General features: G+C 35.1%; 3 protein-coding genes across 3 annotated transcripts in view; 1 reads left to right on the forward strand and 2 right to left on the reverse strand.

Annotated features, from left to right (window-relative positions):
• Positions 1-28,220: 28,220 nt before the first annotated feature.
• Positions 28,221-83,073, reverse strand: LOC123555003 (trafficking protein particle complex subunit 14-like). Its single transcript, XM_045345507.2, has 11 exons — positions 82,711-83,073; positions 52,575-52,788; positions 51,009-51,095; positions 45,919-46,030; positions 42,868-43,009; positions 39,338-39,426; positions 37,826-37,906; positions 36,629-36,708; positions 31,992-32,061; positions 31,405-31,501; positions 28,221-28,272 (listed from the first exon to the last, which is right to left on the reverse strand). The coding sequence occupies exons 1-10, from the start codon at positions 82,951-82,953 to the stop codon at positions 31,486-31,488; spliced, it is 1,134 nt and encodes a 377-aa protein (XP_045201442.2). The 5' UTR covers positions 82,954-83,073; the 3' UTR covers positions 28,221-28,272; positions 31,405-31,485.
• A 10,394-nt stretch (positions 83,074-93,467) lies between these two features.
• On the forward strand, positions 93,468-115,112 carry LOC123555004 (arginine and glutamate-rich protein 1-like). The gene is made up of 5 exons (XM_045345508.2): positions 93,468-93,724; positions 99,005-99,115; positions 100,145-100,370; positions 104,228-104,311; positions 111,182-115,112. Exons 1-5 carry the CDS (start codon positions 93,552-93,554, stop codon positions 111,341-111,343), a joined length of 756 nt encoding a protein of 251 aa, XP_045201443.2. The 5' UTR covers positions 93,468-93,551; the 3' UTR covers positions 111,344-115,112.
• Positions 115,113-143,341: 28,229 nt separating this feature from the next.
• Positions 143,342-144,179, reverse strand: part of LOC123555009 (CAP-Gly domain-containing linker protein 2-like) — an 8,878-nt gene continuing 8,040 nt past the window's right edge. The window contains exon 5 of the mRNA XM_053547495.1: positions 143,342-144,179. This exon is cut by the window's right edge and continues 1,608 nt beyond it. The gene's annotated coding sequence lies outside the window, so the exon portion shown is untranslated.

A 144,179-nucleotide genomic window follows, 5' to 3' on the forward strand; every position in this document is an offset into this window, starting at 1 on the left:
GACGCCGACGCCGTGGTGAGTTGGATAGCTCTACTTATTCTTCGAATAGTCGAGCTAAAAAAGAAAAAAAAAAGGTTTTATAAATACACTAGAAAAACACGGTTTTAAGTATACACTGTCGCACTGCAACTTTTTGATTCGTTTTTACGAATTTGCAAGCGGTCATAACAACATTTTAAAATGTGCTTTATCCACTGATTATATTTGCAAAAATTTCGCAACCATTAAAAAAGCATTCCAAGAATTAAAATGGTAAATCAATACAAACAAGCTCAACGAATAAAGTACAGTGTTTGTATTGATTTACATGTATCCAAGTAGCACACGACACCTTGAGATCACACTAGTTTTCCAATAGTTGCTTTATCTGTGCGTTAGTTGTAAAAATCACTAAACCGTATGCTTATGGCATAAGCACACGCTTGATTGAACATCATAATAATGAGAGTTGATAGTCTTATATAAGAACAATTAACTTTTATTATTGAAATAATATTTTATTGTTTGTTCATTATGTTTTACATTGTTTACTCTCAGTGTTTTATACAATAAATCATGAATAATTATGCCATCTTGTATCATTTTTAGGAAAAATAAACAATAGTAACCACAGAGCGTACTTGTTTTGTCTTGATATTGTATGTTGTTATACTTGACTCCGGGTATATATTCAGTTACCTCCTTCGGTGGAGGAAGTCCAAATGGATCAAAGTACATAGTATTTAAGTAACAAACCCAACGTGTTCCAGGTCCAACAGAGTCGTCCAAATTTATAATTCCACATTCATTATTCAACTTTGTTTTTGGTAAATTATTTCTAATAAATACACCCCTAAAATTTTTAATTTTCAATTTTTTTAACCCATTGTTCAATTTCAAAGTTAGAAATTGGTTTGTTTATAAATTTTATTTTTTTTTACTATAGGAATTCGTCTGTACGACCTCCGTTGGGAATCAATCTGTAATCCTTTCCCACTTAACAAAGATGTAATCAAAGGTATCCCTAGACTAGCAGCCAGCATACCCAGGAACCCACCATTTTGTTTCTGTTTTTGTGTTAATTTAATCACTCCAGATCCTACTAGTTGCTTTCTTTGATTAGGTGTAAGATATGGTGATATTATGTTTCTCTATCATTAGCTACTGAAATAATACCATTCCCAAGTAACTTACTAACACCGGTACTGGCCAGCCCAGAGAGGGCCCCGATGCCCAGAGGAGCTAATATTTTTGGAGCTATTTTTGCTGCTATTGGAAGAATTGTTTTTCCTAACAAACCACTCAAAGCTCCTAAAAATCCACCATTTTGACCTTGACTGGACATCTGTTTTTTTTGAAATTGTAATTTCTAATCCCTTCTTATTTGCAACAGCTTTTTCAATTTGATTAATTTGTGTTTTTGTTAAAAGTAAAGGGAAGTTTCCACGCAATTGTTCATGTTTTAATCTAAAAGTATATGGAATTTTATTATTATAAGCATAGGCTAAAAAAAATTTCTGTCCATCTGTTAGGTTAACTTTATATTCAATATAATTTGATGTCATTATATACTTTATATTTATTTTAATTTTTACTTTATTTCAATTTTATTTTATTTAAACAATAACAAGTTCATTTCCAATAGTATTTATTTCAACTGTTTCATCATACAATACAATTGCGTAAACACGAATATTAGCTGCTGGTGCAGCATTTAACTTAGCTGTTAATGTAATATGCTTAGGATCTTCTGTTATTACTTCCTTTTTATATTCCAAATTAAAATGAACAAATCCAAATAAACTATAAAAGATTGATCTATTTAACAGACGTACAGTAGTATTATCATTTTGTTTATAATGATGATTAATTACATCATCATATATTCTTGATATACTTGTGTATTCTGTTTCTGGATAAAAAACACCATTACCAACTTCAAGACGATAGGAGCTTAAAGTGCAATCATTATTATTAGCATTTACCTTAAATGTATCTTATAAATGCGGGTTATGTTGTTGTGAATTACTTTTGTTAGGTCGTTGTAAATAAACAAATACATGTTGTGGTTTTGTTATACCAGCTGTTATTCTAAAGGTTATATTATTTTGTCGTGTGTCAGTCGATTGTGTCACCATTTCCCGAAGGTATGGCCGTCTTGCTTTTGTAAATCTTTCAGCAACTAGATTAAGCCCAAATTCATTGAAAATTAAACGTGGAACCCATAGAATTAATTTTGTTACAATTACTCGACCTGGATCAACACCAGCAGTTCTAAAAAATTAATTCATCATCATCCGTCAGCTGCAGTGTTATCTGAATTTGAATTGGAGGTAAAATATTAGTTTCTAAACCCTGAAAAAATGAATAATTATTTAACGGAATTTTAGCATTTACCTCTTTACCATCTTCGATTAATTTCTTTCTAATAGCAAACCCCGAATTATAATCGTTATTATCTTTCCTATCTTCAGCAACACCAGTAGTATCTAAAAAGATAAATTCATTTGTTCCAGTTGTTTCTGCATAATACTTAGATAATTCAACCAAATTCTTTACATTTACTACCTTGTATAAATTATTACAATCATTTACAATTTTTCCATTTTGTTTAACCACTAACTGATCAATTATTGAAGCTGCATTATTAAATAAAGCAACATGATCTCCATCAGCATAATTAGCACCATCAGCAAACTTACTAACTTTAAAACTTAATTCAAAATAGCCATTAAACCAATCATAATATTAACTTCTATCTAATTGTAAAATGATATCCACTTTTTTGTTGTTTAACATTATTTCCCAAGACGTGTGTTTTATTCTAAAAATGTATATTTTTCTTTTTATTTTTTTTTATTTTTTATAAATTAATCTGTTAATACGTCGCCTTCCAGAACGAGCATTAAACCCATAGGGAGCTAAAGCTCCAGATCCTAACAATATTTTATTTATTCTTATATTAATATCCTCCTCATTATTTGAATTTGTTTTTTCTAATTCCTTAGCAATTAAACTATCAATAGCAGGTTTTTTTAACGCCAGTACGAGTCTGATACTCACAGGTAGCCAAAGCTCCGGGTTTTTTTTTAACTTTTATTTTTTTCTGTTATTTTATTAGCAGCTAAATTCCCGACTTCCGTTCCAATCTTTTATGTTCCACTTTCAAGCGCAGTTTTTCCTGCAGTTTCCAGAGCTTTTTTTCCAGCACTACCAACTGAAGATGCAACAGAAGATGAAAACAATTTTGTTAAAGTGTCAAAGATACCTGAACCATTTTGAGCATGAAGCTCATAAGGAACTGACGTTCCAGACCAAGGATCAACATAAATAAATATTCCAATATATTATTTTTGTCATAGACTTTTTTTGTACATTATATATTTATATTTCTTTTAAAATTAGTGTAAAACTTGTTTCAACTCCATTAAAATTATTCTACCAAATACATCTGTAATACATATTCTAATTGATTCTATAACATTTTTTATTAATTTCAGAATATCCGACTCTGTTTGGCTCTTTTGTAAATGGATAAGCTCTTGTTAAATCTGCAGTACTTAAAGCATAGATAATATCACTAAAATTACCATCAACAAGTGAATTATCAATGAGATCACAATGAATAAAAATTGTATCCACAGAGTAAGTTATATTTGGTGTCATAGTTATCCATTCAGTTTTGTTTAAATTTACAGAAGATGAACAATCATGAAAATGCTGGCCGTAAAAACTTTCCTGACGTCTTCAGTAATACCGCCACGGAAGTCTATGAGTTTAGTATGTTAAATATACAGAATTTGTAATCAAAACAGTCTTCGTCGAGTTACAAAAACTTTACAATTTCATTGTTAAGAATTAGTAAAAAATTATTTTTTGGTTAGATTTAACGTCTCACCGACACATGATAGATCATATGGCGACTTTCAAGCTTTAATGGTGGAGGAAGACCCCAGGTGCCTCCTGTGCATTATTTCATCACGAGCGGGCGCCTTTGTAGAACCACCGACCTTCCGTAAGCCAGCTGGACGGCTTCCTCACATGAAGAATTCAACGTCCCAAGTGAGGCTCGAACCCACATCGATGAGGGGCAAGTGATTTGAAGTCAGCGACCTTAACCACTCGGCCAACGAGGCCCCTAGAAAAAATCATTTGCATGTTATTCGTGCCTTAAGAAACAAGTAAATATCTCAGGGAAGGTTTTCTGTAAAGTTGCATATCTTTTGTACATATAAAATGAAGTCTTCTGTACAGTTCAATGAAAATTAATATTTAGCTACACACAAAATAGTTTTTACCTATTATGTAATAAATGTAAATTAATCAATAATGCTATGTTTGCAGTTACAAAAGAGTAATATTTAAGTATTTAATTATTGGTACTTTTAATGTAAAACATAATGTTAAAACTTGGTGAATAATGGGATTAAAAGTAATTTAACTTATGTTCTAATGTTCATTATATTTTGAGACTGAAGTAGAACCTATCTTGAAATAAAAGTATTATAATTTTTGAAAATTGCGCGTAAACCGTTTGTGAATACTTGTCCACATGTTATTGGAAAACATAGGAAAATTCATCAACTTGCTACGCATTCTAATGGAAAACAATTTAGACTGTACTTTGACAAAGTATTAAGTTTACTCAGTGAACATGTACTCAGACCTGCTGAAAACGAAAACATTCCCACCAATTGGACAAACAATAATTCGGAAAGTGCAAATCATATCTTTGAAGTCGGCAACAAAATGGAAAGAACAAAAATTACCAAAATTTATCGAAACGATGTAAAATATAGCAGAAGGTGAAACATGAAATATGCATCATCTAGTCGACAATGATCACTAGACCCGATAAAAGAACAGGAAGACAGACGGATAAATAAGTTTTTGAAGGACACTGGGAACTCCAGTCATTATTGTATATGACCTCTGACCGCTTAGTGTAACCTTGACCTTAGACCTCGGGACCTGGTTATTGTGCATGACAATTAGTCTCAAGACGGTGAATGTCTGTGCCAAGTTACATCAAAATCCCACAAAATTTCTGTACACTGCCTGCTCTAGACCAGTGGCGTTCCCATAATACGTCTAGTCTTTCAGACGCGCAAAAAATAATGTTGTATTCACGGAAAGCATGAACGCCTACAGACCAACATACTGACTGACATGCTTCCTTCTATTCTAGCCCCACCCCCCACACCCCAACCCCAAACTCCCAAACTTCGTTTTGTGTGGGTATAATAAGTTTCAAAGTTATATTCTTTAAACATGTTAAAATTAGTGTCATAGCTACATGTACTTGCATGCAAAACTTCTAACCAAGGTGTGATGCAAACGCCGACGCCAGGGTAAGATTTTCATTAAAAGTTATAAAACTCAAATGTGCAATGATAAAACTTCCTGTTTTATTCTTACAGGTATTTCTTAACTCCACTGGAAATTCTACAGACTCAAGACAAGAACGCTTCATGGAGAAGTCGCATGTAAAACTGTTAACCAGTGTGTTTCTGGATGTTTATATGATTTGCGAATTATTGCTATAGAAAATAATATATACCAGAGCCGGTTCTCTTCTTCGACTATTGAAGTCTGGATCGATAGATCTGTAAATGGAGAAATTAATAAACCTACAATACAGACTGCAAACAATTTCAGCTTCCAGCACGGTCATTACAGCGCTGAAACACACCTAACCCATGTAGGAGTTCTTAGACAACGGATATCAACTTGGAAACGGAAAGAGAAAAGTTTGGAAACAGCACAGGTTCTTGAATATGATCTAGCTAGTTCTCTGTATTTCTACAAATATCTTAAATGTGTATGACTGGCTACATTTTGCAAGGTTTCAAATGTAAACATTGTGTAAATGATCGTGCAGTTGAATTTAAGTATCTGTCTATGACAGGAGTGTTAATGTGACTGTATAAGTTTATTGCAATGTCAGTTGCTAGAATGAGCAGTGTAACTCGAAGGTCTTTTCATCCCAAGCCACCAAAAGACACAGCAAAACACCCCAAGACAAAAGAAAATATTCATTTAATGTCTCATAAATATTAACTAGAATGTGTCCGTTGGACATAGGGTGTGCCCCGACTGGTACAATTTATCACAAATACGGGACAATAATTCAAATGTTTTGAGGTAGTATAACCTCAATAAACCATTAACATAAAGGATACATGATTATTCTAGGCCATATACTTTTTGAGTTATGAGCATCACAATCAAACAATTCAGTACCGGTATTTTGGCTATTTCAGGGGCCGTAACTCTGTTACTCTAAATATTGAACTACATTGTACTTTATGGTAAGTAAGTTGGAAAATTATGAGTCAAGAAATATTGAAGTACTTCACTGTAAATGAGTTTGGGAATTATGTCAAGGAATAGTGAACTTCTTTACTGTAAATGAGTTTGGAAATTACGAGTTAAGGAATTGAACTATTTTAATGTAAATGTGTTGGGAAATTCTGATTCAAGATATATTGAACTACTTTACTGCAAATGTGTTGGGAAACTAGAGATGCTTTTGAGAAAAGCGCATGTCTCTCACAACTGCCTTGTCTGGAAGGGCTAGACGAATGGATCCAATCATGGAGTAAACAATTGGATCAAATCAGTAATTAAAGGGCCATAATTCAGAAGTCCACGGGCGGATTTGGCTAGTTATCGAACTTGGCCAAGGTCTTATGGACACAAAGACAGAGAGGAGTACATCAGTTTGTCTCCCACACCACTGTGTGGTGGACTACATAATCGTGAGTCAATGAATAGTGAACTAATTTAGTGTAAATCTGTTGGAAATAAAGAGTCAAGGAATACTGAACTACTTTATTGTAAATGTGTTGGAAAACTAGAGGTGCATTTGAGAAAAGTGCACGTCTCCCACAACTGCCTAATTATCTGAATAGAAAGCATTTCTTTATATACTGTTTAAGTGTTGGAGAAAGCGGCCGGTTGGTAATTCACATCTTGGAGTAACCGGCCTATGGTAATTATGTTCAAGGTCTATAATTCAAAATTGTCTGGGCTGGTCTGCTAGTTATCGAACTTGGCCGAGGACTTACTGGCAAACATTTAGTTGAAGTTTGGTGAAAATCAGATGAGAAATGCTTGACTTAGACTGCGGACAAGATTTGTGACAGACAGATAGAGACACGGAGGCACAGACAGGAGTAAATTAATATGTCTCCCACACCACCGTGTGTTGGGAGACATAACTACAAGAGGAATGAAGACAAATAAAGCATTTTCACATCTCCACTCCAAGGGAGTTGGTTGATATTTCATTTCTATTATACCCGACAGGTAAGGACAGACTCCTGTCAAAATAAAGGCACATGTATAGAGGGGGCAGACAATTACACATGTATCTGCACTTCTGGTTTAAAGACACTAACTGTAAAGATATTTGTAATTTAAAATATTAACATTTACATGCTCAACTGGATATTTAATATTCTTATTAAAACTATTTCTAGTATCTTCATAAACAAGAGCTGTCGAATGACAGCGCGCTCGACTATTCGAAGAATTGATTGAAGAATGGGGTCAAAATATTTCCATAGATTTTCAGACAAAAGAAAAAATGGACTAAACAAAAAATGTTCCTGTATTTGTGGATTTCGATTAGTCTTGCAGTAAATGGCAATGTGTGATCATGATGGCAAATATGTTAAGTTATATGTTAGGCAAAATATGAACTTGTATAAAAAATTTAACTAATTTCCAAGTCCAAAAAGGGTCATAATTCAGTCAAAATAGTTGACAGAGTTATGTACACTTGCCTACAGATGGAAATCATGTTGATATACTAGTGTTAAAAGTTTCAAAGCCGCAGTTCAAATAGTTTTGACAAAAATTTCAAAGCCCAAAAAGGGCCATAATTCAGCCAAAATAGTCATCAGAGTTATGTACTCTTGCCTACAGATGGAAATCATAATGATAAACAAGTGTTTAAAGTTTAAAAGCCATAATTATGTCAAATAGTCTTGACAAAACATGGACATACACGAAAACAGAACCAATTTCCAAGTTCAAAAAGGGCCATAATTCAGCCAAAAAAGATGACAGAGTTATGTACTCTTGCCTACTGATAGAGACTATAATACTGAACAAGATATAAAAGTTTCAAAGCCATATGTCAAACACTTTACACAAAATATAAACTGGTACTAAAAACTTAACTCAGATTTCTAAGTCAGAAGGGCCATAATTCAGTCAAAATGCTTGATGGAGTTATGTACTCTTGCCTACAACTGGACATTGTGATGGTAAACAAGTGTTGAAAGTTTCAAAGCTTTATCTCGAAAGACTTTGTCAAAATGTAGACTGGTACGAAAAACTTAACCAAGATTTCTAAGTCAAAAAGGGGCAATAATTCAACCAAAATATTTGATGGAGTTATGTACTCTTGCCTACAACTGGACATGGTGATGGTAAACAAGTGTTGAAAGTTTCAAAGCTTTATCTCAAAAGACTTTGTCAAAATGTGGACTGGTACGAAAAACTTAACCAGGGTGTGACGCCGAGGCCAACACCGACGCCGACACCGATGCCGACGCCGTGGTGAGTAGGATAGCTCTACTTATTCTTCGAATAGTCGAGCTAAAAAGAACACAGTGACAGACAGACAGACAGACAGACAGACAGACAGGAGTAAATGACTGTCTCCCACACCGTCACGATATACTTCTATCATATATACTTTTGCACACAGCACTAAGTTTTTTGCTTGTTTGTTTGTTTTGGGCTTAACGCCGTTTTTCAACAGCATTTCAGTCATGTTACGGCGGGCAGTTAACCTAACCAGTGTTCCTGGATTCTGTACCAGTACAAACCTGTTCTCCGCAAGTAACTGCCAACTTCCCCAAATGACCAAAGCTCTCCCTACTGAGCTAAGCGGGCAGGCTAAGTCTTATGCAGGCGAAATTTGAAGACAAAATCTATGACCACCAACCCCCGAAGAAAGGGTCTCTTCAAAACAAACTTTAGGACAAATAACATCTAAACATTCACAGTTAAATTAGATCTAGCTTAAAAAGGAAATAATACAATTAGTTTCAATGTCCATTAATACAGCAGTAATACCAAACACTTCCCATGAACATTAAATGATTCAGAGAAAAAACAAGAGCGCCCTTGAGGAACTGTATCCCTCACCTGAAGAAAGTAGGTCAGCAGGTCACATTCATGGTCGCTGAAGTCAGTTTTAAGATCAGTGTGCAAAACTGTACATGTCATCCAAATTTCAAGGCTGTATCTTCAACAAGAGCTGTCAGTGGACAGCGGGCTCAACTTTTCTCAGTGCTTGATAATATAACATAAGCAATGAGTAAAACTTTAACACTACAATAAGCATATTCTAAGTAGAAAAGGGGCCATAATTCAGTCAAAATGCTTGATAGAGTTGCCTCCTCCTTTCACAGACTGGGGTCATGATGGTAAACAAGTATGCAAAATATGAAAGCAATATCTCGACGGGCTTTGAAAATATTTGGGGTGGTACGCAAACTTTAACATTTATTCTAAGTCGAAAAGGGGCCATAATTCAGTCAAAATACTTGATAGAGTTGCTTCCTCCTTTTTACAGACTGGGGTCATGATGGTAAACAAGTATGCAAAATATGAAAGCAATATCTCAATGGACTTTGAAAATATTTGGGGTGGTACGCAAATTTTAACATTTACTTTAAGTTGAAAAGGGGCCAAAATTCAGTCAAAATGCTTGATAGAGATGCCTCCTCCTTTTTACAGACTGGGGTCATGATGGTAAACAAGTATGCAAAATATGAAAGCAATATCTCAATGGACTTGGAAAATATTTCGGGTGGTACGCAAACTTTAACATTTATTCTAAGTTGAAAAGGCGCCATAATTCAGTCATAATGCTTGATAGAGTTACCTCCTCATGTTTACAGACTGGGGCCATGATGGTTAACAAGTATGCAAAATATGAAAGCAATATCTCAATGGACTTTGAAAATATTTGGGGTGGTACACAAACTTTAACATTCATTCTAATTCGAAAAGGGGCCACAATTCAGTCAAAATGCGTGATAGAGTTGCCTTCTCCTTTTAACAGACTGGTGTCATGATGGTTAACAAGTATGCAAAATATGAAAGCAATATCTCAATAGACTTTGAAAATATTTCGGGTGGTATGCAAACTTTAACATTTATTCTAAGTCGAAAAGGGGCCATTATTCAGTCAAAATGATTGATAGAGTTGCATCCTCCTTTTTACAGACTAGGGTCATGATGGTAAACAAGTACAGGCCTCATAGCAGGCCTGAACAAAAATAAAGGTTTTTATTAAGGCTCCAATCTATGGAAATAAAGGCCTTTTAGTGTAAAATATTAAACAAGAGGACCATGATGGTCCTGAATCGCTCACTTCTTCCCACATGACCCAGTTTTGAGTATGACGCCGTTTTTTCTATTATTTGACATAATGACCTAGTTTTTGAGCTCATATGACCCAGTTTTGAACTTGACCTAGATATTATCAAGATAAAAATTCTGACCAATTTTCATGAAGATCCGTTGATAAATATGGTCTCTAGAGGTCACAAGGTTTTTCTATTATTTGACCTATTGACCTAGTTTTCGAAGGTACGTGACCCTGTTTTGAACTTTACCTAGATATCATCAAGGTGAACATTCTCACTAATTTTCATGAAGATCTCATGAAAAATATGGCCTCTAGAGAGGTCACAAGGTTTTTCTATTTTTATACCTACTGGCCTAATTTTTGATCGCACGTGACCCAGTTTCGAAACTGACCTAGATATCATCAAGGTGAACACTCAGATCAATTTTCATGAAGATCCATTGAAAAATATGGCCTCTAGAGAGGTCACAATGTTTTTCTATTATTTGGCTTACTGACCTAGTTTTTGAAGGCACCTGACCCACTTTCGAACTTGATCTAGATATCATCAAGATGAACATTCAGACCAACTTTCATACAGATCCATTGAAAAATATGGTCTCTAGAGAGGTCACAAGGTTTTTCTATTATTTGACCTACTGACCTAGTTTTTGATTGCATGTGACTCACTTTCGAACTTTACCTAGATATCATCAAGGTGAACATTCTGACCAATTTTCATGAAGATCTCTTGAAATATATGGCCTCTAGGGAGGTCACAAGGTTTTTCTATTTTTAGACCTACTGACCTAGCTTTTGACCGCACGTGACCCAGTTTCGAACTTGACCTAGATATCATCAAGGTGAACGTTCTGACCAATTTTCATGAAGATCTTGTGAAATATATGGCCTCTAGAGAGGTCACAAGGTTTTTCTATTTTTAGACCTACTGACCTAGTTTTTGAAGGCATGTGACCCAGTTTCAAACTTGACCTAGATATCATCAAGGTGAACATTCTGACCAATTTTCATGAAGATCTTGTGAAATATATGGCCTCTAGAGAGGTCACAAGGTTTTTCTATTTTAGACCTACTGACCTAGTTTTTGATGGCACGTGACCCAGTTTCGAACTTGACCTAGATATCATCAAGATGAAACATTCTGACCAACTTTCATAAAGATCCACAAAAATGTGACCTCTAGAGTGGTCACAAGCAAAAGTTTACGACGGACAGGACGCTGCATGATCACAAAAGCTCACCTTGTCACTATGTGACAGGTGAGCTAAAATAAGAGTAAATAAAGGCTATTTGTCGGAATTCTCGTTGAAAACAATAATATATAGGTATTTACTACATTATGTGGTCTGGTGAACACAACGCATTCTGAAACTTAGTTGAAAGATACACAAGCAGTATCCTAATAACAACACTTAAAAGGGGGGAAGAAAAACAGTAGTATAACCATTACTTGCTTTAAACTGGCACGGCAAGCAGTCTGAACAAAAACATAGGTTTTGAGTGAAAATTACAGGCTATTTGGCCGTTTTAAAGGTTTTTTTCAGAAGATTTAAAGGTTTTAAAGGTTTGCTCTGAAATTAAAGGTTTTTAAAGGTTTTAAAGTTTTAACTAGGAGGCCTGCAAGTATGCAAAATATGAAAGCAATATCTCAATGGACTTTGAAAATATTTGGGGTGGTACCCAAACTTTAACATTTATTCTAACTCAATAAGGGGCCATAACTCCGTCAAAATGCTTGATAGAGTTGCCTCCTCCTTTTTACAGGCTGGGGTCATGATGGTAAACAAGTATGCAAAATATGAAAGCAATATCTCAATGGATTTTGAAAATATTTCAGGTGGTACGCAAACTTTTTACAGACTGGGGTCATGATGGTAAACAAGTATGCAAAATATGAAAGCAATATCTCAATGGACTTTGAAAATATTTCAGGTGGTACGCAAACTTTAACATTTATTCTAAGTCGAAAAGGCACCATAATTCAGTCATAATGCTCGATAGAGTTGCCTCCTCCTTTTTACAGACTGGGGTCATGATGGTAAACAAGTATGCAAAATATGAAAGCAAGATCTCAATGGACTTTGAAAATATTTCGGGTGGTACGCAAACTTTAACATTTATTCTAAGTCAAAAAGGGGCCATAATTCAGTCAAAATGTGTGATAGAGTTGCCTCCTCCTTTTTACAGACTGGGGTCATGATGGTAAACAAGTATGCAAAATATGAAAGCAATATCTCAATAAACTTTGGAAACATTTCGGGTGGTACGCAAACTTTAACATTTATTCTAAGTCGAAAAGGGGCCATAATTCAGTCAAAATGCTTGATAGAGTTGCCTCCTCCTTTTTACAGACTAGGGTCATGATGGTAAACAAGTATGCAAAATATGAAAGCAATATCTCAATGGACTTTGAAAATATTTCGGGTGGTACGCAAACTTTAACATTTATTCCAAGTCGAAAAGGGGCCATAATTCAGTCAAAATGCTTGATAGAGTTGCCTCCTCCTTTTTACAGGCTGGGGTCATGATGGTAAACAAGTATGCAAAATATGAAAGCAATATCTCAATGGACTTTGAAAATATTTGGGGAGGTACGCAAACTTTAACATTTGTGTGACGCTCATGCTAACGCTAACGCTCACGCCGACGCCGGGGCGAGTAGGATAGCTCCCCTATTCTTCAAATAGTCGAGCTAAAAATAAAAGGTAGGTCAGTAGATCACAATCCACATGAACCAGATTCGAACTTGATCTAAAGATCATAAAGGTTACCATTCTGATCAAGTTTCATTAAAAATAGTCATAAATGTGGTCTCTAGAGTGTTAATAAGATTTACCTTTGATCTGACCTGGTGACCTATTTTCTGAATCCAACTGACCTAGATTTGAACTTGCTTTAACTAGCTTTTCCTTTGATTTGACCTGGTGACCTAGGTTTTTACCTTGCCTGATCAAGATTCGAACTTGACCTGAAGATCATCAAGATTAAAATTCTGACCAAGTTTCATGAAGATACAGCCATAAATGTGAGCTCTAGTGTTTTTCTTCAATTTAATCTGGTGACCTAGTTTTTGACCCCAGATGACCCAATATCGAACTCGTCCAAGATTTTATTGGGAGTAACATTCTGACCAAGTATCACTAAGATTGGGCCAAAATTGTGACCACTAAGAGAGTTAACTGTCAAATTGTTGACGACGACGGACGGACAACGGACACAGGGCGATCATAAAAGCTCACCTTTCAGCACTTCGTGCTTAGGTGAGCTAAAAAAAAACATGAAACAGCTTCTGAAACAGGAACAGTACATACCCAGTGATAATGTCTCGTCCGTCTAATTCAGTTATTTTATGTTTGCTCATTTTCCAGCTTCAAAATTATGTAGTGAGTTTCTTTGTCATGATAACGTGTTTACAAATGAAGTATATTGTACCAGATTGTGGAAACTTGATCATACCAAAAGTTTTCATAATTATACTGTAGATACTTTCAAGTAACTTAAACATTTATTTCATTCACTTTAGAGTTATCTTTAGCATTAAATATGAATTAATGTACCATACATTTCCAACTAGATCGTTTATATAGGGATTTGTGGCTTCCCATACCGGTCTCATTTAAGGACATTGTTAAAGGCGTGGGTCAGGCACCAGCAGGTCACCAAATAGGAACGAAGGGAGTCACCTCATTCTGTGACCCTCAGTTCTTCCCCTTGTTAATGGGGGTGGAGGATCTGATGAACCGGGAGATTTATACTACAGTGGAGGTACATCCCAAATCAGTACCCTCAATGACAAGGCATGAGTGGGAACTAATGTTCCAACTCTTGGATTCCCGCCGCCTTGTGGGCTTTGGGGAGTTGGGTCTTGACCGGACCACTCACCCTTATGAGTTGGTGCTTCAGGAGGATTTCTTCCTGGAATTGCTGCGGTGGGTACCTCCTGTGGGAGTTCTGGTCCTCCATGCCCCGGGATAGACTTAACATGGAACCGACTTTGAGGCTCCTGACAATGTGTCAGGCAACAGGAATTCCCCCGAGACGCAGTATATTCAACTGCATCGTTTCCAGAGGTCAACTGGTGGAGGGAAGTCTTCAAAAATACCTTTGTTAGTGTTAATGACGGGATGGGAAACAAGAGGGCCATGATGGCCCTATATCGCTCACCTGGTTAAAAGGTTGCTATGGAGATTTGCATTTAAGCTTGACCCCGTGGTCATGATTTGAACAAACTTGGTAGAGGTCCTCTAGGCAATGCTACATGTCAAATATCTAAGCTCTAGGCCTTCTGGTTTATTTTTAGAAATGTTTTGAAGATTTTCTGATGTTCAATTACGTTACTGCTGAGGCGGGGTCAATTTTACCCCGGGGAGTCATGATTTGAACAAAGTTTGTAGAAGTCTACTAGGCAATGCTACATGTCAAATAGCTAAGGTCTAGGGCTTCTGATTTTTGAGAAGATTTTTTAAGATTTTCCTATGTAAAATCATATGACCCCGATGTCATGACTTGAACAAACTTGGTAGAGGTCCAATAGGCAGTGCTTTACACCAAATATCTAAGCTCTAGGGCTTCTGGTTTTTGAGAAGAAATTTTTTTAAGTTTTTCCTTTCGGTTGCCATGGCAACCAGAGTTCTGCATGGAATTCAATTCGTTGAACAACTTTTGTAGAGCTTCACCCAAGGAACATTCCTGTGAAGTTTGAATGAAATTGGCCTAGCGGTTTATGAGGAGATGTCGTTAAAAGTAAAGTTTACGGACGGACGACGGACAACTGACGCCAGACGGTGAGTGATCACAAAAGCTAACCCTGAGCCTTTGGCTCAGGTGAGCTAAAAATAGGGGCGGTAGACCGGCAAATGCGACAAGAGTGGACAAAATTTGTGACAGACACATAGACAGACACACACACACACACAGACAGGAGTAAATCAATGTGTCTCTCACACCACTTAAGGTCAAATGTTTAAACGGAAATCCCAAGCATAACAAGAAGGCTTGGGATGAAAATAAGAGGAAGGCATTTAGAAGTGAGTGAATGCGTTCTACAAGACAGTTTAATGTGTCTATTAGCCTTGAATAGGAAATTACCAAACTAAATCAATAAATGAATATTGAAAATGGATTGCTGCAGTAGACAAAATCACATTATGGTAGCCTCTTGCAAATACTAGAATTTCGATCTGCTAAGATCTTAAAAAATAAAACATTTTTCTGAAGTTATGTGTCAATATAATATGCAAATCTGTTTTTGTAAAAAGTGGCTTCCCTAGATGCATTGAAATTTTAATAAAAAAAATGGTTGTAAAAACTGCAAATGTATTTATTCAACTTATGCAACAGATAAAATGACAAAAATACCTGATGTAATTACATATTTCATCTTCAACCTTTACCCAGCCACCACATCCCGAGCGAGTCAAAGGAGTGGGACGATATTAGTATAAGAAAATTCTTAACAAGGAAATATCTTACTGACAGACTTTTAGATTAATCATGAAGTAATATTATAACAATTGAATTTAAAATCTTTATAAATGTTTGTGGTCTTTTTGCTGAGAAATAATGGAGTCTTACAATTATTTGCAGTACTGTAAATACTATATGCTTTTATGATCTTGATGAATTTCCACCTATCACCATTATCACAAAAACATATTATTTATATAATTCTAATTACCAGTAAACACCATCATAACTTATTTATAGAACATGTATATATGAAGGAATATTCTAACACAGTAGTACGGAATACTAGTACCAGTTGAGAGTTATGAATGTAATTTAACTAGAACTAAAAGGAATTCCACTAGCTTTAGGGTAGGGGTGACATCAGAATTCCACTGGTATTGAGATGGAATTCTACTGGAATATTGATGGTATAGCACTGGTATTTTGGTGGAATTCCACTGTAAAATAATTGCTATTCCAATCACTTTAATCTAGTATCTTTCTACAACATTTCAAGGACTGTGTATGCTGCTAGACGGAGTAGTAGAACATTACAGTTCTCGAATGTGCCCTTGAATAAAGTATCCGTCTTATATAATGACATTTCTAGGAGTGTTTTAAAACGTGTCCTTTTCTGGGACTATATACTATTACAGTGAATATCAACTTCTAGACAGAGGAGTGGAACATTACAGTTCTTAAATATGACATTTTCAAATTCATATTCAGTTTCATTCATAGCAATATTCAACATTTTATAACACTTTCTTTGTGAAGTCAAAATTAGAAAAAAAGGTTTGCAAGAAAAATTGCCTACCAGCATACTCAATTTCAAGGGATTATCAACAAAAAGAGTGTTAGATAAAAATGGAAAATTAAAAATTTTTTTCTTTGGCTGGCTTTGAGTTTTCATACATCACTATCTGACATAGTGTGATAACCATGAAAGATTTCTGTGATCAAATCTTTTCCACAAACATTTTCAGCATTATCTTGATAATGGTCATCATAATAGTTTGTTTTTTACTCAGTTAGGTAACAAATATTTGTCATAACATGCATATCATCAGAACTGTCAGGGATAAATGATTTGGAGACTGCCAGATGATTCTCTGTTAAGGAATGTTAACATTATATAATATTTGATATTTTTTCATGTGAAACTATGCATCCACCTGGTAGGTCACACCCATGAAGACATGAACCAAATTCGCTCTAGAATAAAGACCTGTATGTGACATGTTCATGCCTCCATCTTGCCTGCTCAGTTAATGACATCAATCAAAATACAGGCCTACAGGCCTCACAAATCAAGAGTACATATGGATAAAAGTTGTTTCTTGAAGATGTTAGCTGCACAACTGATGGTATTTCTGGACCACAACATTTTATGCTGAAAGAAAAGAATGGAAAGGTGATACTCCATTACAAGGACTGGCCAACCGACTCTCGCCTTCCATGGCAAATAGCAGATGAATGTGATAGAGGCTGCATGGAAGGTGCGTCTCCAAAAATGATCAATAGTCAAGAGTGGATGAGAAGGAATTTACTACTTTGAACAATCATTTTGCAACTCCGGAGGTTAATAATAAGACAAAAGGAAAATGTAGACATTGAACAATCATTTTGCAACTCGGGAGGCTAACAATAAGACAAAAGGAAAATGTAGACTTTGAACAATCATTTTGCAACTCGGGAGGCTAACAATAAGACAAAAGGAAAATGTAGACTTTGAACAATCATTTTGCAACTCGGGAGGCTAACAATAAGGCAAAAGGAAAATGTAGACTTTGAACAATCATTTTGCAACTCCAGAGGCTAACAATAAGACAAAAGGAAAATGTTGACTTTGAACAATCATTTTGCAACTCCAGAGGCTGACAATAAAAGGAAAGGAAATACTGACTTTGAACAATCATTTTGCAACTCCGGAGGCTAACAATAAAAAGAAAGGAAAATGTACACTTTGAACAATCATTTTGCAACTCCAGAGGCTAACAATAAAACGAAAGGAAAACGCAGACTTTGAACAATCATTTTGCAACCCAGCAGGCTAATAAGACGAAAGGAAAACGTAGACTTTGAACAATCATTTTACAACCCAGCAGGCCAGCAATAAGACGAATTTAAAAACAAGAGCTGTCCATAAGACAGCCAAGCTCGACTATTCGAAATATTGTCACAGAAGCAGGAAATTATTACCCAAAATGTTAAATATCGAAAGAGTTTTAAGTTCGAAACGGGACCTAATTTGACCAAAATGCATATCAGAGTTATGGGACTTGATGCTATCAACTAGTTTAATAACCCCGAAGAAACATGTTAAGTTTCAATTCCATATCTGCATTAGTTTTGGAGATAGTAACTTGCATGTAAAACTTTAACCAGAATTTTCTAAGTCCAAAAGGGGGCATAATTTGCTCAAAATACATGTTAAGAGTTATGGAACTTGACCCAGTGAGGTTGGTAACTGACCTAGGAAAAGAATAAATAAGTTTCAAAGCTATATGCCTTTTGGTAATAGCTGTATGTACTTGCACGCAAAACTTGAACCAGGATTTTCTAAGTCCAAAAGGGGGCATAATTTGCCCAAAATACATGTCAGAGTTATGGGACTTGATTCTATCAACTAGTTTTATAACTCCGAAGACACATGTGAAGTTTCAATTTAATATCTGCATTAGTTTTGGAGATAGTAACTTGCATGTAAAACTTTAACCAGAATTTTCTAAGTCCAAAAGGGGGCATAATTTGCTCAAAATACATGTCAGAGTTATGGGACTTGACCCAGTGAGGTAGGTAATTGATCTAGAAAAAGAAAAAAATAAGTTTCAAATCAATATGCCTTTTAGTAATAGCTGTATGTACTTGCACGCAAAACTTTAACCAGGATTTTCTAAGTCCAAAAGGGGGCATAATTTGCTCAAAATACATGTCAGAGTTATGGGACTTGACCCAATGAGGTAGGTAATTTATCTAGAAAAAGAAAAAATAAGTTTCAAATCAATATGCCTTTTAGTAATAGCTGTATGTACTTGCACGCAAAACTTTAACCAGAATTTTCTAAGTCCAAAAGGGGGCATAATTTGGCCAAAATACATGTCAGAGTTATGGGACTTGACCCAGTGAGGTAGGTAATTGATCTAGAAAAAGAAAAAATAAGTTTCAAATCTATATGCCTTTTAGTAATAGCTGTATGTACTTGCACGTAAAACTTTAACCAAAATTTTCTAAGTACAAAAGGGGGCATAATTTGGCCAAAATGAAGGTCAGAGTTATGGGACTTGGTGCTATCAACTAGTTTTATAACCCCGAAGACACATGTGTTTGGAGATAGTAACTTGCATGTAAAACTTCAACCAGAATTTTTTTAAGTCCAAAAGGGGGCATAATTTGCTCAAAATACATGTTAGAGTTATGGAACTTGACCCAGTGAGGTTGGTAATTGACCTAGAAAAAGAATAAATAAGTTTCAAAGCTATATGCCTTTAAATGATAGCTGTATGTACTTGCATGCAAAAACTTAACCAAGGTGTGACGCCGACGCCGACACCGACGCCGACGCCAGGGTGAGTAGAATAGCTAGACTATTCTTCGAATAGTCAAGCTAACAATTCAGAGATGAAATTTAAAACTTGACTATGACAGCAAGAATGTAAAAGACAATGTGCCTTTGATTTTGATGGTTTTCACGATGACTATAAGAATGATGATGATGATGATGATGATGATGATATAGTATGCTTAAAAATCACACAAAGTTATATTTTGTGTTATCCTAGTAATAAAATTAAATAAAGACATTGGTAGTTATTTACTGTGTAAAATTCAAGTTATCTGGCATGTGCCCATTTTCCAACCCCACTCCACATTTCAGCTTTCAGGAGAAAATTAATCATTCCTCAATAATCTTCAAGACTATGGTAGTCCAAAGACAATGAGAACAATGATACTATAATTGATTCAAAAGAAGGAAGAATGGTTCTTTAGAAAGGCTACTCTAAAATCTGTTTAATCTTTTGGGACTGGCATTACTCGAGTACAAATAAAACAGACAAACCCAGCACCCTCCTGCCCCTACAACTCTACCGGCACCGACAACATACCGGCCTTATTGAAATTGATACTGCCATACGGCACTTCCAGTTCCATTCTAAAAGTAATCTAACACTGGCGACATGGCTAAAGATAAACCGATAAAAAACAGCCGCCTGCACCCAGCCAGCAACAAGGGTATCCCATATAGCCTAACAACCTGAGCAGCCTAACAACAGCTCCAACACTGGCACTGGCACCAGTGAGTATATAAACTGCCTGCAAAAATATGCTGCATCACAGGCAAACCAAACTTGCCTAATTATTATGAAAAAGTTTGCAATAGTACAATGGAACAGTGAGGCAACATACAATGTACCTAAATAATAACTACATATCATATAATTCATGGTAAACTAATGTCTTGAAATCTATAATACTAGTAGGTGAATGCTTTCAAAAGATATTTCAAAATCCCTTCATTAATGGCAGAGTTACTGACTGGACAGGAAGTGTGACAAAAGAAAGGATATAAATGACGAAAAAATGTTACATGAAAATTAAGATAACAAGAGGACCATGATGGTCCTGAATCGCTTACCTCTTCCCACATGACCCAGTTTTTGAGTATGACGTCGTTTTTTCTATTATTTGACATAGTGACCTAGTTTTTGAGCTCATGTGACCCAGTTTTGAACTTGACCTAGATATCATCAAGATAAAAATTCTGACCAATTTTCAAGAAGATCCATTGAAAAAAATGGTCTCTAGAGAGGTCACAAGGTTACCTATTAGGGGTGGGCGATATACCGCGGCAGACCGGTTATTGCGATGTTTTTTCCGACGATACGATATTGCAATATGATTTTCGAATACCGGTTATTTTATAACATTAAGTAACACTAATGTAAACCAAGAAGATTCACAATAAAAATTATTTTCTTGCCAGCACGATTCAACTTTGTTTTCATTTTTCTCCTTTCATTTCCGGTGCAGGTAGCAGACTGGTTTACAGCTATTTTACGGACCCAATTCCACATAATAAAACCAATAAGAAATTTAGATAAATATAATTTCGCATTTGTCAACGACTCATTAGTAATTTTTCTATCAACTAGAATTTATTATTCATACAACAGCTATACCACTTTCCTCGTTTAAAATTGGTGAATTGAGCAACCTGTGTTATATGATTGTATCCGTAAACCAAATGTAGTGCCGCACAATAAACTAAAGAATATTTTGACGCAGTCTACTTTCGCTTTTGAATATCCGGTAATCGGCATCATAGCATGATAGCAACATGTCGGACTTCGAGATTGTTGAAAATAAAGGCAAAATCATCAACAGTTAATAGTATTTGTGTATGACAATTTGACAATACTCCCTATAATCTAGTCAAAACTTTTTTTTTTTTTTTTTTTGTTTACTGGTATTTTTATTTATTGAGAAGGTCGAGCAAACACTCTTGTTGTTGATACTAGTCATTTTACTCATTTTTAATTGAATAAATTTGAAAAGAACAGTATGATTCGTCATGTTTTTGTTCATTAAATAACTAGTACAATATATCCCAGTATATTGCAATATCCACATACAATATTGCAATATATCGCAATACCAATTTTCGTGGCAATACCCATCCCTATTACCTATTGACCTAGTTTTCAAAGGTACGTGACCCTGTTTTGAATTTTACCTAGATATCATCAAGGTGAACATTCTCACTAATTTTCATGAAGATCCCATGAAAAATATGGCCTCTAGAGAGGTCAAAAGGTTTTTCTATTTTTATACCTACTGGCCTAGTTTTTGACCGCAAGTGACCCAGTTTCGAAACTGACCTAGGTATCATCAAGGTGAACATTCAGATCAATTTTCATGAAGACCATGAAAATTGGCCTCTAGAGAGGTCAAAAGATTTTATTTTGAAGAGCTACTGAACCTAGTTTTGAACGCAGTTAACCCAGTTTCAAACTTGACCTAGATATCATCAGATGAACATTCTCAGACCAACTTTCATACAGATCCCATGAAAAGTATGGCCTCTAGAGAGGTCACAAGGTTTTTTTATTATTTGCCCTACTGACCTAGTTTTTTAAGGCACGTGACCCAGTTTCAAACTTGACCTAGATATCATCAAGGTGAACATTCTGACCAATTTTTATGGAGATCCATTCACAAGTATGGCCTCTAGAGAGGTCACAAGGTTTTTCTATTTTTAGACCTACTGACCTAGTTTTTGACCGCATATGACCCTGTTTCAAACTTGACCTAGATATCATCAAGATGAACATTCAGACCAACTTTCATACAGATCCCATGAAAAATATGGCCTTTAGAGAGGTCACAAGGTTTTTCTATTATTTGACCTACTGACCTAGTTTTTGAAGGCACGTGACCCACTTTCGAAATTGACCTAGACATCATCAAGATGATCATTCAGACCAACTTTCATATATATCCCATGAAAAATATGGCCTCTAGAGAAGTCACAAGGTTTTTCTATTATTTGACCTACTGACCTAGTTTTCGATGGCACGTGACCCACTTTCCAACTTGACCTAGATATCATCAAGGTGAACATTCTGACCAATTTTCATGAAGATCTCATGAAATATATGGCCTCTAGAGAGGTCACAAGGTTTTTCTATTTTTAGACCTACTGACTTAGTTTTTGACCGCACGTGACCCAGTTTCGAACTTGACCTAGATATCATCAAGATGAACATTCAGACCAACTTTCATACAGATCCCATGAAAAATGTGGCCTTTACAGAGGTCACAAGGTTTTTCTATTATTTGACCTACTGACCTAGTTTTTGACGGCACGTGACCCAGTTTCAAACTTGACCTAGATATCATCAAAATGAACGTTCTGACCAATTTTCATGAAGATCTTGTGAAATATATGGCCTCTAGAGAGGTCACAAGGTTTTTCTATATTTAGACCTACTGACCTAGTTTTTGATGGCACGTGACCCAGTTTCGAACTTGACCTAGATATCATCAAGGTGAACATTCTGACCAATTTTCATGAAGATCTTTTGAAATATATGGCCTCTAGAGAGGTCACAAGGTTTTTCTATTTTTAGACCTACTGACCTAGTTTTTGAAGGCATGTGACCCAGTTTCGTACTTGACCTAGATATCATCAAGATGAACATTCTGACCAATTTTCATAAAGATCCCATGAAAAATGTGACCTCTAGAGTGGTCCAAGCAAAAGTTTACGGACGAACGTACGCACGGACGGACACCGCGCGATCACAAAAGCTCACCTTGTCACTTTGTGACAGGTGAGCTAAAAATGTTTGTGATGGCAGTGGTCTCTACCACATGGGTAGATCTGGATCATTTTCAACTCAAATTTACAACTGTTACAAAAAAAATACTGTACTGCTGTGAAATTGTGTTGCTCCGTATGTAATCCTTACACATGCACAAAAATTTAAAAGGTGTCCCTACAACTTAACTATCTTTGTAAACTATATCCAGGAGTGGCAACATACCCAGCTTCTCCCAGAGCCCATTTGGATCAGTAGAAATTCATAATAATTTTCTAAATACTGTGAAATGATTTTTATTCGTGTAGGGTGAATTTTCGCGTATTTCACGCTAGGTCCTATGTGCAAATTTAAAACCGCGCTATTATATCTTTTAATTTTATTTTTTCATTTCTAAAATTGAAAATGCGCAAATTAAAACCCGCGTGAAACAGTCCTTTTTCACGTTTTCATGCCAGCGAATTTATATGATCTCACAGTAACTATTAAACAGGCAAGAAGACAAGAGGGCAATGATGGCCTATATCGCTCACCTGAGTTCAGTTGCTTGCTAGAACTACTAAATAAATACAAACAGGTAATGTGTATGTGTATGTGTGTGTGTGTGTGGTGTGGTGGTGGGGGGGGGGGGGGGGGGTCTGATATGACATTCACAAACATGAAGATTTTTAAAGTTTTCTCTGGTAAATAAGGGGTAAACTGACCAATCCTTCTAGCAGCCAGGTTTTTGAGGAACTGGAATAAGCTGACCAACCTTGACCATTTATAGAAAATTATTTCGAAATTGAACTAGAGGTCTAAGATGTTGTTGGAAGATTTTTTTATGTGCAACAAAGCGGAACAATTTGAACAACTTTGAAAGAGGACCACCAAAGGAACATCCTGGCCAAGTTCCATCAACGTCAACCCAATGGTTTCAGGGAATCTGATATTGTTTGAAGAAGTGTGGATGGATGGACGCCAGACGTTGAGCGATCACAATTGTCCACCCTGAGCACTTTGTGCTCAGATGGGACAAAAATAGCTTTTGTCAAAACTGACAAGTCAACATCAGTTTTTGCCTTCCCTGATCTCTTTTGTATATCTATTGTGTAAACCTTCATAGTGGCTACCAATTTTGTCAACGAAGATATATATTATAAAATTGGTAATTATCAACACAAATATTGCTAATAAATGGCGTAATTTACCATACACCCCCCCCCCATAAAATACCCTTAGTGTGTGTTATTACTTTTAGTTTATTTACTTCCTGCTTAGTAGGAGCCAAAAAAAACACCATCTACATAAATATTTTCACTTATTTTCAGGGACATCATTTGCGCCACACTACCAGATACTCATACTTTCAGCTTTGGTTATACCTCTTAAAGGGAATAGCTTCAAAATTTATGTATAAATGTTTTGAAGAGAAAGGAAGTGTTTGCACTTGTTAGTAATTATAACAGATGTTTAAAGGAGTTCTACAGAAATTTTACTTTTACCAAAATAAGTAAGCAATCTGTAAAACGTTAAGAAAATCTCTCAGATGTCTAAGCTAAGTAGTAAACATGAGCGTTATTGATTTCTAGTTTTCTGTACTCATTGTACTTTTTTCATAACATACCGTAAAAGCACATCTTTTCACCGTGTCAAAATTCCGAGAATTTGAAAATTTGAGTATGTTCGGAAGGTTTAATATTCGCGAAATTGTAAAATTTGTATCCTACTTGAATTTGAATTATACGCTAAAGGTGAATATTTACCCAAGGATTAATTTTCGCGAGATGCAAGGCTTCGCAAATATTGCAAAAAATCAAACCCTCGTGAAAATTTCTGCTTTTACTGTATATTATATATGAAATATAATGATGTTTTGCTGTTAATATAGAGGCAAGTCCCTTTTAGAGCGGACGCTGTGGTCCAGTGGTAACACTGTCTGACTATGAAACCAGGGGTCTTGAGTTCGAGCCCCTGCTTCTCCAACTTAAAATTACTAACCACTGGGATGAGTCCCGTGTATGGGTGCTTTACACCTTGCAAGCTGAAGAAACAGGGAAGAGCGTCTTCTGTATCTTGCACTATCCTCCCACAAGGATTACTAACAGTCTTCTGGAGGTGTCACCCATATGGGTTACCGGTGGCAACTTTAAATAAACTTATATACAAACAAACTAATAAATCTAAACTCCTACCTCACTTGTTGCTGTAAAGGTTAAAGTTCAAGTTATATATGTTAACCATAAAAGCCAACATACATTCATGTAACTTATACTACACTTCTTCCACATTATGAACAGTCAAGATTTTGAACACTGATTATGCTGAGGTGTGTACAATATTCACTTGACTGAAACAACACAGTAGTTGTTGATGAAGTCCCATGGTGTTAAAGAAGTGTATAGAATTCATTCCACTTGAATCACTCCGCTGTTTTAGATAAAGTTCCCTGGTGCTGATGCATCTGTATAATTCATTCGTCTCAAACCACACAGCTGTTTTTCATGAAGTTCCTTGGTGTTAGAATGCATAATGAATTCTCAAACAGCAAACTATTTTTAAGTTCTGTGCGAGTCACATTTACTCTACTCGAACAACACAACTGTTTTTGATAAAGTTCCCAGGACTCAGAAGCATCTGTTCATATTTTGATGGACACACATTCAATTTGGGGTCACGTCTTGGTAATACTGGAGACTTATCTGACCTGAAATACAAACAAGAGGACCATGATGGTCCTGAATCGCTCACCTATCCCCCATGACCCATGTTGAACTGAGTATGACATCGTTTTTTCTATTATTTGACATAGTGACCTAGTTTTTTTGAGCACATGTGACCTAGATATCATCAAGATAAAAAATTCTGACCAATTTTCATGAAGATCCATTGAAAAATATGACCTCTAGAGAGGTCAAAAAGGTTTTTCTATTTTTTGACCTAATGACCTAGTTCTGAAGGCTTGGACCCACTTTTGAACTTGACCTAGATATCATCAAGGTGAACATTTTCACCAATTTTCCGAAGATCTCATGAAAAATATGGCCTCTAGAGAGGTCACAAGGTTTTTCTATTTTTCGACCTAATGACCTAGTTTTTGACCCCACATGACCGTTAAGAACTTGACCTAGGTATCATCAAGGTGAACATTCTGAACCAATTTTCATGAAGATCCCTTGAGAAATATGGCCTCTAGAGAGGTCACAAGGTTTTTCTATTTTTAGACCTACTGACCTAGTTTTTGACCGCACGTGACCCAAATATTGAACTTGACCTAGATATCATCAGGGGAAAAATTCTGACCAATTTTCATGAAGATCTCTTGAAAAATATGGCCTCTAGAGAGGTCAAAGGTTTTTCTATTTTAGATCTACTGACCTAGTTATTGACCGCACGTGAACCAGTTTCGAACTTGACCTAAATATCACAAGGTGACATTCTGACTAATTTTCATAAAGATCCCATGAAAATATGGCCTCTAGAGAGGTCACAAAGTTTTTCTATTTTTAGACCTACTGACCTAGTTTTTTTACCGCACGTGACCCAGTTTCAAACTTCACCTAGATTCATCAAGGTGAACATTCTGACCAATTTTCAAGAAGATCTCTTGAGAAATATGGCCTCTAGAGAGGTCAAAAGGTTTTTCTATTTTTAGACCTACTGACCTAGTTTTTGACCCCACGTGACCAAGTTTCGAACTTGACCTAGATATCATCAAGGTGAACATTCTGACCAATTTTCATGAAAATCCATTGAGAAAGATGGCCTCTAAAGAGGTCACAAGGTTTTTCTATTTTCAGACCTACTGACCTAGTTTTTGACCGCACGTGACCCAGTTTCAAACTTCACCTAGATATCATCAAGGTGAACATTCTGACCAATTTTCAGAAGATCTCTTAGAAATATGGCCTCTAGAGAGGTCACAAGTTTTTCTTATTTTTAGACCTACTGACCTAGTTTTTGACCCCACGTGACCCAGTTTCGAACTTGACCTAGATATCATCAAGGGACATTCTGACCAATTTTCATGAAAATCCATTGAGAAATATGGCCTCTAGAGAGGTCACAAGGTTTTTCTATTTTTAGACCTCCTGACCTAGTTTTTGACCCCACGTAACCCAGTTTCGAACTTGACCTAGATATCATCAAGGTGACATTCTGACCAATTTTTCATGAAGATCTCATGAAAAATATGGCCTCTAGAGAGCACAAGGTTTTTCTATTTTAAGACCTACTGACCTAGTTTTGACTGCACGTGACCCAGTTTCGAACTTTGACCTAGATATCATCAAGATGACATTCTGACCAACTTTCATAAAGATCCCATGAAAAATGTGACCTCTAGAGTGGTCACAAGCAAAAGTTTACGCACGCACGAACGGATGCACGGACGGACGATGGACGACGGACGCCACGCGATCACAAAAGCTCACCTTGTCACTTTGTGACAGGTGAGCTAAAAATACAGCTCTTTCCATGCTCATTTTCACAAGTCAGTTTCTTCTATCTCACTAGATTTATAAGTAATTACCCTTAATCAAATTTAAGACAGGCAACATACAAAAATGTGGTCTTGGCATTATCTGTAGCTGAACCTGGCTAAGCAGTCACCTGTATTAAGCAACCACTTGCCTTTTCCCTTACCCTGTAAATTTCTATAATGGACTTGTCTATTTTTCAATTTGGAGAGTGCCATTAACTGCTAAAAGGGGTGCATACAAAAAACATACTGAATGAATGGCGGACAGTGCAGATCATGATCAGACTGCACAGATGTGCAGGCTGATCATGATCTACACTTGTGGCAAAGGCAGAATCAATCGTATTATCAGACCACGCTAAAACCACTTGACTACAAACTATACAAACTGACTTGTTTTTTCAACTTTTCTTAGGCAGCTACCTCCCTTATACAGTGACAGTGTATCACTGTCTTGGCTGGCTGATTTATACATGTTTGACTGTACCTTGGTTTCTTAAAAAGCTCTGTGTCCTGTGCATTATCTGGACCTATATCTCCAAAAGAGTAGGATTTACTGGCCGAGGACATTCTCCTGTCTTCTAGTAGCGGGCGTGAGAAGCCGAATGATGAGCCACTCCCACTTCGGGTCCGCCACAACTGGTCAGGTACCACACCCAAGTGATCATCTGAAGAAAAGAACCAAAGCATTTTATTATTCACAATAAAGCTTTAATTGAAAGAAACAAAAAGACTTAAGTAAGTTATTCTCAATTCTGAATCCTTTGTAAAAATTGCACATGATTTACAGTCAAACTTGCATGAGAGACCACTCCTGTTTAAGACACAACTAGCATTAAGAGACCACCTTTTCCAGTTCCTTTTTGTGTTGCTGGTCCATTTCAAAATTCAGCTCACAAACAACCAATCACATGCTGGAATTTTGAGATATGTCTCAGAACTCTGTTTCATAACCTTAAACCATGTTGTCTGATAAACATGCATAATCAAGACCACACTGAAGTCCAAACCTGCAAAACTTTGGATGACAAAAACTCTATCCATCATACTAATGCCTGTTTAATAGCATTCAGGCAGACAATTCAAATAAAGTCTGTCTTCTGTCCAACACAAAATTCAATATTATTTGAAACTTTGTAGCAGCTGTCGACTATGACTAAGATTCCTCCTACCTGGGTTCTATTTTCAATTTCGTAACAGCTGTCAAGTATAATAAACATTTCCTACTCCCAGCTTTCTGACAAACATGGTAAAATAACAAATCAAGATGAACAAATCAACGTGAGAGTACAGTAAAAGCAGAAATTTTCGCGAGGGTTTAATTTTCGCTATATTCGCGAAACCCTACATCTCGCTGAAATTAATTCTCGTGTTGATACCGGTATTCACCATAAGTATAATTCTAATTCAAGCAAGATACCATTTTTACAATTTCGCAAATATTTAACCTTGCGGACATACTAAATTTTCAAATTTGTGAAAGTCTGACCCAAAGAAAATATGTGCGTTTACAGTACATGCCCTGGATACAATGAGCAAAACATACACAGAGCTATGCCAACAAACAGAAAACAATAGAACATTAATATTTTACGAAAATTATCATGTCAGAAATGCTAGTCATTTGCCTAAAAAATATAATAGTGAAGCTTAAAACATTGGCTATTGTGGTCGAATGGTGAACCATGTTTACTTTTGACACAAAATATTTCTTAAGCAGTTTTCAACCACATTTGATACTCCCAAATTTGATCAATACTTCATACACTTGTTTAGCAGCCAATCAAAACAAGCTCTCCAGAGCTTATGCTATTTGTAAAATGTCTTGTCGACTCAAAATAAATCTTATCTCCTCTCAAGCGGCAGAAAATTTACCTAGTTCACTTTGTATTTTCAGACCCCAGGTATATAACTGGAACAAACCAACAGACAAATACTTGGCTAGAGCTAAGATATAGTCACATCGGAACTTACACCTTTGTTGAAATCTAACATAAAACAAGAGGACCATGATGGTCCTGAATCGCTCACCTATCCCCACATGACCCAGTGTTGAACTGAGTATGACGTCGTTATTTCTATTATTTGACATAGTGACCTAGTTTTTGAGCACAAGTGACCTAGATATCATCAAGATAAAAAATTCTGACCAATTTTCATGAAGATCCATTGAAAAATATGGCCTCTAGAGAGGTTACAAGGTTTTTCTATTATTTGACCTAATGACCTAGTTTTTGGAGGCACGTGACCCACTTTTAAATTTGACCTAGATATCATCAAGCTGAACATTCATACCAATTTTCATGAAGATCTCGTGAAAAATATGGCCTCTAGAGAGGTCACAAGGTTTTTCTATTTTTTCGACCTACTGACCTAGTTTTTGACTGCACATGACCCAGTTACGAACCTGACCTAGATATCATCAAGCTGAACATTCTCACCAGTTTTCATGAAGATCCATTGAGAAATATGGCCTCTAGAGAGGTCACAAGGTTTTTCTATTTTCAGACCTACTGACCTAGTTTTTGACCCCACGTGACCCAGTTTCGAACCTGACCTAGATATCATCAAGGTGAACATTCTGACCAATATTCATGAAGATCTCATGAAAAAATATGGCCTCTAGAGAGGTCACAAGGTTTTTTCTATTTTAGATCTACTGACCTATTTCTTAACCCAATGTGACCCCCGTTTCGAACTTGATCTAGATATCATCAAGGTAAACATTCTGACCAATTTTCCTGAAGATCCATTGAAAAATATGGCCTCTAGAGAGGTCACAAGTTTTTCTATTTTTAGACCTACTGACCTAGTTTTTTGACCGTACATGACCCAGTTTCGACTTGACCTAGATATCATCAAGCTGAACATTCTGACCAATTTTCATGAAGATCCATGAGAAATATGGCCTCTAGAGAGGTCACAAGGTTTTTCTATTTTTAGACCTACTGACCTAGTTTTTGACCGCACGTGACCCAGTTTCGAACTTGACCTAGATATCATCAAGTTGAACATTCTGACCAATTTTCATGAAGATCCATTGAGAAATATGGCCTCTAGAGAGGTCACAAGGTTTTTCTATTTTTAGACCTAATGACCTAGTTTTTGACCGCACGTGACCCAGTTTCGAACTTCACCTAGATATCATCAAGGTGAACATTCTGACCTATGTTCATGAAGATCTCATGAAAAATATGGCCTCTAGAGAGGTCACAAGGTTTTTCTATTTTTAGACCTACTGACCTAGTTTTTGAACCCACGTGACCCAGTTTCGAACTTGACCTAGATATCATCAAGGTGAACATTCTGACCAATTTTCATGAAGATCTTGTGAAATATATTGCCTCTAGAGAGGTCACAAGGTTTTTCTATTTTTAGACCTAATGACCTAGTTTTTGATGGCACATAACCCAGTTTCGAACTTGACCTAGATATCATCAAGGTGAACATTCTGACCAACTTTCATAAAGATCCCATGAAAAATGTGACCTCTAGAGTGGTCACAAGCAAAAGTTTACGGACGGACGGACGCACGCACGCACGCACGGACGGACGATGGACGACGGACGCCGCGCGATCACAAAAGCTCACCTTGTCACTTTGTGACAGGTGAACTAAAAAAATCCACCTGGTTTATTTTGTGACCCATATTCACTAATTACCAATAACTGTCAACAGCTGAAGGAAGAGCCGACTTCTCCCAAAATATTTCGGACCAAGCTTGCCCCTTGAATCAAACTTAACTCATAACACAACCCTGGACCTGTGAGATATATAGTGCATTAGTACTATTTACACACCTGATACAGCTGAACTTTGGCTTGTTGGACTGGCCAAGGAATTATTGTCTGATCCTGGTATAAGATACCTCAGATTAATCTTCATATGTTTACACACCTGAAAATAAGGTTAAAAGGTTAAGATCTTTATACTAAACTGCCGTTAATCCTTATCCAGCTAAATTTCTATTATAAACTTGTCCATCTTGCAATTTCGACAGTACCATTGACTGTTCAAACGGCTGCATACCAAAAAGATACTGATAGCGCAGGAAATGGTGCAAATCATGATCAGACTGTGTGCAACACAAAATGGAAACCAAACAGCTCAGAACTATGTGTGACATAAAGCTAGAAAGACCCAGCTCAGAACTATAGGAATGTTACACAAAAAGGGAGCCACTCAGCTCAGAACTATAGGAATGTGACACAAAAAACAGACAGCTCAGAACTTAATAAATGTGATGCGAAGAGGAAATCACAAAGCCGAAAACTAAGGAACTGTGCTACACTGTGAACCACTGAGCCCAGAATTATGTAATTGTGACACATAGAGTGCTCAGAACTAGAGAAATGTGACACAAACAGTACAACAAAACCCCACTCACCTCATAAAGGCCTTTGGATATGGCGTAAAATGAGACTTTAGCTTGGATAGTGTCCCCATACTGGCATGACCTAAAAAATAAATTTCTGATAAGTTAAACAGCTTACAGTTCAGAGTTTAAATGTTTTAAGTTGTTAATTTTGAGTTCAGTGACCAGTTTAAGAATTCAGCCTTCCCATTGGTCAGTAATAGATATGGGTTCAAAATCAACCAATCAGAAGCTGGAGTTCTAAAACTGGTCTCTAAGCTTTGTTTAATAACAAGATCAGATCATTATAATGGTGAACATGTATAAATTTTCCTTCTCTGTGTTTGCAAATCTTCTTTCCCTGAATTTAGAGTATTTCATCCTTGACCTTAAAGTACTCTTTCTCCTGAATTCAGTCTTTAATTCCAAAATTCAGGTCTATAACTTGAAATGCCAGAAATTAAACATCTTCTTCTAAACCAAAATGAATGAAGAAAAAAGTTTTCTTTAGAAAAATATCTGTTGTCTGAGTCAGTCTGTTTCTAGCATACAACAATCCAAATTAGAATACTGAGATTCTACAACAACAAAGACAAGAAGTTGCATTCAATAAACGCTTGATGCCCCCAGTGGCATCCTTGCCGATACAAAGCAGCCTAAGCCCAAAACGAGGTAAAGTTCAAGGTCAAACTGAGGTCAGGTGATGTCTAAAGATGAGGAATGGTCACAGGTTACATCTGCATTAGTATCAAATCATTCTAGTAAAGGGTATTGATGCTAGACGAACGGTCCCATTTGGTTAACCTCCTACGGATGGACGGACGAACGAACGGATGGACGGACAGGACAATCACTATATGCCTCCTGCATCAGTAGATGCCGGGGGCATAAAAATGTAAAACTGGCAAGGCATAAGGCATGCAGATGTTTGAACTTTCAAAAATCATCAAAACAGCTAAACCACAAACAAAGGAGAACTGAAACAAGGGAACGGAGGTGTACTGGATCACCTGCAGGTCTCAGGTCTGTCCCCTGCTTAAAGCCTGCTTGACACTTGGGACTGAACAGCACTTGGGTCATAACCAGCCTTGTTGCTGATTTTTCAAAAGATACAGACTAAGCACATCCTCCATAAATTGCTTATCAAATTAATGCCTATTTCAGAATAAAGTGCTAGCATTATGACACCCAATTTTATTTTCATCTTCATACTCCTAAAATCTTGACAATTCATTAATACATGTACATGTTACAAAGTGGCATACTGTCCCACCGGTTTTGAAGTTTCATCATCACTGAATAGAGCACTTTAAAATGTGCATAAACCTCTGTGAGAATAATCCCTAAATCCAAGAAAACAATTTATGAAAGGGGTCACTTTTATCTTCCTATTGTGTCTGTTACCGCATATATTTCATAGTATTGTTTGTAACGCAATAATCATTTTGGAGTCAAAGCCTTGAAATTTTTTTCTTAAAGCAGACAAGAATTATCCAACAGATGTTAATATTCAACTAATATACTGTATCTGATCAGTAAACAAGCCAGTCACCTGCAATTATCTTTCATTCTGTCGATAACTAAGGACCATTTCCAGATGAGGTGTTGTTATAAAAATTTAGAAATTTAATTCCAAAGAATGCTATAAAATGTTTTTAAGAGCAACCAGTTTAATTGACCTTTGTTCCAACATGACCCTTTCCTCAAAATGTTCACGAAAATTAGACTGCAACAAACACTACTGATTTCACAGTAGACTTGGAGAACATTCACCTTCTCTCATCGTCAAACTCTATTTACTAGCTTGTGCTCCACTTAACAAATAAATAACCAAGTGGACATTTATACAAGGCAAAACACCACATCACCAGAAACAATATCAAATCACAAGCTTCAAGCTAAAATAAGTAAGCACAAAATAAAACAAGAATACAAAATTATACTTAAACAAGGAGCTGCGTTCAATCAACACTTGATGCCCCCGGTGGCATCCTTGTCGATAGACTTTGCACCTAAGTCCAAAACGAGGTCAAGGTCAAACTGAGGTCAGGTGATGTTTGAAGATGAGGAATGGTCACAGTTAACGTCTGTATTAGTATCAATTCATTCTTGTAAGGGGTATTGATGCTAGACGAAACAGTCCCATTTGGTTATTCAAGAGATGGCCCATATAAAGCAACTTAAGTCCAAAATGAGGTCAAGGTCAAACTGAGGTCAGGTGATGTCTGAAGACGAGGAATGGTCACAGGTTACATTTGCATTAGTATCAAGTCATTCTAGTAAGGGGTCTTGATGCTAGACGAAACGGTCTCATTTGGTTAACCTCATACGGATGGACAGGACAATCACTAAATGCCTCCCGCATCAATAGATGCCGGGGGCTTAAAACAAATTACAAAAAACTAGATGTGTGTCCATAGGACACAGGTGTCCCCCACTCCTGCCACTGTAACATGGTTTAATGACTCAGGTTAAACAATTTTTAAGATGTTTGCAACACAAACTTTTAAGAACCTTATGTGTATTTTTCACTTAGTTGGCAATAACTCTGGCCTAACTGAGTAAAATCCTAAAGAGAACACTTCATAGGCTATAAAACAGTCCTCTAATGTTTTATGGTTGTAGGTCAAGTACATTTTAACATACATGTTTCACAAACTTTTTTTTGAGTAAGTCTGGACAAGAAGTCTGGTCTTGTGTAGTGAAATAATGACTGTAGGTAAAATATTTTTGGAGCTACAAGCGACAAAACATTAAATTTTTTCCTAGGTCAGGGGCCATAACTCCTACAATCCTGAATGAATCTGGACGCGAAACCCCAGGTGCACAACTGCACATGCTGACCAACATTCCTGTAAACTTTAGTGACTCTAGGTCAAATACTTTTGGAGCTACGCGCGACACAACATTAAAATGACCAATTTTTAACTAAGTCAGGGGCCATAACTCCTACACAACTGAATGAATCCGGACGCGAAACCCCAGGTGCACAACTGCACATGCTGACCAACATTCCTGTAACTTTGGTGACTCTGGGTCAAATACTTCTGGAGCTACGTGCAACACAACATTAAAATGACCAACTTTAACTAAGTCAGGGGCCATGACTTCTACAGTACTGAATGAATCTGGACGCGAAACCCCAGGTGCACAACTGCACATGCTGACCAACATTCCTGTAAACTTTAGTGACTCTAGGTCAAATACTTTTGGAGCTACGCGCGACACAACATTAAAATGATCAATTTTTAACTAAGTCAGGGGCCATAACTCCTACACGACTGAATGAATCTGGACGCGAAACCCCAGGTGCACAACTGCACATGCTGACCAACATTCCTGTAACTTTGGTGACTCTGGGTCAAATACTTCTGGAGCTACGCGCAACACAACATTAAAATGACCAATTTTTTACTAAGTCAGGGGCCATAACTTCTACACAACTGAATTAATCCGGAAGCGAAACCCCAGGTGCACAACTACACATGCTGACCAACATTCTTGTAAAGTTTTGTGACTCTATGTCAAATACTTTTGGAGCTAGGCGCGACATCATTCTCGGAAGGACGGACGGAAGTACTCACGGTATGATACTAAAGTGACTTTACAATGTTAAATTTTAACCACATAAACCCATTTTTGGACACTTTTTAAAGTGACAAAGAGTCCAAACCCTAACTTGCTAGACATTCAAGTACCAATTTGTTAGCAGGGACGGAAGGACGGACGCACAGATGGACGGACGGACAAAGGCAAATCTACATTCCCCCACCACTCATGGGGGGGCACAAAAAGGAAAAATAATAAAGCCGCAAAATAAATCAAAGTCATTTAGAGAAATTGTTTACAACAGCGCATGACAATATTACCCCAGTTGTATGCTCGGATCATGACAAATCAAGCTAGACTTTATCTTCTCATAGTTTCTCATGGATTCAACGCTGTCATCTGTCACAAATAAGACACGTTTTAAGAAAACCGCCTCAGCTGAAATGAGCTTCTTGATGTTACTAAAGGTGAGTTTAAGACATTGTCTCACTAAGGTTCAAATTTGTGGAAAGTTGTTTGAAAATCTTTTACGGACAGGAAAATATAGAGAAAATAAAATAATCCCTTTGATCTTTGATCTTGCTATACCTCCTTGACCTTCCACCATGTCCACTGGCATGATAAAAGGCTGGGTTTTACATCTTGTCTCATCAACAAGTTTGGGACAGACAGGTAGAAGAATGGACAAAAAACAATGCATCTAACTATAAGACTTGATCAAGAAACAGTTTTTCTTAGCTCAAACCCATCCCCCACCTGCCAAATACTTTGGGGAGATAAAACAACAAGAGGGCCATGATGGCCCTACATCACTCACCAGAGCTATGCTGTTTGCATCAACAGTTTTGGTAGATGGTTATGCAGGAAAATGTCTGTGAAATAAAGACTGGAACAGTGCCAGTATTTTTCTGACAAGAATATATTTTAAAGGCGCCTAGTAAATATGGGCAGGTAATGTGCATGTGTGTGTTGGCAGGGGAGAGAGGGTGTGATAAAAAGTTGGGGGTAAGAAGTTGGGAATGACAAAGTTCTCAGATGAGCTAAAATACACAAACTGAATATTTATCTGTAAGAACTGGGCACCAGTGTTACATTTAAAACACATATTGATGAATATTTACCTGCTAGAACTGGGCACCAGTGTAACTTGATTGACAGGAAATCTTGAAGCTTATTGTGAATAGTATATGTAACTGTAAAACTGAAAGACAAAATATTGATCTTGTAAAACATTTACATCTATCATTAACTGAATGTCTGCCATATTGTCAATAGTCTTCCCACTGAAGTCTAGGCCAATATTCAACATTTAAAGCCAGAAACTTTTGACTTCAAAACGATGATTTTACAAATATGAGTATTTCCAGAAACATTCATTATGCAGCTAATGATGACTCAGCTAAACTTTAGTAGTCTGAACATGCCATAAAGTAATGGAATACTAAGTGTCTGCTGTTCTTTAGTCAAAGTTTCATACTTTAAACCTAAATGAACATGGGTATAGATTTTCAACTATTAAATACAATCAATAAAACAGTTACATGCTTAATTTTCAAATGCAGAACAAACATAATCAAGCAATGGAAAATCACGTGTTGTGTCTACATAATAGCGTACTTGTTTATTACATTGTTTTGTGGATATAAACTTAGGTAAATTCTACCTTTGATCAATTATGACTTGTTCTCTACAAGAACCTTACAACTTCTATACGTGATTCAGGCCTCACGACTTCTGACAAAACTGGCACCTCTTGTATCTTCATGGAGAATGCCCACCTAGTCAAAGAATCAAACACAGGACCACTACAGTTCCTTGCTCTTCATACACCTGCTTACAGTATCTTTCTATGATCTAGCTCTGAGCTCAAACCCTCCCTTCTGTAATTACTTCTCCCTTCTGTGATCTCATCCCATCCTGGTGATCCTTCGATCTTGCCTTCACCTTCTGTAATCTTGCCCTCCCCTTTTTTGATCTTGCCATCCCTTCTGTGATCCTTCAGTGATCTAGCCTACCCCTTCTGTGATTTAGCCCTCCCTTCTGTGATCTAGTCCTCCCCTTCTGTGGTCCTTCTGTAATCTAGCCCTCCCCTCCTGTGATCTAGCCCTCCCATTCAGTGATCTTGCCCTCCTCTTCTGTGATCTTGCCACCCCTTCTATGATCTAGCCCTCCCCTTCTGTGATCCATCTGTGATCTAACCCTCCCTTCTGTGATCTTTCTGTGATCTAGCACACCCTTTCTTACCTGATACTGCAACAATTGGTATTTCCAACAACACTAAATATAACAGTACACCAGAATTCTCATCTAACTTTTACCTCTGTCCCTTTTTCACATTGGCATCATCACATGTTACTGACATCACAAACAGACCTTTCTTAACCTTCAGGCTATGCAATCTGAAAATATACACAAATAATGTATTCTTCAAGCTATGAAATCACAGACACAAGCAACTTCATCTCTTGGCTATGCAGTCAACAGTTCTTACACTAGAAACTTTTGATTTCAGGCTATGAAGGCCGAAATAATACAAATGTAACCACCTTGACAGGGGTGTTACATTCCACTTGCTGCTTGCATTGGCGAGTTATAGTCAGGCTATGACGGGTGAAACTTCTTGTATACTATATCAACTAGGAAAGTGCTTTATGGGACAAAGTGTTTTCAAAATTCATCTGAATATGTTCTGAAATACCTTGCGAAAAATGATAATATTCAAAATGGTAAAAGCTTTAAAATTCTATCTCACAATGATCAAGAGTGACATATTACTACTGAACAAAAAGTTGTTACATGTGTATTTGACTTCTGTATCTAATATAAAACCTGCCATTTACAGAGGGCAAAGACAAGATTGTGAATGTGCAATTTTAGAGGGTCCGGCTGAGAATTTAATTTTTTTCAAGGATGGCTTTCACTCAGTAATGAGACAGTACTATATATCCAGAAGTTATAGGTTTGATTCCATGGTTCATACAGAACATGCAAGACAAAATTAAAGTACTTTTCTTGAGCTTTTTAAATACCACTCTTTTAATTTTCTAGGACTATTTTTTCCAAAACAACATCTTTAAATCTTATTTCCAAAATATTTTTATCTTCTATTTCCAAACTGGTGTTATAGTAGAAATTGCCCTCTGTGTAAACTGTGATATTGTCTGTGACCAGTGCTAGTGCATACTGTGTTGTAAGTGATCAAATATCATTATATTCCTTCCCATTTTTTGTAGATCTCTGTATTAAATTTACTATTTCCTCAAATCAAGTTGCTGAGTCCACATTTTTCAAGGAGTTTTGGGTGAAGTTCAAGCAGTTTTTTTGGGGTTTTCTTTCATCATTCAAGTACTTTTTCAAGGACTAGCATCCAACTAGGATTCCATGGAAAGGTGAATAATTTCTGACAATTTGACAGGATGAATGTTTGTCATCACATTACGGGGCTCTACCTCAAAGGCTGCCCTATTGCCCGTGGCAGGAAAAAGTGGAGTTTTGGCAGGCAAAAATTCATACTCAGTTGCCTATCAGGCAAGTGAAATATATGGAAGATCCCAAGAAAAACATCTCAAAAAATCCTGTACTACTGTTTCTGTTGCTATACTGCATTGCAATATCTCATCACGTCATCATGTTACATTTGGGTTTGAGCAAGTGAAAATAAAGTTAAGTTACCCTATAGGCAAGTGCTCTACAGAGTTAAAGCCAAGCCCAGCAATACAACTCAGATTCATCTAAAGATGTTGCCAGCTGTTTACAAAAACTCTGATTAAAAAGAAACTGTAAAACATAAAATATTAACCCACAATAGATGCAGTGTGTTTGTTACTTACCTATAAACAGTTGTCACAGCCTGTGCAGCCTGTCTGCTGTCATTTTCTCCCAGAAAGTTCCATTTAAGATGTGCTTCCAAAACAACATCCTGTTATAAGACACAATATCTGACATGAAATGAGATATAGACTCTGCATAATAATACTTCAGAGAAAACCTCTAGACAAATCAATACAACAGCTGAGCTATTCAGTGTGCTATCGAATCGGGATAGCATTATCTGCATGTTTATTTACATGTCTGTATAGTTTAGCACTGCAAAACATTCCACATTCGTACTATCTGTTCTTTCCGTGATATCATTTGCGCAGTATGTTCCATATTATCGATTGAGTCGCGCCATGAGAAAACCAACATAGTGCATTTGCAACCAGCATGGGTCCAGACCAGCCTGCGTGTCCGTACAGTCTGGTCAGGATCTATGCTGTTCGCTAACTGTTTCTCTAATTGCAATAGGGTTTGAAACGAATAGCATGGATCCTGACCAGACTGCAAGGATGCGCAGGCTGGTCTGGATCCATGCTGGTCGCAAATGCACTATGTTAGGGCTGTAACGAGTATCCGAGTACTCGGATATCCACGAGTTTGACCAAAAGTTCGAGTACGGATATTCGTCATTGTCAAGATCGTTGGATCGCGATCTTTTTCATTAATACATGCAGTTTGTAAAATTCTATCAATAAAACTAAATTAAAGCCACATTAAACGTCTTCAATGAATTTTCTTGCACATCTAAGACGATTACGCGTTTTTAGATTCTAAACCGGATGTAAACAAATGTCTTAGGTAGAGTTAGCATCGGTCCCATTTTCGAATTAAAATTAATATGGAATCTGTCAAAACAGTGAATAAACATTTATCATTTAAGTAATTAAATTCAATAAAAAGTTAGATACAAAATTTCTGTCCAACAAATAAAATTTTCTTATAAAAAAAAGCGGAACTGTTAGATCTACTAAATATTATGATATTAATGACCGACGTCATATGTTCATCTGCAAGAATGGCCAAACATTACAGAATTCCACCCGCGAAACCTGACTTTAATTAATGAGCAAAACATTAAACATAGGTCAAAACTATTAAACTGAGCACTATGAGAACTGCAAAGCTTAGATTCCATAAAGAAAACAGTACAAACATAACAGGCTTGCATTTTTGTATCATTATAAGTTGTTGCTGGTGATCTGTGGTTCGATCTGTGAATCGTCAGCCCCGACTAGCGGATCGGATCGGATCGCCACTTGTCTGACGATCCACAGCCCTACACTATGTTGGTATTAGCATGGCGCGGCTCAATTAATATTCCATACAGAATATTTCTTAACTAGTTGCACAAGACCAATCTGCCTAACTATCTAATCTGTTTGTCTGTTTTTTTTGTTAATCATTTTCTTTTTTCAACTACCAAATGCTGTACAACTTGGAAGTTTGTTTGTTTTGGGTTAAACGAAGTTTTTCAACAGTATTTCAGTCATGTAACGGCGAGCAGTTAACTTAACCAGTGTTCCTGGATTCTGTACCAGTACAAACCTCTTCTCCGCAAGTAACTGCCAACTTCCCCACATGAATCAGAGGTGGAGGACTAATGATTTCAGACACAATGTCGTTTATCACATAGTCACTAAGAACATACACCCCGCCCGAGGATCGAACTCGCGACCCCGCAATCCGTAGACCAACGCTCTTACCTACTGAGCTAAGTGGGTGGGCTTTCTACAACTTGGAAGAAGAAAACAGCATCTAAATGTATATGTTCTTAGACAAAGTACTTTTACATTTAACAGAATACACAAAAATATATGTGAATACAAGATTAGCACTAATGCCCCCTACACAAACTATGGACTATATAAACATGGATACATGTAAGTGTACTTTTTTATTGCCACAGTGACCACATTTTAGATGTGGCAACAATATTAATGTCCTACTCTGTGTATTGCTCTCCATCCACATAGCAAGATTAACAAAAATTATCTTACACTTTTAAAATACTATCAGTTTTTTGTTGGATTTAACATTGCACTGACACAATTTTAGGTCTTACGGCGACTTTCCAGCTTTGATGGTGGAGGAAGACCCCAACGTGGGCGGTGGTCTTGTGGTTAAGGTGTCGCCTGCTCACCCCAGGGGTTGTGCGTTCAAGCCCCTCTGGGGTCACAACCACGACTTCTCATATGACACCAGTGCTGGTTTTTCAAGAAAGCAGATTCAAAAGGGGTTCAAATAAACTTTAAGCTTTAATTACAATTGAGCTAACACAAATTAATATAAACTAAACTGAAGAGCCAAGCTACCCTTCTGTGCATTATTTCATCATATGTGGGCACCTGGGTAGGACCACCAACCTTAGCCAGCTGGATGGCTTCCTCACATGAGGAATTCAAGGCCCCTAGTGAGGCTCGAACCCACATTGATGATTTATATTCCCATGAAACAGTCATTCTGGACATTACTACAAAATTTTATTATCATGAAATTAAACTAGAGCTACCTCTACAGGTGATTAATACCCCCAGATATTGCCTTGATACTGGGAACGAAAAATGCTGTGATCATAACCTTTGACCTTCAACTGTGATCTTGACCTTGTAACTAATGATCTGGACTGTGCACGGCTTGTCAACTTAATAGATCCTCTTTGACATTGACCTTTGATAAAGTGACCTGGGTTGTGCACTCTGCATATCGTTATGAGGTAACAGTTAACCCAGTGGCTAAGAAGATACGGGGCAGACTAAAATCTACATCCAAATGTAACCATGACATTGGACCTTACCTAATGACAGGAGCTGTGCAATCTACACATTATCAGTTAAATATTTGATGCTAGTCTGATAAGCGGTTTAGAAGATATACATGTAGAACACAAAAATAAGCTACTTAACATTTGACCTTAAAAGTGTGACCAGAGACCTTAAACCCTGTGCCCTAGGTTGTGCGCTCTGCCTCTACATTCTTACTGCTGAGGTTAAATAAATGTGGCAAATTTTATGAAAATCTTCCGAGCAGTTAAGACAATATGGAGCAGAAACAGGACATATCTGGGTGCGTAATGACTTCACAATAACTACAGAATGCACATTTTGTCCACATACTGAGACTAAAAAGAAGCTAACTGTTAGTCCCCTCAGGTGACATACTAGTAGGGGAATGAAGATAGGCCAGTACGGGGAAAATCAGTGTTTTTTTTTCGGCCAATCTGGGGCCCCGATCCCAAAGGCAAATTCCCCCCGCCCTCCCACTACCAAATTCACTGGTAAAATTCCCAAAATTATCATTTTTTCAACTTTTTTCAACTTTATATGTGAGGCCTTAAACATTTGAAACACAAGACAATTGGCTAGCATAATGCTTATAAATTTTATGACCATTTTTCTTAAATGTGACATAGTAGGAAATAGTATTATTTTTAACAATTCCCAATTTAGGCGTTTTACGACACATTTTTCCCAACTGTAAATGCAACAGCCCCATTACCAAATCAGTGGGAAAATAAACATTGAAACAGATACTAAATACTCACATCTTTGGGAAAGCTTGCCTCACACTGTGTAACATTAAGCGTGTAGCATAGTGACACACATTCTCCAGGTCTCAGTACCAGTGGTAACAAGCTGTCATCAGACATTATCTTCACCATATTAGCATGAACAACACACACATGTCTACAAAACAGTATTTTAACAACCTGTGGTAATGAGCAAGACAGTATGATAGGGAAGTTAAATTATACCAGCCATGACAGATACTGTGAAATCATTTAATTAACAAGAGTATCGCCTTGCGGGTGCTGACGCTCATCTGATTTTTTTGTACAATAGAAATATTGTCCTACCCATGATTTTCTAAGTCTAAAAAGGGCCATCATTCTTACAAAAAGCAGGACAGAGTTATGTTTCTTGATGTACAGGTCCGCTTATGATGGTGAAAAACTTTTGCAAGTTTTAAAGCAATAGCTTTGATAGTTTATGAGAAAAGCTGACTTAAACATAATACTCAACCAAGAAAACTTATTTTCTAAGTCCAAAAGGGGCAATAATTATTGCAAAAACCAGGATGGAGTTATGTTTCTTGCTGTACAGGGTCAGCTTATGATGGTGAACAAGTGTTGCAAGTTTCAAAGCAAAAGCTTTGATAGTTTAAGAGAAAAGGTTGACCTAAACATAAAACTTAACCAAGAAATCTGATATTTTCTAAGTCCAAAAGGGGCCATAAATCTTGCAAAAAGCAGGATGGAGTTATAATTCTTAAGGGTCAGCTTATGATGGTGAACAAGTGTTACAAGTTTCAAAGCAATAGCTTTGATAGTTTAGGAGAAAAGCTGACCTAAATATAAAACTTAACCAGGCAACACTGACGCCGACACAGTAACTCATCATTTTTTTTCAAACAAGAGGACCATGATGGTCCTGAATCGCTCACCTCTTCCCACATGACCCAGTTTTTGACACAGTGACCTAGTTTTTGAGCTCATGTGACCCAGTTTTGAACTTGACCTAGATATTATCAAGATAAAAATGCTGACCAATTTTCATGAAGATCCATTGAAAAATATGGTCTCTAAAGAGGTCACAAGGTTTTTCTATTATTTGACCTATTGACCTAGTTTTCGAAGGTACGTGACCATGTTTTGAACTTTACCTAGATATCATCAAGGTGAAAATTCTAACTAATTTTCATGAAGATCTCATGAAAAATATGGCCTCTAGAGAGGTCACAAGGTTTTTCTATTTTTATACCTACTGGCCTAGTTTTTGACTGCATGTGACCCAGTTTCTAAAATGACCTAGATATCATCAAGTTTAACAATTCAGATCAATTTTTATGAAGATCCATTGAAAAATATGGCCTCTAGAGAGGTTAAAAGATTTTTCTAATTTTAGACCTACTGACCTAGTTTTTGACCGCAGTTGACCCAATTTCAAACTTGACCTAGATATCATCAAGATGAACATTCAGACCAACTTTCATACAGATCCCATGACAAGTCACAAGGTTTTTTTATTATTTGACCTACTGACCTAGTTTTTCAAGGCACGTGACCCATTTCAAACTTGACCTAGATATCACCAAGGTGAACATTCTGACCAATTTTCATGAAGATCCATTCAAGGGTATGGCCTCTAGAGAGGTCACAAGGGTTTTCTATTTCAAGACCTACTGACCTAGTTTTTGATCGCAGTTGACCCAGTTTCAAACTTGACCTATATATCATCAAGATCAACATTCAGACCGACTTTCACACAGATCCCATGAAAAATATGGCCTCTAGAGAGGTCACAACGTTTTTTCATTATTTGACCTACTGACCTACTTTCTGAAGGCACGTGACCCACTTTCAAACTTGACCTAGATATCATAAAGATGAACATTCTGACCAATTTTTATGGAGATCCATTCATAAGTATGGCCTCTAGAGAGGTCACAAGGTTTTTCTATTTTTAGACCTACTGACCTAGTTTTTGACCGCACATGACCCCGTTTCGAACTTGACCTAGATATCATCAAGGTGAACATTCAGACCAACTTTCATACAGATCCCATGAAAAATATGGCCTTTAGAGAGGTCATAAGGTTTTTCTATTATTTGATTTACTGACCTAGTTTTTGAAGGCACGTGACCCACTTTCGAACTTGGCCTAGATATCATCAAGATGAACATTCAGACCAACTTTCATACAGATCCCATGAAAAATATGGCCTCTAGAGAGGTCACAAGGCTTTTCTATTATATGACCTACTGACCTACTTTTTGAAGGCACATGACCCACTTTCAAACCTGATCTAGGTATCATCAAGGTGAACATTCTGACCAATTTTCATGAATATCTCATGAAATATATGGCCTCTAGAGAGGTCACAAGGTTTTTCTATTTTTAGACCTACTGACCTAGTTTTTGACCGCATGTGACCAAGTTTCGAACTTGCATAGATGTCATCAAGATGAACATTCAGACCAACTTTCATAAAGATCCCATGAAAAATATGGCCTTCAGAGAGGTCACAAGGTTTTTCTATTATTTGACCTACTGACCTAGTTTTTGAAGGAACGTGACCCAGTTTCAAATTTGACCTAGATATCATCAAGGTGAATGTTCTGACCAATTTTCATGAAGATCTTGTGAAATATATGGCCTCTAGAGAGCTCACAAGGTTTTTCTGTTTTTAGACCTACTGACCTAGTTTTTGATGGCACGTGACCCAGTTTCGAACTTGACCTAGAAATCATCAAGATGAACATTCAGACCAATTTTCATGAAGATCTTGTGAAATATATAGCCTCTAGAGAGGTCACAAGGTTTTTCTATTTTTAGACCTATTGACCTAGTTTTTAATGGCACGTGACCCAGTTTCGAACTTGACCTAGATATCATCAAGGTGAACATTCTGACCAATTTTCATAAAGATTCCACAGAAAATGTGACCTCTAGAGTGGTCACAAGCAAAAGTTTACGGACGCACAGACGACGGACACCGCGCGATCACAAAAGCTCACCTTGTCACTTTGTGACAGGTGAGCTAAAAATCAGATGAGCTAAAAAGTATCAAGAAGAAATTTTCCATATTTGCTTACGTGGCTTCAGGTCTGCTGCTACAGTACTGGCTGCCGGCCGCTGACTTAGGACAACATTCAGGCAATATTTCACACCCTTCTACATTCACTGCGTAAGGTGTGGTATTTTTCACTGAAAGAAATTGGAAGTATTCTGCTTGCCTTGGCTAAGATTAAAATACTTTCCATCATATAAACACCAGAGAAGAAATAACACAACTGACAGAGCCACATGTATGTTAAAAGTAAAAATCTGGTGATGGGGGAAAGGAGATGCAGCTCTTAGAGCCTCAAAACCAATTGCAATTTCAAGCAAAAATGGGGAAGGGGACACAGCTCTAACCAACGGCAATTTCAAGCAAAATGGGGAAGGGGACACAGCTTAACCAACAGCAATTTCAAGCAAAAATGGGGAAGGGGACACAGCTTTAACCAACGGCAATTTCAAGCAAAAATGGGGAAGGGGACACAGCTTTAACCAACGGCAATTTCAAGTGGGGAAGGGGACACAGCTCTAACCAACGGCAATTTCAAGTAAAAATGGGGAAGGGGACACAGCTCTAACCAATGGCAATTTCAAGCAAAAATGGGGAAGGGGACACAACTCTAACCAACAGCAATTTCAAGTAAAAATGGGGAAAGGGGATGCAGCTCTACCTGATGGCAATTCCAAGAAAAAATGGGTAAATTTTCATCACAAGCATTTACTGTAATACAGGTCACATTTCAAATAAAAGTATCTCCACTTGCATCATGCAGTTTCCTCAGAGCATGCCAACAGAACAATATGACTATCTTACTGCAAGAAACACTTATTTATCTATACTCTTCATGTACGATTTCAGATTGTGTGACATTTTGGTCAATGTCAACCTGGTGTAGATAAACAAAATTCCAAGAGTAGGTGTGCACTGGTAAACAAACACAAACCAATACAGGATTCCATATATTTATCGGAAAATGTTTGGTTTTTTTTAAGGTACTGATTTGTACTACTGCTAGGGAAAAATTTGACTTGTATGGGGAAAAACAGAGATACTTATTTGGCCAAATTTTGATCCCAAAGTCGGTGGATCAAAACCCCTGACCTGCTATACCTTTGTACTTTCCTCCAATACATTTATTATATTACATGGTTCATACAGAATATCAGAGACAAAATTCAAGTACTTTTCAAGGACTTTTTACAATTTTTCAAGCACTATTTTTTTTCAAAACCACGACCTAATCTGAACAACTTTTATTACGTAATGCAAAAATAAAACAACCATCACTTGTCACACCTTTGAAATGACATAATTCGATTATTAGATTGATGTGATTCACTATTTTGCTGAGGTTTATCGCTTTTCTTGTGATTTTTTAGCGCACTCCTACTAATGATACCTCAAAATTTTGTCACACGACGTACAAATACACTTCTTTCTGTCTGCTCTATAGGGCTTAAGCCACTGTTTATATTCGTCTTTTGTCTCCCGCTTACTTGAGTAAACATGTTTATTTTTCTTACTCATTTTAATTCACTGGAAACACTCGCAAATAGCTAAAAATTGCGAGTTATTATTCCCCGTACTTTTTTAAACGGAAACGGAAACATGCAAACGGTGATATAGTAGAAATAGCACTCTGTGCTAGCAAGACATTTCGACCCCAAGACATTTCAACCCCAAGAGACAATTCGACCCCAAGACATTTCAACCCCAACTCCTTGGACATTTCGACCCCATTCAATGATATGCCTGAAAACATCTAAGAATGCCGTCATTATTATAATTAAGCTTTAATCTATAGTTAATTGAGCAATTTCAAAATGTAATAACGCTGAATTACCAATTAAAATGTTAAAATACGGTTATTTTCGCGAATTTTTTTACGAAAATGAGCCATATTAGTCTAAATTTCTTTATTTTCTAAAATTCTTTTTAATTTCTCAAAGACTATATTAGTACATGCATTCATATGAAAAATGAGTGATTTTTATCTCAAAATAACGAAATAATCCATCATTTATAAATTATTTTTTTTTATTAACGAAAATATCGGGATTTATGTATCAGCCGCGTTTATTACGTACATAATTTATGAACAAATCGTTCTGATTATCTATCTTAAAATAACCTTCATATAATATATTTTAATACTTGGTGTTTATTTATATTTTCAAATCATCTTAAAGACTATTTTAGTACACGGCTATATTAAAAATAAAAGATTTTTAAATCAGGGGCCGATTTCGCTGATTTTAATTATGAAAATAACTATTAAAGTCACATCTTTAATACCTCTTTATATATTTATTTGTTTTTATTTGATTTTCTTTTTTTTTTCTTTTTTGGTGAAAGATATATGAATCTCATTTCTATGGGATTCAACCAAATATAAATAATTATAATGTAACTCAAAGAAGTTTAAGATGTCACCATCCTCATTATATTGATATTAAAATCATAATAAGAAAAACGTGATCTTTTGATTGGATTATCACACCTTGATTAATTGTTTGTTAATATACAGCACGTGTATATTTATCTGCAGTGCGCATTGCAATTAACAATCAATTAAGCGATTGTGGTGACATCGGATATTTATAAACATGTGTCAACATTATCTTTAATTTGGACGAAAATGTAAAGAAAACAATAGGAAATTAAACAACATATTTCTTATTTTCGAATTTAATGTTATTTTCGTAAGCGATTCTGACGCACACATAAAGTATTTGCTTAATATGATTTTTGTTATTTACAAACTGCTCTTTTCTTTTCTATGAACGACATTCCTTCCAGTTGTAAAATATCAAACACGAAATCCCCATTACTGCAAAATATAAGAATATGTGAGTACTGTTCTGTAAAAAACGGGGAAAAAATTATCATATTTCATATCTGTAAGGAAAAAATGTGGCAGCCGTATTACTTTTTTCTATATTAAATATTTTAGCAAACACACGTGATTTTAAGTATGATTTTAAAAGTATGATTTTAACAACTTCAAGCTATTTCGATCACACATTACCGAAATACACCCTTATTTTATTAATAAATGGTATTTTTGTAGGGTTTATTGCAGAAACCATTCGTGTATAATATAAATAATAAGTTTCAGAAGGATAAATAAAATTCTTTAACGCAAAACGATTTTATAAGAGATTGAAATTCGACGACCACGCGGGAAATTGCCATAACCGAAATACACCCTTATTTCTTCAACAAATGGTATTTTCGAAGTGATTTATGACTGAATTCAAACATATATATCATATTTATTTTTTTTTTTTCAAAAGGAAATTAAAATACTTTTGCGCGTTACGTCTTGTACATGATTGAAAATCGGCGTGCGCACTTGAAATTTGTGCATTCGAAATTTCCATGTCCTAAAATTCTCTAATGTACACAGGTATTTCTTTAATAAATCATATTTTTAGGGTTAATGATAGAATTCAATCATATCTCAAAAAAATAATTAATTTACAAAAGGAAAATAAAATGCGCAAAACGTTTTTATACGAAGTTTTAAATTAAATAAAAGCTTATAATATTTAACTGTACTTACCTTGTTAGACATTATTTGTCACATGTCACTTGTGTGTGCTTACAAATATACTGATTAATTGATATAATCAATAGGTGTGATAATCAAACTCTATCAGGACTAATCAGAGGCGCGTGTTTGTTACGCCGCATATATTCAAAGGACATTAATTGTGCTTTGGCAGTAAATGCAGTAAACGTTTTTATATTCATATATAAACATGATATAATTCTTTTAAAAACTGACTTTTCACAATATATTTTCTTCTTAAATTATCAAATTAAACATGAAGAAATAATTCAATTAGTTCCAATAATAAACATACGGCCGGTCCTTTCCGGTCAGCGCGGTTCATTCACTGACATGTATTTTGTGTATGATTCATTTAAAAATAGAATATTTATATAGATCTATATATTCATATTTTCTAAAATATGCAAAATGGAAGAAATATAAAATGAAAACATACAACTATTTCTGAGGGGTCGAAATGTCTTTGGGGTCGAATTGTCCAAGAAAATTAAATTTTGGGGTTGAAATGTCTTGGGGTCGAAATGTCTTGGGGTCGAAACGTCCAAGATTCGCACTCTGTAAATATCGATAAAGTGTGGCCGTAGACCACTATAATAGCATACGAGTGACCCGATCCTGCAATTTCACGAATTTATTTTCATTTTCTCCAATTTATTTTAAGCCTTAAATTCCTTTTGCAAAGCAAAGTTACGGAAAGAATATTTTCAAGGAGTGAAAGGTCAAATTCAAGGAGTTTTTTTCAAAATTCAAGTACTTTTCCAGGTTTTTTTAGGGTTTTTGTCATTTTCAACAAAGAGCTATAAAAATAAATAGATTGGCAACTTGAAAGGCATATAGAGCAAATCTCGCCAACCTCCCGTGACAAAAAAACGAGATCTCGTTTACCAAAAGTGGTGCTTTCTCCACGCACCATCTTGTATGCAGAAGCAATTATTCATCGGTAAAATAATTATCACCGTATGACCACGCTTCTTTCGATGGCAAAAAAAAACGTGTACTTCGTGTCTTAAGACCATTTCACATTAAACTAATTTTGTTTTAGAAGCTAACATGTATTTTAAATGTAGTTTTAAAGGTACAAATTGTAACTCCATGCTCGCCGATGTTTGTTTTTAAGTAAGATAACGCCGAATCACGCTCTGACACGAGCTCACGCGAGATTACAGCCAGTTGCCATTCTGTGTATTTTATACTTCTTTGTTTTCATGGAGTTTTCAAGGACTACCATCGAATTCAAGGACTTTTCAAGGCCTGTGCGAACCCTGTATTAAAGTCATTCATTAAATGCACGTAATGAACAGGTTAACAGTTTGTACAATTGAACTACACAGCAAGAACATGCCTCACAATATTTTTTACTGAATAATGGATCCTTTTTGAATGACTGAAAAACTATTCATGAAATCTTTGACTAAATCAAGGTAGAATATACTTAACGAGTAAATGTTAGTCAAAATTTGATGAACATATCACCCGAAAGGATTAAAAATTAATGCAAAATATTCAAAAAAATCATATTAATTAAATAAATATGTATATAAACATACCTTTAAGAAAGATTATTTCCTGATTTCCAACATGACATTGCTGAACTGATATCTCTGGTGGCTGTATAACCCTCACTACCTGTGACACTGTAACAGATGTAGCAGTTTGATTGGTGTCATTTTCTTTCATAAAATTCTCAATCTGTTGCATTACAATAAATACTGATAAAGCCACATGTTTAGGGTTGACTGACCTTTAAGTTAGTAACTTCAAATTTGAGATGAAACCCTTGTTTCTTCTTTCATCTTGAAGGAATTTTGTTTTCGGTTTGTGTGTTTGGTGGGGGGAGGGGGGAAGAAAAAGGGTCAGAACTGATTTATACATGTATTTTGTACTTTGGAAACATTTGTTAAAATAACATTCATTTGTTAAAAGTTAGATTAACTGGTATTGCTATATTCACTTATTTGGAAAAGAATATCTATTTATCTATTTTGTTTAACATTGCATCGACACAATTATAGGTCGTTATGGCGACTTTCCAGCTTTGATGGTGGAGGAAGACCACATGTGCCCCTCCATGCATTAGGGTATTTCTCAACGTGCAGGCACCTGGGCATAACTATCAACTTTCCATAAGCCAACTGGATGGTTTCCTCACACAAAGAATTCAACGCCCAAAGTGTGGCTCAAACAAGAATAAATGGCATGCCAACCAACTCTCATTTTGAGGGTTAAAATACCCTTAAACCAGTTTGAGTTATGGCAAAATCATGGTGGACAATCGGACCTGTCCGACAAAAAATGTCTAAGTCTGACGCTGAGGGTCTGGTCATCCTAGATTAACCTGGGTCTTCTGACTGAATGTCAGACAAGTCTTTGAACTCTTTTGCCAGGACTGCCAATATACACTTATTTGTCATTTGTTTGAATTTTTCTATTATTTGAAACTTCTCCGCCTCAATCAATGAGAGATCTCTGACCCTTTTTGGATAATCTTTTTCTGGCTGTGGTACAGATATTGTTCACTGGCTGAGAGTCAAGGTTGAACTTGAAGGCTTAAAGCCATATGATAAAAGACCTCTGCACTTACTCAAGTTTTTTGGCAGTTCTTTTTTTTTTTTCCAGTCGTTTCGGGTATTCTCAGGTCGTGAACTGGGAAAAGCAGTCACTTTTTTCAGTAATGAGTGGATCTGTTCGCCCATACCATACATATACACAATTTAAACATTGCTGAACTCATTTCATATACATGTAATTATATACTGTGACTTCATTGATAATTTTTTGGGGAATATCTTTGAAGACTTCGCAATTACACCAAACCACGAAATTCCATCCAAATTTTCAAAGACAATTATCATATATTTTGTTGTATGTTTAAATCCACAAATTCATATCCATATAAAGTAGTTAACTGGGCTGTAGTTAAAAAATTGCGTAGGCAGGAAGGGATATTTTTCTTTCTGCATATAATCTAGGGAGAAAAAGAATCATTTGACTGGCAGGGAAGAAAAAGTTGGGTCACAGCAATTTTCAAACAAATGTTGTTTTTTAATGATAGCCCTAGCCATTACCTTGAAATTTCATTCCCCGAAAAAGTAAAGAATATCAAAGTATTTTACCCATCTTTCCTGTGGTTTGTGCAGACAGGTCTTCATCATCCACACTTGGTGACTCTGGTTTAGTAGGACTACTGAGCCATGATGGACCTAACTTGCTAGACGGTCTCACATGTACGCAAATCTCGGCATTCTTGCAGTGACTGGGAATGTCCAGAATTCTAACTTCCAATGGAACATGGTAGAAGCATTTATCCTCCGACAGGAACGCCTCTGTCTGTTGTAAAATAATGAAAGATTTTTCTTACACTAACAGGATTTTTCTGTTTTCAAATGTTTGCTTTTTTATTCAAAGTTTGATAAAACTGTGTTTCGTTAAGCTGTATGGCCTAAATAAAACAAGAATTGAAGGAAGGACTGCCCAACTGATTGAAAGTGGGGGTGGGGGAAAGAGGGGAATCCAAGTGGACTTGACCTTTAAAATACCTGACCCTAAACTATCAAATGTCTGCCACCTAACAAGACTAATTCTTATGTGACGTTTGATTATAATACAGACAGTAGTTAAGATACTTTGAAACTGGAAAGCTTGCCATAAAACTTTTAACCTGAATGCCATGACAACGGCTACAGCGATGCCTTCGACGAGTACAACAGCCCCCTTAACTCTTAAAATAAGCAAGCTAAAAATGTTTATGGCAACTGCCAACGGTCTCAACTAAAAACTATGTAGGGTACAATGAAGTTTTTTCGTTCTTTTAGTCCTGTCAAATCAGTGATTATGAAGATGACAGTTACTAATCATCTAACTCCTTCTTTTTGCCTTATCAATGGGCCTTCTTTAAAAACTTTGGAGACATTACCTAGTGATTAATGCATTAAAAAATGTATATAATTTTTCTGGTGTCAGACCTTTGCATGGGGGCTCTAACAGTTATGAACAGTTTCTAGCTGGGATGTTGGGTTTGACACCAATTTCACTTTAGTAAAGGCTACATTTTACTTGGACTTTATCATAGACTCCCTCAGTTAAAACTCTACTTTTATATTAGGCCTAAAGAAAAAGAACGTGTTTTCATACTGCTGCCCAATTTTTTTTCCGGACATTAAAAATTTAATATACACATTGTAATGTACAAATTTTAACACCTATTAACATAATTAGTCAACAATAACAGGTTGTAATTGTGCTAGGAAGCAAACTTATGTGTTAAAATCGTACAATATACTGTAACAATGACTGATTTACTGCCAACTGTCAAAGTATTTACAGGTATTTGTTGAAGCTTGGTGAAGTATTAGGATAACAAGAATTTGTAGCAGTCACCAATGTCCCCCACATAGGCCATACCAAATTGATATATCGTTCATCGGAACGCCCGCATCAACGATTTCATTCTCGAGAGAAAAAATTCACCAGCCCACATGTACATTAAAATTTCGAAAAATATTTTTTGATTACATTGCATGCGGCAAAACAGGTTTTAGCCCCATTTTAATGCTTCAAAGTGATATTGATGCGAATTCATGTGTCCAAACTCAAAAAGTCCGGAATTATGGTGACCCTGTTGTTCATCATGAGGATCAGAGTGTCCGTGCTAGTGCCACACATGGCCTTCAATGTGCCGCTAGGTGGTAAAGTGGGCATGTTCTGCGAATTGTTCAACACAGTGAAAAGAACCAAGTCCGACTTTATGACATGCACAAGGAACTTTATGACATGCACAAGGAACTTTATGACATGCACGAGGATGCAATCACAATATTTGGATTAAACATAGAATTACTGTTCAGATATCAATTTTTCAAACCATTTTAACAAATGTGAACAGTTCAATTTGTTAGATCTATAGCCCAAAGCTAAGTGCTATCTTTAACAAGAGCTGTCCGTAAGACAGCCAAGCTCGACTATTTGAAATATTACCCAAAAAAGTTAAATATCAAAAGAGTTTTAAGTTCAAAAGGGGGAATAATTTGACCAAAATGCATATCAGTTATGGGATTTGCTGCTATCAACTAGTTTTATAACCCCGAAGGCACATGAGAAGTTTCAATTCAATATCTGCATTAGTTTTAGAGATAGAAACTTGCACGCAAAACTTTAACCAGAATTTACAAAGTCCAAAAGGGGGCATAATTTGCCCAAAATACATGCCAGAGTTATGGGACTTGATCCAGTGAGGTAAGTAATTGATCTAGAAAAAGAAAAAATAAGTTTCAAATCTATATGCCTTTTAGTAATAGCTGTATGTACTTGCACGCAAAACTTTAACCAGAATTTTCTAAGTCCAAAAGGGGGCATAATTTGGCCAAAATGAAGGTCAGAGTTATGGGACTTGATCCTATCAACTAGTTTTATAACCCCGAAGACACATGTGAAGTTTCAAATCAATATCTGCATTAGTTTTGGAGATAATAACTTGCATGTAAAACTTTAACCAAAATTTTCTAAGTCTAAAAGGGGGCATTATTTGCTCAAAAAACATGTCAGAGTTATGGGACTTGACCCAGTGAGGTTGGTAATTGATCTAGAAAAAGAAAAAAATAAGTTTTAAATCTATATGCCTTTTAGAAATAGTTGTATGTACTTGCACGCAAAACTTTAACCAGAATTTTCTAAGTCCAAAAGGGGGCATAATTTGGCCAAAATGAAAGTCAGAGTTATGGGACTTGCTGCTATCAACTAGCTTTATAACCCCGAAGACACATGTGAAGTTTCAAATCAATATCTGCATTAGTTTTGGAGATAGAAACTTGCATGTAAAACTTTAACCAAAATTTTCTAAGTCTAAAAGGGGGCATAATTTGCTCAAAATACATGTCAGAGTTATGGGTCTTGACCCAGTGAGGTTGGTAATTGATCTAGAAAAAGGAAAAATAAGTTTCAAATCTATATGCCTTTTAGAAATAGTTGTATGTACTTGCACGCAAAACTTTAACCAGAATTTTCTAAGTCCAAAAGGGGGCATAATTGCTCAAAATACATGTCAGAGTTATGGGACTTGACCCAGAGAGGTTGGTAATTGACCTAGAAAAAGAAGAAATAAGTTTCAAAGCTATATGCCTTTCATTGATGGCTGTATGTACTTGCATGCAAAAACTTAACCAAGGTGTGACGCCGACGCCGACGCCAGGGTGAGTAGAATAGCTAGACTATTCTTCGAATAGTCGAGCTAAAAAAATGTTTCATTCGATTGAAAATTTCTTTGTTTGTTTGTTTGTACTATTTTGATTGATGTATGTCTTTTTATCAAACTTTGTTAATTTAAATATAGTACTCATGTTTGTATATACAATTTGTGGAAATAAATACAGTTTAAACTAAAACAAGAGCTGTCCGTAAGACAGCCAAGCTCGACTATTCGAAATATTGTCACAGAAGCAGGAAATTATTACCCAAAATGTTAATTATCAAAAGAGTTTTAAGTTCGAAAGGGGACATGATTTGACCAAAATGCATATCAGAGTTATGGGACTTGATGCTATCAACTAGTTTTATAACCCTGAAGAAACATGTTAAGTTTCAATTCAATATCTGCATTAGTTTTGGAAATAGTAACTTGCATGTAAACTTTAACCAGAATTTTCTAAGTCCAAAAGGGGGCATAATCTGCTCAAAACACATGTTAAGAGTTATGGAACTTGACCCAGTGAGGTTTGTAATTTACCTTGAAAAAGAATAAATAAGATTCAAAGCTATATGCCTTTTGGTAATAGCTGTATGTACTTGCACGCAAAACTTTAACCAGAATTTTCTAAGTCCAAAAGGGGGCTTAATTTGCCCAAAATACAAGTCAGAGTTATGGGACTTGATTCTATCAACTAGTTTTATAACCCCAAGGACACATGTGAAGTTTCAATTTAATATCTGCATTAGTTTTGGACATAGTAACTTGCATGTAAAACTTTAACCAGGGTTTTCTTAGTCCAAAAGGGTGCATAATTTGGCCAAAATACATGTCAGAGTTATGGGACTTGACCCAGTGAGGTAGGTAATTGATCTAGAAAAAGAAAAAATAAGTTTCCAATCTATATGCCTTTTAGTAATAGCTGTATGTACTTGCACGCAAAAATTTAACCAGAATTTTCTAAGTCCAAAAGGGGGCATAATTTGGCCAAAATGAAGGTCAGAGTTATGGGACTTGGTGCTATCGACTAGTTTTATAACCCCGAAGACACATGTGAAGTTTCAATTCAATATCTGCATTAGTTTTGGAGATAGTAACTTGCATGTAAAACTTTAACCAGGATTTTCTTAGTCCAAAAGGGGGCATAATTTGGCCAAAATACATGTCAGAGTTATGGGACTTGACCCAGTGAGGTAGGTAATTGATCTAGAAAAAGAAAAAATAAGTTTCCAACCTATATGCCTTTTAGTAATAGCTGTATGTACTTGCACGCAAAACTTTAACCAGAATTTTCTAAGTCCAAAAGGGGGCATAATTTGGTCAAATTGAAGGTCAGAGTTATGGGACTTGGTGCTATCAACTAGTTTTATAACACCGAAGACACATGTGGAGTTTCAATTCAATATATGCATTAGTTTTGGAGATAGTAACTTGCACGCAAAACTTTAACCAGAATAACTTTAACCAGAATTTTCTAAGTCCAAAAGGGGGCTTAATTTGCCCAAAATACAAGTCAGAGTTATGGGACTTGATTCTATCAACTAGTTTTATAACCCCAAGGACACATGTGAAGTTTCAATTTAATATCTGCATTAGTTTTGGACATAGTAACTTGCATGTAAAACTTTAACCAGGGTTTTCTAAGTCCAAAAGGGTGCATAATTTGGCCAAAATACATGTCAGAGTTATGGGACCTGACCCAGTGAGGTAGGTAATTGATCTAGAAAAAGAAAAAATAAGTTTCCAATCTATATGCCTTTTAGTAATAGCTGTATGTACTTGCACGCAAAACTTTAACCAGAATTTTCTAAGTCCAAAAGGGGGCATAATTTGGTCAAAATGAAGGTCAGAGTTATGGGGCTTGGTGCTATCAACTAGTTTTATAACCCCGAAGACACATGTGAAGTTTCAATTCAATATCTGCATTAGTTTTGGAGATAGTAACTTGCATGTAAAACTTTAACCAGGATTTTCTTAGTCCAAAATGGGGCATAATTTGGCCAAAATACATGTCAGAGTTATGGGACTTGACCCAGTGAGGTAGGTAATTGATCTAGAAAAAGAAAAAATAAGTTTCCAACCTATATGCCTTTTAGTAATAGCTGTATGTACTTGCATGCAAAACTTTAACCAGAATTTTCTAAGTCCAAAAGGGGGCATAATTTGGTCAAATTGAAGGTCAGAGTTATGGGACTTGGTGCTATCAACTAGTTTTATAACCCCGAAGACACATGTGGAGTTTCAATTCAATATATGCATTAGTTTTGGAGATAGTAACTTGCACGCAAAACTTTAACCAGAATAACTTTAACCAGAATTTTCTAAGTCCAAAAGGGGGCTTAATTTGCCCAAAATACAAGTCAGAGTTATGGGACTTGATTCTATCAACTAGTTTTATAACCCCAAGGACACATGTGAAGTTTCAATTTAATATCTGCATTAGTTTTGGACATAGTAACTTGCATGTAAAACTTTAACCAGGGTTTTCTTAGTCCAAAAGGGTGCATAATTTGGCCAAAATACATGTCAGAGTTATGGGACCTGACCCAGTGAGGTAGGTAATTGATCTAGAAAAAGAAAAAATAAGTTTCCAATCTATATGCCTTTTAGTAATAGCTGTATGTACTTGCACGCAAAACTTTAACCAGAATTTTCTAAGTCCAAAAGGGGGCATAATTTGGTCAAAATGAAGGTCAGAGTTATGGGGCTTGGTGCTATCAACTAGTTTTATAACCCCGAAGACACATGTGAAGTTTCAATTCAATATATGCATTAGTTTTGGAGATAGTAACTTGCACGCAAAACTTTAACCAGAATTTTCTAAGTCCAAAAGGGGGCTTAATTTGCCAAAAATACAAGTCAGAGTTATGGGACTTGATTCTATCAACTAGTTTTATAACCCCAAGGACACATGTGAAGTTTCAATTTAATATCTGCATTAGTTTTGGACATAGTAACTTGCATGTAAAACTTTAACCAGGGTTTTCTAAGTCCAAAAGGGTGCATAATTTGGCCAAAATACATGTCAGAGTTATGGGACTTGACCCAGTGAGGTAGGTAATTGATCTAGAAAAAGAAAAAATAAGTTTCCAATCTATATGCCTTTTAGTAATAGCTGTATGTACTTGCACGCAAAAATTTAACCAGAATTTTCTAAGTCCAAAAGGGGGCATAATTTGGCCAAAATGAGGTCAGAGTTATGGGACTTGGTGCTATCGACTAGTTTTATAACCCCGAAGACACATGTGAAGTTTCAATTCAATATCTGCATTAGTTTTGGAGATAGTAACTTGCATGTAAAACTTTAACCAGGATTTTCTTAGTCCAAAAGGGGGCATAATTTGGCCAAAATACATGTCAGAGTTATGGGACTTGACCCAGTGAGGTAGGTAATTGATCTAGAAAAAGAAAAAATAACTTTCCAATCTATATGCCTTTTAGTAATAGCTGTATGTACTTGCATGCAAAACTTTAACCAGAATTTTCTTAGTCCAAAAGGGGGCATTATTTGCTCAAAAAACATGTCAGAGTTATGGGACTTGACCCAGTGAGGTTGGTAATTGATCTAGAAAAAGAAAAAAATAAGTTTTAAATCTATATGCCTTTTAGAAATAGTTGTATGTACTTGCACGCAAAACTTTAACCAGAATTTTCTAAGTCCAAAAGGGGGCATAATTTGGTCAAAATGAAGGTCAGAGTTAAAGGGCTTGGTGCTATCAACTTGTTTTATAACCCCGAAGACACATGTGAAGTTTCAATTCAATATCTGCATTAGTTTTGGAGATAGTAACTTGCATGTAAAACTTTAACCAGAATTTTCTAAGTCCAAAAGGGGGCATAATTTGCTCAAAATACATGTTAGAGTTATGGAACTTGACCCAGTGAGGTTGGTAATTGACCTACAAAAAGAATAAATAAGTTTCAAAGCTATTTGCCTTTAAATGACAGCTGTATGTACCTGCATGCAAAAACTTAACCAAGGTGTGACGCCGACGCCAGGGTGAGTAGAATAGCTAGACTATTCTTCGAATCGTCAAGCTAAAAATGTCTGTTTGCAGATCTCTGACCAATCCATCAATTTATTTCGCTCCAAATCTTCTTGAAAGTAACGTTTTTACTACAACAGTCAAATATTCTATCAAAATGCATTTATTTAATTTCAAAAATGGTTTAGCTTTTCAAGTAAGTCATATAAAATATAAGAATTACTTCTGACAATATCTGCTCTATTGTAACCCCAATATCTGTCTGTATCTTAATTGGCTGTGAATTGACTGAGAGAAATAAATTGAAAAAAAAAATGTATTACCTACTCAACTCTAAAATTCTAGGTTGATCAAACCACAGGAAACAACATTTTTAAGGATAGCCATATTGGGATCATTCTTTGTCCATCTGTTATCATTTTTGCGTAAAATGAACCTCTACCACAAAAACTTAAGCTAGTCTGATCTGTTAAAGAAAGATCTACCTATGCAGATAAGTTTCTAAAATAGATTAAAATCGCCAAAATTCTAATACATTTACAGGTTTATGTGTAATCTTGCATCAGAAGATTTTATTTGAAACATTTGCACAGCCACAGGCTCAGTAATCCACATGCAGTTATGTACAAAACGTAAAACTAAAACTGGTAAATAAAACAACACCTGGTGTAGATTTAAAAGCCTTTAACCCTTACCCTGCTAAATTTCTATAATTAACTTGTCCATCTTTCAATTTGGACAGTATCATTAACTGTTAAAAGGGGTGCTTACCAAAAAGATACTACCTGAATAGCAAACAATGCAGATCTTGATCAGACTGCACGGATGTGCAGGCTGATCATGATCTACACCGGTCGCCAAGGCAGAACCAAACGTGCCCAGCATTCCAGGGGCTAAGGGGCTCAAATGCTTCTTTGATTTACAAAACCCTTTTATTCGAAATACATTTTTGTGGCAGGCGCTAAATGAATAATGGAGGGCATTTAAGACTATGATTTTTATCAACAGTTTTTTTAATACTTGAATATGTTTGTACTCTAACTTCCATCTTGTCCTACACAAGAAACATGTCACAAGTCATTTAAACCAAAATCATTCTAGTGGAAGCCCCTCCTGCACTCTCCAGTCCACCGACATTTACATCTCAAATTTTCCTTGCAACATGCCTTTCAAATTTTCTAGCATGCTAGAACCCAACAGAGTTAGAATACATGCCACTAGCTATGCTGACCTTACAATTAAATACATTGAATTAAAAGATCAAATATGCATAAAGTCAATGTTAACAACTTATAAAATATTACCAGTAAGAATTTTTCATGTTTTCTATTTTTTCTAGATCATGTCCTTTTTCTAAAATAACAACGAGCTGAAGTTTGTTGTGAAGTGCAGAACTATAAAACATTTTAAACACTAGTAAAACATTGCCAAACACTGCATATAAAGCTGAGGTTATATCGCCAAACAGTAGGGTTTCAGGAAAGGTGCAGGTCAAAACCTTCAGAAATCTGCAGATTTATTGGTGTAAATTTATACTGTGATGATAAGCTGTTAGATGTCAGAGGCAGCTGACCTTGTAAGCAGCAAAATTTTAATCAATTAGCATGAGATATCATCAAGGTGAACATTCTGACAAATTTTCATGAAGATCTTGTGAAATATATGGCCTCTAGAGAGGTCACAAGGTTTTTCTATTTTTAGACCTACTGACTTAGTTTTTGACCGCACGTGACCCAGTTTCGGACTTGACCTAGATATCATCAAGGTGAACATTCTAATCAATTTTCATGCAGATCCAATGAAAAATACGGCTTCTACAGAGGTCACAAGGTTTTTCTATTATTTGACCTACTGACCTAGTTTTGGACCGGACATAACCCAGTTTCGAACTTGATCTAGATATCATCAAGATGAACATTCTGACCAATTTTCTGGAGATTCCATGAAAAATATGACCTCCACAGAGGTCACAAGGATTTTCTATTATTTGACCTACTGGCCTAGTTTTTGAAGGCATGTGACCCAGTTTCGAACTTGACCTAGATATCATCAAGGTGAACATTCTGACCAACTTTCATGAAGAACTTGTGAAAAATATGGCCTCTAGAGAGGTCACAAGGTTTTTCTATTTTTAGACCTACTGACCTAGTTTTTGATGGCACGTGACCCAGTTTCGAACTTGACCTAGATATCATCAAGGTGAACATTCTGAGTCAGACCAACTTTCATAAAGATCCTATTAAAATGTGACCTCTAGAGTGGACACAAGCAAAAGTTTACAGACGCACGCACGGACGCATGCATGCACGGACGGACGCAGCGCGATCACAAAAGCTGAGCTAAAAAGTCTTTTTGCTGTTCTCAAAAAGTGACCTATACAGTGAAATAAGTAGCAATCTGTGTTTAATCAAATTCTCTTTTAGTCTGATCATGACCTGATAAGCAAAATGGGATGCTAAGAGTTTTATAGCTTTAAACCTTTGCGTAAAACTTTATCAGCCTTGCGTAAAAAAATTTACTGCATAGCTGGAAAGATAAAGAGTTCAAGGATTCAGGAAATAATTTCATTAGCCACATTCAGAATGAGGAATTGTCACAGGAGGGCTTTGTAATATTTTATGATAACTGAAACAAGTTATGAAGATATAAGCAATAACTCAAATGGGTTATAAAGTGCGATAACTTGAGACAGTTACACCCCTGACTGTTTATAACTCGATATATTTTCATTTCCCGTAAAAATTGGCGAGCTCAATTAAATGTGATAGCGGTGACATATACGGAACATAAAACAATTCGCAAGATTTAATCGAATCAGTACCTGAGCGGTTATTCAATTAAAACAGGAACTCGCTAACTCGATTAAATATAAGGAACAAGAATCAAAACAAAAAAATCGGAAACCAGAAAATTGAGATTACTGCAAAACTGGTATTTTTTGGCATATATTTGGGAAATTTAAACCTCAAAATTGGGAAAAAAAGAAAATTTCTGCAAAAGGGAAGGGGCCGAAATTCGGCCCTAAAATCCCTGTCAGTCTACAGAAAACTTCTTTTTGAGAAGTGAGAAAAGAAAGATAAAGAAATACAAGAAAAACTTAAGAAGAAAGAGAACATGAAAAGAAATGGAAGGGGAGAGGAGGAAAAAGAAAGGAAACAGCTTGTAATGCAAAAAAGAAGCTGAAAGAAAAAAAAAACATGTGTTCAGGGAGAAAATGATGAAATTTATTATAACTTATGCAGTCTGAATGGGACGACGCAGAGGAAATAGCACCTGGGCAATGTTGAGCTTGTGACATGGCTTACGAAAACTTTATTCAGTGCACTAATTATGAGCATAGGGTTCACACTGCTTGTGTTGAGGAATAGTTTGTTGATGAATTACTATTTGAATGCATGTATTGTTACATGGCCTCCTCTGCCGTTCCCCAATGGAGCCAAATGCCACAAGTTCAAAGAACTGGCTACAGATTTTTAAAGTGGTGACAATAATTTTATTAAAATGGGGCCAAATTTCAGCAATTCAGCTTCAAATGGGCAGTTTCTCTCAAACAGTGGCTACAACATTCTGATGCCCAGTGGAGGCCCTGTGTAAGGCTTGCAATATTGTCAGTTCATTGGCATTTTTTCCATTAAATAAATAAATCATTGATTAACATACTGTCTACAAGTCAGAGAGATGGTCTTTTTGAACCAGGCTGGTTCCTTTGAACCAGGCTAGTTCAATTGACCCATAATATACATAGGCCTAATGAACCATAAATCATGTTTTTCTGGTTTTAGAACAGGATTAACAATCATTTTGTGGATATTCGCATCATGGCAGGGCTCCAGATAAGATGCATATTAGCGTATTAGCGTAAATTACGCTTTGAAATAATGCATATACGCATGTCTGATAATTTTTAAGCGTATAAAAACGTATATATGAAATTACAGAAACGCACGCGATGACTTTTTACTAGCGTAAACAAAACCTGAATTCTCTGGATGCTTAACGTAACAGAGCACGGTCAGCATTAATTCTCCCACATTGAACATTCACATGCATTGAATGGTACTCTATAAACCTAGGTTAAACTATAATATTATTCACTCAGTGTGCGTAAATTAAACAGTTGTGAATTATTATATTGATGGTACAGTAGTGTATTTTAAAGCGGTGTCCATATAAAATATCAACTTCCAGTGCGGCGTAAACAACAAAAATGTCTCTTTCTTAGAATGTCAAAAGTGAACAAACGCTCTACACATTCTTTAAACCAACAAAAAATTATCTCCAAAACAGTTAAAGGTGAATATTTTCTACTGGATTCGGTAGTGAGTGTGAAGCCAAAGCAAGCCAAGGGAGAAAAAAGAATCAAAAACTTAAATGCTGAATTCATAATTTTAACATGTCCAAAACATTGCAGAATGATAACAATTTCACTTGGGTAATGATTACATTTTACTCGGACTTTATCATAGACTCTCTGTGTAAAATCTCAAACTTTAAACTGATATAAAGGTATTAAGGAGGTAGGTTACCTTCATATTTGTATGTGCGCATGTCCAACCGGAAGCTAACGTGACGATTTACGACGACGTTTACGACAAACTAAATGTGTTTGTATAGTCATTCTTCTGAAAACAAATCATGAACCTGTCTTCGATCTGATGCTTTATGGTTTAATAATGCAGAAATAATGAATAAATTGCCGCAGAAACGCTTCAAAACAATGTTGCCTTAAAATGACGTCATTGACGTCATGACGTTACGTGCCAGTTACCGCGCAAAATTAATAGCTTTTTACCTTGAAAGTACGTAACTCTGTGCATTTTCTTTATTTTAACTATTTTCAAATAACCATTATTTGCTGAAATATTTTTTATGAGTCTTTTGCTCTGAATAATAATCAATATTTTGCTTCTTTTATGTAGTTATATTGAAATATTATGCGGAATGTAAGAAAATGCATGATGATAAGCAATGTTATTTGGAATATAGTTGGGTGAAAGGTTACTTGTTACGGCCATTTTCAAATAGAAAATCTAGCAGTTTGATTTGTAATACCTATTTTTCAGGTTCCGTTGATAATTTGTTACTTATGTACTAAAACTAAGATCTAAAATTCTCCAAATTTCAGTAGAAAATTGTGGTTTCTTGAATTGAATTGATGTTACCATGGAAACGAAGCCCGTGACCTATGTATCTAAATGTAAAATTTAAAAGCGTTGACACTGGTCTATTTAAGAAACACAGCTTCGGCTTTTTATTTTCATTTCAACAATATCCATGACAATAATAGCAGCATGCTGAACGATTTTTCCATGAAAAATTCCAGACGAGGGGTACTGCTGTAAGTATTCTAAGCTGTGAAATTTGTTTGAATAAATGCAAATAACACGAAAATATAACTTACGTTAGAAATAATATGTTTTAAAGCTACATCAACTAGAAAGACAATCTAATTCAATACTTTTTAATAAGAAATTACGACAAAAAGCAAGATATAAGCTATTTTAAACATCTCTGTTGCCATGGTTACTTTAAACTTTAAGAAAAATAGGGTACCATGTAAAGTGCTTGGTATTTTGCTAATAATATTACCAAATATTCCATGTTGGTCATTAACAGAATGGCACTGAAGCCGTCGAAAACCCCTATTTTTATACATAGTTGTTTAAAAATGAGAGAAAATGCGTTACCATGGAAACACGAGCCCCGCGACATATACATTTTAAGCTTATATTAGAAAGCTAACGTGCATATTAGTAAAATTATCAATTATGCAGACTTCTACGGATATCAATGAAATTAAAATACACTGAAAAGTGTTAAATATCCGTATTTTCCTTCTTCTTTCAATATGAAATACCTTTGGAGGGTCATGTTCTTCAAACCTGGATAAAAAATGAACTTGAAGGGACAGAGACAAACAAAATTGAGATTGTAGCAGTTAAAACTTCATATTACACGAAATACAAAAGAATGCTGCGGTTCAACTAATTTGAATTTACCCTTGTAACAAGGTAACCTACCTCCTTAAATCCATATTAGATTTCAATGAAACTTTAAAATTTTGTTGTTTGTAGTATCTATCATCTGGGGCAATTGCAGTGAAAAATCTTGATTTCTGAAATAGTGTATATTTATTTCTAAAGTCACTATGTTCATTGTAAATATACTTCGTTATACCCAAGTGGAAACTGTTAGGTACTTTAAAATGCAGTGCTCTGATTGGTCAGTTAGGACGGACCCCTGATGTACGGTGATGTCATGATAAAGTTATGAACTAAAATTGAACAGCAAACAAATCCATGGGTGTTACACCCAAGAAATATGTTATAAAACTGATTTCTGTTTTTTTTTTTCACATTTACAAATTTTCAGGAGTAAAATTACTCATATTCAATTTCAGATTTTACCATTTTACTCGTTCACAAAAACTATGATGGGTAAATACTCATAGGCCAAAAAAATTATCTGGAGCCCTGTCATGGTATGGACATTTTATGATTTATTGGACTTTTCCTTACGCACTGCAACTAAATTTCAATGAATTTGACACATGTATACAACAATCTGCGAATCACTTTGCAAACAGGTATGTTATTTTGTACACTTAGGTCACCATACATTTTACAAAATTCTTAAAATAAAATAATGTAGCTGTTGGAAAATCTTTATTTTTGGCCATTTGTAATATCCGAGAAATAAAGGAGGAAGAAAACACACTGACTTCCACTGATCTGAGATGCAACCTTGTATTTGTATCCCCCATGCATCCATAACTAAAATATGGCAACATTTATCTCCCTTTATACTATTATCAGTTTCGCCAGCATCAAATGGCTACTTCCAGTCACATGATCAAAATACAGCTGGGAAAATTGCAAAATGGTGGCAAACTGATGAAACACAGCAAAAAAATGTATAAAAGTTGAAAAATACCGCGTTATTCGATGCAAATGACTCCTGCTTTACTGACAGTTCTAAATTTGTTCCATATTATCTTCGTTCTGCGGCAAAAATCTAGTCACGGCAGCTTATATAGCTTGTCTGAGCACGAACTGCATGCTCAGAAGTAAACGTACATGTCATATGTAACAAGATTGCAAATGTGTTTCTAAATGCATATTTTTTCAAGTTTTCATCACAATTTCATATTTATGACAAATATGGTTCGTTAGGCATATGTGTACATGTCTTGTTATGGACCAGCTGGTGCAAACAGGCCATCTCTCTGACCTGGTCTAATTAGGACTCTACTGGTTCGAGTCGTAAATTCAGCCAGCCTAGGTCGTAAATATTTGGCCACCCACTAAAGCTTTTTTTCGAACCAGATGCTTCAGAACGCATCTGTGTCATCACAAGCACTTGCGTTAGCAACAAAGTCGGCAAAAAACAACAAGCTGAGGTGAGTAGAAAAAAGTTGTCCTTCCCTAAAGTTGTGTACTCTGAATAGCAAATATTTTGTCTCGCAGGAGGCGTGACGTCATTGCATGCGCGTGTTTATGCTGAGGCTTAGCAAGGGTTAATTCAAATCTTAAAACTTTATAACATGAAAAGAACATGCGCTAACTAGCATAAAACGCGTTAAAACCAAGTAACTGAATATAATGACCCTCAATGTCATTGAATTTCCATGTCTACGTGGTTTTTTTTCATGTTGACATCACTTCCTTTTGAATTATCTGTTTTGAGGCCGTAATATGTTTATGCTTTGGCACGAAACGCGCATATGTAAAAAAATGTTATAACAGCACGCGAGAGCAAGAATCTCTCTATTAACACACCTTTTCTCTCCTGTTAAAACATTCCGAAAAGTAACAGTAACAGCACTTTTATGCTAGAATGTGTAATAAGCAATGACGTAAAAATTAAACTACGTCATGCCGGTGTGAGAAGGTTGACAGTGCTTTTTAACTCTGTTGGCAATCGATTCCCACGAGGCATGCTACTGAAAATTGATTGCAAATTGTTGAAAACAAATGATTTTGGTTGCAGCATCCAGGAGTGTAAAAAAAATTTTCACACCACTCGCCCTGCAGGACTAGTAGCCAGTAATATCTACTCGCCCTTAGTGAACAGCCACTCGCACTAATAATTGACACTTTTAATACTGTCACTTTTATGAAAGGAGTATTATGTACAATATTATTATTTCCCGAAAAATATTTATTTTGGAAAGTGTCTAAAAAAATTGGACACAATAATCATCGTCCATCCACCAGTGTTGAAAGAGAGAGAAAAAAACGTTAACGATTATCGGTAATTATTCAGTTGATAAACTAAGTAATTGACCTTGTTTTCATTATCGATTTACACCCCCTTAAAGAGCTAAAAGAAGGGTGTCGGTATCTTGACATCTGAAGTGGAGATCAAAGCGGTATTTTTGCTCGAGATTGTCATGACATTACGTCATGTTTTCGCGCCATGTGACACATCACTGTCTGATCGTACCACCTTGGTTCTTAAAATTGCTGAGAAATAGAAATCAATAAAAAGTTCCTTCTTTAATTTGTTATCAAAAGCGAATTTGCTATATCCCGTATAAAAGGTAAATGTCTCAAACGATAGTAGTGGATATCCTACCTCTGTGACCTATTTGCCCTCAAGGAATTTAAATTATTGTTTGACAAGAAAAACTTTTAAATTGTCTGCTAGTGATGGGCCGATTAGCAGATATAATCGACTGACGGCTAGAAAAGTCCAACCGATTCCGATAATCGATTATGTTTTCTCAGAGTCGATAGCGGGTACGAATTTACAAGGGTATGAACGAAGGTTTCCGAAGGGAAATACGGTGCGTGAGAGTTTATGTTTACCTTAGAAATATCCGAAATATGGACTACCTGCATGCATAACGGGTAAAACAGAAGTATGCCGAAAATCAAACGTTATTTCGTTTCAGTTATCCAATGAAAATGGATTTAACATCTTACAGTTAGGATCAGTAAGTTTTTACCGCCGACCGCAATTTTTTTATGGGCTGAAATTCGAGATTCTGATCATATCTTTATTGATTATTGGGATAATTTAGTTGTACCCGACCTCGTCGCGCATATATAGTCACGAACGTTCCTGGTTCTGTCGACATGAAACAACATGGCGAAAAGCCTGTTTGTCGGTAGACTCGAGGTTCCGGGTTTTCACCCGCGAAAATCGAGGTTTTCTTTGATGCATATCGAGTTCAAAAGTTCTGCCCCTTGTCAAAGAACTATAAAATATATAGCTCTTTGCCCTTGTCAATCAAAATCTCGGTGAATTTCAATACTGTTTGCCGCCACAAGCGGAAGTGGAAGTATGGCAGTAGGCGGAGCGTCATATACTAATTAGCTACTGACAGATGTCAATCATGCCTTGCGCCGACTGACACGTGGTTATCTCGCGGTTTGTATTTAGTACTTCATTATGAAAGGTGTTTATTGATCAAGGTGTAAATGTTAACTGATAAACAATTCGTAGAAGAGCAGTCTATTATCATGTTTGTACCACTTGTTCAGGGGTCACGCTGTCGGTTGCACTTGAGCCATTTGCGACAAAAGATTAATTGTGGCCCCGAAAATCTCTAATTGGCAAAAACGGCCTGAAGCTCTGTCTGTCTGCAAAACTATGAACTTTGCCTGTTACACAATGTTTACTGAACAAAAGGAATCAGTGTAGAAAAAAAAAACTTGTATGAACAACATCTGTTATTGAAAGGCGGGAGCAAATTTTCAACAATTTTATTTGATTAGTAATTACAGGCCTCGACCTTAGCGGTGGACCGTTGGTCCGACCAATGAGCTATAAATTATATTTTAAATATTTTGGGATCCGGACATTGCTCCCCAGGACATTTGCCCCCCAATAAATAAGTGGACTGCTGGACATCTGCCCCCCAGTTGAAATGGTAGATAGGACATTTGCCCCCCAATATTCTGTCCCCTGGTGGTTTTTAGGAACTTAGTAGAAGATAATTATCATATTGTAGATAACAATATCTTTGTTTCTTACATCTATCTAGTAGATAATTGCCAAATTAACAAGTTTGAGTGTTAAAAACATTGCACAAATTAAAAAATTATAACATTGTTATGAGCACTTTTATAACTCAATAATAGGCTATTATTTACCTTAACACCTGAATGTAATTAACATATTCATCAAATTTTTATCAATAAAATAGTATTTTTTTGACTGAAAATTGCCTTTTAGAGTAATTTTGATAATAAAACAACATAAAACACAGTATATCTACTGACACATAGGACAAAAATATTGGGGGGGCAAATGTCCATTCTAAAAATAAGAAGTGGGGGGCAAATGGCCTATCTGCCTTTTCAGCTGGGGGGCAAATGTCCGGTAGTACATTTTTTCATTGGGGGGCAAATGGCCTGGGGGGCAAATGTCCTACAATCATATACGGTATTTTATAGTTCTTTGGACCGACGCAACCAAAAATATCGGCAGGTCCACTATCAAAAGTTGGGTAGACCGACGGTCAACCAATTTTCAGTCACGGCCTGCAAATAAAATAAAACCCTTAAAAATGAAAAAATAGGGGTGGTGGGGGGTGGGGGATCGTACCCATATCGGCGAATTCACAAAACGAAAGTTGATTTTGCCTTAGTACAGCATTCTACAGTTATAAGCATTGGCGAGTTAAAGTCAGGATAGCACGAATGGACTACTCCACCGATCGGGTGAGTGGGTTTTACGTGGTAACTTTACCAAATCGAGTAATTACATCAGGCAAAATTACCTGGATTGACTGGAATTTACCCGCAAATCGTAAAAATATCAAAACGTCATGCTGGTAATTTTCCATTCCACAAGCACGTGCGCCCTTTCGTAATACTTAATTTACATCGCAGTTACTTTTGACACAAAAAACGCGCGTAGTGCATTCATTTTTTAATAAAATCGCTTCAGATATTCAACACCGCTTGAGAACTAATACAGTTTGAATTCTATAACAATTTTAATAAGATATCGACAGGAATGTAGGCAAAATTCTTTTAAAACGATCAAATTTTCATATAATGTTTTGTAAAATTTCAAACAGCGCGATCTTGATTATTTATTTCCTTTTTAAAGTAAATAAACGGTACATACTATGGTAATAAAATTCAGACTTTTGACCAGAAAGTACAAAAAACACAATTAAACAAAAGATCACAGAGTGATCTTGGCGCCCACCAATGTGCCATTTTTGAGTGTTCCAAATTTCAAGACTTACTGACTACCTCAAGGTCAAATTTCATTTCCATACACAGCACTGTGCATGTGGTCCAAATTCGAAAGCTGCAGCTTGAGAAATGTGAAAGTAGGTCACTAGGTCAATGTCAAGGTCAAAGTTTGTTTCCGTACACAATCCTATGCATGTGGTCTAAATTTGAAGCCTGTAGCTACAGAAATGTGAAAGTAGGTCACTAGGTCAATCTTAAGGTCAAAGTTCATTTCGGTACAAAAAACTATGCAAGTGGTCCAAATTTGAAGGCTGTAGCTTGAGAAATGTAAAAGTAGGTCACTAGGTCAAAATCAAGGTCAAATTCTATTTCGGAATACAAAACTATGCATATGGTCCAAATTTGAAGCCTGTACCTTCAAAAATGTGAAAGTAGGTCACTAGGTCAATGTAAAGGTCATAATTCATTTCGGTATACAAAACTATCCATGTGGTCCAAATTTGAAGGCTATAGCTTGAGAAATGTAAAAGTAGGTCACTAGGTCAAAATCAAGGTCAAATTTCATTTCGGAATACAAAACTATGCATGTGGTCCAAATTTGAAGCCTGTACCTTAAAAATGTGAAAGTAGGTCACTAGGTCAATGGAAAGGTCACAGGTCATTTCGGTACACAAAACTATGCAAGTGGTCCAAATTTGAAGGCTGTAGCTTGAGAAATGTAAAAGTAGGTCACTAGGTCAAAATCATGGTCAAATTTTATTTCAGAATACAAAACTATGCATGTGGTCCAAATTTGAAGCCTTACTTTAAAAATGTGAAAGTAGGTTACTAAGTCAATGTGAAGGTCAAAGTTTTTTTCGGTACACAAAACTATGCATGTGGTCCAAATTTGAAGGCTGTAGCTTGAGAAATGTGAAAGTAGGTCACTAGGTCAAAATCAATGTCAAATTTCATTTTGAAACACGGAACTATGCATATGGTCCAAATTTGACGCCTGTACCTTCAAAAATGTGAAAGTAGGTCACTAGATCAAAATCAAGGTCAAAGTTTTTTCCTGTGCACAAAACTATGCATGTGGTCCAAATTTGAAGGCTGTAGCTACAGAAATGTGAAAGTAGGTCACTAGGTCAAAATCAAGGTCAACTCATGTCAAGGTTCATCTTGCCACTCAAAAATATACATGTGGTCCAAATTTGAAGGCTGTAGCTACAGAAATGTGAAAGTAGGTCACTAGGTCAAAATCAAGGTCAACTCATGTCAAGGTTCATCTTGCCACTCAAAAATATACATGCGGTCCAAATTTGAATGTTGTAGTTATTGACAAGAACATTTTAAAAGCTTTTCCCTATATAAGTCTATATGAACCATGTGACCCCCGGGGCGGGGCCATTTTTGACCCTAGGGCGATAATTTGAACAAACTTGATAGAGAACCACTAGATGATGCTACATTACAAGTATCAAAGCCTTAGGCTTTGTGGTTTGGACAAGAAGATTTTCAAAGTTTTTCCTTATGTAAGTCTATGTAAACCATATGACCCCCAGGGCGGGGCCATATTTGACCCTAGGGGTATAATATGAACAATCTAAGTTGAAGACCACTAGATCATAGTAGATGATGTCACATACAAAATATCCAAGCCCTAGGCCCTGTGGTTTTGGACAAGGGGTTATTCAAAGTTTTTCCCTATATAAGTCATTATAAACTATGTGACCCCCAGGGCGGGGCCATATTTGACCCCAGAGAAATAATTTGAATCATCTTGGTAGAGGACCACTAGATGATGCTTCAAACCAAATATCAAAGCCCTAGGCTCTGTAGTTTTGGATAAGAAGGTTTTCAAAGTTTTTCCCTATATAAATCTATGTAAAATATAGAAATAAACAAAGGGCCATAACTCACTCATAAATTGTTGAACCAGTCTGATTTTCAGGGGGACACAACTAGGGTACCAATACATCATTCTGACAAAGTTTGGTCAAAATCCCCCCAGTAGTTTCTGAGGAGATGCGATAACGAGAAATTGTTAACGGACGGACGGACGGAATGACGGACGGACGGACGGACCATGGACGCAGAGTCATCATCAGATGGTGGGCTAAAAATCTTAAATAATGAAAAAGCGGCAGCAATTCAAATACATGGAGTAAAACGATTTTTTGGCAAACAGATTTCTGTTAGCACGGCAGAATAGGTTACGTGACCTCATGAACGTAAATAGAAATGTGGTTTTAAAATGAGGCAGTATGATGTCGTTGCGATTTTTAATAAGTTTTAAAAGAGTCTTCGTACATATATTTTTTGACACAACACTTTGTTAGATATTCTTCTCAAACAATAATGTAAATTTCTTGAGGGCAAATAGGTCAGCATCGTTCACGGTCTGACACATTTACATGTCAGTTTATTTGGGATATTGCACATTCGCTTTTAAAAAATTAAAGAAAAAACTTTTTTACTGATTTCTTCTCAACAATTAAAGGAATCGAGAAAGTACGATCAGACAGTGATGTATCACATGGCGCGAAAACATGACGTAATGCAATGACAATCTCGTGGAAACTATACCGCTTTGATCTCCACTGATAATAACCGACACACTTCTTTTAGCTCTTTGAGGGGGTGTTAATTGATGATGAAAACGAGGCCAATTACTTAGTTTATCATCAGAATGATTACCGATAACTGTTGATGTTTTTGTTTTTTTTCACTTTCAACACTGGTGCTGATATTTTGGGACACTTTTCAAAATAATTATTTTTCGGGATAACAGATTGCTACAGTCTTCCATTTTTAATTATTTAGAAATAAGTCCTGTTTCTTTGAGTCATATGAAGTTATGACGTCTACAGAATCACAATTTATGAGATAGAATTGGAGGTCCACTAAAGTCTGAGCAGGTCTACTAGATTTTAGCAGTTGGTGAACCTGCTGGCAACTGCTGAAAAAAGTTAAGGTTGAGGCCTGATTAGGCAGTTAATTGGCGATAATAAGGTTACTAAACACTGAAATGTTCTGACACCTACTAAAAAAAAATTTAAAAAAAAATAAAAATCCCTACCTACTGACCCCCATTTTTTTCAGCATGTTACAGGAAACAAACATATTTTTTTTTAGGCCTTAACATGGCAGCGTCCATAGCGTTATAAAAGTGGGGCTAAAAAAATTAGCGAAACTTTGATAAATTTCGTATTTTACAACGGTATGCCCGAGGGAATCTATCTGTTGAAACTGGACACTAATGCCGTCAAATTGCCGTGCCCATTACGTTGCAGTTGTCATCGAGTTGTCATGATTTTTTTCTGCCAAAATTCCGTTTACCCAGTATCGCTGACCAGTATACATTATGGAAACAGATTAAACTCTGATTTTTATCTGATCATATTTTATCCAAGCTTCATGACATTGTTATATGCCATAGCAACAAGTACTTAAAACTAGTAGTTGGTGCTACTCAGTAGTGTAACTCCAGGCTAACCACTGTATGAAAATATTAATATTACCGACAAATAACTGAATTCATTTAATGATTTTCTACAATCACTATTTTTGTCAGCCAAAGAAAGACTGAAATATCTGTACTTCCTTGCTGTATGCTAGATGTTACAGGTACAGGTATACCAGTCAACTGTCACAAATGACAGCTGTGGGTCTATGATGCATGTATGTAAACCAGATTGCATTTCATTGTTGTTTCCCAGTCTGCAACTAATTAGTCATACTAAACAAGTTTCTGTTTACCATGAACCAGCTTTAAAACATCTGATTAATGATAGTTCTTTATTTTTCAAAAGAGCATATGAATTTTAGCTAAAACAGTCACTTTAAAGACATGACTATCTGAATAAACAAGTATGAAAATAAATAACATTCAACCAATTATTTTTCCGATACATCGCATCGGTTTGCTAACCGATTCCAACCGATAATCGGTTGGAGTTTTCCAACCGATGTCCCATCACTATTGTCTGCCAAAAAATACATGTACAAAGATTCATTTAAAACTTATTAAAAACCGCAAGGACATCACATTGCTTTATTTTAAAATCGCATTTCTATTTACGTTCACGAGGTCACGTAACCTATTCTGCCACATTATCAGAAAACTGTTTGCCAAAAATCGTTTTACTCCATGTATTGTAATTGCTGCCGCATTTTCATTATTTAAGATTTTTTTATTCTGTTTGTTGTACTTTCTGGTCAAAAGTCTGAGTTTTATACCCAGAGTATTCATCATTTATTTACTTTTAGAAAGAAATAAGTTACTAAGATCGCGCTGTATGAAATTTTACAAATGATTATATGAAAATTCGACCGTTTTTGTGGAATTTTGCCTACATTTCTGTCGATATCTTATTAAAATCATTATAGAATTCAAATTGTATTTTTCTAAAGGGGTGCTGAAAAATTGAAGCGAAAATGTTAAAAAATGAACGCACGGTTTTTGTGTACGTGTCGATGTAAATTAGATATTACGATAGGTCGCACGTGCTTGTTGAATGGAAAATTACTGGCATGACGTTTTGATATCTTTACGATTCGCAGGTAAATTCCAGTTAATCCAGGTCTCAAAGTTTGTTGATGTTTTGGAGATGTAATTTCTGAACTTTGGTTAAGTAAGGACGTAAAAAACCGCTTGCCCGATCGGACGGGTATACAGCGAGGTCCACTCGTCCTACTCAGACTTTAACTCGCCAATGCGAGTGGGCGAGTGGAATTTTACACCCCTGGCATCCATTTATTTCCAAGACAATGTTGAAAATATAACCAACTTTATGTTTAAAAAGTGGCCGAATATTTACAACCTCCATAAGGCAAAATGTGGAGGCTAAACCTGTCCGATATTTTAAGCTTGGATTTATTGTTTACCATACTGTAAACGGCTGTTAATGATAACAATCAATGTTGCTTGTATTAACGCACGTATGGTAGAAATTTTGTACAAATCCGTTGTAAAAAGAAAGAAATATTTATGAAAAACCGCAAAAAGTGGCCTAATTTACGACTCGAACCAGCATGTTTGGAGATATTTGTTTGGCAGTGGCTACGATTACGGTACCGTAATCCTAGCCTCCGGTTCTAGGATTATGGAAGTTCCGTATTCCTAGACAACCCTATAAAGATAGGCTAGGATTACGGAAGTATTTAATAAGAGACATCAAAAATATGTTAGGACATGCATAATTGATGTTGTAAATTTCTTATTTCACTTTATTAAAATAGCGATTTTTGATGGCTGCCTTATTATTCCGTGTTATCTATCCGCCATTTTGAGTTAGTATAATCTTAAACGCTATATTAATGGCAGCCCGCGGAAATATTATAGAAATATGAGGGTAAAAGTTAGGTTTAAAAAAATATTCTATACTTTGATTTTTTTTATTTATAACCATATTGTATGTTATTAAAGACCATTTGTGTTGATTTGATGACAAAATTGCAGGTATATATGAAACAGAGATAATTCTATAATATTTCCGCGTGCCACCATTAAGATTATACTAACCCAAAACAGCGGATCGACAGCACGAAATAATAGTGAAATAACAGGGATCGAATTTAACTTTTTTTTCCACTAGCAATTTTTTGCTAGTGCCATTTTTTTCTACTAGCAAAATGGTTAGTTCCACTAGCAATTATTTAGAGGTTGTTTGCTCACTAAATTTTATAACCTAAAGTGATATTTTTTGTTGTTTTATGTACAGCTCTGCTGTTGTGTTTACTGACTGACTTAAAAGTAAACTATAAAAACCTTTAATGTTTCTGTTATTTATTCATACAAACTTATCCACTGTCGGACTATTACATGAAAATTTCTAACAATAAAGCCACAAGGTACCAGTGTAACGTTTTTACTTATAAATATTGTCATCATTTTCTTTTGTTTCATCCAAAAGTTTTATATTTAGCTTGGATTCCCATTTTTTTTACAGTTTTGACAGATGCCGTGGGGTCAGACCGGGACTTTGTGGTTTGAGTGGTACGAACCAAAGTACGCGTCGTCGAAACGGCCGATGTTGCTTTAGGTTCTTTGGGGTCACTCCCCTTGCTTTTACTGTCATTGTCAGCCTCTGCGGGCCTTTTTCTCCCGAAGAAACTAGTTATTTTATTCATTTTCCATCCATGTTGCGAACCACAGGAGCAAATCGTAAACAAATATCGTATAGACGCTTACTTAAATATCCGATAATTACATTTGTATAAAACGACAAGCGTCTACAATCGGTCACATGGTTATCGGTAAAATTACCCTAAAGTAGTTTTAAAAAGCACAAAGGGCAGTTTGAGCGAATGCGTTGATTTTCGGACGTGGTCGCAAAAATATTCGAGTGCCATTTTTTCCTATTCGCATTTTTTTATTCTTACTCGAATTTCGCGATTTAGCGACCGTTAAATTTGATCCCTGAATAAGTAATTTTACAACGTCATTTATGCATGTCCTAACATATATTTGATGCCTCTTAAATACTTCCGTAATCCTAGCCTATCCTCATAGGGTTGTCTAGCAATACGGAACTTCCGTAATCCTAGAACCAGAGGCTAGGATTACGGTACCGTAATCATAGCCACTGCCTATTTGTAGCAACCCCAGACCATTTTTAAGAAGTGTTTTCATGTTAAAGTTATATATTGGAAATGAAAGAGCTTGAAAATAGCTTCACAAAACAGTTTAAATTTTGAAAATATCTTAACTAGATCAAAAGTTATGAAAAATTAAAGTTCGCAAATTTTGGTCATTTTTTAGAATATTTCCTTATATAAAATAGGCATTCGGAGACACGCCGCGACGGAACTCTTTTCGGTGCTTTTTTCACTAAAATTATTGTAACTTTCTTATTCATAGACATATATTCATAAAATTTGGTGTACTTATGTATTTTTTCCTGCTCTATTCATTTCTGGCACTTATTTTTAAATCAGCTGACTCTAGTGGACAGGAAAAGTAAAAAAGCATGGTCAAATTTCAACAATTTTAATGTTTGTAATTTCATATCATATAGCAACATTTCATCATGTAAAAATATTTTATTTAGAGTCAATTAACTATCACATATCAGTAAATAATAAAATAAATGCATGATAACATCAATGAGATCTTTATAATATGTTATATTTGTACAGAACAACTTCTTCAATAATAATCAAGAATCACAGTAACCTTGGAGAATTTTAAGGAAATTGAATTACTTTTATTGTGTAAGTTTTTAGCGTTTCATATATCAGTAATTATCACATCAGTCGACTTAAAAGTACAATATATCAAATATGCTTTGCAGTATCCTAAGTCATTTAACATCATATCATATTTACATATATATTAGACATTTAGTACCTGATTAAACATCTTAATATAGAAAACAAACATTCTGAAAGCCCTCATATAATTTTTTTTTATGAAAATTATCACAAGACTGACATAAAAAATCAATGTTTAACATACTGATCTGCCTGTTACAAAACAGCTGAATAAATAAAATAATAAACATTCTCTACTGCTATGTATCCTGGAGTCAAAGTATTTACAACAATATGCTGGAATGTATGTACAAAATATACACGAAATATACAACATCAGTAGCTTTCAACCAAATGTCTGAATTCCAATTTCATATCTCAGTTAAAGTAATTTTGTTTGTATTTTTCATACAGATCACTGATTAAGTTATAATCTGGAAAATACCACTGCCTTCCAGAGTTACAACATTCTGGAACCATGTTCCTTCTTAATACAAAATGCTTCTCAACAACCTGCACATCTTTTCGAGATGGCCACATGAATGTTCCTGGTTTGCGACACGGAGACATAAAGTTAACCGAAGCTTTTTCACTTGACACAGATTTTACAACACAGCCTGGATACCACCTGTCCTGATATGCAATGGCGACATATTCATTGTCCTTAAACCCAGTTTTCATATCAGGTAGCAGATCTTTCATAACAATTTCATTGCTTTCATAGTCATCATTATCACTAACAGTTTTACGTCTTTTTGCATTCTGTCCCTTTTCCATAATTGCAAGAACTTCTCTCTGCACATTTTCTTCCTGCTCTCTGTGTTTTTTCCTCAAATTAACACCACCCTTGCGTGCTTTCATCATCAGTTCTTTCTGATCATTCTCGGACATTTCACCCAACCAACTTATTAATTGACGGCGACTGCGCTTAAGCAACTGCAAGGACGAGTGGTGGTGGAAAGTGGCGTTTGGACGTCTTCTTTGGCTGGAATCAAGATCTCCAAAGTGATGCTCACAGGCAAGGTTATTGACCTGGGCAAATGTTGTTCGTGATAGATCGTCTTTTGATGGTGTGGTACTGTAACGACCGCCCTGAAGGAAATCAACAAGCTGTTTTCTTACAGTTCGCAACATGGCGTTACAACTCAGGGTAAGTAGTTCATCATGTAATTTTGATTGATCAGACAGGACAGGAACTGACAGTTTTTTAAGAAATTTCTCTGAGTGGGGAACAAGCAGATCATCATCAGCAATCCAAGTTGTTTCTCTGTGGAGTACATTGGGATTTTCAGCACACTCTTCTAGATATGACTCAAGTCTCTGCACATGTGTGTATAGTTCAAGATAGGAAGCCTTGCCCGAAGTGACAAGCCACCCATACGGACCTGTGACTTTGACATACACTATTGTAAGGGCCCTTAACATTGTGTTTACAGTCTCAGATTGTAGATCAGCTTCTACAGATTGTATTTTCTGATTTGGAGTTTGGACAGTTTTCATTACAGCAAGGAAATCATCTCGGTGCAAGAACACTTCTGCTGAAGTTTGAAACAAAGAATTGAATCGACTGTCTCGGTAATTTCCAATAATTGACTTGATACCGTTACTTGCACAATAAGCCTCCCATCTGTCACGTAAACCAAGATGGTCACCAGCGGGCCCAAAGATATCTGATGCTGTGCGGGAAATTCGTTCAACAATGGTTTGTTTTTTCGACCAGAACTTAAAAAATGGCAGTCTATCTCTTCCAACTGGTCCTTCTGAAACTGTGAGTTCTTTCTCATACTTTTTCACATCATCAACCACATACCTATGAAACCCAAGCAGGACATGAGCCATACAGTGAAACTGAAACACAGCTTGTTTTTCAGTATCACTGTTACAGTTAGCAAGTACACTATCACGCCACTCGTTCAGTAGTTTGTCCGCAAGTTTCTCGTTGCTCGCTCTGTCAGACATTGGGAATGATAGTTTCTCAAGTGAATTCGCAATAAATTGATCAGTTGTCTCCCCTTGTGAACAGTTTTCATCATCAGCACCAGTCATTGTTTCTGCCAGCTCAGACATTTGGTTTTTAGTGACGTTGTTTATTACCTCTGCCGTTTCACGCGGTACTTTAGTAAAGCCAAGGCTCATTATCTCCCCTGTGTCTAATGTGACAGACATGTCCACAATTTTTTCCTTCTTCCGCGTTGTACCATCTCTGCTTATTCCTATATTATGCGCATTTTCTATTTGTTTCGCTATAAAACTCTTTGCCAAATAATGTCCTTCATCTACGATGTTACGCACAGTGCTTGCCGTTGGTTAATCCATTTTCCGAAACGTATAGTTGAACAGGTGTTTACTGACAGCTGCAATTGCATCCGGAATTTTCTCCATGCCAATTTCTAAACCAAACAGTTCCATCACACACAAACGGAGATTGTTACTGAATGACCCATCATCGTTTCTCGTTACATATTTGTGCTTGTCTTCTTTTAACATTTCGTTTTCACTAGTCAGAAAATCTATTTCATCTTGTTTCTTCCGTAGTTCTTGCTTAATATTTTCATCTGTGTCCTTATCACGAAGTTTTCGCAATTCACTTTTGTAGTAACTTACTAGCTTTTGAGATTTCATCTTTTTACGGCTTGCTTCCCTTAGTTGCTCATTAGCACTGGCAAGAGTCAAATCACTAGATTCAAAGTGCTGAAGTTTTGATTGAAGTTCCTTATTCTCAGCATTCACAGATTCCAACATTCGCGTCTGCTTCAGGTAAGAACTTTGTAGTGTTCTAAGACTTTTACGCGTAACTTTTGCATTTTCATCTCTTTTGGTCACATTACGTACAGAAAAATGCCCTTTAACCGTTTTAAGTTGATCCAGTGAATCCTTTTCATTCTGCACAAGACTTTTGAGCACATTCAATTTTTTTTGTTGCTTTGAAATTTCATACTTAATTTGATTCATAGCTTTCAAAGGATCTGGTGTTGGCATATGAGATATATTCTCAGTAGATTGCAAGGTTTGAGTCTCTGTCTCTGTGATGGGACTGGGATGTGGGAAAGGTACATTTTGAGTCTCTGTCTCTTTCAATTTGATGGGACTTGGATAAGGGGACACATTCTGAGTCTCTATCTCTTTTAAAGGTTCAGGACATGGGGACACACCATTTTTAGTTTCTTTCTTTTTCAGGGATTCTGCACTTGGGGATATATCAGTCTGAATCTCTATCTGTTTCAAGGGATCTAGGCACTGCTTGATCACATTCAGAGTCTCTGGATCTTCACTTTTGTTTTTATTGACAGATGGTGGTACGAACAATCGCCCCAGCAAGTCGTCCACATTTTTTACGCCTTTAACTTTCTTCTTGTGCGAGAGTGATTTTTTTTGTCCACTGACTTATTTATTGGATGAACCGAAAATAATTTGCATTACAGAAACATAGTTAATCTGTCCAGAACTTCACAAATTCATAGTGACCACTTTCTATTCTTGGTAAATTATATTCAAGCACTACCATTTGTGACTTGTCATTTTTGGCAATTTTTTTTCTAAAACTTGACAGTTGGTTAATTTGCCATCAATTGCAGTATGGCTGGATATTCCATTTTATTACATTTTTCAGCAGAACAACGTTTGTGAACACTGAAAATAATACGAAAAATATTTAGTGCTGTAAAAAAAAAGCTCGATCAAACGTTTATAACATTTCGTCCGGTACGAAAAGGGGCTCGGACTTTAACCGCTGTTTTTCGTATCGATTTCGTACCATGTTTTTTCTTTAAAATTCGCATAGACAATGTTGTTTAAACATAGCGAATTAATTGTGCCTTTATATAAAACTAGATAAACACAAAGATTTGCTTGCTATTGGGGTCAGATTCAGCGATAAACGAAGAAATTCTGTAGAAGTGTTGTTCGGCGCCATTCAGATTTGCATATCGCGCGAGACACTTCCCAAATAAGCATTAAAATTTGAACAATTACGGAAAATATTAAATCTTTTTAAATATTGACAAAGTAATGGACTTACAACAATTTTCAATCGGAGTTATATTTAAGCAGTCTAAGTTTACGACATATCGGCGAATTTTCAGATACATGATCGATCATACAAGATAAATGGCGACCTTTGCCCAGTTGCAAGTCAAACGCGAGGCGTGATTAAATATGTAATATGGACGTAAAAGATGATTCGAGTAAAATATTGATCAAAATACGTAACTTTGCACTTTTAATGATACTAGCAATAATTAAAAGTTTAGGAATTAAGATGAAAATGACCTAACTTATGGATATTTACTAGGCGTTGGAGGTCGTATGCAAATTTTGTTACTTGTGAAACAATTTATTGGCTTCAAAATCACCATTCATTAATATTACAAAAATTACTCGTCGCATTGCAAAAAAAGCATTTAGTGTCAAAACAGATGGTCCTTATTACGCAATATTCGCATGGTCATAAAAATCAGCAGTTAATCTGTTTATTGACAGACATCCTGCTGCTTATTTTTACACCACATAAAAGAAATTTATATGAGATGAAAGAGAATTTTATTAGCTTTTGAAAGGTGTTTATTGTTTTCAGATTGGATGGTAAATAATGATTTAGCAGCATTTTTTACACAAGTGGTATTAGTAATTATTGGATTTCCAGCGATTTCCTGATAAGCCACTTAGACTATTGTGGTTGCTACTATTTGTTTACCTGATTTTCTGCACTTCCAACACGATGGCTGGCAATTACGTTGCAATGAGTAAAGCCTTCAAAATCTTTTTCCTTCTGCAAGTGCTTCTTACAAAGTCCCTTGACAGCACATTTTACATCAAACGCAGAGGCAATCTGGCGTTTCAAATTCGCAATAACATTCAAAGAAACTGGGGAGCGGGGATGATACGGAGTTTTATGCTTACGCAGGATTTCATCGTTAATTTTGCAAATAAGATGCATATGAACGATTTGACCGACATAAAATGTATATTTAAAACGTGAATGTGGTTTCGAAAACGCTTGAAAGTTCTTGCAGTCTTTCAAAATTAGCTGCAAATCATCGAAATCGATCGCACTCGCACCCGCCATTATCCCGGTGCTGTGTAAAATTATTGACGTGGATTCTGCTCTTTTTACAGCTAAAATCCCGAAAAGGTCAAAAATGAAACATCAATAAGAACATATATGTATATATATAAAAATCTGTAAAAATATCCTTTGGAAGCAAACAATACAACCAAGAAGAATAACAGCAAACTTCTTCTTCCATTGACGATGCATCGCTGCTTGCGCAACATACTCGCATCTTTAATGCCTACAGTAACTATTTACAAGGGAGTGTGACAGGGTAAGCTTGCAAGGTTTAAAACGAGATAAAACTATTTTCAGTCGGCTTAGAGTGTTGTTTTGGAGATCCCGGCCTTAAATGCTTCCAAGATGGGTGCCGAGACCAGACTGTCAGGGAGTCTGTTCAACAGTGCGATGGCGGACAGGAAGAAGGATTATTTCATGGCATTGATGCGGCAGAAATGAACAACAAATCTCATTGAATGGCCCCTTGTGGAAGATCCTTGAGGTTTCAGATGAGGGTCTCTTGGAATGGCTATTAGGTTGTTGACAGTTCTGTACATGACAGCCTTGGCCTGCTTTCTCCTGATCTGTAGTGGTTCCCAGCCGTGTGTGTCAAGCATGGCAGTAACGCTGCTCCTTTGATTATAATCTCCAGATACATATCTGGCGGCTCGTTGTTGAACTGCTTCAACTTTAGTCACATTGGCCTGGGTGTATGGGTCCCAGATGGTCTTACATATGTTTTGTAGCTAGCCTCCTTGATGGTCTTGGGTCAGGAAGACGGGTTTCGGCTGAGAAAGGCAATGGTGCTGTTTGCCTTGCAGCAGATGGTGTTAATATGATTATTCTATGAGAGGTTATCAGAAAGTGTGGCGCCAAGGTACCTTGCCTTCTTGGTGGTCCGTAATTCTTTACCATGGATGAAGTGTGATGCCTGAATGTTCCTTCGTTTATTTGAAAATCGTACCACCTCGCATTTGTCTTGGTTGAACTGCATCAGCCAGGTTTTCTCAGATTCCTGCAAGCGGTCAAGGTCATACTGAAGGGATGTGGGGTCTGTTTCTGCCTTTATCACTCGGTAAAGTATATATAGGGAGTCATCAGCAACAGTCTGCACGGTGAGCTGACCTTGCCGGGCATGTCATTGATGTAGACAAGAAACAGCAAAGGGCCGAGAACTGTACCCTGGGGGACGCCAGAGGTCACGGGGGCAGGCTTAGATGTTTTCCCATCTACCAGCACTTGTTGTGTTCTGTTGCTAAGGAAGCTTGAGATCCAGTTCAGCGTCCTGCCGCGGCCCCGTAATGGTCGAGTTTGAGGGCAAGTCGTCTTTGAGGCACCTTGTCAAACGCCTTGGAAAAGTCTAGAAGTATTGCGTCAACTTGGTTGCCACTGTCCAGACTGGAGGCTATGTCGTTCACAGTCTGGATGAGCTGGGTCTCACAGGATCGCTTCCTCCGAAAGCCGTGCTGGCTGGTACTCAAAATTTCAAGGTCGTCGAAGAAACGCATAAGTTGGCTGTAGACTATATGTTCGAGGAGTTTGCAAGTCACCGATGTTAGTGCGACTGGCCGATAGTTGGACGGCTTCCTTAAAGATGGGCGTGACATTTGCTGACCTTCAGTCATCTGGTACTCTTCCCTGGTCCAAAGAGGCCTGGAAGGTAAGCGTGAGCGCCGGGCCAGTGGGTGGGCCATCTCCTTCAGGAACAGGAGACATTGTCCGGACCAGTTGCCTTATGTGGTTTCAGTCCCTGCAACAACTTTAGGACTCCGTTTGTGTTCACCTGTATTGGAGGGGCATCTGGGTAGGGCGGCTCTCCAAGGTCTGAAAGAGTGGAGTTGTCTTCCGAAGTGAATACAGAGGAGAACTGGTCATTCAATAGTTCCGCCTTGGTTGCTGCATCCACGTGGTTGACTCCATTGTTCTTCAACGGTGCCACCCCTGTGTTGTCACTTTTCTGGCTCTTGACAAAAGAGTACAACTTCTTTGACTTGTCCTCAGTGACAAGATCTGTGACATACTTAGTGTATGCCGTCTTACACTCCTTCTTTACAGTGGTCTGCAAGGACTTGTACCTGTCCCAATCTTCTGTCTTGTTGGTTCTACGAGCTTTCTTATAATGCTTTCTTTTTTCTGTGTGATAGTCTGCGGATGATTCTGTTGCACCAAGATTGGCTGTGCCTTGACGAAGTCATTTTGATGGTACAAAAGAGTTAAGAGTGTTTAGGCATTCAACTTTGAAGGTTAGTTTATACTAATTTGTTTTAGCTCGATTGTGATGAAAGCTTCAAGCTTATTGGAACCACTCTCGAGTCCGCTTCCTGGAAAAACCAGTACTGGTGTCATATGAGAAGTCATGGTCGTGACCCCAGTGGGGCTCGAACCCACGACCCCTGGATTGAGCGGCCGGCACCTTATCCACTAGACCACCGCTCCCCTTTGAAGGTTAACCAGAGGCGGTTTATTGGAGTGGCAGTACTGTATGTGGCTGTATACTGGGAGACGAATTCGGTCAGGTGCAATCTCATACTATCCACGTCGGCCCTTTTCCATAGGTACATGAGTCTGGGTACCGGTTTTCTTCTTGATGGTATGGTCTTTGCATCAATTAGGACGATGTCGTGGTCGCTGATGCCGGGTATTGCTGTACATCTTTTGATCAGGAAAGGGCGGTTGGTTGCAAAGATGTCAAGGGTGTTGTTGAAAAATTGACTATTTGTTTGCACTGGGCGTCCTGTGGCATATCAATAAGCATTTGGCTGAGAGGCAATGGGTATCTATTTCCTGTTACAACGTTGTCTTCCCACTCAATATCTGAAAGGTTGGTGTCACCGCTTATGTAGAGAGTGCTGTTCTTGTGGGTGCTGTGGATGGTCGATATGTATACACTTTTGGATCTCCTTCATAGTGTCCATGTTGTTATCTGGTGGGCGGTACACTGCACAGATGATCAGTGGTTTCTTTAGACTTTCGCATGGTATTGATGCTGCTACAAATTCTGCCTGGTTCTCCACATCGATCTGTGATGCGTCGATGTTGCATCTGGTGATAATGGCGACACCGCCATGAGGGCTGTGGAGGGCGATATTTTCGTGCTGCAAATCTGTAGTTGGCAGGCAGCACCTCTCTTTCGTACACAGACCCCTGTAGCCATGTCTCTGTTATGATGACAATGTCTGGAACAGAATACTGCAGCAGTTGCCAGAAATCTTCCCGCTTAGCTCTGATACTCAGTTTGATTGAGTCTGACCATGAGTATTTTTTGACTAAAAGGTTACATTCTATATAAAATTGACCTTTTCTCAAATGCCTGTAGCTCAAATAAGGACCGATTTAAATATCTGTAACATACATTGTCTTGAAGAATATTGTCGGTACTGAATAAAATCTAAAGAAAAGGTAATGCCAACTAACTTTAAGAAACATGTCCTCCCCCAATCAGGGGCACCGAACGCGTTTGGGTCCGTTGAAGTTTTAAGCGAGAGCAAAAGGTTAATTAAGACAAAATGGCTGACATCAGTACGTAAACAAGATACAATGTTAGTTTTTTTTTAATTATATTATTTCAACATCATTGCGGTTATTTCAACTATGCATCGAGTGGACAAATGTTTCAGTTGTGTAATGTCGTTTCTAAAAGGAAGAACTATGTCGTATATAAAAAGTTATTAGAGAGTTTGAGATTTCAAACTTCGCCTTCCCCTTCAACGTCTCTCATATATATTTTGGGTAAAACGTCACCGATATGCGTGTATTTTATTTATATCACACGTTGCTACTAAAGTTTTCCATGTAATATCACGTAAGCGTAAGACTTCTCTTTATTACTATGGGAAATAAAAAGCTTAGTTTCAGGATTTCTGCTTATTAAGTTATTTGATTATCCATATATATAATTAGACTAAATTTGATGCGGAACACTATCAATAGGTATAAGAATAATAAAGTTTTGTATGGCTAATGATTTTAACTAAATACATTGAATTGAACCTGGAAGTATGAAGTTATCAACTGATTTTGAGAAATTTTGAGATTTTTTTCAAACTTTAACTTCTACAGCATATTTGTGTCCCCAGGCGGTATCGATTAAACCAGATTGGCCTTTTTGTCGTATGAAGTGAAGTTTTGAACGTCCGAAGATGTGATATCACGAAGGTCGAAACTTCATTCTTTTTACATCTACTCTGTCCACATACTCGGCATCAAAGACTGAAATCTGGATGGAGGCACATGGCATGACAGTCATTTTACTCGAAAAATAAATAATTACGCGCGAATATCATTTGGTGGAACATTTTATTTTCACATCCAAATAAAATCAATCTGTTTCTCTCGGACGCTTAATACGACAATTGCGTTTTAATTTTAAATATAATATGGTACTAGTAAGGCGGAAAATTCTTCTGAAGTATCAGACAATTTCAGATCTATGATATCATGGTGAGAGACGTTTCCTGTTAGCCGTATCGGATAACTCCATTCTTTAAATGCACGGAACCAGAGCCTGGCAGAGGGACATTGTGGGTTAATTCCCCCTTTGATTCTTACATTTTACAAAGAAAGTCGGTCTTGAAACTCGGTGTGACCCTACTCCCCCTGCCCTGAAATGGGAGACCCGCCCTTTAATGTTGGTGTCCCTCTAACCAAAATTCCTGGATAGTATATTAAAATCATATTGTGCTGTCTGAGAGTTTGGCATTATACAGAGCCATACAGAGTGTCATTATCACGTTGATATGATCATTATAGGTTATTAACTTTGTATGTGGATATATGCACGAGTTCTGCAGCGTTAATATTGCGCGACTTTAGGAGCGCTATATTGTCCGCGAAAGAATGAGTGTATATATCCACATAAAAAATTGATAATCTTTTTATTACATATCCACTATCAAATGATTAATTTATTTCTAGATTATCGTTCTGTCACGAAAGACAGGAAAAAATACGGAAAACATTCTCCGAAAACGCAATAAACAAATCAAACTGACGCGCATTAATATTTCCCGCGAAAATGACGTCAACTTGTTGTCGCAACGTGCGCGTGGACGCCATGGACGTCACGCGATTATTTCCATTACAACGTTAAGAAAACATTCCACGTCCTGTATTAGGCCAACTCATGACGTAATTATAACTTTCATTTCATTTCAGTCTGATAAATTACTACGTGCCAGTATCTAATAGGTCAGATTAATCAAAATGTAAAAGTAAACAAAATGTTGCATAAATTATATATTAAACAAACACACAATAGCAACAAAAATCTAAAGAAACGAGATCCACAATGGACGGACCGTCAGGGGAGGTAACTAGAATCACGGATTGGGACTAGTCCGAAATGAAGGGGTTCAACGTCATGATATGGAAAAATATTGCACGATCGCGGTCCACTGAAACCCAGTGGAAAATGATTTTAGGTATGTAATAATCATTTTTATTTCCTCTCATGTATGATTTACAATCGTGCATTGTATACTGACTATATTGACATAATTCTATATAAAACCTAAATGTTTGGAGCAACACTAACGAGTTTTTACATTGTTCACATTGTTTTATCGTTTATCGTTTTTTTGTTTGTTTGGTTTTTTTTTTTTTTTGTTTTTTTTTTTTTTTTATTTGGTAATCGCTCTAATATCCATGCGATGATTATATTAATTGAAATGTTTTTTATTTAATTTTCATTTTTTCATTTTTAAAACCTCTTGTAAAATTCCTGCCCTTTCGGACGATTGGTATCAAAATGCACGAAAAAAAACGATCATAATTACGGATAAATTGAATGGGCGGATTAAAAGAAGTAAGGTTCATTCTAATGTTTGAAATCTCAAGGAATTTTAATCGAACTTCAACTTCATACGTTAACTTCGCAAGAGACGTTGAAGGGGAAGGCGAATGTTGAAATCTCAAACTCTCTATTGAGTGTAAACTGACAACTTTCGTTTCTCACCAACGAAATTTTTATAAAAAATCCATCAATTTGGATCTATTTTAGTCAGGTAATCTTTGATTTTAATATTTTACATCACGTTATACTTAACTGGAAGCGTGCGACCTTATTTTATTAGTCATAGATACATTAAGCGGCCGCATCGCCAAAAATGTGGCCTATGAATGCAAAAACGTTGGTTGAACTTAATGTACGCTAAAAATGGTTGGTTTTAGATTAATTGTGTACACATATTTTACACTACCGGGGTTATTTTACGTATTGAAAATATATACTGTTTGAGACTCAAAACATATACTGGAAGTTGAATGATACAACAATCAATTTATATTGCGTCAGCTTCAATTATGTCTCCTTGTTACATGTATACTATTATGTTTTAGTTTCGCCTTTTACTTTATTTGTAATTTATTTTGTATGTAGTTGTTTTTTTTAAAGTTTAAATATGCCACGTTACAAGAAAAAGTCTAGTCTCACGCTATACTTGAAAGATCAAAGGAAACGAAAGGACTTATCATCTTCACCTTCAAAAACTTCTCCATTTAAACCAACAAAACGTCTGTGCCAAAACAAATCTCCTCAATGCACAGTTCATCTACTTCATCTACAATACATCATAAAACCAGAAATATTGATCATTGCTGGATTTTTTTTAGAAATTAAAGAAGTGTTCAGTTGCATTTTTAATAAATAAGAAAGGGAATATGGACAGAAGGATTTTATATATTAAAAATGCATTCAGACCATACCACGGGAAAGCGCTTAGAACTTATCATGGCCCACACTTCTTTTCTTTTTTTTCTTTTTTGTTGAAATCAGAGTCCACACATCACACTTTTCATCACCTTTCATTAATTGCAGATAATTCTGATTTTAGTATAAGAACTGTGATTTGGGAATATATAATTCCCCTTTTGTAGCCTAAATACATTTTCTTTTATTCAGAATAAAATCCAGCAGTAAAGAGATAAAATTGTTCAAAATACACATAATTTATTATTGAATAAAAGCTAGGTTCCGGAATGCATTTTCTATTTTTTTTTTATTTAAAAAGTCCAGCAATGATGAGATATAATTGTAAAGAAAAAAAAACTTGGTTTATTTAAAGAATAATAAAAACACTTTTGTATCTTATCACTTTGTTTGTTTAGCCCTAATATCAGGCTTTCTAAACTCCTTATATTTAAAGGCGGGAACTGGTTTGCTATAAAGGTGAGAAATATCACATGCAATTTATGTACTGCACAGTAGCTATGCAGTAGTTTATTATGACAAACAGAAGCAAGTCTATCAATGGTTCAGTCTTGTGTACTGGCCCTTACCGCCAATACGCAGACCTTATCATCCCCATAGGCCACATACCTGGCATACCAGAATCAGTGTCTTTAAGAAGGTCATATCTGTCAGTTTCGCCTTATAAAAGAAGTGTTGTTGGCTTAAACAGTATTTTATTGATATAATTACAATTGTTGAAGTTTTACAAATGTACAAACATAGAGGATTGTGTAGGAAGCTATAACCTTTTTAGAAACTCTCTCGCTTAGAGTGTTATTCTGTTAGTAAATATGAATAAAGAACAAGTCTGCGACGCTCTGTTTGATAAATCTATATAAAACAATGAACAGGCAAAAGAAAACGTTAAACATAATTATTTTACATGTATTTATATGTAGCTTATTTCGTTTCTATGTAGATCACCGCTTTTTCGATGATGTAATTTAAGTTCCGATGCAAAGAGTATTTGAGTAATATTTCCTAATCAAAAGTAATTGCATTATCAAAAATTGCAACTTTTTTAAGACTTTTGATCAGGAAATATTGTTTTAATTAGCATAAAATTGCTAAAATAATCAGTGCATCAGAATGTAAACCGTTATAACGAATTCATACAAAACAAATAACTTGATAACCATGAACAAGAAAGAATGTTGTTACAACACATGAGTCACATAGTTGAAAATTATAGAAGTTTAGTCTGGCCGAATTGAGCAATGTAAAAGCCCTTACAGTACATATTATATTCATATTGCATTTTTATCAATAATTTTTGTACCCGCCCGCTTAGCTCAGTAGGTAAGAGCGTTGGTCTACGGATCGCGGGGTCGTGAGTTCGATCCTCGGGCGGGGTGTAGGTTCTCCGTGACTATTTGATAAACGATATTGTGTCTGAAATCATTAGTCCTCCACTTCTGATTCACATGGGGAAGTTGGCAGTTACTTGCGGAGAACAGGTTTGTACTTGTACAGAATCCAGGAACACTGGTTAGGTTAACTGCCCGCCGTTACATGACTGAAATACTGTTGAAAAACGGCGTTAAACCCAAAACAAACAAAAAATCAACAATTTTTGCGATATATTAAAGTCAGATGCAATGAGTATTTTAGCAACTTTGTGCTAATTAAAACAATATTTCCTAATCAAATGTCACTAAGTAATTTTCTGATTTGAACGGACATATCACTTGTTTTAATTAGCATAAAATTTCTAAAACCCTTACAGTTTGTATACGCATATTGTATTTTATCAACAATTTTTGCGATATAATTTAAAGTCTTGAGCACTGAGTATTTTAGCAACTTTGTAAAATAAATTGAAAAATATAAAAGTATAGTCTCGCCGAATTGAGGAGGTAAAGGCCTTTACAGTGGAAACAGGCTGATTCGGACTTAGTGCGTGACTCTAGTTACCTCCCCTGACGGTCACAAGTATAACCTATTTAAAATCGGCGTAATTGAGGTACTTCAGTTTTTTAGACATGATTGTAAGCATAATTATGATTTAATCGCGAAAAGAGAAATATTCCTGAATAGCAAATTTACATTTGTGCTTGTCTTGTGTAATAGGCGATATGTCATAATCATGAGCACTTCGCAGTACTTGAAGAAAGGCACACACTGACCTACATTATCGATTTATTTTTCGCCATTGGTGACGTCATAGCTTTATTATATCATTATTTGTACCGGTACCGGTACCGGGTAGCAGATAATGGTGAGCATGATGCATCAGGCAAATCATAAGTGTATTAGCGAAATATTATTTGTATATTTACCACTATCTAAAGTTAAATTACAAAATTTGAAAACAAAACAGGTCTTGAAAGAGATATATTAATTCCTATCTATTCTCATGTACATTTGTATATTCTCAATAATTTTTGCGATGCGATTTATATTCTGATGCACTGAGTATTTTAGCAAGCCTCACTCGGGGCGTTGAATTCTTCATGTGAGGAAGCCATCCAGCTGGCTTACGGAAGGTCGGTGGTTCTACCCAGGTGCCTGCTCGTGATGAAATAATGCACGGAGGGGCACCTGGGGTCTTCCTCCACCATTAAAGCTGGAAAGTCGCCATATGACCTAAATTGTGTCGGTGCGACGTTAAACCCAACCAAAAAAAAAAAAACAAAAACAAAACAAAAAAACTTTGTGCTTATTAAAACATACATAGTGTAACAGTCTATTGCCGTTTCATTTAGATGCTTTTCGAAGGGTATGACTAGATACTGGAAAAGGCTCTTCCTTGTTATTTAATCAAAATGGGCCTAACTTGAACTGAAAGGGCCTGGCATATGTTTATTATAAGAAATTCTAACACGACCAGCAAATAACCTACATACATGTAGAGCAAAATCTATCTCGAGTTATTCTGCAATAAACCACTCGCGTGCAATGACGTCATCCGATCCAGGTGCGTAGTATGGTCATAAAAAGTGGTTACCATTTCTTTGAACATTGTTGATATTAGTATGTCGTGTTAGAATCGAAATAATAAGTTCCCAAGTTTGATTTATCATAGAATATTCCGAGTTTTTCGTTATTACACGAAACAATATATCACTCAGACCCACGGCCTTCGTGATATATTCTTACGCATAAGAACTCAAAACTCTGGTTATTCTATAATAAACCACGTTTGGGAACTTATTATTTCTTCATTAAGGAATTATTTTTCACATTCCATTTTGTCATTTAAAAAGAAAATCAATTCTGAAAAATAAATATATATCTTTTTTATTTTTAAAAGAATTGTAGACAAAATACGACTCAGTGCACAAACTGCGTTAATCGGAAATGACCTAACATGATCAGAAAGGGTCTGCCATATGTTTTATATTGGAAATTATTGAATTATTTCTTCATAATTCGTTTTGTCATTAAAAAAGAAAATTAATTATGAAAATAAAAGTTTTGAATGAATTATAGGCAAACCACTAGTCAGTGCATAGAAAACGCTGATAGAAAGGGCCTAACCTCGTTGGAAAAGGCCAGCCATATGTTTGTGAAATGTGAAATAATAATTCCTTATAATTTCTAATAACAAACACAATGGCAGGCCCTTTCCGATCAAATACAACGGGAACGGGCTTTTTCCGGTATTTAGTCATCCTTTTTTTCGGGTTTATGTTTTTTAAGTTCCGTCGAATTATATTTATGATTTTATTTGCCATGACGTCATTAGTCTCGGCCATTTTTACGGAGGAAAACGTCTGAGTTTTACTAGATTGAAATAATTTAGTATATTTACAAGATGGGACGATCGCGGAGTAGAAGTCGATCTGCGAGTAGGGCAAGTAAATCTACATCGAAGCATCGCAGTAAACATAAAAAGCGCAGGACCAGATCTAGGTCAACGTCCCGCGACAAAAACCACAGACACAGTCGAGTTCGTTCACGATCGAGGGACAGAGAAAGGAAACGCAGGTGCGTTAGATCAAAACAGTTACATCAAGTGTTTGTTTCAGTTATAGAAAACTTAAATCTGATTCGATTATACAAATGATTAACCGTTTTAAAGTTTTGAAATCTTCTCGGCCCTAGTAAAATAACCACAGACAGGGATATATCGTCGCACCACATAATTTTACGCACACCTATTTCGACGCCATTTTTGTTTTTACCTCGTTCTCGATTAACTTGTGGTTTCCGATGGCGTAGTAACTCGGTGTAATGACAGAAAACATCATGGTTAATTTAACCGATAAAAAAGTTGGAAAGTTTAGGATATGAAGATATTTATCAATTTACATTTACCCAATACATGATTTTTAATGTTTCTACTAATGTAAATTTTCATCCATTTTAAAAACGTCCCTGTGGAAGCTTACATTAAAAAAGACACTGGAAATGTTGTTGTACGTCTGCAGCCGACTTTGGTGCTATCAAGGTCACATCACTGCCATGTGACATATGTAGTCGCACTATTTTATGCACTGTTTTGGAAGGTGTACGGATTATATATCGATGCGATCATTTCTACTCACTTCATTTTTTTTCTCTTGTCAAGTAGGCTGCGAACACTGGGTTGATCTAAAGTTTTGTATAAAACAAAATGTACCCAATTCCTCTGTAAACACTGCAGTCCAGAAAAATGAAAGAAAAAACAGGAGACAGTGTGTATTAAAAAAGCAGAGTGATTATTTATGTTCTTAGCCCCTTATGTTCATGAATGTTTAAATGTTTTCAGATTTATTTATATCATTTGGCCTTAATATTGATGATCTACTTGCATCTGCTTTTGTGTCAAGTTTTATTGCAGCGTCCATGACAGTTATGGTGTAGCACATTACTTACAGTGATTGCACAAATATTTAAGCCAATCAAAAGCTTCGTAACAAGTATCATGTAAGATGCGTCGAAATAGGTGTGTTAGAAAAAAATATGGCCGACCACACTAGTTGTTGTTTACCTTTTGATTTCTGGCAGTCATTTGTTTAGAATAAGATGTTATTGGTATGATTCAATGCATAAAAGGTTTGTGCACATGCAACATCTAATAGAGTCACGTATGTTACTGAATGAAAAAGCGCGGCCATGTTGCTTGTTATGTGCGTCGAAACTGGTGAGTCTGGGATAAATTAGGAAGTGTCTAGCCAATTGGGGAGGAACAGTCTTGGGGGTGAAACGTCTGACACCCAGGTTACCGGATGGCTAGACACTTCCTAATTTATATCTACAACAACTTTTTCACTGGATTTTCAAAATTAAAACAGTTTTTAAGTACTTTCAAATTTTCATATTTTAGTATTCAAATATTTTTTAATGAATAACTGTTTTAAATGACATCTTATTTCAAAAGCGGCAGCGTGATGTTCAAAACTTTAAGAAAAACAGTAGTTAAGCGTTCACTACTCCATTTTATTTTGAAATAATTACAGTGTACGAAATTCACGGTAGTCCGACAGCCCGTGGCTACCAAATTTCAGCTCGGGCTACCGATTTTCCACAGGTACAAGCCCAACTGGGCTACCGAATTTTCCTCATTTGTTTAAAAAAAACATGCTAATTAAACGAGTACTGCATCGTGATTTTCCAGACTGAGAAACGCTTATGGAATTATTGGTTTTTGCACTCTTACTTGTTGACAATCAAACACAGTGCCAAAGACGTAACCGCAGCTCTAATTGGCTGAATACAATCACCTCTAGCGTAACGGATAATTTGATTAGCTTTCACACTTCTCGCGAAAATCTCACAAGTACCTGCAGTAGGCGGAGCTTAAATTATGCTATCAGCGTGTGTGTAAATGTGTATTCAGCACTCGGTATTACATCTTACAAATTGTCAACAGTCCGAGTTGCAGTAATTGGCCAGTGCGGATCCTGAAAAATCGGGCATAACAGTTTATATTTCGTTTTGGCAAGGAGTGTCATGTGCGATGCTTTTGGACTCTGACGATGCTGATCTGGACTGGAGTATTTCGAGTTAAAATTTTTCAAAAACATGGCAAACATATACTGTATGTCTTTTTTATTACTTCAAACATGCATAGAGATGTTTTTAAAACAAGATGTTATATGGTGCAAAAATGGAAAATGGCTTGGAAAATTTTTAGTCTGGTAGCCCGAACGGGCTATTGGATTCAAATCTGAATTTCGTACACTGTAATTAAAGTAAAAATTAATGAATGAATTGCTTTTTTAAGCTTTCCATTCTTCAAAAAATATATATAAAATTATATATAATAATTAAAGTTTAGGCCGTTAGAAAAAAACATCACTTTTTGCAAAATAGCAAATGGACGTTCGGCGATCAATGTTTTATCATTTCTAAAAATAGAATATTAACGGATTTGTAAACAAACACGATCTCTTGCGTTTAATCGACTGAAAAATCAGATAAGTATTGATATTTTAAGTAAATAACACTTAAAACTATATAAAATCATTACTTATTCATTAAGAAATCAATTACTGGACGACTAGAAAATCCCCTGAGGATTTGCTAGCCGTCCGGTAACCGGACAACTAGAACGCAGGCTAGGCGTCCGGTTTCCGGATGGCTAGACACTTCCTATAAATTAACACTCAGACCCTATTAGCCATCTGGGCTCCTTAAAGGCAAATTCTAGGGCCCCAGCTATTATTAGCGGAAAAATATACTAACAGTGGTTTAGATCTACATACTTAATAATAAGTCTTGTAATTTGCATCCTGCCAAAATACATCAAAATCTTAAATTTAAATACAGAACAGTCAGAACACTCATCAAACTCACATTGAAAGAGGAAAGTTATAATCAACCAGTGCCTGCATGACATGTTCTAAAGTTTAGACTAAACATAGGACACAGCCTCTCAAACACAGACGCACTTACTTTAAAGTTTGAATGATTTTTGCAGCACTAGAGGATAAATTTTGGGTTGTTTATGGGCATTTTGATAGAGGCTGCACGCTTATGGTCATGGTATTTTGTTACATTGTCCAGTTACAGGACTTGCAACCCGTCACGAAATTATTACTCGACAACTTGTACAAAAAGAACAAACCATGTTGCGGTAGGTGTTCTAAGCAGCCACGGTCTGTTAACAGCCCATTTTTCATTAAAAGTCCTCATTGGCCTTTAGCTGTTTAGGTCTTTTCATAATCCTGATAATATTTCCTTTTGTCGCCGCGACTGGCCGTTCTAAGCTCTTTAACAGCCTTGAACAAACCTCTACTTTCTAGTGCTGTATTTCTATGGGCGCAACCATTGTTAGAGATGGAGTAAATGATCCGCGTATGCCTATTGGTTGTAGTATATATCGGTAATTTTAATTGGTCGATTTAAGTGATGTCGTGCATATTAATAAGTCAGTCTCGGAAAAACCCAGAATATTGACATAAGGAGAATCCAAAGCCATTCGCCAGCTGGGCGACTATCTTGGAAAATTGTCTCGACCAACTTCAAATCTGGTCACACTGGGCGAGTGTTAATTTATATCCCTGCACAGACTCTACTGAGGATAGAACCCCGGACCTCGTGATCTGAAGTCGGACACTAACCACGTCGCTATTGGAAGTGGCCTTTTATACATACAACCACTACAAAAATATTACTAAAAATGCTGATGGTATTAATAAAGGCAGTGGCTAGAGAACTGAAATAAGGCAGTGGCCAAAAAGTTTCAGAATGGCCCCATGTTTTCAGGGTAGATGGGCCATGGGCCCATTATGCTGAAAACCTTGGCAGAACTCTGCTTCTGATAGGCCGAGGATTAGTCAGACAGTTAAAAATAGCAGGAGAAAAATTGCCAAGGGTACATGTATGAAAACACCTTGTTTACGTAGACATTTAATAATTTTCATTTATCATCACAACATCAATTGATAAAATGTAAACTAAGCAGATGCAAGAATTTTGGACTTAAAACAGCCATTTTAGGGTATGAAAATATGTCTTTGTAGCAGGGCGTTCGGTTGACCTGAGGTCCCGGGTTTTGACCCGCGAAAATCGAGAAAAACTCATATTTGAAATGCATAAAATATGCCACGTGCGTCGGCTTGACTCACGGAAATTTACTTTGATGCGTCTCAAGTTTGAAAATTTCTGCCCCTTGTCAATCAAAATCCCAGTGAATTTCAATATCGTTCGCCGGCACAAGCGGAAAAATGGCAGTAGGCGGAGCGTCATATGTTAATTAGCTACTGACAGATGTCAGTCTCACCACACGCCGACTGACATGTGATCATCTCGCGGTTTGTATTTAGTTTGCCTTGTCATTATCAAAGGTGGTTATTGATCAATGTGTAAAAGTTATTTGATAAACAATGCAGCCTTAGATTATCGTGTTTGTACCACTTGTTAATTTATTTTGTGTGCTTGACACGATTACATGAGCCGGTCAGTCGTCACGGTCTATAGCAAATTTATTATTCTTGCCGAGGCCTTGTTTGGGCCAAAACAAATTAAATGCTTTAAATAAGCAGAAATTATACGTGGTATGATGAAAAAATGAAATTTGAAACAGTTATTTTTTCAAGAATTTTAAATGTTTACTTTCGTTTTTCGTATTTGTCACTCGTTTTCGCGACCGCCATTTTCTGACATTTTTATCATTTCTTACAAGATTTTTCTAGTACAATGTGAATAAAAAGTCTGCATTTAAGAAAAATATGATCACTGTTGCCAAAGCAGCTCTTATTTAGAAGAATTTGCTGAGAATAAAATCATGCAAAGCACCAAGCCCCACCCATTTTTAGGCAATGCGCAAAATAAGACTAAAATATGAATTGCTTAAGAAAATCTGTTATGACTATATATGTACTTGTTTTAGATAAAGTCTGTGGGAGTTGCATTAATAACAGTATACATGTAGCTTGAAGGCTGAAGAGTCAGTGACTTGAGTTTCAGAACATACCAAAAGCCCTGCTTTGTAGTGACTGTATTTAGGGAATAGTGTAATAGATAAGATTTTCATGACACTGACATATTAATAATTAATGCACTTGCCTTCTTAAAATGCATTTTTCTGTCACTATTAAACAACTCATCACGGTGCATGATTGAATGCAAAATCTTGTGTGATCAGTAAGCAAACAAAAAAGGCTGCAAATCAAGGCATGCAGCAATTATAAGGACCTGACAATATGTAATGTATATGAATATGTAATGTTTTGCAGACACATTTCATCTGAAATAATACTGGCATCAGCAATGTCATGTTTTAGTGAAAACATTAATGATTTTTCATATTAGAATTTCTGAAATTTCTTCATTTTCCAGACACCGTTCTTTGTCATCAAGCAGTTCTAGTAGTGATGATGATCTGATACTACGAGCAAAACGCAGGGAAGAAGAGGAGAAGAAACTAGAATTGGAGCGCCAAAGGCTGCAGTAAGATTCATTCTTCAGATTTCCAAGTAATCATTGAAAGACTGCAAAGTACATAATGAAAACATATTAGCAGTAACTAGGGATCTGGTAACTGGACCTCTAGACCCAGAATCTAGGGGTCCGTTCTTCAGTATGAAGACTGAGAATGGTTTTTACAGAGAGGAGACTATATTTTATTTTTAAAAACGGGAGATGATTTCATAGGTTTGCTGTCTATTTTTTCTCATCCTTCTAAATACATAGTAACTGACAGGCAACAGATGTATTTATAATTCTTTAAGAAAACTACGATCAACGCAAATTCGATAATAATAAATAGCAAGTTTTATGCCATAATCAGAAGCTTTATCAAATTTTTTGGGACTGATTAATTAATAAACTAATGTTTTCTTTAAATAGTATTTAAGATATATGGATTGTGCTCATGAATTGTCGAATTTGTTCTACTGCTTGAGTAAGTAACAGTTACTGTGACTACTGTAAATCACTGTTAAAATTCCATATTCAATATGCCTAGAGCCCGAGTGAGAGCTAATTATAGATAGAATATATATATAATTTACAAAAAAAAACATAACGGTAACTTTGCGACAACTAATCATACTTTTTACCATCAGTTATCTTATACATTTGTATTACTAATACAGTACATACTAATACATGTATAATGGTTACTGGACCCGTAACCACTTCCAAACATATTTGCTGACACACGTAGAGAAGTGTTAAAAATGGTGTTTTTGCCACTGACTCTTCCAAGGTGTTGCCACTCTGTGTTTCCCTTATTTTTTTGTTTCGTCCTTATCTATATGATTTGCTAAATGTGTGGGTGAATGTGTGTGTTGCAAATTGAAGAGGCTATATATATAGATGTTCTTGGGAAGTGGTGTTACCAGTTGGTTTTCTCTCCTTAATGCCTTATTTAAACAGAATAATAATTATTCCTGGAGAAATTTTTCAATATGGAATTCTTAAGTAGAGAAGTTGTGAAGAATGTTTTGGCTGTAACCTTGTAATTATAACTTTCAGAAAACAGAAGGAGCTTGAGGAGAAGTTGATTGAGGAAGAAGTAGCTCGCCGCGTTGAGGAACTTGTTGCCAAACGAGTTGCTGAGGAACTTGAAAAGCGCAAGGATGAGATTGAGGCAGAAGTGAAGAGACGTGTGGAAGAAGCGAAACAAATTATGGAGAAACAGATGTTACAGGAATTAGAGCAACAAAGAGCAGCAGAAATAGAGTCTCAGAAACGAAAGGAGGTACAGAGTCGTTCTGATTGGCAGTTTTACTGCAGTCCAGACATGGCTGTTTTTGCAGCTTTGTCCCTGGACTTTTTGTCTGTCATATAGGACCAGACAAAAGAAGAATTATTTTCTGTACTTTTACTTAACTGGTTGGCAAATGAAATCTTGGTGTAAAATAGGTTCCATGAGTTTTATTTAGATCTGATTTAAATTCAGTAAAGTAAAGTCAGTGTTGACATGTATGCGAAATGCCATTTTCAAGTAGCAGTGACTAAACAAAAAAACACTTTGATAGTAGTTTCTGCATATTTTTTTTTTCTTTCTTTATAATCATGCTTATAGACGTTTTCATTTGCCAATCATCTAAGCTTTAAGAGGGAGACTTAAAATTGAAATTTGGGGTATAGGGTGGGGGTTCAAAATTTGTTTCCATGCATTTATTGTTAGGCTTGGATAGGTCTGTGTCCACTCACTTAGCTCAGAAGGAAGAGCGCAGATCGTGGGGTTGTGAGTTTGATCCACGGGCAAGGTGTAAATTGTACATGACAGTTGATAAAAGGCATTGTGCCTGCAGTTATTCGTCCCCCATCTTTGATAATAGTAGGGAAGTTGTGAGTTACTTGTCGAGAAAAGGTTAGTACTGATACAGAATGCAGGAACGCTGGTAAGGATAACTGAATCACTGTTGAAAAACTGCGATAACCCAAAACAAAAAAAAAGATAGGTCTACATTTCAAGGAGGGAATATTTCAGTTTAACAGCATGCAGATTTCAGGTGTTATACTACATGTCATTGCCATATTTTATTATGAATATCTACAGTTAAATATTTACAGGGCTGGCTGTGATCATTTTCAATGTTCTAGCAAAATCTCCACCAAGATATTGGAAACACACACTTGCTTCTTGGCAAAGCAGTGCTTTTCAAAGATGATTGATGTTGAATAAGTTTTTTGGCCTTTAGCTACGATTTATATTGGGAAATAACTTAAGAACAAATTAGCAAAGATACAGAATCAAAGAATAACACTGGTTTAGTTGAATTTTCTATTAAGGTAGGTAGGCTGGAAGCTTCACTTGTGTGGAAAAGTCTAGGAAGACCGGAAACTGTTATTAATCAACCAGAATTGGGAGGGTAGCTGTCAGACCATAGCATGATTATGGACTTTGCTTTTCAAATGTAATCGATCGCTATTTACATGTATTGGCTAAAAGGACTTCTAAAATACAGTCTGATACAAGCTGTAATGGCTCCAGTGCCCTTATCAAATAAGATGTTGAATATAAATTTGGGATCTTTTCATTTTTTTTTTCAGTATTAAAGATATATTCTGATGTTTGATGTATTTATTTAATGTTGTACTTCAGTTCGGTGTAATGACTGATTTAAATTAACCCCTCTTAAAGACTTCTTGTTAACCAATGAAATTCGGATAATAATATTATTTACTAAAGTAAAATGAGTGACATCTATTTATCGAACCGTAGCTTTATACTGAAATATAACCTTTAACAAGGCTGGTATGTTTTGCGTTAGCTGAGAAGAAATCGGCAGAATTGCATATTTTTCATCCCGTTTAAAATAAATTGTAATGCTCTTTTTTTTTGAGCATTTCAATACCAAATTTTATGCTTTTTCGTAAAACATTTTTCTTAATAATAGATGCTCTCATTTCACTTTGTAAATATTATTGGATCGAAAGCCTGTGTATTTGAAAACAAATTGTAAACGTAGTCATTTCCCTTTATTTTGTAATGTGCAAATATAATTTAAAATAAAAACAGACTTTATAAAACTGTGTCCAGCAAGCTAAAACTTCTGCTTGGTTTTGGGTTTTTATTGTAGAGATATAAACAATAATACAAAAACAATAACACTGCTAATTGAATGTTTTGTTTTCACCACATAAGTGCACCCGAAAATTTGTCTAAATTTCCCGAACTTGTAAGTACATTCTTTCTGTAACTTGTGGCTTATATACACCATTTTTTTATGTGTACACTATTGGAATAAAAAATTGGGCACAGGTCCTTTTGACATAATATTTACAAAATAAACCTAGAGTTTAAGTAATGTTATAATTTTCAATAAATTTTTAGATTACTAAAAACTAATTCTGAGTTCGATACGGTGCTATTAAAATTCACGGAGTTCTTAAGGTAGTTCTGTATGTTTGACAAACAGGAAGTTATGGCGTAACATTACTTAAATGCATAAAATAGAATAAAGCCTGGACTGGGTATACGGAAATAAAAGTTAACTTAATGTCAACCTTCGAGTAGGCAATGTTGCTACCAGTAAATTTTTAAAAATACTATATGATATTTAAATGTTTTGACACATCAGATAAGCCCAAACAATGTCCTAAAGCCTGAAATATGCAGACCTTTTTAATCACTGGAAAATAGTTAAAAAGAACTAGCAAACAGACATACGTATTTTATATCAAAAATTTGCTTATTGACAACTTGTAAGAAGTTTCATTGAAATTACATCATAGAAAAATTATATCAATTTGCGAAAGTTTTTATTTTCTCATTGGCTACCTGAAAAGTTCTGTGAGGTTCAATGTTAAAAGTCGTTCTAAATCAGGCACATGACCCCACATTTTTTATTTGCCAAATTTTCTTAGTATATTCTGAAGTTTTAAAAATCAGTGTCGAATCAAATTCTACATGTAGAAAAAAAATTGATTGGGACAAACAGAACTACCTTAACATGACCAGAGAAATTTATATCTTGATACCATCAAAAATTGTGCAAATAATTTGCAAATTGACAAGTCTAAAAATAACCCAAATTGATCAGATTTCATGTGAATTATTCTGGTCTTTGAAAAAAAAAACAAGAAAAAAGTGGACTGTGTAAATTTGAAAAATGATAACTTGTGCCTCATTTTGAGAACCTTGCTGGTACACTTTATACATGTCTTTTCTGTTTAGTTCTGTTCCTTAATTCTTCTTTCTTGCAGCGTAGTGGATTCCTTTTTGTGCAAAGAACAAAATAGGCAATTTTTCCATTTCTTTTAGGTTTTTGGAAAATGTGCCTGCAAGTATTCTTCATATCTTAAACAGTTTTAGTTAATTGTAACGCTAACTGATTTTTCCTACCCATTAAATTGTCCGGATTTAGCTCATTGTCGCATGCAGAATATTTATGAAGAAATTTCACGGAACAGATTGGCGATTCGAGGACTGTTTGTAGGTAAAGTACATTTGGGTAAAATAGCTTTTTCAGCCATGATGGGAAAGTAGTTCTAGGACGTCCATCCAGAAATGTTAAAAAACAATCTTGCAAAAAATATTGCAGTTTTGTTCATTTTTTTGGTTTGTGTTTTTGTTTGGATGGACAAACGTAAGTATAGATAACCAAGGAAAGTTTTCATTATGTAATAATGAAAGCTTTTATTTTTGATTTTTCAAGAGACATCGTAAATTAAGGAAAATCATTTCAGTAAAGAATTGTAAGATACGGTACATTAACAAGTCATATACGTAAAGACTTCCATTAAAAGGCTAAAATGAGAGTGTCAACCAAGTAAAGGTTGCTCCACATCTATTTGGTTCCGATGGCAAGATTTCGAGTTTTAACGATCTTCATAAATTTTTTACTTGTTTCATATGTTGTTTATAATAAAGGATAATGTTGCAGTCTATGAAATACACATTTTACACAGAGACAAAAAAAAGTGGTGATTCAAAAATTACTTTCAAATCTGTAAGGGTAATACATTTTTTAGGGCAAAATATTCAGACTGGTTCTCTGAAAAAATCATTACAGAAGCCAATCTCTGGGTGAATTGATAATTTCACAAGACTGTGCAGAAACCGTAAGTTTGACCCACAATAACTTCTGTAAACCTATTTTTTAGGAGGAGGAAAGACAGAAACGGTTGGAGCTAGAGAGGATAATGTTGGAAAACAACAAGAAAATAGAAGAAGCTCAGCGAAAATTGGTAAGGTTTATTGTCTTGATGTGGATGAAATTGATAAGTATTTAGATCAGAGCTTTTGACACCTCTAAATTGTATTAATGGTGGATAATAGGAGGTAGTTTTGAAGCAAAAGAAGGTATATTTTCCCCTCAACTTTCTGAACTAAAATTCCCAAATGATTGCAAACTTTAAAGGATTTTCTTTGAATCCCCCACCACGAGTCATTGGGGTTGGTCTCCATCCTTCCATCTGTCCATAACACGAGCCGCTCTTTATCTCCTAAACCCCTTGAAGGATTTTCATGAAACTTGGGTCAAATGATCACCTCATCAAAAGGATGTGCAGAATTCACCAGTCAGCCATGTCGGCTCAAAGTTTAGGTCACAACTCAAGGTCAAAGGTTTTAGTCTTCTATTTCGTGTCTGCTCTGTATCTCCTAAACTTGAAGGAGTTTTATAAAACTTGGGTCAAATGATCACCGCATCAGGACAATGTGCAGAACTCATTAGTCACCCATGCCGGCTCAAGGTCAAGGGCACAACTTGGGGTCAAAGGTTTGAGCCTTCCATTTTGTGTCTGTATCTCCTAAACCCCTTAAAAGATTTTCATGAATCTTGGGTCATATAATCACCTTATCAAGAAAATGTGCAAACGGTCTAGGTCACAGCTCGGTGGTGGGGGGCTTCAATGGTTTGAACCTTCCATTTTGTGTCCACTCTGTATCTCCTAATCTTGAAGGATTCATATGAAACCTGGGTCAAATGATCACCTCATCAAGAAAATGTGCTGAACTTATGAGTCAGCCATGTTGGCTTATGGTCAAGGGTACAAATTAGAGTCAAATTTTTTAGCCTTCCATTTTGTGTCCACTCCATCTCCTAAACCCCTTTAAGGATTTTCATGAAACTTGGGTCAAATGATCACCTTATCAAGAACTCGTGAGTCAGCTGTGTTTATTCAAGTACAAGGTCACAACTCAAGGTCAAAGGTTTGAGCTCTGTATCTCCTAAACCCCTTGAAGGATTTTCATTAAACTTGGGGTCAAATGCTCACCTCATCAAGACAATGTGCAGAATTCATGAGTCAGCCATGTCAGTTCAAGGTCAAGGTCAAAGGTTTACCCTTTCACTATTCGTAACCTTGGCGGGGAATTAAGCTGTCTTTTAGACTGCCTTGTCAATTTAACAATAGTTTTACTGCCTTTTTAGCTCTTTTTTTTTTGAGAAAAAAAGATATTCTTGTCATCATTTGATCAGCTGCTTGGTTAAGTTTAATATTTAGATCAGCTTTTCTCCTAAACTATCAAAGCTTTTGCTTTCAAACTTGTAACACTTATTAACAATCAATAGCTGACTCTGTACAGCAAGAAACATAACTCCATCCTGCTTATTGCAAGAATTATGGCCCCTTGTGGACTTAGAAAATCAGATTTCTTGGTTCAGTTTTGTGTTTAGGTCAACTTTTCTCCTTAACAGTCAAAGCTATTGCTTAAAACTTGGAAAACGTATTCTCCATTAAATGCTGACTCTGCACAGCAAGTACAATAACTCTACATTGCTTTTTGCAAGATTTATGGCCCCTTTTGTACTTAGAAAATCAGATTTCTTGGTTAAGTTTTGTGTTGTTGTCATCTTTTCTCTTAAACTATCAAAGCTATTGCTTTAAAACTTGCAACACTTGTTAACAATCAATAGCTGACTCTGCACAGTAAGAAACATAACTCCATCCTGCTTATTGCAAGAATTATGGCCCCTTGTGGACTTAGAAAATTAGATTTCTTGGTTAAGTTTTGTGTTTATGTCAGCTTCTCTATTAAAGCTATGCAACACTCGTTCACTGTACAGCAAGAACCATATCTCCATCCTGCTTTTTAGCTCACCTGAACCAAAGGCTCATGGTGAGCTTTTGTGACCGCTCAATGTCCGTCGTGCGGCGTGCGGCCGTCAACAATTTATAAAAAAACTTCTTCTTGAAAACCACTGGGCAGAATTACACCAAACTTCACAGGAATGATCCTTGGGTGGCCCCCTTTCAAAATTATTCAAAGAATTGAATTCCATGCAGAACTCTGGTTGCCACGGCAACCGAAAGGAAAAACTTAAAAAAATCTTCTTGTCCAAAACCACAGGGCCTAGGGCTTTGATATCTGGTTTGTAGCATCATCTAGTGGTCCTCCACCAAAATTGTTCAAATTATCCCCCAAGGGTCAAATATGGCCCCGCCCCGGGGGTCACATGGTTTATAAAGACTTATATAGGGAAAACTTTGAAAATCTTCTTGTACAAAACCACGCGGCCTAGGACTTGGATATTTGGTATGTAGCATCATCTAGTGGTCCTCTACCATGATTGTTCAAAGTATCCCCCTGGGGTCAAATATGGCCCTGCCTCGGGGTCCCAAGTTTTACATAGACTTATATAGGGAAAAAAGTTGAAAAATCTTCTTCTCTGAAACCACAACACTTAGACCTTTGATATTTGATTTGTAGCATTGTTTTATGGTCTTCAACCAAAATTGTTCAAATTGTACCCCTGGGGTGAAAAGAGGCCCTGCCCTGGGGGTCCCAAGTTTTTTATATAGACTTACATAGGAATAAAGTTTAAAAATCTTCTTGTCTGAAACCATACGACCTAGGCTTTTGATATTTGGTATGATGCATTGTCTAGTAGTCCTCTACCAAAATTGTTCAAATTATCCCCTTGGGGTCAAATATGGCCCCGCCCCAGGGGTCACATGGTTTCTATAGACTTATATAGGGAAAACTTTTAAAACTCTTCTTGTACAAAACCACATGGCCTAGGGCTTTAATATTTGGTATGTAGCATCATCTAGTGGTCCTCTACCAAAATTGTTCAAATTATTCCCCTAGGGTCAAATATGGCCCGCCCCGGGGGTCCCAAGCTTTACATGGACTTATAAATGAAAAAAAGTTTAAAAATCTTCTTCTCTGAAATCACAACACTTAGACCTTTGATATTTGGTTTGTAGCATTGTCTTATGGTCCTTAACCAAAATTGTTCAAATTGTATCCCTGGGGTGAAAAGAGGCCCTGCCCGGGGGGTCCCAAGTTTTATATAGACTTACATAGGAAAAAACTTTAAAAATCTTCTTGTCTGAAACCATATGACCTAGGCTTTTGATATTTGGTATGATGCATTGTCTAGTAGTCCTCTACCAAAATTGTTCAAATTATGCCCCTGGGGTTTAAAGAGGCTCTGCCCTGGGGTCACTTAGTTATTATGTGAGTTGTATAGGAAAAAATACTTAAAAAATCATCTGATCCTATTTCCAAGACTGTTTAATTATAATTACCTGATGACCCCAAGTAATATGATGTCACTTGACTGTGACCTTGACCCACTGACCTACTTTCCTGTTTTTAGCTCACCTGAGCAATGCTCAGGTGAGTTTTTCTGATCGCTCGATGTCCGGCGTCTGTCGTCCGTCGTCTGTCGTCTGTCGTCTGTCGTCTGTCGTCTGTCAACATTTAGCTTGTGTATGCGATAGAGGCTGTATTTTTCAATTAATCTTCATGAATATTGGTCAGAATGATAATCTTGATAAAATCTAGGCCGAGTTCGAAAATGGGTCATCTCGGGTCAAAAACTAGGTCACTAGGTCAAATCAAAGAAAAACCTTGTGTATGCGATAGAGGCTGTATTTTTCATTTAATCTTCATGAATATTGGTCAGAATGATAACTTTGATGAAATCTAGGCCGAGTTCGAAAATGGGTCATCTCAGGTCAAAAACTAGGTCACTAGGTCAAATCAAAGAAAAACCTTGTGTATGCGATAGAGGCGGTATTTTTCAATTAATCTTCATGATTATTGGTCAGATTGATAACCTTGATGAAATCTAAGCCGAGTTCGAAAATGGGTCATCTCGGGTCAAAAACTAGGTCACTAGGTCAAATCAAAGAAAAACCTTGTGTATGCGATAGAGGCTGTATTTTTCAATTCTTCTTCATGAATGTTGGTCAGAATGATAACCTTGATGAAATCTAGGCCGAGTTCGAAAATGGGTTATCTCGGGTCAAAAACTAGGTCACTAGGTCAAATCAAAGAAAAACCTTGTGTATGCGATAGAGGCTGTATTTTTCAATTCTTCTTCATGAATTTTGGTCAGAATGATTGCCTTGATGAAATCTAGGCCGAGTTCGAAAATGGGTCATCTCGGGTCAAAAACTAGGTCACTAGGTCAAATCAAAGAAAAACCTTGTGTATGCGATAGAGGCAGTATTTTTCAATTGATCTTCATGAATTTTGGTCAGAATGATTACCTTGATGAAATCTAGGCCGAGTTCGAAAATGGGTCATCTGGGGTCAAAAACTAGGTCACTAGATCATATCACGTAAAAACCTTGTGTATGCGATAGAGGCTGTATTTTTCAATTGATCTTCATGAATTTTGGTCAGAATGATTATTTTGATAAAATTTAGATCAAGTTCGAAAATGGGTCATCTGGGGTCAAAAACTAGGTCACTAGGTCAAATCAAAGAAAAACCTTGTGTATGCAATAGAGGCTGTATTTTTCAACTGATCTTCATGAAATTTATCCAGAATGATTACCTTGATAAAATCTAGGCCGAGTTCGAAAATGGGTCATCTGGGGTCAAAAACTAGGTCACTAGGTCAAATCGAAGAAAAACCTTGTGTATGCAATAGAGGATTTTTTTTTCAATTGATCTTCATGAAATTTGGTCAGAGTGATTGCCTTGATGAAATCTAGGTCGATTTTGAATATTGGTTTTCTGAGGTCAAAAACTAGGTCACTAGGTCAAATTAAAGAAAAATCTTGTGTATGCGATAGAGACTGTTTTTTTCAATTGATTTTTATGAAATTTGGTCAGGTTGATTGCCTTAATGAAATCTAGGTCGATTTTGAATATGGGTCATCTGAGGTCAAAAACTAGGTCACTTGGTCAAATCAAAGAAAAAACTTCTGTATGTGATAGAGGCTGTATTTTTCAGTTGATCTTCATGAATTTTGTCAGAATGATTGCCTTGATAAAATCTAGGTCGAGTTTGAACATGGGTCATCTAGGGTCAAAAACTAGGTCATATCTAAGAAAATGCTTGTTTTATCGCAAGAGACCAATTTTTTGGTCCAATCTTAATGAAAATTGGTCAGAATATTTGTTTCCATGAAATCACTAGGTCAAACATGTTTTACACTGTTATGGAGTGTTTCTTAGGTGAGCGACCTAGGGCCATCTTGGCCCTCTTGTTTAAGATACAGCCTTGAAGTTTTGATGACATACACAGTTTTGCACACCAATTGTAAAACTGAATTTCATTGAACATGAATGTGACCTACTGACTTTCTTAATATTTTGTTATCAGTTTGACATTTGAAACATGTAGCTCATACTACTCAGGTGAGCGATCCAGGGTCATCATGACCCTCTTGTTGCAAGAATTATGGCCCCTTTTGGACTTGTAAGAAGGCCTGCAAATATGTACACTGCTTCTTCAAATATAGATACTCTGTATTTCTATTATGTATTGACGAAAAATTTAATAATGTATATCTTTGGTACTTTAGCTACCTTACAGGCATGCTGAAAGTCTTTTCAGCTCACGAAGTGCTCAAGGTGAGCTTTTGTGATCGCCCTGTGTCCGTCGTCAATTTGACTGTTAACACTCTAGAGGGCACAATTTTGACCCAATCTTAATGAAACTTGGTCAGAATGTTACCCTCAAAAAATCTTGGACGAATTCGATATTGAGTCATCTGGGATCAAAAACTAGGTCACCAGGTTATATCAAAGGAAAAGCTTGTTAACACTCTAGAGGTCACAATTTTGGCCGAATCTTAATGAAACTTGGTCAGAATGTTACCCTTAATAAAATCTTGGACGCTTTCAATATTGGGTCATCTAGGGTTAAAAACTAGGTCACCAGGTCAAATCAAAGGAAATGCTTGTTAACACTCTAGAGGTCACAATTTTGGCCCAATCTTTATGAAACTTGGTCAGAATGTTACCCTGAATAAAATCTTGGATGAGTTTGATATTGGGTTATCTGGGGTCAAAAGCTAGGTAACCAGGTCAGATCAAAGGAAAAGCTAGTTAACACTGTAGAGGCCACATTTATGACTCTATCTTCATGAAACTTAGAATGTTAATCTTGATGATCTTTAGGTCAAGTTTGAATCTGGGTCATGTGGGGTCAAAATCTAGGTCACCGGGTCAAATCAAAGAAAAAGTTAGTTAAACTTTAGAGGCCACATTTATGACCATATCTTAATGAAACTATCTTGATGATCTTTAGGTCAGTAGGTCAGGTGAACGATACAGGGCCTTCATGGCCCTCTTGTTTATTGTCTCAGTTGTCCAAAAACAAAATTATAATGAATAACTGCTCAGTCAAGAGGTTTCTGTTATGCAAGGCAGTTGATATAGGAATAACCAAATGCTGTAACGTCATTTAATTTTGTGGGCACGAAATTTCTTGGTTTTGGCCACACTGACTATTTCTAGGGGACATGAATTTTTGGGTTTCAAATTTTGACAATGAATTTAATGTCTGTGTCAATCTGTCTGTCTGTCAGTCACAAGTCTTGTCCGCACTCTAAGTCGAAACAGTTCTCATCTGATCTTCACTAAACTTGAACAAAATGTGTTTGACAATAAGTCAAGTTCAATAACTAGCCAAATTGGCCCAGGCACTTCAGAATTAAGGCCCTTGAATTAACAAAAATCACATGCCAGTATCGGCAATCTAAGTCATTGGTACTTGGTTGGCTCGGATACATAACTATTCAGATGATTTGGCAGTTGTGGGAGACATGCGCTTTTCTCAAAAGCAGCTCAAGCTAATGTTGTTTTCAGCTTATTCTGCCAAACAAATAATTTCTATATAAAACTAAAATACTTTTTTGTTACAGGCTGAGGAACAGCTGAAATTGGTAGAAGATCAGCGTAAAATGCTTGAAGAAAAGCAACAGCTAGAAGATAAAAGACGCCACGAAACAAAACGTGAACAGGAAGTTATTCTTAACAAGAAAAACGCGAGACCCAAATTGTCTTTTAGTATAGGCGGCAGATGATCAGTGTTGTGTTTATTTAGCTGGAATTAAAATTTATCAGTCCTGGATATGTGCAAAATTAATTAAGATTCCAGGTTGGTGAAAGAAGTGAATATTTAAAGAGTCAAGGTACTCCCGGCTCAAGTGTCTACAAATCAATAGGGCAGTATTACTTGTGTTGATAAATCTTGCTACATCAGTCTGGAATGTATGTGATGTAAAGTGCAAGCTGTGAAAGTCAGTTAGCAGTAAATGATAGTGAAGGTTTTTTTTTGATTGAGTTCCCATATATTCAGGTGAGCTGTGCTCTGAATCAACAGCGAAAATGTCGTGATGGATTTGTACATGTCTGCTTACTTCAACCGGTGGGGAAATGTGCTAGCCTTGGATGTGATGAATAGTCATGACATTTTTCAGTGAATCTCTACATACACCCGAAGCTATATGTATTCTGTCAAGGAAACTTGAGGTTGGGATTTAAATTGAAGTTGGAACTCGAGGTTTGGACAGTAACTTGAGGTTGGTTCAAGTCCTTGTAACACCTTGCTCAGGGGATAGGTTAAGGTAACATCGCTATAAGACCACTTTATCAGGGAGACATTTTCAATTGAAATGTTAATAACAATTTTTGCTTTTACTTTTTTCCTTCAGACCACAATTTTTTTTTGCATTGCTTTGAAATTGAAATATGTAAATTCAATAAGTTTGATGAATTAGTACAGAATTAATTATTAAAATGATATCTTTTCCCGGGTTTATGCCAGTAAAAACATGACAAAATTACACACAAACTAAATAAAGTTTGAAGGTAAGTATTTCGGTAAAGCATACTTCTTCCTTTTTTACGCCTGTCTAAGCCGCCAAAGTTCTGATTTAATTTACTGAGAAAGTAATGAATGATTTTGGTCGTTCTGTAGTTTCAATTTTGATATTGCCCAGAGTTGACATCCAGTAAACTGTCAGGTACATAAGTACATAAACATTACCCTTATACAATCTTATCTTACAATTTAATTGTTAATGTTTTGTTAAAATCTGTCAATGAAATTTATGTATTTTCATTTATATGTTTTAAACTGTGCTACTTTTTTATGAGACTGTATGCGATAACAGTTGAGTGTATGTTTGATCATGATTTTGAGTAATAGATTTATTTGTTCCATATATATAGATTACTTTCGGTGCTCCAGATATGCAGTTGATAACTTAAGTTGTCGGTCTAAATTGTTTTCATTGACGGACGTAAAAGTTTTTAACCCTTACCCTGCTGAATTTTCTATTATGAACTTAACGATCTTTCAATTTGGACATCACCATTAACTATTAATAGGGGTGCTTCCAAAAAAATTTACTGACTGAATGGCAAACCGTACAGATCTTGATCAGACTGCATGGATATACAGGCTGAACATGATCTACTCTGTTTGCAAAGACAGAATCAGTGGGGTCTGGCATGATAAGGGTTAACTTGCACGTTAGTTTTCAGCCGAGAAAGTAAATTTCAAAATTGCTAAAATTTACAAGAATGCATTTATTTTGATACATGGAATTTTAGAATTGTCTTTGGAAGGGAGAATAGATTTTTATTTCGGTATTTGTACATAAAGTTTAGAAATCTGGAGTGTTGAGTCTATAAATATACTTTCAGATACATTTGTTTGGAGTGGTAAGTATGTAAGGAAAATGAGCAAAGAAGCAGTAAATCGTGTATGATTGTCAAATTATTTAACATGTTCGGATAGTTTGTTTACTAACATGGGCAGGACAATGAAATTGTTTCCCAGTTTTAAAAGATTTTTAGCTCGACTATTCATAGAATAGTAGAGCTATTGGACTCGCCCATGCGTCGGCGTCCGCGTCCGCGTCCGCGTCCCGATTTGGTTAAGTTTTTGTATGTAAGCTGGTATCTCAGCAACCACTTGTGGGAATGGATTGAAACTTCACACACTTATTCACTGTGATAAACTGACTTACATTGCACAGGTTCCATAACTCTGTTTTGCTTTTTTACAAAATTATGCCCCTTTTTTAACTTAGAAATTTTTGGTTAAGGTTTTGTATGTAAGCTGGTATCTCAGTAACCACTTGTGGGAATGGATTGAAACTTCACACACTTATTTACTGTGATAAACTGACTTACATTGCACAGGTTCCATAATTTTATTTTGCTTTTTTACAAATTATGCCCCTTTTTCGACTTAGAATTTTTTGGTTAAGTTTTGTATGTAAGCTGGTATCTCAGTACTCACTAATGGGAATGGATTGAAACTTCACACACTTGTTCACTGTCATGATCTGACATGCACAAAGCAGGTCCCATAACTTTATTTTGCTTTTTTACAAAATTATGCCCCTTTTTCAACATAGAAATTTTTGGTTAAGTTTTTGTATGTAAGCTGGTATCTCAGTATCCACTAATGGGAAAGGATTGAAACTTCACACACTAGTTCACTGTCATGATATGACATGCAGTGCAAAGGATCAATAACTCAACTTTGCTTTTTACAAAATTATGCCTCTTTTTCAACTTAGGAGTTTTTGGGTTAAATTCTTATATGTAAGCTGGTATCTCAGTACCCACTAATGGGAATGGATTGAAACTTCATACACTTGTCCACTGTCATGAGCTGATAAGCACTTTGCAGGTTCCATAACCCTATTTTACTTTTTTACTAAATTATGCCCCTTTTTCGACTTTCTTATTCATTCAAGCGACAAGGCTGTTAAATAGTCGAGCGTTGCTGTCCTCCGACAGCTCTTGTTTTTTGTGTCAGAAATTTAGTTTTTTAAAAAAACAAGGGTTGAGTGTGAATTGTCAGTGATTGAGAGGTCTTTTGTGTAGATTAAAAGCTTTCATCCATTCATACTGAATTTTTTGACAGACTATTGTGCATATGCCATTCACTAGTTGTTGATAAACAAATATTGTTACTGTTACTAAAAAAAAAAATAGGAAAGGAAATAAAAAAAATTTAACAGCAAAAGAGTGGTTGATTTTTTTTTCACAGATGGTATTTCCTAACATTTATGATTAGACAGTGTCTGTGTTTGAAAAAAAAAGTTTAATTTAAAAGATATCAGTTTTACATTTTTAAACTGGATGTATATTATTTTTTCTGACATTATTCCAGTTAATTGATATCAAACAATGACAATGAGGTATTTCCAACACCTTAGTGTTCTACACAAATAGTTGCGGGAGAAAAAAAGAGAACATATTTTGATTTAAAACATTGAACATTTGCAGCGAGTTTGCTAGAAGGCCATTATTCATAAAATAATTTGAAGTTGTGAGAGAATCAAAACATTTATATTCCCATAGAGATACAAAATATTCTAGGACGTTAATAATGAATGAATGTTTTTGTTTTCTGTGTGGTATAAATAAAAGATATGATATTGGGCTCTATACAAAGATATTTAGAAATCGGCTATTTATGATATTTATTCATATATGTATTAGAGAATTCTTTATAAACCTCGTTTCAAACATTCACAAGCCATATTAATTGCTGATAAACAATGTTCATTGCATACAAATGATGACATTTTGTACATGGTCTTGCATGTATTTTTTGACTATTTATATATGCCCATACCATGTTTATGATTGCATAGATTTGTGTTGAAACTTTGTATGTTAGACAATTTTGTTCTCGTGTATTAATTATATGATTTCTCCTATGAATTATTATAGACAAGACATTTTGTGTTCATGTATATGTGATCACTGGTTATATTGTTTGTATTTTATGAATGAATAAATCCATCTTCATTTTTAAAAAAAAAAGTCTATTTTTATTTTGTTCTCCATACCATTGTAAGAATATACATGTAGGGTGTTGCTATGAGTTTTTTTGCAGTCATGCTGTGGGTTCAAGTCTAATTTAGGTAGTATACATTTTTATTATATACCTATATAAATTCTGTAAAAAATCGGCTTGTATTTCACAATGAAATATGAACAGACAGACAAAAATCCCTTATTGTACCTTTAAAATTCCGTATTGTACCTTCCGTATTGTATGCTGCCGGACTATTTTCATTAATATGCATGATCCGACACATTTTTATAAATAGCGCACATAAAAACTTCACTAAGTTCCATTTAATATCGATAAAAATTGAAGATTTCGTTCAAGAACTAAACAAGAATCAAACTGGTAAAGGTATATAATAAAAGGGTCATTATAACAGTAGCTAGATCTGGGACTTTGTATTCGGCTCTCGTGGATTTTGCAAGGTCGGATCACACTCGGCGCTTGCACGCCTCGTGAGATCCGATCTGGCAAAATCCACTCGAGCCGAATACTGCATCACAGATCAAGCTACTGTTACAATAACCCTATTGTATTTTCCTGTGAGGAGGCCACCCAATTAAACTTTCTTATCTTTATTTTCCAACTTAGATTTACGTCAAGCAAACAACATAAGCATCATTTTTGTTATACAGTGAATCATGGCAGCATATCATATTAACCTCTACCGCGCTAAATTTCTGAGTGGACTGGTCCATCGTTCAGATTGGGCAGTACCATTTATTATTTGGAGGATAGCAAACAGTGCATACCATGATCAGCCTCCACAGTCTGTACTGGTCGCAAAGGCAGAATCACGACGACAGACTAAAGGATAACAAACTGCAGTTTAATGGAGAATGAAAAACATATTTCAACAAAGCATATCAAATAGTGAATTTTATTAGTGATAATGTAGTAGACCTGGATACCTGAAGGTTTGTTCCATTCGCCACACACACACACAAACACCAATATCGGCTTGCATATACATGCAGGCTTGATATGGTGAGCACTGTTCGCCATCAATCAGTGAATTTTCTGTGAACACCCATTTGAGCAAAAAGTGGTATTGCCCACATCGTATGATGGACTGGTCTATTTTTATCGAGTTCGATACAGCAGTGAGCTCGAAATAGTCACCACTTTGGCGGTCGGTGTATGTGCGCATGTCCGTCAGTCCAATTTTGTCCAGACCATAACTTTGACATGCATGGACTAATCTTGTTTATATTTGGCATGAATGTTTACCTTAATGAGAAGAAGTGTCATGCACAAACCCCAGGTTCCTATCTCAAATGTCCAGGTCAATGGTCAAATTGAAGTTTGTCCAGGCCATAACTTTGACATGCATGGACCAATCTTGTTTATATTTGGCATGGACGTTGACCTCAATGAGAAGGGAGTGTCATGCACAAACCCTATGTTCCTATCTCAAAGGTCAAAGGTCAAACTGAAGTTTGTCCAGGGCATTTCTTCATGCATGGTTGGATTTTGATGTAACTTGGCATGAATGTTCACCATTATGAGACTCGTACTTAAAAAAGGTGCTGGCGAGTTGGGCATTCTGCCTGTGGGCTCTAAAAATACTTAACCTAAGGAAATAAAACTATAGGAACATTATTCTGTATATGAAGTTGAGCCTCTTGTGTTGATCATTGTTTCTATAAGCAAAAAAGGCCGTTTATGATCGCTGAATGGATTCCTCTAACATTGCGAGCAAATAACGGAGTTCAGTGCATTAACACAAATGCAGTCATTGGGAACAGTCATATCCACCATGGACATCAACAAGTAATTATGCCTCTCCATGTATGTAGAGATAAATCGATTTTGTTTGTAAAGTTTGTCTTCGCTTATTGCAGGAATGTTCAGTGCCATGGCTTTGGCATATTCTGATATAACGGTTTTTGACAGAGTTATTGCCCCTAAAATGTGTGTTTGGATAATGTTTGGCCAATTTCTCCAAAACTATTGATGGATTTGAATGAAACTTGGCAGGATTGACCAGCTCCAAGACTGGTTGCAATTCTGATGTTTTCTTTTTTTGTCGATCTTTGGTAGAACTATAATGAGCCTTTGAAATATAAATGCTGCATGTTTTATTAACTCTAGAGCCTTTCTTTCTGCAGAAATTATTATATTTACACATAATGACATTGTGTATAGAGTGCGGTACAAATAAGTTTGATTTTACGTAGTAGGTACAGAGTTATATGCCCTTGATAATATCAGAATATTTTCTAGAACATTCTTTTTTTGACCAGGCCTATTCCTTTTTGCACAGAAATGAAAAATTACACCTTTTTCTTTTCTGACTTGTATATTCGCCCTAGAAATTTGTCCAGAGTGCTATGGAGTTCTCCAAAAAAAAGTAAAATTTCCAAGTATTTAAACATTTACACCTTCATTGGTTTGCCTGTCCCCATAAAATCTTGGGTCAGGTTATATTACAGGCCAGATTTAGCAAGCATTACATCATACATAATCCTTAAAAAAAAAAAAAAGTTCTCAGACATTTCTTTGCAAATGCTGATCAATTTTTTAGCTCACCTGTCACAAAGTGACAAGGTGAGCTTTTGTGATCGCGCAGCGTCCGTCGTCCGTCCGTGCGTGCGTCCATCCGTAAACTTTTGCTTGTGACCACTCTAGAGGTCACATTTTTCATGGGATCTTTATGAAAGTTGGTCAGAATGTTCACCTTGATGATATCTAGGTCAAGTTCGAAACTGGGTCACGTGCCGATAAAAACTAGGTCAGTAGGTCTAAAAATAGAAAAACCTTGTGACCTCTCTAGAGGCCATACTTTTTAATGGATCTTCATGAAAGTTGGTCAGAACGTTAACCTTGATGATATCTAGGTCAAGTTCGAAACTGGGTCACGTGCGATCAAAAACTAGGTCAGTAGGTCAAATAATAGAAAAACCTTGTGACCACTCTAGAGGCTATATTTTTCATGGGATCTGTATGAAAGTTGGTCTGAATGTTCTTGTTGATAATATCTAGGTCAAGTTCGAAACTGGGTCAACTGCGGTCAAAAACTAGGTCAGTAGGTCAAATAATAAAAAATCCTTGTGACCGTTTAGAGGTCATATTTTTCATGGGAACTGCATGAAAATTGGTCAGAATATTCATCTTGATGATATCTAGGTCAACTTCGAAACTGGGTCACGTGTGGTCCTAAACTAGGTCAGTAGGTCAAATAATAGAAAAACCTTGTGACCTCTGTAGAGGCCATAGTTTTAATGGGATCTGCATGAAAATTGGTCAGAATGTTCATCTTGATGATATCTAGGTCAAGTTCGAAACTGGGTCAACTGCGGTCTAAAACTAGGTCAGTAGGTCTAAAAATAGAAAATCCTTGTGACCTCCCTAGAGGCCATATTTTTCAATGGATCTTCATGAAAATTAGCCAGACTGTTCACCTTGATGATATCTAGGTCAAGTTCGAAACTGGGTCACGTCCGGTCCTAAACTAGGTCAGTAGGTCAAATAATAGAAAAACCTTGTGACCTCTGTAGAGGCCATAGTTTTAATGGGATCTGTATGAAAATTGGTCAGAATGTTCATCTTGATGATATCTAGGTCAAGTTCGAAACTGGGTCAACTGCGATCTAAAACTAGGTCAGTAGGTCTAAAAATAGAAAATCCTTGTGACCTCCCTAGAGGCCATATTTTTCAATGGATCTTCATGAAAATTGGCCAGAATGTTCACCTTGATGATATCTAGGTCAAGTTCGAAACTGGGTCACGTGCGGTCCAAAACTAGGTCATTAGGTCAAATAATAGAAAAACCTTGTGACCTCTCTAGAGGTCATATTTTCCTTGGGATATGCATGAAATTTAGTCAGAATGTTCAACTTGATGATATCTAGGTCAAGTTCGAAACTGGGTCACGTGCGATCAAAAACTAGATCAGTTGGTCAAATAATAGAAAAACCTTGTGACCACTCTAGAGGCTATATTTTTCATGAGATCTGTATGCAAGTTGGTCTGAATGTTCACCGTGATGATATCTAGGTCAAGTTCGAAACTGGTCAACTGCGGTCAAAAACTAGGTCAGTAGGTCAAATAATAGAAAATCTTTGTGACCTCTCTAGAGGTCATATTTTCCATGGGATCTGCATGAAAATTGGTCAGAATATTCATCTTGATGATATCTAGGTCAACTACGAAACTGGGTCACGTGCCTAAAAAAACTAGGTCAGTAGGTCAGATAATAAAAAAACCTTGTGACCTCTCTACAGACCATACTTTTCATGGGATCTGTATGAAAGTTGGTCTGAATGTTCATCTTGATGATATCTAGGTCAAGTTTGAAACTGGGTCAACTGCGGTCAAAAACTAGGTCAGTAGGTCTAAAATTAGAAAAATCTTTTGACCTCTCTAGAGGCCATATTTTTCAATGGATCTTCATGAAAATTGATCTGAATGTTCACCTTGATGATATCTAGGTCAGTTTAGAAACTGGGTCACGTGCGGTCAAAAACTAGGCCAGTAGGTATAAAAATAGAATAATCTTGTGACCTCTCTAGAGGCCATATTTTTCATGAGATCTTCATGAAAATTAGTGAGAATGTTGACCTTGATGATATCTAGGTAAAGTTCAAAACAGGGTCACGTACCTTCGAAAACTAGGTCAATAGGTCAATAATAGAAACAAGAGGGCCAAGATGGCCCTGGGTCGCTCACCTGAGAAACACACCATAATACACCATAACAGTGTAAACATAGACCTAGTGATTGCATGGAAAAAATATTCTGACCAAGTATCATTAAAATTGGAGCAAACACAAGTATTTCTTTTATTTGACCTAGTGACCTAGTTTTTGACCCCAGATGACCCATATTCAAACTCTACCTAGATTTTATCAAGGCAATAATTCTGACCAAATTTCATAAAGATCAATTGAAAAATACAGCCTCTATTGCATGCGAAAGGTTTTTCTTTGATTTGACCTAGTGACCTAATTTTTAACCCAAGATGACTCATATTCAAACTTGACCAAGATTTTATCAAGGCAATCATCCTGACTGAATTTCATGAAGATCAATTGAAAAATATAGCCTCTATCGCATACACAAGGTTTTTCTTTGATTTGACCTAATGACCTACTTTTTGACCCTAGATAACCCATATTCGAAGCTGACCTAGATTTCATCAAGGCAATCATTCTGCCCAAAAATTCATTAAAATAAATTGAACTAGATATTATCAAGATAAAAAATTCTGACCAATTTTCATGAAGATCCATTGAAAAATATGGTCTCTAGAGAGGTCACAAGGTTTTTCTATTATTTGACCTATTGACCTAGTTTTCGAAGGTATGTGACCCTGTTTTAAACTTTACCTAGATATCATCAAGGTGAATATTCTCCCTAATATTCATGAAGATCTCATGAAAAATATGGCCTCTAGAGAGGTCACAAGGTTTTTCTATTTTTATACCTACTGGCCTATTTTTTGACCGCATGTGACCCAGTTTCGAAACTGACCTAGATATCATCAAGGTGAACATTCAGACCAATTTTCATACAGATCCCATGAAAAATATGGCCTTTAGTGAGGTCAAAAGATTTTAATAATTTTAGATCTACTGACCTAGTTTTTGACCGAGTTTCAAACTTGACCTAGATATCATCAAGATGAACATTCAGACCAACTTTCATACAGACCCCATGAAAAGTATGGCCTCTAGAGAGGTCACAATGTTTTTTTATTATTTGACCTACTGACCTAGTTTTTAGCTCACCTGTCACAAAGTGACAAGGTGAGCTTTTGTGATTGCGCGGTGTCCGTCGTCCGTCCGTCCGTCCGTCCGTGCGTGCGTCCGTCCGTCCGTCCGTAAACTTTTGCTTGTGACCACTCTAGAGGTCACATTTTTCATGGGATCTTTATGAAAGTTGGTCAGAATGTTCATCTTGATGATATCTAGGTCAAGTTCGAAACTGGGTCAGGTGCCATCAAAAACTAGGTCAGTAGGTCTAAAAATAGAAAAACCTTGTGACCTCTCTAGATGCCATATATTTCACAAGATCTTCATAAAACTTGGTCAGAATGTTCACCTTGATGATATTTAGGTCAAGTTTGAAACTGGGTCACGTGCCTTCAAAAACTATGTCAGTAGGTCTAAAAATAGAAAAACCTTGTGACCTCTCTAGAGGCCATATATTTCAAAAGATCTTCATGAAACTTGGTCAGAATGTTCATCTTGATGATATCTAGGTCAAATTCGAAACTGGGTCACGTGCCTTCAAAAACTAGGTCAGTAGGTCTAAAAATAGAAAAACCTTGTGACCTCTCTAGAGGCCATATATTTCACAAGATCTTCATGAAAATTGGTCGGATTGTTCACCTTGATAATATCTAGGTCACGTTCGAAACTGGGTCACATGCCTTCAAAAACTAGGTCAGTAGGTCAAATAATAGAAAAACCTTGTGACCTCTCTAGAGGCCATATTTTTCATGGGATCTGTATGAAAGTTGGTCAGAATGTTCATCTTGATGATATCTAGGCCAAGTTCGAAACTGGGTCATGTGCGGTCAAAAACTAGGTCAGTAGGTCTAAAAATAGAAAAACCTTGTGACCTCTCTAGAGGCCATATATTTCATGAGATCTTCATGAAAATTGGTCAGAATGTTCACCTTGATGATATCTAGGTCAAGTTTGAAAGTGGGTCACGTGCGGTCAAAAACTAGGTCATTAGGTCAAATAATAGAAAAACCTTGTGACCTCTCTAGAGGCCATATTTTTCATGGGATCTGTATGAAAATTGGTCTGAATGTTCATCTTGATGATATCTAGGTCAAATTTGAAAGTCGGTCAGGTGCCGTCAAAAACTAGGTCAGTAGGTCAAATAATAAAAAAACCTTGTGACCTCTCTAAAGGCCATATTTTTCATGGGATCTGTATGAAAATTGGTCTGAATGTTTATCTTGATGATATCTAGGTCAAGTTCGAAACAGGGTCATGTGCGGTCAAAAACTATGTCATTAGGTCTAAAAATAAAAAAAACCTTGTGACCTCTCTAGAGACCATACTTGTGAATGGATCTCCATAAAAATTGGTCAGAATGTTCACCTTGATGATATCTAGGTCAAGTTTGAAACTGGGTCAAGTGCTATAAAAAACTAGGTCAGTAGGTCAAATAATAAAGAAACCTTGTGACCTCTCTACAGGCCATACTTTTCATGGGATCTGTATGAAAGTTGGTCTGAATGTTCATCTTGATGATATCTAGGTCAAGTTTGAAACTGGGTCAACTGCGGTCAAAATCTAGGTCAGTAGGTCTAAAATTATTAAAATCTTTTGACCTCTCTAGAGACCATATTTTTCAATGGATCTTCATGAAAATTGGTCAGAATTTTTATCTTGATAATATCTAGGTCAAGTTTAAGACTGGGTCACATGAGCTCAAAAACTAGGTCACTATGTCAAATAATAGAAAAGACGACGTCATACTCAAAACTGGGTCATGTGGGAAGGGGTGAGCGATTCAGGACCATCATGGTCCTCTTGTTTAAGGCACGTGACCCAGTTTCAAACTTGACCTAGATATCATCAAGGTGAACATTCTGACCAATTTTTATGGAGATCCATTCAAAAGTATGGCCTCTAGAGAGGTCACAAGGTTTTTCTATTTTTAGACCTACTGCCCTAGTTTTTGCCCCGAAACATGACCCTTTTTCGAACTTGCCCTAGATATTATAAAGATGAACATTCAGACCAATTTTCTTTAACAGATCCCATGAAAAATATGGCCTTAGTGAGGTCAAAAGGGTTTTTCTATTATCTGACCTACTGACCTAGTTTTTGATGGCACGTGACTCACTTTCGAATTTGACCTAGATATCATCAAGATGAACATTCAGACCAACTTTCATACAGATCCCATGAAAAATATGGCCTCTAAAGAGGTCACAAGGTTTTTCTATTATTTGACCTACTGACCTAGTTTTTGACAGCACTTGACCCATTTTTGAATTTGACCTAGATATCATCAAGGTGAACATTCTGGCCAATTTTCATGAAGATCTCATGAAATATATGGCCTCTAGAGAGGTCACAAGGTTTTTCTATTTTTAGACCTACTGACCTAGTTTTTGACCGCACGTAACCCAGTTTCGACCTTGACCTATTATCATCAAGGTAAAACATTCAGACCAACTTTCATACAGATCCATGAAAAATATGGCCTTTAGAGAGGTCACAACGTTTTTCTATTATTTGACTACTGCCCTAGTTTTTGAGGGAGTGACCCAGTTTCGAACTTGACCTAGATATCATCAAGGTGAACGTTCTGCCCAATTTTCAGGGAAGATCTTGTGAAATATATGGCCTCTAGAGAGGTCACAAGGTTTTTCTATTTTTAGACCTACTGACCTAGTTTTTGAAGGCACGTGACCCAGTTTCGAACTTGACCTAGATATCATCAAGGTGAACATTCTGACCAATTTTCATGAAGATTTTAGAATTTTATGGCCTCTAGAGAGGTCAAAAGGGGTTTTCTATTTTTGGGACCTACTGACCTAGTTTTGATAGCACGTGACCCATTTTCGAACTTGACCTAGATATCATCAGGATGAAATTCTGACCAACTTGCATAAAGATTCCATGAAAAAATGTGACCTCTAGAGTGGTCACAAGCAAAAGTACGGAGGCACGGACGGAAGACGGGGACCCACGCGATCCACAAAAGCTCACCTTGCAACTTTGGGACCGGTGAGCTAAAAAAGACGTCCACTCAAAAAACTGGGTCATTGGGAAGGGGGAGCGATTCAGGACCATCATGGTCCTCTTGTTTCAGTTTTGTCTACATGGTCTATGTCAAGAGAGGCTGGACTATTTATTGCAAAGTTCTTTGCTGACTGTCATATGTAATATTGATCCGTAACTCCTGCATTACAACACATATGTACGTAACAGATATGTACCAAACTTGGTATGAGCATTTATATCTGGCTATTTGACTGCAGTTAACTGGCGTCTGTTCTTCAACAAATGAACAATATAAGGTCATGGCACTATCGTTTCTATTATTAGTTATAGTTGCAATCACCGGTAAAACTGAAAATCTGCAGGAGTAGTATTAGAATCGATTTTAAAACAAGATGACCACCCCCCCCCCCCCACCCCCCCCCCCCCCCCCCCGACCCCTTGTACCTATTTATATAAGTGGACTTAAACTGCCCTAAAATTAAAATATAACTTAGTACCCTTTATACCCTGAAAAATCTTTTAAATCTTAGGTAAACCGAATGAAACCTTTGGTTTACCAAAAAGATTTCGTTCTTTGCGTCCGAAAGACCATGCTGCGACAATTAAAAACCACAGGCTGTATCAAAGATACAGCTGAAATAAAATTGACTCTTAAATATCTATACCCCGCGTATTTACTTCCTGATTGACAGTGCATATCAAGATAAAGATCAGGTTTCAGTTTAACTGGAGAACAAATATACCCTATAACAAATACAATTCTATTGTGTATTGAAAGCTTGTCCTACTTGTAAGACACATACTTGTCCTTTATGTACCGGGTTGTGTCAAAGGTAAATCAAGTGCATTTTTTAAAAATGGTTATGTGGAAAACCACAAGTTCAACCAATCAAAAGCCTGCCATTTTTCTGCCAAGTGGCAGCAATGTGGCAGTGTCTGCCAACTTGGCAAACTTTTGGCAGAAATTTGGCAAAACTTTGGCAGATTATATTTATTAATAAAATGTAAGGTATTTGATCTTATTTTCAATTAGTAAGTATATTATTAGGGTACACATAGTAATTAAAACTTTAATTAAACTTTTAATTTCCAAAAGTTGTTTCCATCATAAATACAGGTTCATCCGATATGTAGAATCTAATGTAACTACCCAAAAGCAAAATGTTACTTCTGTAGATGCTGAATCCTCATAAGGATGAATATCAAACATTGTTCCTTGTTTTAGATAAACTTTAATTTTTTTCTTATACATAGATATTAACTGATCAGTGTCAAAGTCCTCAGCTGCCTAGCTGTTATATTTACATATCAATATATCAAAAAATAAACATCATCCTGAGAATGCCTAATTCCCCACCTAAATATAAAATGTGATATTGGGCTTTTAGTCGGTTTATCCGGTTCACCTAAGAGCTCGTACCCTTTAATAAAATCTTAATATCTTTTTAAAATAAGTTCCGGTTTTTTCTGACTATAAACACACCACTCAAAACATATCTTGTAATTATTTTATATTGTTGGTTGTTTTTATAAAATCTTTATAATCTACGATAATTCCAGGTTTTATTAAAATTATTTAAATAGTTCAGATCGGCCATATTTTTATATGTTGAATATATCCAGGCACCACGACGGTCAAAATACTTTTTCATTTTGTATGTAATCAAAAGTATGTTATTAATAGTATTCAAAGAGAAACACTTCATGTCCCACTTCCTCTAGCCTTTTTCTTTCTAATTTTTTGTCTTTCTTTTTAAGTTTAAGAATTATTTCAGCTAAATCATCAAGTCGTTTTGTTGTAGCAACTTCAGAAGCAGATAATTGTCAACAGTATTCTTTGTTCTAGCTAATTGTGTTTCTTGTTTTTAAGAAAAGCATCTTTTACTTCTTATTTTTCCCAATTATTGAAATTTTTTCATCTAGTAGCAATTTCTTCGACATTTAGCGGTTATTGCTTTAGTATTAGCAGTAATTACTTGGGTATTAGCAGTGATTGATTCTCCTTGTTTAGCTGATATTTTAACTACAGAGTTCAGATCATTTATTATTTTTTTAATTTTATCATTAATTTATCATAAATTCATTAATATCTTCTTGTAATAAACTTTAAGTTTACTTAACTCTTCATACTTTATATTGTGACGTGCATCAACATTATTAATCAGGTCTACAAGTTGTTTCTTCAAATTTTCTAGTGATTATTAATTATGTTAATTGCTTCAGTATTAGCAGTAATTAACTCTCCTTGTTTAAAATGATTTTTCAACTACAAAGTCCAGTTCATTTTTATGTTCTTCAACTTTAGCATTAAGCTGCGTCATATCTTCTTGTAATTTTTTTTTGTAATATTACTTAAGTCTGCATACTTTAAATTATGACGGTTGTCAACAATACTAATCCAATTCGAATTTTTTTTAAAGTCATCTATTTTAGAAAGTTAGTCTTTTTTGAAGTCCTCTAATGCTGTATCATGATCATCACCTCTTTGTGAAGCTGTCCCTTTTCAATTCAGATTTATATTCTGCAAGTTTATTTGAAATTAATTCTAATAAATCTTTATGCTTTTTTCAGTTTCAGTATTTAGTTTATTTTTTTTCTGTTCTAATTTCTAACTGAACATATTTTGTAACTTTTTTTCAGCTTCAATAATCTTGTCTTTTAGTTCTTCATGTTTTTTCATACAAACTTTTAATTCTTGAACTTGATTGTATAACTTTTAAAAATTTGGGGTTTAAATACTTTTTTTATTTTGGGCATCTTTTCAAATCAGATTTCTCTTCAAGTTCTTTAATAGAATCAGCCCAAGTTTCTTTTTTTCTTCAATTTTCCCTTTAAATTCAACTATAAAATAATGAATTTTTTTTAAAATTTTTTTTGTTAATTCTTCAATATTTTTTTACTTCGGGTTCAAATTGTCTTTTTAAATACTTTTAATATTTTCAAGTTTATAGTTATCTTTTACACTTTGAACTTTTTTAAAACAAAAATCGTCTTAAAACTACATCGGGGGAATTTTTTTTGGTTTTCCCTAGGTTGATTATTTTATTCCCTTTCCCATATTTTAATGCTCTTTTTCTTTGTGTTTAAAATTCCTTTTTTTCTGTAAAGATATGATTCCATGACCTTTCTAAGCTTTTTTTTTATTGTTTTTTTTTGGCATAAATCACTTAATAAATTTATAAAATTTTTAAACTTTATTTAAATACTGTCAGTTTCCCACTTATTTTTTTTTACATCATTAAAAACCCCCATTATATTTTCCCAGAAAAGTTTTTTCAAAAAAACTTCCTTGGTTTGTAAAATATAAAAAGATTTCATATTTTTTTTTGTTGCATTAGAAAAATAAATCACAACCCTATATTTTGTTCATTACAAATCATATCTTTTCCCCCGTTTCCCCTGGATTTTCCAAATAAAAAAAATGTGAACGAAAAATTCAAAATCTTTTTTTGTTTTATAGTAAGACTGACTTAAAAAAATAAACAACGGGTTTTTGTGACGTCCTTGAAAAAAAGTATTTTGTTATTTCATTTTGAATTTTTTTATCTTCACATAAAAAATCATCAAATATTTTTTACTTTTTTTTTTTTGTTCAAGATCTTTAACATCAATTTTTTCCCATTATTAAACATTCAAGTTTTTCTTTTGGGATTATTTAAAAATTTTTTTGGCAATTGGCTTAAGGGGTTTAAATTTAAAATCTTGTATTTGGGATTGTTCAAAGGTTTTTAGCATACAAGAAAAATTTTTCATAATATAAAGGGGTTTTCAAAAGTAAAATCCCTTAAATTGTATTTGTTTTTCCGGGCCCGGGAAGACCCAAACTTTTTAAAACCTTTCCCAAAACATGAATCGGCAAAAAAGGAAATGTTTTTGTAAATTTTTGGATTTTTCACTTTTTGAACTTTTTTTTGGGAAATTTTTCCTTTTTAAATAATATTACATTTTTTTAAAAATTTTTTTCAATATCTTACATTATCTTTCCTTATTATTAAATAAAATAAAAACCTTAATGAAATAAAAATAAAAAAAAATTTTAAATCGGGCAAAAGATGGGGCTCTTAGAAAAGAAATAATGAAAAAAAAAATTTAAAAAAAGCTACAAATGGGGGATATGAAACACAAAAAATTTTAATAACCCAAATTAAACTAAAGGAATAAAAAGTCAAAAAGAACAAAATCAATCATTTAAAAAAGTTTCCCTTTGGAAAAAAAACAACAATTAGCGTTATTGGGTGATAAAAATTAAAACCCTTTACAAACATATCGGGGGTTTTACCACAGCTTTTCCCAAAAACCCCAATACGATTATTACCCCCGGGAAGCCCATTTTTTGGGTTTGGATGATGAAATGATGAGTTTGAAGACACTAGAGAATTTTTCCCTGAAGAATGAAAAAAAATTTTGAGGCAAATTTAATGTAAAAAATTGAAAAAGATTTTATTATCGAGGGGAAAATTTACCTGTATTTTCAGAGTTAGTAATAAACAAAGAAAAAGATTTGGAAAAAAACAAAAAAAGGGGTTTAAACCGAAAAATTAAAGAAATGTACTCGTTTAAATTTAAAGAACACAGAAAAAAAAATCCAGCCCGAAAAAATTGAATTTTAAAAATGCAAAACCTTTGACTGTGGGTTGAGATGTTTCAATTTAAAAATTTAAAACAAAAAAATTTTAAAATTTATATGGGGGAACTTTTAAATAAAAAATGATTAATGACTCAGAGATTTTTTGGAAAAAGGAAAAAATTTATTTTAACCCATAAAAAGTTTCACCAAATGGAAAATTTTGGGTTTAATTTTAATTTTTAACTTAAATAAACTTTTGGCCCAAAAAAAATTTAAATTCCCAAAGGATAGAAAACTGGAAAAAAGAAATTTAACAAAAAGGGAGATAATGATTTGATTGTTTTTGTTTAAAATAAAAGATATAACAATAAAAAAAAACATTAAAACTCTTTCAATAAAAAAATTTAAAGAATTAACAAAAAAAAATCAGGATTCCCTATTAATAAAAGATCTTAAAATTTTAAAAAAAGGTAATTAGGGGAAAAAGGTTATGAGGGTTTGTCCATGAAACCCAAAAAGGTTTGGGTTAAAATGAGGGGGGTTTTAATTTTTTTGGTTCAATGTTGCTGGAAATAAAAAAGGAAGAACTAAAAAATGAAGGTTTTTGAAAAAGTTGAAACTATTAAAAATGAAAAAATTGTTAGGGGGGGGAACCCAACGTGAAAGATTTTTTAAAAAATTTTTTTGGGTTTATTTTTTTGGTTTAAAAAAAGGGGGGGGTTATTTAAGGTTTGAAAAAAGTGGGGGGGTTTATAAAAATACACGGGTGATTTTAAAAAATCCGGGGGATTTTTGGGCGTTCTTTAATTTTTAAATTTAAAAAAAAAAAACTTATGTTTTGGTTTGGATATATTAAACAAAGCCTCTTTTGGGGCAAAATTTATTAGTGAAAATATGACAAAAAAAGGGAACCCCCTTTTAAAAAAAGGGGTTAAAAAATTGGAAAAAAATTTTATTTTTAAACAAAGGGTTCTTACAGTTACACAATATTAATAATTATTTTTGGGAAACTTTTAATAAGTAAGATGTTTTTGGGAATTTTAATAAATCAGAAATTGCCCAAATTTAATTTTGGGAATTTTGGTTTTAAGTATTTTTAAAGATTTTGATTTCAAAAAGATTTTTTTTATTTGGTTTTAAGAATTTTCAAATTTTCATACATTGTTTGGGGGTTTGAAAAAAAAACCCATTGAAAATATGAAGGGGGGAACTCAACCCCCAAATATAACTAACCTGTGGATAAAATTTTTAATTTCTTTGTGATCTTATTAAAATTTTCACTTGTTGATGGAAAATTTCAGTGAAAATTTTTAATGCTTAATACTGCAGTTTTAAACAAAAAGCTTATCCATTTAAAAAAAGAACCCAAAGAGTTGGATTTCGGGTTTTTAAATTTAAATATATTAAAAATTTCCAATTTAAAATATTTATTACAGATGTATTTGGTAGAAAAATTTTAATTTTAATGAGGTTGAAAAAATTTTACACAAATTTTAAAAAAAGAAATATGAAATTAAAAATTTTTTGTTTTATATAATGTTCAAAAAAGTTTATGAAAAAAATTAAAGGAATATTTATTTATTTTGATGTCACACAGGAAAAAAAAATCAACATGGAACGGGGATCTTTAAACACTTTAACAAAAATTGTTTTCAACCCGGAAAGTTGCATCTTCAATTAGCACAGCTGGAAAAAAATTTTTGGAAACAGCAGGAAAAGCAGCACGAAAGTGGAAAAAAAAAAGGGTTGGAACAGAAGGGGAAAAATTTAGCTGCTGATAAAATTGTTAAAAAATTTAAAAAAAACCCTTTCCCTCCGGCATTTTGGAAAATTTAAATTTCCCAAAGGAATTACAAGAAAAGAATAACATTTAAAAATAATAATAAAAAAAATTAATGAAAAAGAGGGGGATATTCAAAAGGAATAAATAGAATTTGTCGGAGGGAACTTAGTCACAAAAACTTTTAAACCCGTTTAATTTTAAAAAAAACCCTAAATTTTTAACTTTAATTTAAACCTAAAAAAAAATAGAAAAAAAAATTTAAAATAATATATAAAATATACTTGTTTAACAAAAAAATATTGGGGAAAGATATAAAATTAACTCCTATTCAATTAGATACAGTTTAAAATATCTGTTCTGGGAAAAAATGTTAAGCAACAAAAAAAAGGGTTTTCACTTTTACAATTAAGGGATAGAAGCAAAAATTTTGTTTGGGTTTTTTAATGTTTATTTTGAAGTAAGTTTTAAAGAAAATAAGTTGTTTGGTAAAAATTTATGGGGGAAATGATAAAATTTGGGCTTTAAAAAAAATTCAGTTTCAAAAATTTTTGATCATTAGGGGTTAAACAAAAGGGAAAAATTTTTTTTAGGGGGATTGAAAAAAAATTTTATATAAGGTAGTAAATGTAAAGGATTTTTTTTGAACTTTTCTAAAAGTTTTATGAAAAATCAACTGGAAAAAATAATTTATTATTTAGAGTTAACGTAGTGCTAAAAGCAAAAAAACCCGGGAAGTAAATATAATTCGGGGTTTTGCTTCTAGGAAGGGTTTAAATCCAAGGTGGTAAAGAAGTAAATGTTTTAAAATTCCATTAAAAAATTTTTCATTTTTTCGGGGGTTTAGAAACTAATTTTTTTTACCCCCAAGTAAAATTTCCCAAAAAAAACACTGCAGCTGACAGATGATGTTTGAATTAATTTTTAGACTAATGCTGCTGATCCGGGTTTGGGTATTGAAACAAAATTAATTCTAGGGGTTTCCACTTTTAAAATTTTCAAGGGAATTTTGGGAAATTTAACAAATTTTTCTGAAAGTTTTTACAAAAGCAAGATGGCATCCCTTCGGGAAATGATAAACGCAATCAACTGTACAAAAACGTTTAAATTACAATTTTTTAGTTTAAACGGCGGGTTTGTAACAAAAAACAACATGTTTTTTGTTTATTTACAACGCCCTGCCCAAAAGAATCCCAAAAATACATAACCCACATTTATTGAAAAATTTTAAAGGGTTAAATTTCAGCAGATGATGATTATAATTGTATTTTGAGTTCTTGTCGTTTTGAAGTTGGTAAGGGGTGTTTTTTACCCAAGAAAAGTACCAAGTATTTTCCAAGAATATAGGGATGAGGGAAATTTAAATTAAATTTTATAAACAAAAAAAAACAAGCTACTGGAAGTCTTTTAAATCGTTTAAAATTTTTTAAATTTTGTTTGGTTTTGTTCTTTTTAAAGGGGGAAATAAAAAAAAGGAAGTAATAAAAAGAAGACCCAAAGCAGTTTCCCTTTAACAATTAATTTAATCCCCTTCCCAAAAAAATTAAAAAAAAAGGATATCGTTTTTAGGGCAATTGAAATTAATGAGGAAACAGTTAAAATTTAAAAAACTTTTGGGAAAATAAAACTTGTTTTTTTTAAAAATGAACTTGTTATTGTTTAAAAAAAATTTAAATAAAAATTAAATAAAATAAATAAAAAATTATATAAAAATGACATAAAAATTATTTTGAATATAATTTTAACCTTACAGATGGACAAAAGAAAAATTTAGCACAAGCTTATAAAAAAAAAATTCCCACATACTTTTAAAAATTAAAACATGAAAAAATTACAGGGAAATTTCCCCTTTACTTTTAAAAAAAAACAAAATTTCCCCCCAATTTAAAAACTTTTGGGCAAATAAAAAGGGGTTTAGAAATTACAATTTAAAAAAAGCCAAATGCCCCAGTAAAGGGTTTCAAAAGGGTGGATTTTTGGGGCCCTTTGGTGGTTTTTTTGGGAAAAAACCCCAATCTTCCAATGGCAGCAAAAATACCCCCAAAAAATATTGGGCCCCCCTACTTTGGGCTTTTTTCTGGGGCAGCCGGGATGGTTTTTGTAAAATATTTTTGGAAATGGAAATTTTTTCCCATTAGCTAAGATAAGAGAAATATGATATCACCATTCTTACACCAAATTTCCAAAAAAACCCTTTTGTAGGTTTCGGGGGTGTTTAAATTAACAAAAAAAACAAAAACAAGACGGGGGTTTTTTTAAAAGGTATTTTGGGGCTGCTGTCTGGGAATCCCTTTTGTTACCTTTGTTAAGGGGAAAGGGAAACCAGAACAGAACAAACGGGAATTTTTTGAGACTTGTACATCGTACATCGTTTTAAAAACTAATATTAAATTTTACATTGTCACGTTCATACTATTTTAAAGAAAGTAACAAACATGTTAATTTAAAAACAAAAAAAAAGGGACTGGCCAGGTTTTAAAATTGTTTTTCAAAGAAGACCTTACAGACAATTCCATAGTAAAAAAAAAAAAAAAAATTTTGTAAAAAAATAAAATTTTAAACAAAAACCCTTTTTTAAATTTGGAAAACGAAAAATGGGTAAAAACAATTTAAAATTAAAAACTCTAGGGTGTATTTTGTAGAAATAATTTTTTAAAATTAAAAAAAAAAGGTTTATTTTGGGGGAAATTTTAAATTTGGACGTTCTATTGGTCCTGGAAAAACATTGGGTTTGTTAATTGAATTTTTGGGCTTTGACCCATTTGGCCCCCCCGTAAAAAGTTTAAATTTAAATTTTATAACCCAAAAGTAAAATTACAACAAGTTCAATATCAAGACAAAACGGGAGCGGGGGGGGATATTATTGGGGGATTTTTTTATTTTTAAAAGTTTTCAAAGAGTTTCCCTTGTATGATTTTTTTGTATAAAAAAGCTAAAAAAAATTTAAAAATGTTTAAAAAAAAATGAACAAATATTATAAAATTTTTTTTAACCAAAAAGGACATGTAAATTAACTGGAATAATTTTTTATAATGGGGAAAATTTAAAAATAAAAATGAAAAAGTAAAAAAAATAGAAAGACAAATTTAAAAAGGGAAAAACCCCCATTGTTTTTAACATGTTATACCCAAGATACCCATGGTTTGGGTTAATTTTAATGGAAAACGTAAATGTAGTCCGGTTTTGTTCAAAATGGTAAAAATTTTAACAATTTAAATTTTAAATTTCCCTCTTTTAAATTTTTCTTGTTGAACCAAAATTTAAAATTTGATAAAGGAGAAAACTAAATTAAATAAAAAATAAAGAAAAAAGTAATTCTTTAAAGTTTCAATGCAAAAAATAATAGAAAAAAAAGAATCTATTTCTATTAATTGCAAATGAATTTAAAAAAAATGATGTTATTTATATTAATTCTTTAAATGTTATGAATATTTTTTAGTTAAAAATTTATGGGTTTTTTAAAATTTAAGTTTTTAAATTTAAAAGCTAATTTAAGAATTAATTTTAAAAATAAGCTAAAGTATCAATACCTTATCAAGAATATATCTTTTTTTCGTCTTTAAAAAGTTAAAAAATGTTTTATTTAAAAACATAATGCAAAGATTGGTTTATCAGAACGAATAAATTTTTGGGGGTGATTTAGTTTTGGGGGGGAATTTTAAACAAAATACTTTGTAATTTTTTGAACTATTTTTTTCTTAACAATAAGTTTTTTAATTCCTTTAATTTTTTAACATTTACTTTTATTTTTCCCAATAAATAAATACATTTTTCTTTTTAAAATTCCCAAAAAATTCAAATGGGAAAAGCCGGCAGCTTTTATCTTTAAAATTTTTCCCAAATTCTTTTTTTTTAATTTTCAAAATAAAATTTTTAAATTTCTTTCGTAATCACTATTATCAAATAAATCTTTGTCCCTTTTTAAAAAACCTCATATGCTTTTTTGGTTTTTTTTTCATAAAATAATGAATCAGTGTTTAGTGAATAGTAATTTACAATTACCCTCGTACTTTTCCTTAATGTAATTATAAATTTAAAAACATACATTAAAAAATTTTGATAAATCTGAATGCCATTCCAAATTAAAAGGTCTGTTTTTTTAATTTAAAAAAAATTTTTTTTTTTTTTTTCTATGAATTTCCAAACAAAAATTTTTGTTAAACATCCGTTGAACTAACCCAAAAGAAGGTTTGGGTATGTATTTTAATAAAAAAATTTTAAACATGAGTAATTTAATAATTTTAAACCCCCTTGCGTAAAACTCCATCGTCTTTTTAATACCCGAATTGTTCATTACTTAAAAAAATCCTTTTCAAAAAGAAAATTTTTTTTTTAATCTTTTTTTTGGGATTAAAAACAAAATACTTTTTTAACCAAGGACCCTTTTATCAAAAGTTAATATTTTTTGTATTTTTTTTACTTTTAACCCCCAATTGGTATTAGTTCAAGATTTTTAAAAAGAACTAATAATTTTGTTTTTTTTATTAAAGTTGGGAAATAAATTCTTTACAATACTTTTTCCTATTTCAAATTCTGTTTTAATTTTTTTTTCTATAATCAGAAAGCCATTCGTTGGTATTTTAATTTTTTCAGGGGAAAGGATAACGGGTTTTGGGTTTTTTGTAAATTTTTTCGGGTAATTTAAATCACATTTATATAAAGTTAGGTTTTCCTTTTGCAAAATTTAAATTTTTTAAATTTTTTTTTCGGGATAAATTTAAAGTTTCCAGAGGGTAAAGGTTGACACATACCCCAACCCTAAAGGTTATTGGCGTTTGAGGTACATAATGTATTTTCTTTTTCTTTTGAATTATTTTCTTTTATATTTTTTTATTGTTTGCTTTACTGTATCTGTTTTTAAAAATAACTTTTTCCCCTCTCAGTCCCTTTTCAATAAAAAAACATATCAATATCAGTTTTTAAATCTAACTTAAATTCCCGTCATTTTTAACATTGCATCCCAAGCTAAACCAGGACTACTAAAATAAGACAAGGATCAAAAATTTTTTGTCCCAAACATAGTTTTTTTTAAAATTTTTAAATACTCAGCTAAAAGTAATACGTCAGTTTTTTTAAAAATAGATCATGATATTCCCTTGTTTTTTAATTTTTTAAAATTTTTTTCCAAAAAAATTTTTTTTCAAAGGGTTTATTTCGTTGTCAGAATTTTGTGTTTTTTTTAAAAATTTAATAAAACCTTCCCTTTTGAAGGTAATTCTTTTTTCTTTGAATTTTTTTTAAAAGAATTTCCCGTAATATATGGATAAACCCCCTTTTTTTTTTAAAAAATTCTATATTTTTTTTTAAAATTTTTGAGATTTAAAAATTTAAATTTTTGGGGAAATTTTTTACTAAGTTATCCAAATGGGGTTGGGGGGTTTAAAATTTGGGAAAGTATCAATAAAAACCAAGTCGGAAATCATAAAAACCATTTTCTTTCCATATTGTTGGGGAAAACCCTTAAATTTTTTTTTTTAAATTTTCCTATTTTTGCATAATAAAATGGGCCTTTATAACCTCTTTTAAATTTTTGAAAAAAAACAGGAATTTTATTGTTAGTTTTTAAAAATTTAAAATTACATTCCCGAGTGAGCACTTCCCCTGAATTTTTCCCGGTTTTATGACAGTGGGGCTCTTACTTTTATTTAATCTTCTATATATTCCTTTTTTACAGAAAAGGGCAAAATTTTTGTTTTTTTAAAATTTAATTTCATCTTTTTTAGACATTCTTGTTCTTTGTTAAAGTGCTCCCTTTTAAAAATTTCTTTACAAAATTTCCCCTTTTTAAGCATTTTTTTTAAAAACTTATAAACTGCATTAGGGAAACCCCCATAAATTGGGTTGGTTTAGAAAAATTTTTCGTATAACAACAAACAACTTTTTAGCCGAACCACAATCATATGATTTTTATATGGTTCAGTAAATGAAGATTCAGTTGATGGAAAAACCCGTTTAAAAATTTTTTTGTTATTGAATTTAAAATCAGCATTAAAATTCAAAAGGTAATGCTAAAACCCTTTTTGGTTTAATTTTTTAAATTTTTACTTTACTTTCCCCCTTTTGGCATTTTTACGCCTTGGGTTTCCATTAATAACTAAACAATTTGGGAAAATGTTCTTTTTAAAATTTTGTCTTGAGAAAATGTTTTTAAGCAACTTTTACAAAAAAATTTTTTGTGGGTTTTTCTTTGGTTTGTTATCATTTAAACTATTAAAGTTTTTATCCAAACATAATGGGTTTGGGCTACAGTTCTTGGGGGGGTTACTCATCATCAATTATTTTACATTTATTTTATCATTAGTTTAATTTAAAAACATGCACAGTGTTCTTCGTATTGATATTTTGATATGTCAATGGATAAATACTTTTCTTATTAAAAAATTTTTAAAAGATTTTTCATTTAAAAAATTCTATTTTAGGTATTTTAATTTTAAAGGGAAAAAAATTTAAATTTCCCGTATAATCAAGATCGTTTTATGTTTTTTTTTATTTTGAAAATCATGGGGTTTTTTTTAAAAGGAAATTTTTTAAGCTAAATGACACCATCTAAAACATTCGTTTTCCTTTCTTATATTTATTAATTTCCCTTTTATTTGGGGGGGTTTTAAGGGTTTTTTTAATTCTAAATAACTTTAAAACAGCCAATGGACTATACTTTTATCAAATTTTTATAAGGCTCAACCCGGGCTCTATTTTTCCAGCCCCCTTCCTTTAAAATCCAATTTTTTTTTTTTTTTTTTTTAAAATTTTTTTTTATTTCTTTGTGTTAAATTTTTTTAAACCTTTGTTTAAAATTTTAAACCTTTTATTTAAAAAAAATTTTTTTTTATATTTATTCAAAATTTTTTTTTTTAAAAAAGGTTTTTTTTTAAAACCTTTTAAAATTTTAATTCCTTTTAAAATTTTATAAGGTTTGTTTTTGTTTAAAAATCGTTTTTTAAAATTTTCTATTTTTAAATTTTAATTTAAAATTTTAAAAAATATTGTTTTGTAGATCTCTTTGATTTCCTCATAAATTATATTTAGGAAAAAAAAAAATTTGTTAAGCAAAAAAAGGATTAAAAAAATAAAAAAAAAATAATAAATTAAAAATTTTAAATTACTTTAAGAAGAAATTAAAAAAATTTAAATTTTATCTTTTTTCCCGTAGTTTTTGATATTCCACATTTTACTCGGTTTTTCTCTTTGCAGCCCCATTTTTTTATTAACCCAAAAAAATACCCAAAAGGGCTTTTGAGCTGCCCTAATTGCTTTTATTTTTTTTTTCTTCATTATATCACAGTCGGTTTCAATAACTTTTTTTTGGATTGTTTCGATTTTTATTTGGTCGGGGCAATCACTAATCTTTTAGGATTTTCTTCTTCAGTTAATAGGGCAACCCCAGTTCCAAATTTAAAAAAAAGTTCTTTACGAAGATAAGGATCTATTTAAATTTTGTAATTTATCCCAATTTAAAGTGTTTTAAAATTCATCGCTAACTATTTGAAACAAGTTTTTTATTTAATTAAAATTTTTTTTCTTTAAAAACTTTCTTTATGAATTTTTGTCTTGGGGGGGTTTTATTATTTCTCCTAAAGTGCTAGATAAATTTTTTTATAATCCTTCTATCTACCTTTCTATTAAACCCTCTATAAAAATTTACTTTAGAAAAAAAACTCTAAAAAAAAAACATCTAAAGAACCCTTAAAAAAAAGGTAATAATTTTTCTATATCTTTTTAATAAGATTTTTAAAAATTTTTTTTGGTTTTTCAACTGTTAAAAAATTTTTACCTTCTTTAACATTCTTTTTTAACCCCTTTTTTTGGGGTAATTTGTTAGTTTTTCTAAATAAATTTTAAAACCCAAATCTATTTTCCCTTTCCCTTCCCGTTTCTTTTTTGAAGCCTTTTTAAAACATATTTCGGGGGGTTTTTTAACCCTAAACAAATCCCCTCAATTGGGTTTTTTCCGTATGGGTTTTTTAATATGACCAGTTTTTAAAAAAAAATTGTATACTGCCCCCCTCGGGGGCATTTATAACCCCGTTTCGTGTTTTGGGTTTTTTAAAAAAAAGTTACTGTTTGTTAAAAAAACAACGTTTTAAGGACAAAACACCCTCAAACTGTTAGCAGAAGATAACAATTTTTTTTTGACTGTTTTAAAATTGTTAGTGAAAAGGGGAAAAAAATATTTTGGAAAGGGTTTTTGACACAAGTTCAAAAAGGGTTTTATGAATTATAAATTTTGGGGCCTTAAAAATTTTTTCCATTCGTGAATTGGTTTTTGGAATTTTTTTTTAAAAAAAGGATTATATTCTTTAAAAATATCTAAAAACCCTACTTTTTTCCCGAGCAAATTTTCCTTTAACTGATATAATTTTTCTATTTATAAAATACTTATAGAAAAAATCTTTTTAATTTAAAATTAATTTTAAATTCCCTTTTTTTTACTTTTTTTTTTTTTCCGTTAAAATTTTTAAAATTTCCCCCATATTCGTTTCAAAAGGGATTGTTATTTTTTTAAAGGGGTTTCTAATAGTAATTTTAAAAATATCCTGATTTAAATTGTTTTTCTTCTTCTTTATTTTCTTTTTCCCCAAACCGTGCTTTTGTTAAAGTTGTTTTAAATTTTTTGAAAGAAGTGTTTTAAAATTTAAAAATTTCTTGTCGTCAAGTTTTAGTCTGTTAGTAAATATGGTAATTACTGATGGAACAGCGCCAGCAACTGCTACAAATATAGGAATAGCTGGAACAAGTGCTAATGCAGCTGAACAACCAAAAACACCCTGCTGTAATATATAATCCGGTACTTACTCTCCCACAAAATTTATAACTTTTTCTGTAAGCAGCAGCTAGTTTGGTTAAGTGAATGATTAATTGATCTATTGTTTCTATTCCATTATTAGAAATTAAATTTTTATGGACCATTTATATAATATATATTTTAAATTAAATTTCTTTCAATTCACTAAATGGTACCCAACTATTAAATTTTTCATTGTAACCTTTCCATTTTACTAAAGCTTGTTTTTTCTTATAGTCTCGTCTAATAACTTTTTCTATTCTAAAAACTTTTTGTGTAGTAGGTAAAAGTTCTTGTTCATAAAATGAACCTTGAATTATTTCATCATTTAAATCTTTAATAGTGTATGTTCTGGGATTTGTATTATTAATTTTATAAATTATAAATATTTCCTCTGTCCAGTTTGGTGTATATCCTTTTTCAAAATGTCTTTTAAGTTTACTTAAGCGAACTCGATCACCAATTTTAAATTTTGTTTTACTCTTTGGTATCTTTAAATCACCATATAAATTAAAGTAAACAGTACCTTTATTTAAGTTTTTACTAGCTTCGGTTGGTGTCATTTTTATACTAGAATGTTTTGTTTTGTTATATTTATCAACCATATCCTGCAAATTATCTAAATAAGTATAAGTATTATTTGCTGTAAAATATTTCCACATTATTCTTTTTAAACTTCTATTAAATCTTTCTATTACTACAGCCTTTCCTTCATTAAATGTATGGTACATATTAATCTTATTTTTATTCAAAAATGATTCAAATTTTTTATTATAAAATTCTTTTCCTTCATCTACCCATAAATTTACTGGTAATCGTCCTTCTAAAATTATTTTTTCAAATGCTTCAGTAACAGATTCTCCAGTTTTATTCTTTAATGGAATAACCCAAGCATATTTACTAAATATATCATAACGGTTAACAAGTACTTTACTCCTTTATTATATTTTGAAAAAGCTTGCATGTCAACTAAATCAGCTGACCAAGTATCATCAATATCATTAACTATCACTCTTCGTTTCCTAAATTTCTTTTAATTGGTTTGTGTATTCTTCTGCTAATTCATCGCTCCATGTGATTCCGGGGGTATACTCTACCCCCTTTTCCCGTTTTTTGATTTTTGTCCGAGACCAAGTGTGTATTTCGTTTTGATAGCTGGTTTTACAACTAAATGTTTTGCAATCTTTTCTCCAAATGTTTTTGATTTAGTTTTATTTAAATTGGAAAGCATTTGCTTATCACATGTACCCTTTTTTACACCACTGTCGTAGCAAAAATCATGGTCCATACATACTGCATCCAGTTCATTGACAGGGGGTCCATTATCTAGGGGATTTCCTGGCCCACAATAATTATATCCTGGGAGTGTTAAACCTTTCTTAGGTAATAAAGGTAACATTGCTTTGTGAATATCTAAATTACTCCCTGTACTTTTAACAAACTTTGATTTCATTTTTCCACAAGATGAACAAGTAGCCCTTATCATTTTTCTCCCGTTTTTTGTTGTAACATAATGAGGATTTATATTATCAGTAAATCTTCTTTCTTTCAAACAATATATTTTATTCTGTAAACTCATCTATATCATATGTATTTAAAACTTTTTAGTTGGTTTTAACTGGGTTTAAACCTGTGGGTTTTTAATTGTCCAGCATTGGTCAGTCCGGACCAAAGACTAAATCTTTTTTTTGGTTAAACCAAAGGTTTTCATTCGGTTTAACTAAAGATTTAAAAGATTTTCATGGTATTAAGTGTACTAAGTTAGTATTTTAATTTTAGGGCAAGGTTAAAGTCCACTTATAGAATAGGGACAAGGGGTCAGGGGGGGGGGGGGTCATATTGTTTTAAAATCGGTATTTCTAATACTACTTGCAGGGCAATGGAAAATTAGTGATCAGAAAGTAAAAAGGAAAACTTAAAAAGTCTATAAAGTGTATATTTCAATAAAATCCCTGTAACCATATATGAGAAAAAAACAACAGTCTACCTATATAACTAAATCCATATCAAATGAAGCTAAATTTAACAAACAACAGTGCATAAAACAACAACAGAAACAAATGAACACGAAAAACATGACAGAATGAGAACAAACTCCGGATTCAAGGTAAAAAAACAGAAGTTGGAGACCAGTCTAAAAACTCTAGCATCTGATTGGCTGTTTCTGAGATATTTTTGAAACTGACCAATAGAAAAGCAGCAGTCAGAGACTGGTCTTCAATCTGATTTCTGTAACATTGGATCCAGGCCAATTACATAACAATGTCTTGTTTTACATGAAAGGAAGAGGTTTGTAAAATACACACTAAAAATTTAACAAGAGATCACAGAGTGATCTTGGCGCCCACCAATGTGCCATTTTTGAGTGTTCCAAATTTCAAGACTTACTGACTAGCTCAAGGTCAAATTTCATTTCCGTACACAACACTGTGCATGTGGTCCAAATTCGAAAGCTGTAGCTTGAGAAATGTGAAAGTAGGTCACTAGATCAATTTCAAGGATGAAATGTGAAAATAGGTCACTAGGTCAAAATCAAGGTAAAATTACACTTCAGAACACAAATTTATGCATGTGGTCCAAATTTAAAGCCTGTACCTTCAAAAATGTGAAAGTAAGTCACTAGGTCATTGTCAAGGTTAAAGTTTGTTTCGGTACACAATCCTACGCATGTGGTCTAAATTTGAAGCCCATAGCTACAGAAATGTGAAAGTAGGTCACTAGGTCAATCTTAAGGTCACAGTTCATTTCGGTACACAAAACTATGCATGTGGTCCAAATTTGAAGGCTGTAGCTTGAGAAATGTGAAAGTAGGTCAGTAGGTCAAAATCAAGGTCAAATTCCATTTCAGAACACAAAACTATGCATGTGGTCCAAATTTGAAGCCTGTACCTTCAAAAATGTGAAAGTAGGTCACTAGGTCAATGTCACGGTCAAAGTTTGTTTCAGTGCACAAAACTATGCATGTGGTCCAAATTTGAAGGCTGTAGCTACAGAAATGTGAAAGTAGGTCACTAGGTCAAAATCAAGGTCAACTCATGTCAAGGTTCATCTTGCCACTCAAAACCATACATGTGGTCCAAATTTGAATGTTGTAGGTTATTGACAAGATTTTAAAATCTTTTCCCTATATAAGTCTATATGAACCATGTGACCCCCAGGGCGGGGCCATATTTGACCCTAGGGGGATAATTTGAACAAACTTGGTAGAGAACCACTAGATGATGCTACATTACAAATGCCAAAGCCCTAGGCTTTGTGGTTTGGACAAGAAGATTTTCAAAGTTTTTCCCTATATAAGTCTATGTAAACCATGTGACCCCGGGGCGGGGCCATATTTGACCCTAGGGGGATAATTTGAACAATCTTAGTAGAAGACCACTAGATGATGTCACATACAAAATATCAAAGCCCTAGGCCCTGTGGTTTTGAACAAGAGGTTTTTCAAAGTTTTTCCCTATATAAACCATGTGACCCCCGGGGCGGGGCCATATTAGACCCCAAGGAAATAATTTGAACCATCTTGGTAGAGGACCATTAGATGATGCTTCATACCAAATATCAAAGCCCTAGGCTCTGTGGTTTTGGACAAGAAGATTTTCAAAGTTTTTCCCTATATAAATCTATGTAAATTATAGAAATAAACAAAGGGCCATAACTCACTAAAAAATTGTTGAACCAGTCTGATTTTCAGGGGGACACAACTAGGGTACCAGTACATCATTCTGACAAAGTTTGGTCAAAATCCCCCTGGTAGTTTCTGAGGAGATGCGATAACAAGAAATTGTTAATGGACGGAAGGACGGACGGACGGACGGAAGGACGACGGACCACGGACGCAGAGTGATTTGAATAGCCCACCATCTGATGATGGTGGGCTAAAAATATATTGAGTTTCATTTCATTTCATTCATACAAGCAAAAAGACTTAAGCTATGATAAAGTATCTGATATAAACCAAAATATTCAGTAAAACACTGTCTGGATTTACAGAAAGCAAAAAAACAACAAATATAATAATTTTTGTTTTACAAACTTAAAATAAAACTGCATAGTTCTACATACATACAACAAAAACATTTGCGATGATTTGTGCACTAAGAACTATAACAATCAACAAAAGTATTTCTGGAATGTCAAAACTTGTTGATACTAATCAAAAGCTATTTTACAATAAACATATGAGCCGTGCCATGAGAAAACCAACATAGTGGCTTTGCGACCAGCATGGATCCAGACCAGCCTGCGCATCCGCGCAGTCTGGTCAGGATCCATGCTGTTCGCTTTCAAAGTCTATTGAAATTAGAGAAACCGTTAGCGAACAGCATGGATCCTGACCAGACTGCGCAGATGCGCAGGCTGGTCTGGATCCATGCTGGTCGCAAAGCCACTATGTTGGTTTTCCCATGGCACGGCTCATATTAAGACTTTCCCCATGGGAGGTACTGAATTAGTTTAAGAGAACTTGACTGAAAAAAATTCTTCTGTGTCATTCCATTTTGTTTGCATTAATTTTCGTGAATGCTCCTGACGAGTGTGCTAAAATTGCTTTTTTACCTGGACATGAATCAATGGATTTTAGACTTTAAAGATACAATGAGCGGGAATATTGTTTGTTAATTGAGACTAAATGTTATAGGTTGACACAACCACGAAATACACAGAATTAAGTCCCCCTTACACAATACTTGTAACCTGCTCAAATAGCATCCATTATTTCAAAAATGAATTTGATTTTTCCTTGACTGACTGGATGAAACTGACAAATGCATACATATGTGATTTCACAACAACTCAAGTTTTATGAGATTAGACCTTAGACAATAATGAAAGTGGTTAAAAAATTGTGCCTTTCACCATTTCAGGTTTTCTTGACCAATATGTAAGTAACTGGCCATTTCAGTTAAAAAGGGAGGCACAAGGGTAAAATACTGGTTGAGAAGTCCGAGAAACAGTTGGATTGCATAGCCAATATAATTTGTCGAAATGTATCTATGAAATGCAGATTTGTTCTTATTTAAAAAATGCAGAACAAGAAAATGCTAAGCCAGCACATGTATGTTAAAGTAACACTTGTGACTTCTATTACTGTGAAATCATTAATATTCATGGGGGTACTAATTTTCATGAATTTCGTGGTGGAGTCAATCCAGGAAATCTAATCCTGAATGAACAAGAAAAATTCCCATTCATTTTATATTCAAAATTCGAAAG

Source organism: Mercenaria mercenaria, chromosome 7, assembly GCF_021730395.1.
Source record: "Mercenaria mercenaria strain notata chromosome 7, MADL_Memer_1, whole genome shotgun sequence".
Classification (NCBI taxonomy): Eukaryota; Metazoa; Mollusca; class Bivalvia; order Venerida; family Veneridae; genus Mercenaria; species Mercenaria mercenaria.

Coding starts and splice junctions, on each gene's coding strand:
- LOC123555003 (XM_045345507.2), bottom strand. CDS start 82,953: ATGCATCTTATTTGCAAAATTAACGATGAAATCCTGCGTAAGCATAAA. Junction 52,789..82,710: donor TTGGAAGTGCAGAAAATCAG/GTAAACAAATAG, acceptor ATTTTACAACAG/ACAGAGGCGTTCCTGTCGGA. Junction 36,709..37,825: donor AATGTGAAAAAGGGACAGAG/GTAAAAGTTAGA, acceptor TTTGTCTTTCAG/TTTTACAGTTACATATACTA.
- LOC123555004 (XM_045345508.2), top strand. CDS start 93,552: ATGGGACGATCGCGGAGTAGAAGTCGATCTGCGAGTAGGGCAAGTAAA. Junction 99,116..100,144: donor TTGGAGCGCCAAAGGCTGCA/GTAAGATTCATT, acceptor TATAACTTTCAG/AAAACAGAAGGAGCTTGAGG. Junction 100,371..104,227: donor AGTCTCAGAAACGAAAGGAG/GTACAGAGTCGT, acceptor CCTATTTTTTAG/GAGGAGGAAAGACAGAAACG.